This window comes from Eleutherodactylus coqui, chromosome 10 (genome assembly GCF_035609145.1).
Source record: "Eleutherodactylus coqui strain aEleCoq1 chromosome 10, aEleCoq1.hap1, whole genome shotgun sequence".
Lineage (NCBI taxonomy): Eukaryota > Metazoa > Chordata > Amphibia > Anura > Eleutherodactylidae > Eleutherodactylus > Eleutherodactylus coqui.
In genome coordinates this window covers 15,153,073-15,257,530 of record NC_089846.1, presented here as the reverse complement: position 1 = coordinate 15,257,530, position 104,458 = coordinate 15,153,073, and the positions used below count along the sequence as shown (strand labels likewise).

Below are 104,458 nucleotides of genomic sequence, written 5' to 3'. Positions count from 1 at the left end.
AAGTGTAGTCAGCCAAGACAATAGACAAGTTGTGCATTAGGTTTTCTGTACATCCCCACTGCGAAAGATGATACAGTCTAGAGAAAACTAACTTACTGTGGTGTTAATTGGCAGAACCTAATACTTACAAGACAGGATATCCATTTAGTGGTAACCACAGATAAAACCCATTTAATGACCTTACAATTCAGAGCTTTTTCCTAGAAATTCCTGTGTGAGCATCCCAAGGGACCGTTCTATTTCAAGTCAGTTTAAAGTGGTTATATGAGATCAAAGACATGGCTGCTTCTTTCCATAAACAGTTCCACTGCTGCATGGTTTGTGTGGCATTGGAGCTGAATGAACAGAGCTGCAACACTGGAAGCCTATGAAGAATGGAGTCATTCCTGAAGAAATCCATGTCAGATCATAAAACCCCTGAGGATTTAAGTGTAGCAAGACACCTTATGAAATGCACGGTTTTTTTTTAAATCAAAAGAGCATAATGGTCACCTTTGTTGATGCTAGAAAGCCTGTACATACAGTTATTGGAGGGTGGCTGCTGTAACTGAGCATTCACGGGATGTGACTTTTGGGTGTGAATACCACTTGTCTACCCCTCACTGGCCTTAAGTGACCGATAACAGAAAATAGCCTACATGTAACAAAAAGCGCACAAATCTAATAGACCAGGTGATGTTTCCACAGAAGCAATGAACCTGTACCTTTCCAGCTTTCCATTTAATCTCTGTGGACTTTGAGGATGGGTCTCCGCTTTCATTTAAGTGGAACTCTTTAGAGAGAACTTTGTTTTCAAAGTAAGGATTTTCGTCAAAGTTCTGCAGAACACAAAATAAACAATCAGAAAAAGTCAACAACAACCACCTTTATTACAGTGACGAGCCCGCCGGCTGACTTACAAAATCTATTCTGTATCCGGATTTTATGTCTTCGAACTCTGTCACTTCCACCCTGGTCAGATAGTGAAGAGCTTCTTCGTCTTCTTCACCCAAAAGTGCAGAGACTGCAAACGAACACAACATACAAATTAGGTATTTATGAAGCAGGCCTGCGCCACGAAAAAGGTAAACTAGAAACCCATGTAAACGTTACGTGTCAGACAAAAGCACATCATTTGGCGTTTGTTTCGGTGCCTGGAGAATTTAAAAATCCCAATACTACAAGCCAGAAAGTTATAGGATTCGACTGATTTAAAGTATCCGACTTATTGAAACTAACAAACGAGAAACGTGAAGCAGCTGATCCCAGCCAATACACTATAGCTCTCATTTGGAAGATTAAAGCAACATTTAGTTTAATGGCTAAAAGCATGAGTTCTGCTATTCCTTTACTCAATGCAGAGCGGGAGACTTATCAGCACCAAGCTAAAGGGGTAAAACAACTGAGATCTGCTCAGCGCTAATATAAAAGCCGCACTACATACCACCCTGTTGCGACTCAATCCATTGCTGAACTTTAACTTCAGTGATGACGTCCCATCACAAAGACATGTGACTGCTGCAGTCAATTACTGGCTGTATGTTATTGAGAATCGGCTAGTAACTGGTCGCAGCATGTTCCATGACCGCTGGAGCCAGAAGGGGGACCGGCCACCATCATAGTGGGAGAGGAATGTGTGATTTTTTTTTTACAGTGCTGAGCGGATTTCAATTTATTTCTTTCCCCAGACCTCCCTTTAAGCATATTAAAGACACTCCTTGTATAGCAGTTGATGTTCCTATTGCTGTGGGGTGTACAGTAATACTTGCAGGCAACAGGAAAACTGTACCTACGCTTCATAATACCACTATACATTCTTACCTTGTGGGTGGTTGACAAATGTCGTGACCCAAAAATTTGGGATTTTGGCGATCAATTCTGACCTCTTCTGAAAGAATGGCTGGCGGAGTTTGTTGTATTTCTGTTCTACTTTCAAGATTTCCTCACTGGCTTGTTCATTCAGTCTGTGAAAGGAAAAACATTGGCATTAATAATGAACCTATATAAAAAAATTTGAAAAAAAAATTTTGAAAAACCCCACAAAATATTCACCCAGAACTAAAGCAGCGACTTGTGTGCCATGTAAGATATCTTATTCCAAGTTACACTTCTTACCAGATCTCAAGATTACATACCTGTCTATTTCATTCTGTACTTCATCAATATGCTCAATTGCTTCCTGTTGCTCTTTTTCTGGAAAATGAAAAGGCGGCATTATTTCTACAATCTCAGAAAGCAACGAGACATCATACAGGTCATTATATTATACAGTCAGAGGTTGTCACCGGCCTGGGGTCAGTCCATAAATAAGATGTGGCACTCCAAATCTGGGAAGGTCATCGCATCAAGCCACCCCACTCTGGCCAGTCACACCGCCAGTGTATTGACCATTCATGCCAAGTCTGGCACTTCGCTACAAGTGCCATAGTCTTGATTGGTAGGAGTCTTACCGACCAGGCCCCTTACTGATTTATCACCTATCCAGTGGATAAGTGATAAAGGGGCACCCCACGGCTACCTTGTCCCCCAATGAGGACATTAAGAAAAGGGGTATTCGAATTGTAAGCAATTAAGGATAGCACTTGTAAGTGAAAGATAACACTGTGGGCATGTACCTATTACAAGTAGGCCGCTATCACATGAAGGGGTTACGGTTGAGTGTTAAGGCCCCACTGGGGGCATCTTGACCTGAACTCAGGGCACCATAGAAATCTATGATAGTTTGAGTCAGGAGGCCAGCAGTCCGTCATTACTCATTACAGACGCAAAAAAGGGCTCCTAATGAATCTAGCCTTGGGCCATATTTACACGGGGCGGATTTCCTGCACAGAAAACCCATAGCAGCAATTAGATGCGATTTGAGCCCTCATCCACATGTTGCACGGCGAAAAATAAAACAATCAGCACTAAATCAGTGCGCAAAATGACCTGTGGAGCAGAACTTAAGTCCACATGTCAACTTTAGCAGAGACTTTAGTGCAGAAAACTTGTGAAGTTCTGCCATAGACTTCAACGAAGAGGCCGGACTTCGCACCACAAGCCACAGCTGCTGATTGGGGGAGATTTCCACTGCAGATGTTCTACGCAGATAATGCGCAGCGGCGGATTTTTAAAGATTTTACCCATGGAAACAGATTTTTTTGTGTGGAGAGTTTGCCCCGTGGGAAGCACCCCAGGAGCACGCACACTCTGGAACTTGCTGCTCTGCATGAAACCCGCCTCTAGAAACGGCGGCTGCCGCAGATCTGTGCGCGTCTTTATCCCAGAATGTTAGAATGTGTGAATTAGGAGACGTTTCCGCTTGGATTACCACTAAAGTTTCTTGATGCACAAATACGTCAGAATTGTGCCCGACGGTCAAATTTGCACTTGTATGCACGGCAAAAACTTTGACAAAAAAGGGTGGAATTCACGTGAAAAGTCTGTGGAGAGTTCCACCGCGTGAACATACCATAAGGCGGCCGTACCCACTGCGGACATTCTGCAGCAGATACGCTTACAGACTGTAGTCATGAAATCAGCACCCAAATGGAGCAAACGGGGACACGGTTTTTATTGGGGGGGGGGCGCCACGGATGTTAACCCTTGCACAGCCGCAATAATATTCAAGCTGCAGATTTGTTGTGTAAATCTTCCACATGGAGCTTTTTAAATGGCTCCACATGGCTGGTGGGTCAACAAGCCTCAGACGTGTGAAGCCCCTCGTAGCGTTATGTTCACACGGCGGAATTATTTTAACTAATTTCGCCTAAAACCGTGTCAAAATCCACCAAGTCCTCTAACGCGTTTTTTAATGCTAAAAACACTTTCTATTGACAAAACCCCCACGCCTAATTCTGAGGAGGAGCGCGCTGCCGCACCCCAATTCCTGTCGCACCCCAATTCCGCATGCAGATAAGTTTTAAAAAGCCATCATGGATTTTGATGGTGTTTCGGTAGGCGGCCCATTCAGTGGTGAAGCCCCCCATGTGAACACACCCTTATAATTAGGTCCGGGGGAGGTGAAGACCACCCTCTGCCCAGCACATTGCAAACACTCGTCCGCTTTATAGGTTATTGGGCACCAAACAGTCCAAAACCAGGCGGCGGATCACTAAAACTTAGGTCACAACTGCCTGCTGCACCCGGATCCCCCCACCACCTGTTAGATAAGCCGGCCCTCCCCACGTGACACAGATGGAGGACACAATTATCTGCATCTGCGGGGATTTCTACCAATAAAGTTGTTTGATGATCACAATTTAATAGACTGTACCAAGAAAAAAATAATAATCCTGCTCGGGAGGGCTGAACCACGGTCACCTTCCCGGCGGGGGGAGCACAGCGCCTCACACGTGGGATGGCGGCGCCGCAGTGAGGGGGCGCTCACTACAGCGGGAAGGACAAAACCCCGCAGGCCGCTGGGACCCACGTGGAGGCGGCGAGGCCAGGCCGCGGCCCAGTGAGGCCCCCCCGCACAGCCCGGTGCTCGCCGCCTCCCTCCTCCTTCCCGCGGCCTGCGCCATGCGGATCCGGACGGAAGCATCATGGCGGAGGACAATGAAGCGGCGGCGACTTCCTGCGCAACGCCGAGTACAAACCCGCCAGCGGCCGGCCGGGACTCCAACCCCCGCCGAGACCCCATCGGACGGCCGCCCGCCGAGGCCCTCCGCACGGGGAGCCTCCCCCGCTGTGCCCCAGGCAGCCCGCCTTCCGCCGCGGAAAATGGCCGCCTCCCCCCCAGCAGCCGCGGCTCTTACCTGAGGTCTCGTCCGCCCCGTCGTGGTTGGAGTTCACCTCCTTTTTACTAAGTTTGGCCGCCGGCGCCGACATGTTGCGTGGAGAGTAGCAGGCGAGGAGCGCGGCGGAGCAGAAGGGTGAGGAGGGAGGGGGTGCAGGCTCAGGCCTGGCTGCTGGCTGGGAGGAGGAGAGAGGAAGCTCCTCGGTGAGGCGGCGGCGGCACAGGGACCGCTCCTGGGAGGGTGGGGGCCGGGGCGCCGCGGTGACTATTCCCCGCTCCTGCTTGGCGGCTTGTGCGAGAGAAGAGTCGACGACCTAGAGCGGGAGAGAAGAGCGGGGAGCGCGATGGCCGCTGCTGTGTGAGGTAAATCTCGCTCCCGACCAATGTGTGTGTGAGAGAAAGGAGGGGGGAGGGACGCACTGCGCTCGGCACCAACACTCGCTCCCGCTCTAGACGGTACCACCTCCCCTAGAAAGGGGTGGTCGTTCCCCCATGGGGCGGAGAAGACCAATGTTGGGGACGCAGCGGTCACGCCTACTTCCCCCTTCGCTCTCCTAGGAGGGTGGGGCGACCCGACGACGTGGGGGTGTCTTGTGGAACGTCAGGGACGCTAACCGAAGCCCATTGGTCCCCGCGAGAAGGTAAACGCGTCATTGCATCACGTGGCTGGGAGGAGTCAGGAGATTGTGGATGCGCTTTTCAGTTCCCGCCGTGTTGAAGGAAGGGGGGGGGGGGAGGTGGGTGTGTGACGAGGCTCCGCCCACCCCGCACCCGTGGCCTGCAACCCTTTCGTTGCCGGCGCCGTCTTCTTATAGTATAGCGGGGATAACGGCCGCGTTGTCGGTCGCCATGGAAACTGTGTGGAGGGAGCCCGTTGCTGTGAAGTGGCTGCAGCTATGAGGCCTTTACCTGTGCGGGCAGAAGTGCAGCACGTGTGCTGGCGGCCCGACATCTGCTCATGTGGGCATGAGGTGGATGCAGTGGCCATTCAAAAGCTGGTGGTCACATGGCAGCAATCACTGGCCACGACCGTCTTATAATGGGAACCGCTGAGGTTGTGGCGGGGAACGCGGTATTACTTATCAAATAGTGATGGAATCAGCGGCAGATGCGAACGGGGTCGTATGCGGTCGTCGACTAACGAATGACGCATCACATGACCTCGCGGTGCACAGGCCTCCGCGGATGGGATGGGCGCGCGGTTACACGGCCGTATTGGAGGCGGACGACCCTGTATGCGGGATATGGCGCCCTCTCGGATGGGCAGGGTTTACTGTCCCAACAGTTATGGGGGTAACGTCATCTGTTTAGGGGGTCTACAAGGGCCGCACAAGAATTAATAAAATGGCATTTTTTAGCTCATAATAAATTTGGAACTTCGTGATTATAAAAGCTAAAAACTGGACGTCCTGCAAACTTATAATGGTTCTAAAGCCTGAAAACTGCTGGAAGGGGGGCCTCGAAACCTGTCATTTGGGCCCCTGCAGCCTCCACCCCTGCAGAGGGACGCCGTATATCGGCCGGGCGTGAAAACCCAGCTGATGTACGGTCGTCTGAATGCGCCCTGAGCCTGTAATACACCCATTTTTACCAAAATCCGAGACATGAAGCTGGGGACTTTTTCTTGTTTTTAGGCCCCTTTACATGGAATGACTCTAATATAACCCGATGACTGTCCCCTGTGGGTCGGACGCTTCCTGCGATGTCGAGTCTAGAGGGAGGTTCCAGTCTTCACACAATAATAACACATTTTAAAATAAAAACTGTTAAATCTGCATTCTAAGACCCAGAACATTTGTATTTTCCCGCCACAAAGCTCAGTGAGGGCTCGTTACTTTGTGGGAAGAGCTGTAGTTTTTATTGGTGCCACCTTGGGGTACATGTGATTTTTGGATTGTTTTATTGCATTTTTGGGCAAAACAGATGAAAACACAAAAGCCTGTAACGATGGCGCCCCCTGTCTCTAGATGGTGGACAACGAAACGGAGCTGCTCATGCTTGTCTGACGATCAGACGCTCCTCTCTACTGATGGTCTGTCAGGAGGGTCCTGAGCCCGGTCACCTTGTGTTCCCTCACACATCCACTGGTCCCAACACCTCCTAACAGTCTGGTCAGACGCTCCTCTCTACTGGTGGCCTGTAGGGGGCGTCCTGATCCCGATCACCTTGTGTGCCCTCACACATCCACTGGTCCCAACACCCCCTAACAGTCTGGTCAGACTATCCTCTCTACTGGTGGTCTGTAGGGGGTGTCCTGAGCCCGGTCACCTTGTGTGCCCTCACACATCCACTGGTCCCAACACCCCCTAACAGTCTGGTCAGACTATCCTCTCTACTGGTGGTCTGTAGGGGGCATCCTGAGCCCGGTCACCTTGTGTGCCCTCACACATCCACTGGTCCCAACACCCCCTAACAGTCTGGTCAGAGGCTCCTCTCTACTGGTGGTCTGTAGGGGGCATCCTGAGCCCGGTCACCTTGTGTGCCCTCACACATCCACTGGTCCCAACACCTCCTAACAGTCTGGTCAGACACTCCTCTCTACTGGTGGTCTGTAGGGGGGTCCTGAGCCCGGTCACCTTGTGTGCCCCCATCCACTGGTCCCAACACCTCCTAACAGTCTGGTCAGAATCGCCCAGTGGGGACAATTCATCGATGTGACCATTCAGCCTCTCACATCCCAATAATGCGCCCCCCTCTGGTAACGGGGTGAAATCTCCACTCTGCGTCATAGAGGCGTCTAGTGGTCAACAAGCTCTACACAAGCGGAAGAAGAGGTCACTACACACAAGGGGCCTCCGAGAGCCTCTTATAGGCCAAGGGGGGAACCACTTTTAGGGCCTCCGGTGACAAGACCAATCATCTAATCAGCACAACTCCCAGCATTTACAGATCTGCCTGAGATGGAACTGAGGTTTTACAAAAAAGCGGCAACTTCTTCTGGGGGCCGGAGTGTTTTTGACAAACAGTGTATATAACTATTTTCTCCCCTGAGGGTGCCCACCCACTGGCGTTTTTTTTCACTGCGAAATTCGCAGGTTTTTTTTTTCTGCAGGGGGTCTATGGGACTTGTAATGTAAAAATCGCGATCGCGCAAAATCGCGATTTACCGCGATATCGCGATTTTGCGCGATCGCGATTTTAGCTTTGCATGTCCCATAGCCCAAAGACCCCTGCAGAAAAAAAAAACGCTGCGAATTTCGCAGTAAAAAAACGCTAGTGGGTGGGCACCCTTAGTGTGGTGAAAACTAGAGCGGAATCTGCCTAAAATCTGCTTGTAAAACTTGCAGATTTTGCTATAATCTCAATTCTGGGTTTTTTTCTGCTGCACATTAACTCCTGAGTGGATGAACTCTTGTAGAGGTATTCTGCCGTAGAACAATATCTTCATACGTGCGACCTCTGATGGGGCCTGTGCAGCAGCACACAGACGCTGTGCAGCTCCGCACTAGTAGCCACTGCAGGAGATGCGGTATTACCCATACGGTTATGCGCAGTCTTCTATAGTGGGAACCGCCCTTCCCAGCAGGGTGCCGATTCCATCCAGTAGGGCATTGTCAGAGTGGATCAATTATAGCATCAGTGACCCGCGTGGCATACATAGAATGGTAGAGTTGTGCTATATGGTGGCGTGTAACTTGATACATTTTACTAAACTTTTTCAAAAACTTCTGTCAGAAGTCACCGGGAGTTAAAAAAAAGTGGGCAGAAATACTCATCTGAGCGCTGTGCCCGTTTGGCTGTCATCCCGAGCGTGGTCCTGACTTTATAGACCTGCTATAGAGCCCATATATCGCTCCGAGCAGTGACGGAAACAGCCAGCCAACACGGCGCCCGGCCACCAACAGGGTGATGAGTGATCATTCGCTTGCTAGTATTTTTGTTTTAGTTCACCTAAAAAACAGTCGCTGATTGATCAAAAGTTCTCTGGTGTGAAGCGGCAGTCGTTCATATTTGAACGACTTGCAAACTTATTTAAGTTCCCCCTTGGGCACGACTAATGAGCAATCATTGCTCTGTGTAAAAGCAAACAAATGACTTTTCTGAGCAACCGTCTGAGAGATAGTTGCTCAGTGTAAAGCCTGGATCCCATATTTCTATGACAACCGGTGTAGCTGCCATTACTGCTCCTTCAAGGGTGGACAACCAGCTCTTCTACAGTCCTGGATGGCAATTCATGTTGCGATATTACAGCCAAAGAAGTATTATTGCATAACATCATCAGATTCGCCATGCAGGAATCTCAAAAAGTTGGGTGGCAACAATATTAATCCTTTCCAATCCAGTGTCAGCCCGCGTCCGACATTAAGATTTCCCTACATAGCTCCGATGTCAGACATGGCCGGACACATGTTTCTAACATCATGCAGGACAGCGCTCTGATGTCGGAGGTTGTTCTGTATATATATATATATATATATATATATATATGAGTGTGTGTGTATGTTACAGTATACAGGACAGCGCTCTGATGTCGGAGGTTGTTCTGCATATGTATGTTACAGTATACAGGACAGCGCTCTGATGTCGGAGGTTGTTCTACATATGTATGATATAGTATACAGGACAGCGCTCTGATGTCGGAGGTTGTTCTACATATGTATGATATAGTATACAGGACAGCGCTCTGATGTCGGAGGTTGTTCTGCATATGTATGTTACAGTATACAGGACAGCGCTCTGATGTCGGAGGTTGTTCTACATATGTATGATATAGTATACAGGACAGCGCTCTGATGTCGGAGGTTGTTCTGCATATGTATGATGTAGTATACAGGACAGCACTCTGATGTCGGAGGTTGTTCTACATATGTATGATATAGTATACAGGACAGCGCTCTGATGTCGGAGGTTGTTCTGCATATATATGATATAGTATACAGGACAGCGCTCTGATGTCGGAGGTTGTTCTGCATATGTATGTTACAGTATACAGGACAGCGCTCTGATGTCGGAGGTTGTTCTGCATATGTATGATATAGTATACAGGACAGCGCTCTGATGTCGGAGGTTGTTCTGCATATGTATGATATAGTATACAGGACAGCGCTCTGATGTCGGAGGTTGTTCTACATATGTATGATATAGTATACAGGACAGCGCTCTGATGTTGGAGGTTGTTCTGCATATGTATGATATAGTATACAGGACAGCGCTCTGATGTCGGAGGTTGTTCTGCATATGTATGATATAGTATACAGGACAGCGCTCTGATGTCGGAGGTTGTTCTGCATATGTATGATATAGTATACAGGACAGCGCTCTGATGTCGGAGGTTGTTCTGCATATGTATGTTACAGTATACAGGACAGCGCTCTGATGTCGGAGGTTGTTCTGCATATGTATGATATAGTATACAGGACAGCGCTCTGATGTCGGAGGTTGTTCTGCATATGTATGTTACAGTATACAGGACAGCGCTCTGATGTCGGAGGTTGTTCTACATATGTATGATATAGTATACAGGACAGCGCTCTGATGTCGGAGGTTGTTCTACATATGTATGATATAGTATACAGGACAGCGCTCTGATGTCGGAGGTTGTTCTACATATGTATGATATAGTATACAGGACAGCGCTCTGATGTTGGAGGTTGTTCTGCATACGTATGATATAGTATACAGGACAGCGCTCTGATGTCGGAGATTGTTCTACATATGTATGATATAGTATACAGGACAGCGCTCTGATGTCGGAGGTTGTTCTGCATATGTATGATGTAGTATACAGGACAGCACTCTGATGTCGGAGGTTGTTCTACATATGTATGATATAGTATACAGGACAGCGCTCTGATGTCGGAGGTTGTTCTGCATATGTATGATATAGTATACAGAACAGCGCTCTGATGTCGGAGGTTGTTCTGCATATGTATGATATAGTATACAGGACAGCGCTCTGATGTCGGAGGTTGTTCTACATATGTATGATATAGTATACAGGACAGCGCTCTGATGTCGGAGGTTGTTCTACATATGTATGATATAGTATACAGGACAGCGCTCTGATGTCGGAGGTTGTTCTACATAAGTATGATATAGTATACAGGACAGCGCTCCGATGTCGGAGGTTGTTCTACATATGTATGATATAGTATACAGGACAGCGCTCTGATGTCGGAGGTTGTTCTGCATATGTATGATATAGTATACAGGACAGCGCTGTGATGTCGGAGGTTGTTCTACATATGTATGATATAGTATACAGGACAGTGCTCTGATGTCGGAGGTTGTTCTACATATGTATGATGTAGTATACAGGACAGCGCTCTGATGTCGGAGGTTGTTCTGCATATGTATGATATAGTATACAGGACAGCGCTGTGATGTCGGAGGTTGTTCTGCATATGTATGATATAGTATACCGGACAGCGCTGTGATGTCGGAGGTTGTTCTACATATGTATGATATAGTATACAGGACAGCGCTCTGATGTCGGAGGTTGTTCTACATATGTATGATATAGTATACAGGACAGCGCTCTGATGTCGGAGGTTGTTCTACATATGTATGATATAGTATACAGGACAGCGCTCTGATGTCGGAGGTTGTTCTACATATGCATGTTACTGTATACAGGACAGCGCTCTGATGTCGGAGGTTGTTCTGCATATGTATGATATAGTATACAGGACAGCGCTCTGATGTCGGAGGTTGTTCTACATATGTATGATATAGTATACAGGACAGCGCTCTGATGTCGGAGGTTGTTCTACATATGTATGATATAGTATACAGGACAGCGCTCTGATGTCGGAGGTTGTTCTACATATGTATGATATAGTATACAGGACAGCGCTCTGATGTCGGAGGTTGTTCTACATATGTATGATATAGTATACAGGACAGCGCTCTGATGTCGGAGGTTGTTCTGCATATGTATGTTACAGTATACAGGACAGCGCTCTGATGTCGGAGGTTGTTCTACATATGTATGATATAGTATACAGGACAGCGCTCTGATGTCGGAGGTTGTTCTACATATGTATGATATAGTATACAGGACAGCGCTCTGATGTCGGAGGTTGTTCTGCATATGTATGTTACAGTATACAGGACAGCGCTCTGATGTCGGAGGTTGTTCTACATATGTATGATATAGTATACAGGACAGCGCTCTGATGTCGGAGGTTGTTCTGCATATGTATCATATAGTATACAGGACAGCGCTCTGATGTCGGAGGTTGTTCTGCATATGTATGATATAGTATACAGGACAGCGCTCTGATGTCGGAGGTTGTTCTACATAAGTATGATATAGTATACAGGACAGCGCTCTGATGTCGGAGGTTGTTCTGCATATGTATGATATAGTATACAGGACAGCGCTCTGATGTCGGAGGTTGTTCTACATATGTATGATATAGTATACAGGACAGCGCTGTGATGTTGGAGGTTGTTCTGCATATGTATGATATAGTATACAGGACAGCGCTCTGATGTCGGAGGTTGTTCTGCATATGTATGATATAGTATACAGGACAGCGCTCTGATGTCGGAGGTTGTTCTACATATGTATGATATAGTATACAGGACAGCGCTCTGATGTCGGAGGTTGTTCTACATATGTATGATATAGTATACAGGACAGCGCTCTGATGTCGGAGGTTGTTCTGCATAAGTATGATATAGTATACAGGACAGCGCTGTGATGTCGGAGGTTGTTCTGCATATGTATGATATAGTATACAGGACAGCGCTCTGATGTCGGAGGTTGTTCTGCATATGTATGATATAGTATACAGGACAGCTCTCTGATGTCGGAGGTTGTTCTGCATATGTATGATATAGTATACAGGACAGCGCTCTGATGTCGGAGGTTGTTCTACATATGTATGATATAGTATACAGGACAGCGCTCTGATGTCGGAGGTTGTTCTGCATATGTATGATATAGTATACAGGACAGCGCTCTGATGTCGGAGGTTGTTCTGCATATGTATGATATAGTATACAGGACAGCTCTCTGATGTCGGAGGTTGTTCTGCATATGTATGATATAGTATACAGGACAGCGCTCTGATGTCGGAGGTTGTTCTACATATGTATGATATAGTATACAGGACAGCACTCCATGAGAGTTCGTTTTTATGTATTTCCGTGGAGTAATTCCAAGGAATCCACAAAGCGCTTTCCCACCCAAAATAAATTTTAGCTGGGGACTGTGCGGGTGGCAGCGAAATTGGATTGGAAATGGTTAAATGAGGTTGCCTAAGGGTTTTTTTTGTGCCCCATGGAGTCACAAAAACAAACTGGCACATACTGGCCTCTCCCGCGCCCCTGCTGTTGCGTGGTCCTCCACGCCCATTTGTTTACATGCTGCAGCCATCAATCGCTCCGTGTATGGGACATCACCGGCTGCTACAGCGAAGGACGGCTCGGCCATTGAGCGCTCAGCGCAGGTAGTTGGGACTTTCATGCAAGTACGATGCGATTTTTTTATTTTCACAACGTTATTGCGCGTATCGTGATGCAATGCTTCTGCTCGCAAAACGCATAGAAAATGGCAGGGTTATGAGGGTGATATGGGCCTGAGTTTCTCTGACCGATATCGCACTCGCTCCTGTGAATGCTGATATCACTACTACTGCTATATCACAGCAGAACTGGCATTGCAGAAGAGCTGGGTGACAACCCTCATGCCAATCATTATGGCTGGTAAATACAATGAACAGACCCTTTATCACAGCCCCGTTCCTCTCGTGATTGCAGCTTCCCTGTATGGAGATGATCCCAGTGACCCCGGAGAGCGGCATAAAATCACGTGACCATCGGTGCTAGAGTTGTGGGGCCCGGATTTCACTGCCAACCTTGTGGGGCTTCGTCATGCAACAGTGTGGAGAGTATACAGAGACTGGATGATCAAGGAAAACATCCAGCGAAAGGGGATCCTGTGGATGGAAACAACAGATCCTTGAAAGGGGTCAGAGGAGGATGTCAGGAATCATTTTGAGGACCAGGCACTGCACTGGTCACATAAATAGCAGTGGGATACAACGCAGGTGCTCCAACTTTAGACGCAACGATTAACGCTCGAAATTTGCTCAAGAGTTGTCCTTTGAGCGATAATCGCTGTGTGACTGCACTGACATTGAGCAGTTTTCGTTATGCCATCGCTCATCGTTGTCTTTCAGTGTGCTGAAAGATGACCATGAGCCTGATCAGGGAATTAAAGCGGGATACAGCTGATACCATCGTTTCATCTGTATCCCGCTCCCTGATGACAGGCTGGGTATGAAGAACAGAGTGGTCCAGCTCTGTTCTCCATACCTGGCACGGAGCGCTCGGCTGTATAACAGCCGGGCGCTCCATGCAGAAAACAGCTGGATGCAGAAGGCAATCGGGGACACCCCGCTTGTCTTCTGCATCCTCCGCTCGGAGCGCTCGGCTGTATAACAGCCGGGCGCTCCGTGCATAAAACATCTGGATGCAGAAGGCAAGCGGGGCACAAAAATGGTATCACAGAGCAGCGTAAAACATTGATCCAGATTTCTGCTGTCCCGTGCTGATGGGAGGTCAGAATTTGGCGCAAGCAGCATGAGTCGATGACCCCTTCCTGTCAGCTGGTCAGAACACACCAGTTCCTCCATTGAATTTGCAGCAACTACAAGAAGCTTCCTGTCCGCAGGGGCCGATATTCCTGCAGAACGATCTCATCACCTAGTAGAATCTACGTCATGATGAACTGCTGCAGTTCTGAAGGTCAAAGGAGTCCAACGTGCTACTAGATGGGGTCTCTAATAAAGGGGCCATTCATTGTGTATTACTATGCATTTTGTTGGACAGGGCGCTGTTGCAGAGGGGCTGCGTTGGGGACTCCAGCATGGTGGGGACTCTGGGGGAAGTCGAGGGATGTCTCTTCATCCCTGAGGTCTTTTTGCATAATTTATTTGACAGCACTAAAGACACTTGTGGCCTCTGAAAAGGCTTCGCTCATAAACGTTTTTTTTCCCCCCTAAATTCTGCTCCAACCCCCCCATTTCATGTCATTCAGCAGAGGCGGCGGTGGACCTATTGTTGAATGCCCCTTGGCAATCTTCAAAAATGGGCCCCTTATTGCAGTTCCAGCAGGGGGTTATTCTATAGTCTGGTCTGCAGTGAACTCCTCAGCCCAAACAACGGTAATCAGTTTACTTTTTATTTACTGTGTATTTAAACCGATTATCCAACTTTTCTATAGAAAAATAGTAATAATCATAACATACAGAAATCCCTGTAATCCGGCATCCATTAATCCAGAAGTCTGCTAATCCAATACTTCTTTCCTGCACGGAACAGATAAAATGAAGAGCAGCAGTAGACTGAGCGAAGTTACTAATGGAAACATGTAATTTATAGCTTTAAGTTCACCATGCACAACCCTGGCTCCCCTCCCGGCGGGTCACAGCTGGAGACAGGAGGGCTGTTCCCCAACACCTCGGGGTATATTCACACACAGTACATTTGTTGCAGAAGAATCACATCCAGTTATGTGAATGAGGTGTCTGCAGCAAACACTCGGATGTCTGCAAGTCCTGTACTGATGCATGAACAGCTGCGGACATTTCTGCAACAAATCTGCCATGTGTGACCATCTACTGTTCGGAGATGTCTGGCCAGAAGTGGCTGCATGGAAGAGTTGTGGCCAAAAGGCTGCATCTTTAACATAGAAACAAGTTGTGATTCAACATAGGAACTGGGGGGCGTAAAAATGGCAGCAGATGCTGACTGTGAGGAGTCAAAATGTGAAATATCTGTCTGTAAGGCCTCCTGCACACAGGCGGAAATCCACGGCGGGATTTCCCGCAGAATTTCTGCCCATGCTCACTTGCATAGGATTGTATTAGATAATGCCATCCTATGCACACGGCCGCGATTTGTCCGTGTGAAAACACGCGCAGAAAACAAATCGCGGCATGTTCTATTACTGTGCGCGTCTCGCAGAAATAGTGAGGCACAGTGGAGAGCGGTACAATAATGAGTGTCTGCAGGCAGCAGTGAAGCATGGTGGAGAGTGGTACATTAATGAGTGTCTGCAGGCAGCAGTGAAGCATGGTGGAGAGCGGTACAATAATGAGTGTCTGCAGGTAGCAGTGATGCATGGTGGAGAGCGGTACAATAATGAGTGTCTGCAGGCAGCAGTGAAGCACGGTGGAGAGCGGTACAATAATGAGTGTCTGCAGGCAGCAGTGAAGCACGGTGGAGAGCGGTACAATAATGAGTGTCTGCAGGCAGCAGTGAAGCACGGTGGAGAGCGGTACAATAATGAGTGTCTGCAGGCAGCAGTGAAGCATGGTGGAGAGCGGTACAATAATGAGTGTCTGCAGGCAGCAGTGAAGCATGGTGGAGAGCGGTACAATAATGAGTGTCTGCAGGCAGCAGTGAAGCACGGTGGAGAGCGGTACAATAATGAGTGTCTGCAGGCAGCAGTGAAGTATGGTGGAGAGCGGTACAATAATGAGTGTCTGCAGGCAGCAGTGAAGCACGGTGGAGAGCGGTACAATATTGAGTGTCTACAGGCACCCTCATACACATCATATCTGTACATGCACCGATACGAACTGGTGAGTGGCTCTTAAAAGATGGCCGGACCACGGTACAGCACCAACGCTATTCCTTTTAAATATAAAGATTAAAGTATCCTAATTCCTTAGGGTTCACTCACCCGGGCGTATGTGGCCCGCGTATTAGATGCATATTTTTCACGCATGTAATACGCAGTACACAACAAGTATGCATGTAACATGTATGTCAAATCCCCATAACCTATATTGGTGCGTATTATGCACCAAAATGGGACATGCTGCGTTTTCACATATGTAATACGCTATTGAAGAGAACACAGGTGTGAGCAGCCCTATAGAAATGAACGGGCTGTTAGTGCCACGTATTACATGCGTGAAAAATGCTTGCGTATTATGTGGGCCACACACGCCCCTCCTATCCACATTATCTATTGGTTCAATACGGAATGTTATGTCTATGCCCCCCGTGACTGTAAACGGAACATGTTGGCGCTCTAAAAAGATTACTGGTAGAATCTAATAATCATCATGTCTAGAGCCGTGTCGTATCCCTCATCCATGAGGCAGCGGCGCTCGTTCTGTATGCTGGTCCGGTCATCGCCTCTGGGGTAGTATATACACCAGCTGGTGTCTGTATATGTACAGATATGGGGTGTACGGGGGCTCACTCACACCGGCATATTAAGCCTGTGTATTAGGGCTTCTGCCCGCGGATTCCACCGCAATGTCCGTCCATAGCATACAATGGAAAAGTGATTTTCGAAAGCCAATTGCGGGTTCCGCTTGTGGCTGAAAAATCGCAGTATGCTCTATTTCAGAGCGTTTTCCGCGCAGACGGCTTCCATTGAAGTCAATGAAAGCAATCCGATCCGCGAGCCTTCGGCAATCACCATTGCGGAAAGTGCACAGGTTCTGCGTCATCGCTCAGCGTCTGTGCGGGAAAATCTGTACTGTGCTAGTGCGCCGGCAGCCCATTCACAGTACAGAAGAAAAGACAGGTACACAGGGCTGGGGGCACGGGTGGATTCTGTGCGGGATTCCCCACGCGGAATCCGTATGTGCCCGTGTGTAGGCGGCCTTACACGTGCATTCTTTTGATTTACATTGGGCCATTCAGGCTTGCATTTTTGTGCGCGCACGTATTACGCACATAAGACAACACGGCACAGGTCTTTTTCTCAAATTTTTTTCCCCACGTCATCACTAGCCGATGACGTGGAATCCGCGACCTGTCCGCAATGCTAATTGCGGACGGGCTGCTGGTTGGTCGGCTTTCATTGGCTTCAATAGAAGCCGTCCGTGCGGAATCTGTGCAAAAATTGAGCATGTCGTAATTGGTTTCTGCAAGTGTGCGGGAAGAATCGGTTTCCTTTAGCACGCTATGGGCGCTATTCGCTGCAGATCCGCGGTGCGGATTTCATAGCGAAAATCCGCCCGTGTGCAGGCAACCTTAGGCTCGCCTTTCTATGACGGTAGTATACCATGAAGTGATGAAAGGGCCCATTCACACGGGTATATTGTCTTTCTGTCCTCAGTCCATATGATTTACTGACCGGATACAGCCCGCACACGGATGTATTCAGACGGGCATTTTTTTATGCGGAACAGTTGCATTCCCGATTCTAGTGCGTATTTACGGACCAAATTCGCACATAAAAGTCTATGGGTGCGTAAAAAGAAAGCAGGGAATATGCGTTAGCATCCGTATTCACCACATTTATTTTTTACGCATCCCGTTTTCTGTGGGTTGTGCCACGACTGGCGTCCGTTCAACCTTTTGAGTGTTTTTTGTGTACGTGAAAAACACAGTGAACGCGGATGCAACACTGACCTAAAAACCTGCACATACAGACGCATGAAAACAGCGCATTTTCTACAGACCAAAATTGCATATGCAAATGCACACAAAAATAGCGTTTTTTACGAGGGAGGGCTGAGGGCGAACCCATTCAAATCAATGGGTTCCATTCTCTGCTTATTGCGTGCGCAAATATGTCCGAGTGAAGCAGCCCTTAGACCTAATATGAATCTCCTAGCAGGAAATCCAATGGTAGATGCTGTGCGGCGCGGTACAATCTCCGTATGACTAATTACCACTATGGGTGGGTCTACAAGGTAAATGTAGTATACAGATACCACAAATCACATCTTGGTTGCAAGTTCCTGTTTGTACCTCAAAACAGAATTTCCTGATCTGACGACAGCTGTTTCCCCGTACTTCATGATATAGAATGGCCAATTCATTCGCGGTCATTGATACGGGGGAAGTTAAACAGCGCCAGTCACATGATGCGATTTTAATGCAAGTTGTGTCTTATGACTTTTACTACTTTAATGGTGATTTCACACTTTCCTGACAAACAACATGGTTTGGGGGCAAAAACACTGCAGCCCGATGTTAGACAATAGTTAGACAATGTTAGACAATAGGGAAACATCACATGAACTACAAATAGTTTGTGAGGGGTTTGTGTCTTTTTTTACTTGTAATGCCTTTTTTGGGTTAGTGGTCTTTTTTCAGTCACAGTACGCTCGTTGATTTAATTTTTTTTTCTGATGTTTTTTCTAGATTTAAAAAAAACGCATGTAAAAAAGTGAATTAAAAAAGAAAAACAAATAACTACCCGAAAAAAATCCTCTAAAAAGCAGGATTCTTTTAGGTCCTGTTTGGACCTTGTTATGGCCTTCCTCTAGGGGACTACCGTGTTTTCCCGAAAATAAGTGTCTTATATTAATTTTTGTTCAAAAAGGTTTAACTTTTTTACATGTATAGCTGCCTGGACACTATTTAAATTGACTTTTTTAATTAACTGTTAGCAGGGCTTAATTTTGGAATAGGGCTTATATTTCAAGCATCCTCAAAAAGCCTGAAAAATCATTTTGCATATTCAAAAATTCTGGAAAATCATGCTATGTCTTATTTTCAGGGAAACAGGGTACTTAGGATGTATGTTTTCACTCCCGAATGGCACCCTTGGACGGGTCATGAATGCAACCTTCTCTTAGCCATTAAGGTATAATGAAAAAGGTTTGTTCCGGTGTCACCAGTAGATCAAAATGTGATTGTTCTCTGAAGAGAAACAAAGAAATCTTGTAGATATGATACCTTTTAATGGCTAACAAAAATGCATGACGTTAATGCAAGCTTTCAGACTTTTACTCTCAGTCCTTCATCAAGGCATAATGAAATAGATCTGAAGGGGCATGCATATTTATACACAGTTATGACAAGGCCTCTGGTTTGGCTGGTTCCCGTTTTTTTCTGGCATCTCATGCTAGAAAGAATAATGTAATGGACTGCGCTTTACTTGCGGCAAAAATGCCAGAAACCAACAGAAACCTGCAAAAGCGTAGACCTGTTGGTCTATGTGTAAGAACTTTTCATTAAATGGTCAAAATAGGTTTGATTCAGGTCCTGTCCAGGCGTTTTGGGGAATTTAAATGGAAACCCTGATGGACCCCTGGATAGAGCAATAATAAGGTCTGAACAGGCCTTTACATGAGTACAAAAGCAGTGAAAGAAGCCTTAGGGATTGTTCCCATATTAGGCCGGGGATCAGTCCGCTCTAACTGTAGAAGGACAAACAACCCGCCACTCATCATTCCTGCAGTGATCTTCCCTTCTGGGCGCAGTGGACAACATCTGATTCTGCATTTATTTAGGGGGTTTGTATTTACTAAAAGGTCCTTAAAGTCCTATTTACACGCAAAGATTTATTTACAGGCTCAAAATTCGTTCAAAGGATAGGATGATTGACAGTTTGAGCATTGATCATTTTGCATAAGCTGCTAATGGGCACTAATGCCCACTGGTAGCTTATTAGCTTCATTTGCATGTAAATGAGCCTCCTTGAGCTGTATGCAGAAAAGAGCAGGTGGTCTGTTATCTGCACTCAGCTTTTGTTCTCCTGCAGGACTGCAGCTGAATACAATGTTATCAGCGCTCTCCGTGGAGAATGCGATCAGCTCTCCGGCGATTGATGGATTTTAAACTCTAGTAAAAATCATCAGCAGAAAAGCAAACGATGTTAGCATTTACACACAACGATTAACGCTCAAAATACATCATTTGAGCGAATTTCAGCGATAATCATTGCATCTCAATGGGGCTTTAGACATTTCCCAACCAACTTCTTTTTGAGCAATTCAGTTCCTCTGGGGGAGGAGAGTCCTGTACTGGTTCCAACACCAGTGGACAAGGGGGTGGAACCAAATATCACTGGGCCTCTCCCTCCATGAGCCCATTGCAGCCGAATAGTCTGTACTCTTGCCTGTAGAGTAATAACCACAATGCCTCAGGCACTTCTCGTTGTGTCTCTCACAGCTTAATAGATTCAGAACTTGCGTATAATGGAAAGCAATGGAGTCATTACAAACACTTTGCTCAGGTCCGGCCTATTATATACGTTATGGCTATTGAAGCCCTTCAAGGACAATGGGAACCCATTGGTGTCACTGACAAACCCTTGTGCACCACAGGAGTCTGTAACAAAACACAGGGATATAAAAGAGAGAACAACAATGGCGTTAATCCCCTATTATCCCAGAACTGTGCCGCCAAAAAAAAAAATTGCTATTTTGGCAATCCACTACAGAAGGACGAATAATATCACCATACATTGGCCATATGGTGATAGATATCGCTTGTACGCAGGTGCTGTGCAGATCCTATTAGTGATTACACTGAGGCCCCCTTTCCACGGCAGTGATTTCGCCGGCGAATCACGCCATGTGAAGCTTTCCCTAGCATTGCTATGGAAAGCGCTGCCCCCCTGTCCCCAAGCGGAGAATCATTGCGATTCTCCACTCGCGGCAGGCAATTCGCAGCATGCTTCGAATTGCCCCGATTCTCCGCGGTTAGCCTATCTGTCAGATTAGGTTGACCGTTGGAGATTCGTCTGCGGCTCCTGCTCCCGGGCGGTGGCTCCCACGCGGATCTCCACCGCGGGATACCGCAACGCCCATGAACAAGGGGCCTAAGGTGACCAGATTATCCCAGGGTCAAAGCGGAACAAATGGGTGTGGTCAGGGGGCGTGGCTTATCATAATGTATGATTTTACCTCCGTCATTATAAAAAGTACAGGGCCGTTTCAAAAAAGGCAGGGAGCAAATTCCGTAGCACTCTCGCATTAAAAAAAAGCCAACATACGAACCATTGGTGCAGATTGTGACTGGAAATCAGCCGAATATCTGCAGCTGATTTCATACTATGTGGTGCTCCCCCTCACCTCCGCCAAAGACTTCCCACCGTCAGCACTCCCAGTTCCCAATGGTCTGTAGTGGCCTCACCTGACTAGCGGCGCTACACCTGACCAGGGGAGCCGGAGTGCCGCATAGTATGAAATCAGCTGCAGGTACGCAGCTAATTTCCAGGCAAAATGTTTTTTTAATGCAGAAACCAAGAAGGAGACGTCAGGGGAGGAAGATCCCGGATGCACACACTGCCATCAGTGTGTGCATCCGGTCACAGCACCGCTGAGTGATTACCAGACGGAGAGCCACAGCACCCCGGCTGGTAATCACCTTCATGGTGACCCCACATCCCGAAAGCGGGACAGACGTCCCCAAAGAGGAACACATGGATGTCCCACTTAGGACCTTGGGGAAAGCGCGACACAGGATCCCAAAGCGGAACTGTCCCACCTAAATCGAGACGTCTGGTCACCTTAGATTACACTACAGTGTGGTCAGTTCACATCAGTGTTATAGGCTCCGTTCAGAATGAGCCCTTATATCCTATGACTCGCAGATGATGTCTACTCTGACTGGAGCCTTTTACTTTTACGTCTTTTCCAGACCACCATGATGATGTCTTCCAGCTACAATGTATCTGCAAAGCTTGCTGCCCAGACATCTTTGGCAACTCACTTTTCCAGCTCCCTCCCTACCATTACCAACCTAAAACAAAATTACCCATTCTGCTGATACCTCCAATATTGCGCCTGTACTATAAGATTACGCACACACTATCGTTTTTTTTTTGTTTCGGTCTAGCTGTTTCGTCATGGGAGCAGCTAAAAGGAAAGAAAACGCATCCGTTTTTGTACCCATAAACATGCATTGATACTGAAGACCTTCAGTTTTAATCAGTTTGTCAATATCCGTCGCCATTCCGTTTTTAAGAGTAAAGCGAAAGCGCAGACCGCTGCAATTTTGGCTCCAGCTAAAAAAATTTGAACCAGAACAGACTGCAGCATTTCCGTTTTTTTAAACATTGCTGTCAATGGAAAAAGGAAGCAAATGGAAAGCTATAGGTCTGCTTCCTTTTGTCTTTCCGTTTAGCTGCTCCCACAACAGAATAGCTAGACGGAAGCAAAAACCGCCAGCGTCAACTGGCCCTTGGGGTACAACAACACAATTACTGATAGATTGCTGCAGAATTTTCCCTTAATTGGTCATAAACAACATTTTTACCATAAATTTTGGGTTTGAGTGAAAATTATTGACCAAAAAAGCTTTAAGTCAACAGTTGAATTTTATCTTTATTTTATAACTTGTGACTGAGGAATAGTAATAATATAATAATGTGTCTGCTGGAACTTGTAGTGCTACAGCAACTAAATTGAAGCACGTGGTCAAAACTAGTAATGGAGGCTACAGTAAGACAATCACTGGCTCCCTGTTGCTTGAAATTACCCATCATGCTCTATGTCTCTGTCACATGGCAATATCTACCAAGCGCCATGTTTGTTACTGGCAAGTAAATCTCAGCTGTGTACATAACAGTCTCGTTTAAATCATTTTTGTTCGTGAGAAATCCGTCGGTGGATGTACGAACTTCAGGGTATGAGTACTTAGACAACCCACCCCACCGCAACAGTTCGTTTTTTTTCAACCCTGCCCATTCTAAAGATGGCGCCCGCGGCGTCAGTAGAGGTGACTTTCTTTACTGATGATACTTAACCAGCGTAGTTTATCGTATATCGGTTGTACAGTTAGTACGTCAGTTTTATTTGTCTATCAGAGTTCTTTACATTTGATTCAGAGGTGAAAATTCGTTATAATCATTTAAGGAGATTTTAGGCGCCATTAATTGTCGCTCCAGCGACGTCATCAGCGGAGCCGCCTGCGGTTGCCGTGGTAACAGGTAGCGGTGACGGACCATGAGCTTTGTAGACGGGGCCGGAGATGCGGTGTCGGTGGAGTCTCTGTGGAGGAGTTCTCAGGGGTCCCGCTGTGAATCAGTGAGTTATTCCGCATGTCGGGCTCCTGTCCAAGACATTACTAGTCCCGGCAGCCATCTTTCCAGGGGAGTACAGGTGCCCCCATAACTACAGCCAGAGTTCCCCATAACAGGACCAGCCATAGTGACCCATAATAGTGACAGGCAGAGCACCCCCATAACAGGACCAGCCATAGTGACCCATAATAGTGACAGGCAGAGCACCCCCATAAGAGGACCAGCCATAGTGACCAATAATAGTGACAGGCAGAGCACCCCCATAACAGGACCAGCCATAGTGACCCATAATAGTGACAGGCAGAGCACCCCCATAAGAGGACCAGCCATAGTGACCAATAATAGTGACAGGCAGAGCACCCCCATAACAGGACCAGCCATAGTGATCCATAATAGTGACAGGCAGAGCACCCCCATAACAGGACCATCCATGGTGACCCATAATAGTGACAGGCAGAGCACCCCCATAACAGGACCAGCCATAGTGACCTATAATAGTGACAGGCAGAGCACCCCCATAACAGGACCAGCCATAGTGACCCATAACAGTGACAGGCAGAGCACCCCCATAACAGGACCAGCCATAGTGACCAATAATAGTGACAGGCAGAGCACCCCCATAACAGGACCAGCCATAGTGACCCATAACAGTGACAGGCAGAGCACCCCCATAACAGGACCAGCCATAGTGACCCATAATAGTGACAGGCAGAGCACCCCCATAAGAGGACCAGCCATAGTGACCCATAATAGTGACAGGCAGAGCACCCCCATAACAGGACCAGCCATAGTGACCCATAACAGTGACAGGCAGAGCACCCCCATAACAGGACCAGCCATAGTGACCAATAATAGTGACAGGCAGAGCACCCCCATAACAGGACCAGCCATAGTGACCCATAACAGTGACAGGCAGAGCACCCCCATAACAGGACCAGCCATAGTGACCCATAATAGTGACAGGCAGAGCACCCCCATAACAGGACCAGCCATAGTGACCCATAATAGTGACAGGCAGAGCACCCCCATAACAGGACCAGCCATAGTGACCCATAATAGTGACAGGCAGAGCACCCCCATAACAGGACCAGCCATAGTGACCCATAATAGTGACAGGCAGAGCACCCCATAACAGGACCAGCCATAGTGATCCATAATAGTGACAGGCAGAGCACCCCATAACAGGACCAGCCATAGTGATCCATAATAGTGACAGGCAGAGCACCCCATAACAGGACCAGCCATAGTGACCCATAATAGTGACAGGCAGAGCACCCCCATAACAGGACCAGCCATAGTGACCAATAATAGTGACAGGCAGAGCACCCCCATAACAGGACCAGCCATAGTGATCCATAATAGTGACAGGCAGAGCACCCCCATAACAGGACCAGCCATAGTGACCCATAATAGTGACAGGCAGAGCACCCCCATAACAGGACCAGCCATAGTGACCCATAATAGTGACAGGCAGAGCACCCCAATAACAGGACCAGCTATAGTGACCCATAATAGTGACAGGCAGAGCACCCCCATAACATTACCAGCCATAGTGACCTATAAAAGTGACAGGCAGAGCACCCCCATAACAGGACCAGCCATAGTGACCCATAATAGTGACAGGCAGAGCACCCCATAACAGGACCAGCCATAGTGATCCATAATAGTGACAGGCAGAGCACCCCATAACAGGACCAGCCATAGTGACCCATAATAGTGACAGGCAGAGCACCCCATAACAGGACCAGCCATAGTGACCTATAATAGTGACAGGCAGAGCACCCCCATAACAGGACCAGCCATAGTGACCCATAACAGTGACAGGCAGAGCACCCCCATAACAGGACCAGCCATAGTGACCCATAATAGTGACAGGCAGAGCACCCCCATAACAGGACCAGCCATAGTGACCCATAACAGTGACAGGCAGAGCACCCCAATAACAGGACCAGCCATAGTGACCCATAATAGTGACAGGCAGAGCACCCCAATAACAGGACCAGCCATGGTGACCCATAACAGTGACAGGCAGAGCACCCCATAATAGAAAAGTAGAACTTTTTATTTTTTTTTCCGGAACTGAGATGTGCAGCCAAAATATGGAAATGTAATCACCACACATGAATATATACCCCCCTTATGAGAGAGCCTTTAATCCATACAATTCCCCACCTCAATTTGCTGAAATGCAGCCTCAACCTTGCAAGGAACTTCCCCCATGCTTCACTGCTGCCTGCAGACACTCATTATTGTACTGCTCTCCACCATGCTTCACTGCTGCCTGCAGACACTCATTATGGTACCGCTCTCCACCATGCTTCACTGCTGCCTGCAGACACTCATTATTGTACCGCTCTCCACCATGCTTCACTGCTGCCTGCAGACACTCATTATGGTACCACTCTCCACCATGCTTCACTGCCACCTGCAGACACTCATTATTGTACCGCTCTCCACCATGCTTCACTGCTGCCTGCAGACACTCATTATTGTACCGCTCTCCACCATGCTTCACTGCTGCCTGCAGACACTTATTATTGTACTGCTCTCCACCATGCTTCACTGCTGCCTGCAGACACTCATTATGGTACCACTCTCCACCATGCTTCACTGCTGCCTGCAGACACTCATTATGGTACCACTCTCCACCGTGCTTCACTGCTGCCTGCAGACACTCATTATGGTACCGCTCTCCACCATGCTTCACTGCTGCCTGCAGACACTCATTATTGTACTGCTCTCCACCATGCTTCACTGCTGCCTGCAGACACTCATTATGGTACCACTCTCCACCATGCTTCACTGCCACCTGCAGACACTCATTATTGTACCGCTCTCCACCATGCTTCACTGCTGCCTGCAGACACTCATTATTGTACTGCTCTCCACCATGCTTCACTGCTGCCTGCAGACACTCATTATGGTACCACTCTCCACCATGCTTCACTGCTGCCTGCAGACACTCATTATGGTACCACTCTCCACCGTGCTTCACTGCTGCCTGCAGACACTCATTATGGTACCGCTCTCCACCATGCTTCACTGCTGCCTGCAGACACTCATTATGGTACCGCTCTCCACCATGCTTCACTGCCGCCTGCAGACACTCATTATGGTACCGCTCTCTACCATGCTTCACTGCCGCCTGCAGACACTCATTATGGTACCGCTCTCCACCATGCTTCACTGCCACCTGCAGACACTCATGGTACCGCTCTCCACCATGCTTCACTGCCGCCTGCAGTCACTCATGGTACCGCTCTCCACCATGCTTCACTGCCACCTGCAGACACTCATTATGGTACCGCTCTCTACCATGCTTCACTGCCGCCTGCAGACACTCATTATTGTACCGCTCTCCACCATGCTTTACTACCGCCTGCAGACACTCATTATTATACCGCTCTCCACCATGCTTCACTGCTGCCTGCAGGCACTCATTATGGTACCGCTCTCCACCATGCTTCACTGCTGCCTGCAGGCACTCATTATGGTACCGCTCTCCACCATGCTTCACTGCTGCCTGCAGACACTCATTATGGTACCGCTCTCCACCATGCTTCACTGCTGCCTGCAGACACTCATTATGGTACCGCTCTCCACCATGCTTCACTGCTGCCTGCAGACACTCATTATGGTACCGCTCTCCACCATGCTTCACTGCTGCCTGCAGGCACTCATTATGGTACCGCTCTCCACCATGCTTCACTGCTGCCTGCAGACACTCATTATTGTACCGCTCTCCACCATGCTTCACTGCTGCCTGCAGACACTCATTATTGTACCGCTGTCCACCATGCTTCACTGCTGCCTGCGGACACTCATTATTGTGCCACCCTCAAGCATTCACTGAACAAACTGCCTTCTGTTACAGCCAAAGTTTTCCCATTGTGATTGATCAATCAGGACCACTTGTTACCATTGTTTTTTGCACCACAGTTCCGGTTTTCGTGCATGGTTGAGTCACTTGGCTTGTTTCTATGTGGAAGGTATGACGGGTTTTTGGCCGTAGTTCTTCCATAAAGACCACTTCTGGCCAGACGTCTCCGATCAGTAGATGGGTGTACCTGAGTCTCACTGGTTTCTACCAGTTCTGAGCTGATGGTACTGCTGGACATCTTCCAATTTCAAAGGGCAGTAAGCAGGATGTGTATCATCTGCTGCACTAGGATTCCACGGCCGACCGCTGGATCTGCGGTCCTCAACGTTGCCCGTTATTTTGGGCTTCTTCAAAAGAGCTTTAATAGCACATCTTGAAACCCCTGTCTGCTGTGAAATCTTTGCAGGGAGAGACCTTGCTGGCAGTATAACTACCTTCTGTCTTGTCATGGTATATGAACTGTGACAGGAGACTGTCTTCCACAACCTCACCTTTGTGGCTGCTCCTCACCCAGTTTTAAGCCTCCTACACAGCTGTTTGTGATTCAGTTATTGACTGTGTATAATTGGTTACTCATACCGCTGATTATAATCTTACAGAATCTCTGACTGTGTATGAGGCTGCATTCACATGAACGTATATCGGCTCGGTTTTCACGCCGAGCCGATATACGTCCTCCTCATCTGCAGCGGGGGGAGCCTGGAAGAGCCAGAAGCAGGAACTGAGGCTCCCGCCCCCTCTCCGCCCCTCTGCACTATTTTCAATGAGAGGAGGCGGGTTGGGGGCAGGGCTAAGGGCCGTGAATTAGCCTTGCCCCCGCCCCGCCTCTCCCGATTGAAAATAGTGCAAAGAGGTGGAGAGGAGGCAGAGAGGGGGCGGGAGCTCAGTTCCTGCTCCTGGGCTCTTCCAGCCTCCCCCCCCCCCTGCAGAGAAAGATGCCGTATATCGGCTCGGCGTAAAAACCGAGCTGATATACGTTCGTCTGAATGCAGCCTGAGTGTCCCTAGAAGAACAGGTGCCGCTGTGAAGGTCAAGGGCGGTCACACCAGATATGGATGGGAGTTACATTTTTCTTTTGTTTAGTCACTTTGTATTTTTTTTAACCCTTCTATTTCTGAAACCATTCTTACATTGCAGCATTTTTTCCACACCTGCCTATAACTTTTGCACTGTATTATATACTTCTTTCTTCAGAGAAGCTGCCAGACCCGTCCCGTCGCCAGTAAAGAGTCCTCCGCGCAGGCGCACGTTACCAGCGAGGTTGGCACACAGACCGAATGGGAACAAGACCAGAGAGTTCTGGATGTCGACCTCGGGCCTCTTCTAGATTACCCGGATGTCGGAAAGTTTCTGGAGGGCGTGGAGGAAGTCATGATCCGAGAACTGCAGAAAAACTGGAGAAGTCGCGCGTTTGATGACTTTGAAGTGTCGTGGGAGGAACAGAATCCGCAGGTACATCGGTGTGCGCGTTAGTAATATATAGAGATTAACTACTTGTATGCTGGGTTATATATACAAATTACATGTGAGATCATGGACCTTAACCCCTTAGTGGCAGGGTTTGTGTAGGGATGATACTGAGCCGAGCCCACTCTATATATTCGGTGGGTGCTGGCTGTGTTAGGGCTCATTCACACGGGTGCATGCAGTTTTTTCACAGACTGAATACGCTGTGTTTTAATGGATCAAAAATGCATATATTTAAAGGGGTTGTCCCGCGGCAGCAAGTGGGTCTATACACTTCTGTATGGCCATATTAATGCACTTTGTAATGTACATTGTGCATTAATTATGAGCCATACAGAAGTTATAAAAAGTTTTATACTTACCTGCTCCCTTGCTGGCGTCCTCGTCTCCATGGTTGCCGTCTAATTTTCGCCGTCTAATGGCCAAATTAGACGCGCTTGCGCAGTCCGGGTCTTCTGCTCTTCTCAATGGGGCTCCATGTAGCTCCGTGTAGCTCCGCCCCGTCACGTGCCGATTCCAGCCAATCAGGAGGCTGGAATCGGCAATGGACCGCGCAGAAGCCCTGCGGTCCACCGAGGGAGAAGATGCCGGCGGCCATCTTCAGCAGGTAAGTAAGAAGTCACCGGAGCGCGGGGATTCAGGTAAGCGCTGTCTGGTGTTCTTTTTTAACCCCTGCATCGGGGTTGTCTCGCGCCGAACGGGGGGGGGTTGAAAAAAAAAACAAAACCCGTTTCGGCGCGGGACAACCCCTTTAATGCTTATTTGGTCCTTCTTACTCTTTTTTTTTGCGTGCATAATAAATGCAGTGAATACACATGCGCCAAAAAAAAAACAAGAAGGTCCCATAGATTTCCCCTGCCTTCATGTTTAAATACGCATATATTATGCTTATTTATGCCATCCCATTGACTTTATGGCCAATTTCGGGCCATAATACAGACCAAAATGGGACGAGCTGTGATTTAAAAGAAAAAAATAATTTTTTTACGGACATAAAATACGTCTGAGTACCCCGAAACAAATCGGTGGCGTTCATGTTGTCTGTATTACAGCGACCGGACTATGTCTGGTACTGCAGCTCCATCCCCTTTAGGTGAGATGCGGTACAAGGCACGGCCCATGAACCACAATCATGCCATGTGCGGACCTATAGGGTAAAACTACTGCTGTATTATAAGCACATAAATCCCTTTAAATGAGGGTTTAACCCCATATCTTCATTGGAAACGATGACATGTATGCACCTTCCCAGCACTTGTGTTAACCCTTTCCAATCCAATTTGTATCCTGATAGGCTCTGACAGCAGAGAGGCTGGCAATATAGTTTGGGCCCTATAAGCTAAGCTTTTGGGCACAAAGTAGCTGACTCACTGAGTTCTGGGGTGTAAGTTGTATACTTACCTTCCCCCGGTGGCAACACTGGAACCAGCAGCTGCAGGGCATTGAGCGGTGCTGCTAAATAGTCCTCCCATTCTTGGTTTTGAATAATAGGACTACTTGGCGTGCCACCGAGGGGAATGGCGGAGAGGTAAGTCTAAAACTTACATCCTCAGACTCAGTGGGTCACTTACTTTGACCTCATAAGCTTAGCTATTAGGGTCTCAGCACCCGGGCCCCCCGCAATCAAACGTTCTGACATATCAATGTATCTCAGAGGTTTTCTGAAATCACCGGTAGACTTTTAAAGTCAACGTGAACAACTGTTTACAGTCAACAATGTTATTTTCTGACATCTCTAAAGACAACGGGCAGATTTATGAAACTGTCTAAAAGAAAAACTGTCTTGGTTGCCCCGAGCAACCAATTGTACCCCAATGTCTTTAGAGGAACATGAGGATGAGTGCAGGATTTTGTTAGGTAAAATGACGGACAGGAATCGGACACAATTATACTCAATGGGGTTCATTGGACGCTGTTCAGTTCCATCGTAAAATGGAACCATCTGAATGGACCCTAAGAACAGTCTGCTTGTCATTGTTTGCAATGGACTTTCAGGTACCTTGTGCTGCCCTCCCCATAATGTGGCCTGTAAAGGTTAGAAAATGAAACTTCTGTTTTCTTTCTGCAGGCAACACAATTCTTAAGGCCCATTTAAACACAACAATTATCGTTAAAGATTCGCTCAAAAGCAATCTTTTGAGCAATAATTGTTGTGTGCATCTACGCTCTCCGAGAGCTGCTGTGGGGTATACAGAACATAGCTGGAGCGCTGTCTTCTGCATACTTCTACTGTGTTCACGAAGCGCTCAGCTGGTATACAGCTAAGCGCTCCAAGTGGGGTATGCAGAACACAGCTGGAGCGCTGTCTTCTGCATGCTTCTGCTGTGTTCTCCGAGCGGGATACCAGCTAAAACAATAGTATCAGCGGTATACCGCTGAGAACTCCGTGCGCGTTCCTGATAAAACCCATTGTTGTCTTTCAGCTAGCTGAAAGTTAACGATGAACGAACAGTGCACAAACAGTGCGCGATGGCCGCGCGTTTAGACACGATTATCGCTCAAAGGACGGCTTTTGAGCAAATTTTGAGCGACAATCGTTGTCTAAATGGGGTATTACTTTGCCGTACCGCCAGTACATGACCCTTGTTTTGTTTTCTTTAGCTTTTATTCCTACACCGGTACTTGTGTGCAGCGCAGAATAATTCTCACTAAGTTCTTTGGACCTTTTTTATGCAAATTCTTTTTCAGTTTTTAGTGACACTTCTGCTTTCTAGTTTCCTCTGGGAGACGCTGTACGGTGCAGCGCATTGATCAATGACTTCAGACCTCTCTCTTGCGAACCTTCTGTCCTCTGTGTCTTGTATACAGGTCTCCTGCTTGCACAGTCTGCAGTATCCTGATGCGGTGGCTGAGCGGCTTCAAGTCACCAGTGTTACTTGGAACTCCACGGGATCCGTCATTGCTTGTTCCTACGGCAGGTGAGGTACTGATCTCGGATACATAACAATCGGCTTTTTCGATAGCAGGTGTTTATGGCAATTTTATTTTTTTAAACTTAATTTTGTATTGTTGTATTTGTTCTGACTAGAGTTGAGCGAGTATACTCACTAAGACACATTACTCGAGCGAGTAGTGCCTTAGCCGAGTATCTCCCCGCTCGTCTCTAAAGATCTCTCACTCTCTCCCCCGCCGGCAGCCGAACCTTTAGAGACGAGCGGGCAGGTACTCGCATAAGGCACTACACGCTCGAGTAATTGCCCTTAGCGAGTATGCTCGCTCATCTCTAGTTCTGACCCATCAGTTTTAGGTCATTTTTGTAGTTTTCACTCCATTTAGAAATTTTTGAAAGATTTTTTTTCAGTCCAATAATTGTCACATTAAATAGGACGACTCAAAAACGCGTCCCGCAAACAACGACCTTCAGATGGCTGCGATGGATAAATAAGAGTTATGATATCTTGAAAGTGGAGAAGAGAAATCAGAAAAAAAAGGTTTTGAATCTTTAACCCCTTAATAACGCAGCTTATTTTGGCCATAAGGACACACAGATTTTGGGGGGATTTTCATCTTTTTCTGTTTTCGTCTTTTCTTTTTCCATCTTATGGCCATATGACGGGTTGTTTTCTGTGTGACAAACTGTAATTTTATTCATACCATTTTCGTGTGCATGTAATGTATTGTATAACTTTTTTATTTATTTATTTTGAGGATAAAAAAAGTTTTTTTTAATCTTTTTACAGCATTAATTATGCAGCATAAATGACGATACTTTTTTTTTCTGCACGTTTGTACGATTACGATGATACCAAAATTATGTTTTTGTGGGGTTTTTTTTTTATTTTTAGGTTTTTCCACTTTTGCACAATAAAAACAATTTCTTTTGGAAATAATTTTTTTTTTACATGGTTTCCCTTAAAGTCCCATAACGTCTTTATTTTCCCATGGACGGAGCTCTGGGAGGGCGTGGTTTTTGAGTGACGAGCTGTACTTTTACTCACTATGTACCGCTTTTTTTATGAGTTTTATTGCGTTTTTTTTCAGAGCCCAAAATAAACATTATTTTTTTGTCATGCAGAATAAATAGTGTGTTCAATTTATTATACAGGTCAATGATACCAATATGTGTGGGTTTTTTCTATGCAAAGAGGGGAAAAATGTGCAAAAAAGGGTTTTATTTTTTTACATTTATAATGGCCCTATAGGGGACTTGAACCAGAAAAGCTCTGATCGCTTTTATAATCCATTGCAGTACTTCTGTACTGCAATGCATTATTGCTCACATTAGCAATCAAAATTAACAATGTGCTCTCCTTGGAGAGACTTTGCCAGCCATTTACAAAGCGATGATCGCTCAAAACTCGCTCAAATGACAGTTTGACAGTTTGGAGCTATGATTTTTGCATAATTCTAATTAGCTACTAAGAGTTATGCAGGCGGAGCGGGATACTGCCATGATAGCTTAGAGAACAATGCAGCTATTTTGTATATGCAAACAGCTGCTTTGTTCTCGCTGTGATGTGCTGAGCTGCTAGCTCCCAGAAACAGCAGGAGTGCTGACAGCTCCTTTGTTCTCAGAGCTTTCAGCTGGTATCCTGCTGGGAAGTCCCAGCGGGATACCAGCTGAAAGAATGCTATCAGTGCCGCCCACTGAGAAAATCGGCATGCGGCCCTGATAGGAGTCATCGCTTATTTCTAGCTTGCTAGAAATGAGCGATGAACGGATACTGCACCATGGCAGTGTGTTTGGACACAACGATTATCGCTCAAAAGACTGCTTTTGAGTGATAATCTTTGTGTCGAAATGGGCCTTAATTCTAACTTTTTTGGTTTTCTTTCCGTAATCTTCAGGTTAGGAGATGGGGACTGGAGCACAGAGAAGTCCTACGTCTGCACATGGAATCTGGACCGACGGGGCTTCAACCCCAACCACCCTGATGTAGTCCTAGATGTGGCTAGTTCAGTCATGTGTTTGGCATTTCATCCCTCCAGGCCGTCTCTTCTCGCTGGTATGTTCCGCTGCTCGGATTCTTGTATATGGAACTTCTCTATTTGTACAATGGGTGTTGTACAAGTGCTGCCCCCTGTGGTCCATGATGTCTTTGCAACTAGGAGATTAGAAGCTGAATTGCAACATACATCTGCGATTGAGCCGAATTCGTAATTTGTAAGATTTCTTTAGTGCAGCATGATAACTCGCTGTCCTATAGAAAACCCCAGATAGGAGAGGCTAAGTGACAGATATGGCTCCGCTGCATGACTTTTATTGTGATCTATTGATTTCTATGGATTGAACCTACTTCTCCCTCATTAGGTGGTCTCTTTAATGGGGAAGTTCTAGTGTGGGACACAAGTCGAACAGATGACCCTCATATTGGAAGAAGTGGACTCTCAGTAGATAGCCATATGGATGCCGTCTATCAGGTAATAATGAGTTAAAATGGCATGTCCAACTTTTATATATACCTGTGTGTGCGTGAGACCTTACAACTAATAACACATAAGCCCAGTAATTGTCCTGCAGGCCAACGTTACAAAAATCTGCCAGTATTCCCTTAGGGTACGTTCACACAGAACGGAAATGCTGCAGACTTTCTACAGCAGAATGTTCCATGGCAAAATCTGCAGCATTTCCACATTAAAAACCACAGCAAAATCGGCACCATCGATGAATCCGCTGCATATCCACAGCTGTTTTCAGCAACAATAGCGCTCCCTCTCCCCTTGAAACACTTGCACTGCATGCGCACCCTGTTCACCAAGCAACGCTGTCACTTCACTACATATCAGGCACAGCACTATACACTTCATAGTGGTTGTGCCTGGTATTGCAGCTCAATCCCATAGCTCTCAGGCTATGTGACCCTTGAACATGACGTCACAGTTCTGATAAGAGCACCTTGGCCTCACCAATTATCTGAACAGCACTGGTACTGAATGGCAGACCTCCACTGACCTAATATTGATTACCTATCCTGAGGATGATACATCAATATCTTAGTCCTGGAGGTCTGTCACACAGGGCATATGGGCTCACACTGACTAGAATAATCACCGCCCCCCGTAACGCCATGAGGAGCAGTCGAGGACAACTTCCTGCCGTCCTTTGGCCTGTACTGATGGTAGTACGTTGCATGCAGTGATAACAGTGGATCAGTGCAATGTAGGTAATAGTGGTTGTGCATGTATTTTGTATATCCAGAGGGTGGGACCCCTTAATCCTGGTGCACCCCAGTCTGACCCCAGCCATCAGAGTGTGTTTAGCTGCTGTCAGCCTAGTTATTATATAGGCAGCTTTCATTTTCATTCTCCTATATGTGCCATGGGTCTCGTCAGCTGCCACTGTACAGTTCTCTGTTGTCCAACAGGTCCGTTGGCTTCAGGAGGTTCCGCAGTCTCACAGGCTGCAGCTTCTGAGCGTCTCCTCTGATGGGAAGATCCTTGTATGGCAGATGGAGAAGGAGGGACAGCTCGTGCTGCACAACGGATTTGCTTTGGTTTCTCAGCAAATGCCCAGTAATTCAAAGGTAAACAAGGTACGTCCGCTGTGCCAAAAAAAAAAAAGAGATTGTAGGGCTTTCTTTAAGCTTTTTAGTTAAAGTCTAATTGCGCTTCCAAAAAACTTTTGACATGTCAAAAGTTTAGATCACTGTTATCCGGCTACTGAGCCCCGCTTAGAATGAAGCAGCTGAAGCACTCATTTGATTGCTCTCGCTACTCGCTAGCTGAGGACAGACCCATAGACTTTCTATTAACCCTATCCTCATTTAGTGAGCAGTGATAGCACTTGGATGAGCGCTTCAGCTGGTTCGATCTAGTGATCACTGGAGGTCTGAGCATCGGGACCTCTAGTTAGCAAAACATTTGACATGTCCCTATGACGTCAATAATGTTTTGAAAGCATAGTTACACTTTACATTCTAGATTCTATAGGACTTAAAGCCCTGCAATCATGTCTGTTCAAGGAACTACTTGCATTCCCCATGAAATAACAATGTAGGAACATCTTTACTTAGAACTCTGCATTGTGCTGTCCCTCTGTTATTCCTCTTGGAAGTGTATAAATTTACTTATAACTGGGTATTACAATTCCACTTGTCAGTAGGATGTATCTCTCTGCACCCTGACGCTGTCAGCCCTAAGACTTGTCGTAACCTTACATAGATATAGGGTTTTGTAGGGATAGGTATTCCTATTTTGGCAAATTATTCCCTATCCGTAGGATAGGGAGCAGCTTTCTTATCGGTGGGGTGTAACCAGTGACGCCCTAGTTATCAAGAGATATCGCCTCTAGTGTCTCTCTGAATCTTGACAGCACTGGCTGTGCATACGCACCACAGCAATGGGAACTGCCGGAGATAGCCAAGTCCAAGCTATTAGCAATTTTTGGCGGTCCCATTAACTTCAGTTGGACCGCCTGAAATTGGTCAACGCTTTAAACGTGGCTATTTCTGGCAGCCGTATTTAGGTTGGTGGCGCTTTTGTACGTCCATCGCAGACAAAATTTTGTGATCTACACGGGGTGATTCCTCTGGATCAGTGGAGGTCCCAGCAGTTGCACTACCACTGATACACAAGTTATTCCCTATCCTGGATATACCCCTTTAACTCCAATGGTAGGTGGACTTTGAAAGAGCAGGAAGCTATGGGTTGTAATGGGATGAATTGCAAGTTGTTGGTTTCTTTGTAGCAGCAGGATGATGAAGTACGACTGCTAACAAATGGGGAAGTTAAACCGTTTGAAACGATGAGTACAATTTTTCACCCCTTTCCCACCCAATGATTGAAAGTCTCTTTTCTGTGACATTCCCATGTTCCCTTGCAGCACGGCTGGGGGGACGCCGCAGTGGGGGTGACGTGCCTCTCCTCATCACATTTTGATCCGAGTGTATTTGTTGTCGGAGTTGAAGGCGGCTACTTGCTGAAGTGCTCCACGGCCGTCCAGACGGCTGCCCTCACCACCGTGACTTCCTCTATTCCCCTGAAGGCCCCAGCCCAGTTTGCCTTCTCCCCTCATGGAGGACCCGTCTATAGTGTTGACTGCTCACCTTTCCACAGGTAAGAAACATTTTATGAGGTCAAGTGGCAATAGACTTAAAGTGAACCTCTTAAATTTCTTAAAGAGCCATTCTGGTGTTTTGTTTTTATATTCATTATGTAGCTATCCCCCCCCCCCAGTATATATAAGTGGGCTAGTGTTACCTTGGTTAGTTATTCATTTTTGTCTGACACTCCCGGCCTCTTTCTCCTCAGCTGGTCATGTGATCTCAGTTCTGATCAGCTCAGATCTACTTGGGTTATGTTGTCTGAAACTAGTCAGATTCTCAGTCTGTGTGATGTTGTTGTACGAATCTACCACAGAAAGTGCCTAGAAGGCGACACGGGCACTCCTGTCACTGATGATGATCACACAGTTATAATAGAGGTCATCATCCTGACTGTAGCTCATTTAGAAGACTATAGAGGCTAATGATAATTAAACTGTTCCCCCAGCAGGGAGAAATGGTACAGATAATGCTGTGCTGATGCATCATGGGAGAGATTTCAAAATGAAAGTAAAAAATAAATCTCACTCTCAAGATGGTGGCTGATGAGCATCAGACAGTGGGCTGCAGTGCAGGGAAAGGACTGAAATACAGAGGAGACCTCCAGAGTTTGACAGGCAATCAGGTGAGGGAGGGCAGGCATGGAAAAATGTTTACACCGGATAATAAGTAGTCAACTAGGGACTATTTTTAGCGAGCTGAAGCAAAGCGACCGGGGAATTAATTGTCACTCAACAACCTGCTTGGTGGCCATGTTTACACGGAACTGTCACTTACATCAGCTTTATCAAACAATTATTTGGACGATGGTTGTTCCATGTAAAGCCACCCGAACTAACCAGGGGTGTAGCACTGAAATGGTGGGATAAATGGAGGTCCGACTACGGGGGGCCTCCGCTGATCCCCCAAGGAGAGGTGGCTGCACCCACGTGGCCGCTCTTCATTGGGATGAAAGGGAGATACAGAAACGACCCCCGTCTGGTTGGAGTAGTGGCCCACCCGGGGGTTGTACGTGACCAGGAATGGCCGTCATCCAGTATTTCAATCATAAGTGTGAAGGGCTTGGATGGAAATATGGGAATGTGTTAGACTGATTTAGTGTAAATTGACCTGCCTGCTAGTCTATGCTTCCAATATTCACCCCTTTAAATGTGGGGACAGATCTGCCGTGGATCCTCCTTGCTATGTGGACGTACCCCCCAGCTGCCACTCACTGTTATTACCAGCTGTGTGTTGTGCTCCAGCGGCAAAGGACGTTTGAGGGAAGATTCCCGTCCGGCGCTCCTCGCAGTCATGGTGCATAACGTCCGTTGCTGTCTGATGTATATAAAATATACAGCGTCTCGTGACAGCGGGACTTTAACCACTTCAGGACCGCCGAACGACTATAAACGTCCTGAAGTGTGTATGGAGCGGGCTCGGGAGCCGAGTCCACTCCACACCCGCGGGTGCCGGCTGTTTCTGTAACGCCCACTTATATTCTGTACGTCTTTGCAGGAACCTCTTCCTGAGCGCAGGGACAGACGGACACACTCACCTCTACTCCATGCTTCAGGAGAAACCGCTCACTTCTCTGCAGCTCTCCCAGAAATACCTCTTCAGCATCCAGTGGTCTCCTGTGCGCCCCTTAGTTTTTGCAGCGGCTTCTGGTGAAGGTAAGGGCTGAGGCTTCATTAACCCCTTGAGGACACGGACATTTTTGTTTTTTAATTTTTGTTGTTTCCTCCACACTTTCAAAAAAAGTATAACTTATTTTTATTTTCCAGCGACTTACCTACTTGAGGGTTTGTTTTTCATGGGATGAGTTGTGTTTTTCAGTGGTACTATTTAATTTGCCATACCCTTTGAAGTACGGTAGATTATAAGGGCAGTGAAATGGGGGGAAAAAACACAATTTTTTTTCAGCGCACATACTGCAGTAAAAATGATATAACTTTATTCTGTGGGTCGGTACGACTACGACAATATCGAATTTATATAGTGGGTTATATAGTTTTTTGTGGTATTATTTTTAAAGATTCTGCTGCCATCACTTTTTTATTTTCTTTGTTGATGCAGCTTCTTATGGGACCATCTATGGTTTTTATTGGTACCATTTTGGAATGCATATAACATTTTGATTGCTTTATATAAAATTTCTTCTTGGGGATGGGCTGACTAAAAAAGTGCAATTCTGGAGTTGTGTATTTTTTTGAGCTTTTACCATGCGGGATAAATAATTTGTTATATTAATAGATCAGACTTATGGATGCAGTGATGCCAACGTGTGTTTTTTTTTCAGCTCAGGCATCCTATTAAGGTATGCCATAGGTAGGTCTTAACAGGCAACCATTCATTGCAGCCCTGGGGGCCTATACAAGGTCCCAGGCTGCTAAGCCAAGACACCTGAATGGCACTTTGCAGGTTCATTACTGAGGGCCCATTTAAATCCTGATTGGGACATTTAAAGGGGTATTCCAGAGAGGGTAAAATCTAATACATCGGTGGAATTCTGTGAACGGGGGTTCCTATTTGCCCCACTTTCGGTCACTGTTGTATCGCAGTGGTTGGACATCCAGTGATCTATTAGTTTTCACCTATCCAGTGTGTGAAAACTGAATACCCCTTTAAATACCACTATCACAATTGACAGTGGCATTTAAGTGGTTCACAGCTGCGATCAGAGTTAGCTGCCTGTCAAAGGCCGCTGTGTATGAAGCTGGCTCGGTTCCCGAGTCCGTTCCGTATAAACCCAACGCACAGCTGATGTACGTTGAATGTTGTCGAAGTGTTAATACCTGGCGATTTGCTGAAGCTTGTATCCTGCTGCTAGTTGACTGCAGGGAATTTGGCAGCACTTCAGCTCCCCTGCGGTATGGCAATGGCTTTATAGCTTTAGGAGTAGTTATATTAATAGATGATCATTAGGGAATTGCTCTACATGCAGCTTATTGATGGACAGATAATAACAGTAATTCAGGCCACAACAGGTAACAGGTCTTGGAGTCAGGTAGGAACTTTCAAATGTTGATCCAGGGATTATTCTGACCACCATTATGGAGTCGGGAAGGAATTTTTTTTCCCCCCCAAACGGGCAAAATTTGGCTTCTGCCTCGTTGGTTTTTTTTTTGGGGGGGGGGGGGGGGTTTGCCTTCCTCTGGATCAACAAGCAGGGGGTGTGGAAACAGGTGAACTGGATGGACATTGTCTTCTTTCAGCCTAACATACTATGTTACAATGTATTCATGTGTTTCCCTAAAGGAGAATTGTTGCTCTTCGATTTTGGAAGAAGCTCCCAGAAACCGTCGCTGAGCATAAAGCAGACGGCGAATGAGAAACCGGTTTACTGCCTGGAGTTCAACCGGACGCAGACCCAACTTTTGGCAGCCGGAGACGGTGCCGGTGTGGTAAAGATATGGCAGCTGAGCTCTGACTACACTGAGCAAGGAGCCCGAGAGATGAACTTGCTGGATGAGCTGGCCGGGGCGGCCGCGGACTGACCCTCGGGTGTTGTTACCCCATATAGTTACGCTGATGTATAATTGTACGAATAAACTCTTATTTATGGAACGCGGCATCACGTTCTTCATCGGGCTCCTGCTGCTGTATACAGTAATGGGGTTCTCAGGTGGCACGCCGCCGCACCAGTCCATGTGGTATTGCAGCAGGGGAGCCTTTCATTTTGGACGAAGACAGACATGTTTTCTAATCCCGGACAACGCCTCTTCTGTAAATTAAAGGGTCTGTACCAAGATAGACTTGTATCACCTATCCAAAGCGTAAGTTTATAAAAGTGATCAGTGGGCAGCTCACTGCCGATTCCCCCACTGATCCCGAGAATGGGGATTCTGTGTCCCCCTCACTGTGAATTTGTTGCCCCCCACTCTCCCCGCAGTGAGGAGGAGATGAGACTGGCAGTTACACATGCGCGGTGCTGCTCTATTACTTTCTATGGGGATGACAGAATTAGATGAGTACTAGCGGTCCCAATGAAGATGAGTGGAGCGGTACGGTGCATGTGTGACCATCACTCCATTCAGTCTCCTCCTTACTGTGGGGGGTGCAGCAAGCCCACAGCGAGGAGGAGAGGGGACAAGGGACCGATCCTCTGGGTGATAAGCCAACCTTGATACAACCCCTTTTAGTGCCTCCGTGATAGTATGGCGTTCCATAAAAGTCTTGTCTATAATTAAGATGTGGGGTTGTGTTTTTCGGAAGAATCCACCATCTGTCCACAATTTCGGTGGGGTATTGCTGTTCAGCTATTTTTGCAATAAAGCAGCTCTGCTTTCTCAGTTGCTTCATTGATGGACATAGGAAGCAAGAATATGGGCTGCTGGTGCCACTAGGAGGCTGGAAAAAAAAGGTAAATAAGTCAACAGACAACTTAGTGGGGGAAGAGGCGGACACAAGGATCTGGTGCTCCTGATTTGTTCTATATAAAGCATGTAGTTAGAGTTGGCCCTCTATGGAAGCTTAGGAGATCCTTCTCTTTCTATTTGGTCCCTGGCCGTCGGGCCGCTCCGCTTCTGAGAATCTGACTTTGGCCTTCGTCCTTGCAACCTAGTCTAGGCCCTAGGCCACAGTTCCTCCCTGGCTCCCTCTCTAACCCTCCTGGCACCTCCCTGGATACCTTTTTTTAATTTTTCCATCAGGCCTCCTTCCCCTCGGCCCAGCATTTTCTTTTTGGCCCAGTTGGACCTGGGTTGTGGCTGCATCATCTTCTGCTGGCCAGGATGATGACTTTCATTCCCAGCTTGAGACCCAGGATCAGAGGACCTCATTCCTCTCACTGCATCTACATGGGAATTCTCTTCCTTGCTTTTTCATTTTCAGGCATTGGAGCTGCGTCATCTGCTGCTGCCCAGGACCTGCTACCTCTGGCCCTAGCTTTGTGGTCTCCTACATAATAGGACTATGGGGGGGAATTCTCCCCTAGCTTCCCTCTCTCCCACAGCTTCCCTCTCTCCCACCAACTTGTATTAGCTACTTTAGTCTGGCTCCCCAACCTTTCCTGGGCCTTCCACTTTTCCTCAGCCTAGCGCAAACTGCGTCACAGCCACAACCTCTGGTGGCCGATCCTGATTATTTTCTGGCCCAGCACCGGAGATCTTTGATGCCTTTCCTTTGGTCCAATGGTGCTTGGGTGAAATTCTCCACCGAGTGGATTGAACCAGCAACCCTCTATTTCTCGTGTCACATTGGGGGTGGAGGGCGTGAAAGATCGCGGTCTGCTTTATTTCACGGCGTATTACACACAGACAGCCCTATTGTTCTCTATGGGTCGCATATGCAACTCGGCCCATACGCAATACATCGCATATGAGTGCCGTTGCATACAGAATGCTGCTATGAGATGGAACGGGGGATTTAAAAAGAAAAGTCACCCTGTGCATGACGGCATGCGTGAGATACACACGTGTAAGTGCACCATGGCTGAACCACGCAGCGGTTTACGTATACGGTCGTGTAATTGAAGCTCAAGTAGGTAGAGCGAGCCGTGCTGCATCAGACACTGTTACTCACTCCTCCAAGAAGACAAAGTGGACCAGAAGAACACTAACTACTCCGAAACCTGCCAGCTATGGAGTCACCTACTGTTCCTGACTGCTTTCCCCATTCCAACGTCCTCTCAACACTAAGTGACAGTTGCTGAAGGGGTGACCATGCTGGTGCCCCGGGCGAGCCAAAGCAAAGAGGATAAGGATGAGTAAACTGGATTTGGTGAGTATGATCTAGTCGCCTCTCCTCTTGTACATACGGCTCTTGGACATCCCACAGTGACACAGACGATTTTTGTTATTTACCATAAAATCCATTTCTCGTCCTGTTCTTTGGAGAACACGGCCCCCTCCTGGTTCTGTATTCATCAGGTTGTCCCTTTATTTCTCTTGATTCCTATTGGTTGGCTTTATGTGTTCCCTATAGTTTCTCCTACTGCTCCTATATAGTGATTTAGCTCAGGGGCTGCAGGATCCTCTGAGGGCAGCTGTACTTCTGACCATATGCCTTTGATCAGCTATCCCTATTGCATGCCTTGCAAGGTTAGGCTACCTACACATGGGCGAGCACACTATAGGGCTGAGAAACTCGTCCCAATATCACATTCACCAACATGCATTTTATGGTGAAAATGCCCCCATTGCTTCTGTGAAGTAGTGATCCTCCGACGCGGTAGAGGCTCGGCTAGTGTTTCAATGTTTTACTGTTCCATTAAATTCAAGCGGCCATGCATTCCAATGAATGTAAAAAGATAAGACATGCAGCGATCATCATTTTTATTTCACTACCACCATGCAGTGAGGGGAAAATGTCTCATGTAGAAGACTCCTGTCAAAGAATAGACTTCATTATTTACGTGTCTCAAGGCACCAAACTCGCACGAGGTTCTCAGCCGTGTGAAACAGACCTGATAGTACATCTCTTCTTTGATTATGGGCCCCTGGTCAGGAGTCTGTGTCGTACTTCGGCCTCTTCACTTGCCCCAGACTAGCCGGCGCTTCGTCTCCACCTGCTACAAGGGTTTTGTTTTTTTAGCTGCAGTCTTTTTGTTGCATGGTGGCGCAGGCCATGTTGGTTAAAACTCCTATACCTGATGGCCTTATCTTCAATGGTTGCACCCCAATGACTGTTTTAGGATGTCTCATTGTTCCTGTGTCCCTCCAACGACACAACCAAGAAGTGAAGTTTTGCACTTCCCCATGAATCTCTCCTGAAAGGCCCGTATCACATGAACACATGGGCGCAGCGTGTTGTGCATGCAAATGTAGTATATAGAAATCACTAATTTCAATGTTTGTTCACATGTGTAGTTTGGGTGATACAGCCTGTTCCTACGCAGGGAAAAAACCATTGAACCAATTAAACCAAATAAATTGATGATTGTGTGTTTTGCACACAAAGTACAGTAAAAAAGGCAGATGCAAATACACAGCGCCCATTGCACAAATGCCTTTACACCCGTGTGACACTGGCCTGAGCCTTCACTAGGGGACCGCAGTACCTGCCCATTGTTCTGACATACATCTTTTTTGGTGGCAGGAGTGTAAACAGATTGGCTTGGGGTCTGTAGGCGGGTCTAGTATACAGAGGAGGAGCCAACCTTTTTACCTTAGTGGCAGCAGCCTATATAGATGGTTTCTGCATCCGCCAATTAAGATTATGAGGGATTTTAGGACAAGTACAGAAATCCCCTTTTTCCAAAGCTAGACGCCAACTTTAAATGATCGCAGGGTGATTTAAAAAAAACAAACAAACACCCGGCTCACCTAGAAAAGTAATACAAGTAAGATACTTGGATGGGTGTGGGAAACTTTTTGCCACTAGGATGGTGCCTGGCAGTCATCTTGGATTTAGCCCAAGAAACCACTGGAGCGTGGCTCATGGGATACACGATTTAGTCAGACAGCAATAGCTTGTCATTTTTTCCCCAATAACTGCAGCTACTTTAGTTCAGTATTAAAGTTACATTGAACTGTCATACAAAACAGACAATTATAGTTTTCTGTACCACATAACTTTATTACTGAACATGACATCCATAACTCATAAATGGTTGCAGGTGCTGAAAAATGACTGAAGCTATCAAGTGTTTGATTAAATTCTCCTCCCACATCTTGGATCTCGTGGCGCCCTTTCCATTGACGTTTCTTGGGCTGAATCCAAGATGTCCAATAGGCACCACCGCAGATGGCTTCCCTACCCATCGAAGTGGTCTACTTGTATCTCTTTGTTCAGAGGATATGGCGGGCCGCCCTGACATTGGCATCACCCTGTATGTATAGAGCAATGCTGTGGTTTTCCCTAATAGAAGCGCCATGATCTCCTTAGGAAAGACACAACACGTTGAATAACTAGCGTTTATTAAAGCACACCGCTTCTATTGCTTCTTCAGTCGGCTAAATCCAAAGCTAAAAACAATGACGACACAGGAGGGGGGCGAGAGGACATGCACAGCCAGAGTCAGCAGGCACAAGCAAGGGCTTTAATTCCGCTACGTCAGTTTACGAATAGCGAGCGTGTGAATTCCACGTAGTCGTACGCGGAGGGCAGCTCCCGCCCCTTACTGTCCATGTACGGTTTCATGTGTGAGATGCAGTAATCTGCCTGTTCGCGTGTAAGGTTCTGCAAGAGGAGAGACAGGGAGATTAGAAGAATCTTCAATATCAGGCTGCAAAACTTACAAAAGGCAAGAATTCTAGATTAAGGGGCTTTTCTAATGTAGTGCGGAGCAAAGATCATCTACATCCACTAACTGATGGACCGTTATATTATGGGGATGCAGATAGCAATGCTGTAACGGCACCACAGGATCCCCAAAAACAGAATACTCTTACTGGGGTGCAGATTTATCGTGGAGTCGTGTGTATTCTGCATCCAAAATCTGTCCTGAACACCTTATAAAGGAGCTGAAAGGATTAGAAAACCAGCCACTTTCTTCCAAAAACAGCACCACACTTGGCTGTAGGTTATGTCTGGTATTGCAGCTCAGCTCCATTGAATTGAGTGGGGATCAGCTGCAGTACCGCACCCAACCTGTGGCCAGGTGTGGCACTGTTAAAAAGTAGACAGAGTGTTCAGGATTAGAAAAAAAATCTATCTAGGTTTAGCTCTTTGCTTGCAGTCAGTGAATTGAACACCTATTTGTTTAACTCATGAGGCTGAAATCCATCCCAGTCTAATTCTGTTAATTAAAAGCACAGTTAAACACATGGGCAAAAGGGGTCCTTCAGGAGTAAAAAACATTGAAAGCCACCAATGTCTGGCTGAGGGGGATCTGAACCCTACAGAGGAGCATTATGGATAGCCTCCCGTGTCGTGGAGCCTTCATTGTGCAGATTGGCAAGGGTCAAACTCCCATTCAACAGTTAGTGTCTAGAGATGAGCGAACGTACTCGGATAAGCACTACTCGTCCGAGTAATGTGCCTTATCCGAGTACCGCTGTACTCGTGCTGAAAGATTCGGGACGCGCTGCGGAGCGGGGAGCTGCAGGGGAGAGCGGGGAGGAACGGAGGTAAGATCTTTCTCTCCTTCTCTCCCGCCCGCTCTGCCCCGCTCCCCGCTGCGACTCACCTGTCAGCAGCGGAGCGCCCCGAATCTTTCAGCACAAGTACAGCGATACTCGGATAAGGCACATTACTCGGACGAGTAGTGCTTATCCGAGTACGTTCGCTCATCTCTATTAGTGCCCTATCCCAACTATATTTATATCATGACATCCCCTTTAAAGGATGCGGTTTTGGTGCGGATCGGCTGCAGAGCTTGCAATCCATGGTGGTTTTCAAGTAGATATCACTCTTTTCAAATTAACAGGGAAACCTGCACACATACAAGTGTAAAGCATGCAGATTGTTTTCTGCAGACCTCTACAGTGTGCGAACAAACCCGAAGGACTCACTACTGTGTGCCGTGTGGAGCCGTATTAGGGTCATTAGTGGGTATATTGCACAAAAGTTCCTTCTTAAAGGGTTTGTACCTTTAATCACCTAACCACTGACACCCTGATCCCACTTACCCCTCACTGGGCTCACTGCACCCCCCACAGTGAGGAGACTGAATAGAGTAAATGGTCATGTATGGGTAGTGCCACTCCATTCATACTCAATGAGACTGCTGAAAATGGAAATGGTAGAATACAAGCACTCTATCAGCCTCACTGAAATTAATGGACCTCGATTCAATCAATGGGGCAAACTTACATAGAGTACACACACTTCTAGATCTCAGACATTCCCATTGAAAATAAATGGAGCAGCACCACATATACACAACCGTCACTGTATTCCATCTCCTCCCTGCTGCAGGGACAAGATGGGGATATAGGACTTCCATTCTTTGTATCGATGGAAGCCTCAGCTGTTAAGTCTGATCAGTGGGGTCTATCACCTTTCTATAGGAAAGGTCCTAAAAGTCAACTGTGGTACACACTCTTTAAAGCGACCCTCAGGTGGACCAAGATGGCCACGCTGCTTCTGACTACCTGCCCACCATGCATTAGTATAAGACAATAAAAACAAAGATCTGGTACCGTGTTAGCCAGTAGAGCAAAATGTGATTGTTCTCAGCAAGAGAAACGACGTAATCTTGTAGATATGATACCTTTTAATGGCTAACAAAAATACATGATGTAATAATAGCGAGCTTTCGTACCAACGCAGGGTACTTCTTCCGGCTTAAATGGATTGGATCTGAAGAGGCATGCATATGCAATATGCATGCCTCTTCAGATCCAATCCATTTAAGCCGGAAGAAGTACCCTGCGTTGGTACGAAAGCTCGCTATTATTACATCATGTATTTTTGTTAGCCATTAAAAGGTATCATATCTACAAGATTACGTCGTTTCTCTTGCTGAGAACAATCACATTTTTTTTTTTTTATAAGACAATATACGCGGCTTTGCTTTGCCAGTGCTGACCAGTCATAGCAGCTTGCAAGGTCTTAGACTAATGATGCTAGTAATACAAATTAGGCAGGTAGTCAGAAGCAGAGCGGCCATCTGTTTGTCCAGAACTATTGATGAATGCTCTGTGAGCAAGCTGCAGCGGTGTCAGGTTTTTCAGTGTGTTTTAATTCACCGACAGCAAGCAGAGATCATGAAATGTAACACCACATGTTAATAACCCCATTGAAATGAATGGGTTTTATAATGTGTATGAATGAGCCCTATTAGTAACCAGAGGACTACATGGCAGTCATGACAGATCTATACTAGTCTTTCAGTAGTATAGAAGGCCACTCAGGACTCCGTCAGGTGCGCCCTCATTTTCCTAAAAGGCCCAAATTTTTATCATCATCTTGATTACAACTCGCAAGTAACACTCCTCACCTGATATAATTCTTCCTTCGTGACGTACGCTTTCTGCTCGGTGCTGAGCGCTCGGAATGCACTTTCTATCTCCTCACTGGACTTGACGTTCTCCGTTTCCCGGCTAATCATGAAGGCCATGTACTCCTGTAGGGACACGTGCCCGTCTCTGACAGAGGACAAAGCATGAGCTGTCAATAGGGACCAACACCAGGCAGTCACTTACCCCTTCTAGATATCCAGGCACTTACCTGTTGGGATCTACAATGTCTAATATGTTTTCAAACTCCGGATCTGGTTCTCCTTCTTCCACCATCGGAAGGTCGTAGCCCAGAGACCGCAAGCAGGACTTGAACTCCTGGTGATTGAGACGGCCAGATTTATCCTTGTCGAAGTGCCTGGACAAGGGAGAGGAGATTGGATTTTAGGAAGTTGAGTTGTAAAAACTGACCGTTTCCCCCAACAGCGCCGTACAGCTACTCACTTGAACATCATGCTGAATTCTTTGAGAGCTTCTTCTGTGACACCCGTCGTGTTTCTAAAAAGTGAGAAGAATAGTTATCGGACCTGTAGCAGGACTCGCACCGCGCTCATATGTACCTCACCCAATGAGAGCGCGCGGGGGGGGGGGGGGGGGGGGACAATTCCATCAGTGGAAGACTGAACTATTCCTGAACTTGCTATATATGCCAGTAGTTGTCACAGGAGACACTTAAAGGGGCCATCAACAACTTGTAGGGGTTTTCTGAGACTATACTACTAACCGCCCCTGAGGATCAGTCATCAATAGTTGAGGAGTAGGGATCCCTGCTGATCAGATGATTGAAGAACCCTCGGTGCTTGGATGAGTGCGGCGGCCTGTGATGTCACGGTTATCGGTCACATGCAGCTGAGCACCTCTGTCAAGCCGATCAGCTGATGGGCAGGGATTTAGAGCACCGGACCCCGCCTATCAACTACTGATGACCAATCGTGAGCACAGGTCATCAATAGTGGAGAGCCAGAAAAGCCCTTTAAAAAGAGTTTCTCGTCTATCATTGGGTGAGACAGCAAAGACCTTGGCTATAGCTTCTGCCACTAGGAGGCGAAACTAAGCATAAAAAGTGTTAACTCCTCCCACTAGCTATACCCCGCTGCAGGCATATGAGAGCTCAGTTTTTTGCTTAAGTGTCTGTAGGAGGCAGATGAAATACATTTATCTTCTGTTCACAGGATAAATCTCTAAAACCACTGGGGGTCTGACCGCTGGAGCCCCAGCGACTACAAAAACATGCACACCCCAAAAGGCCCATGTGAATGCAGCAGCAGTGTGCATGCGTGACCACAGCGCCATTCACTTAGTGAGATCACTCTCTCCATCCCATTGAAGTGAATGGGAGTAGTGGTCATGCATGCACACCACCACTCCAGTCACATGATGAGGCTTTCAAGGTGTACCGTTCTCATGATGGTTAGGGGTACCAAAAGGTTCATATGCCATAACAGGGCGTAAGAACAGAGGTTGCCTTCTCAGCACAAGCCCATTAAAGGGGGTTTTACAGACCAAATTATTGATGACCTATCGTGAGGATTGGTAACACATAGTGGATTACTAGGGGTCTACTGTTCAGGATCCACCCCAATCAGCTCATTGAAGCAACAGTGAATGAACGCTGCAGCTTCAGTGCTGTACATTGTGTAGCTGGTCAATCCCATTTGTATGAATGGGACCGAGCGGCTCTCAGGCCATGTGACTGATGAACGTGACGTTACAGGCCTAAGAAGAGGTCGCAGCGTTGCCTCTCCAATCAGGGGGACGCCCATGCATCTGATATTGATGACCTGTCCTCAGGAGAAGCCATCAATAGTTTAAGGTGGTTTTTGCAGCACTAAACGATAAAACGTGAGCTGCCACCGGTCACCACTAGAGGGGGCTCTCATTATCTCCCATAAGGGCTTACAGTAGATGGAATATTAGAACATTCCGACGCTTTACTACACAGGGGAAGTGCCTTTCTCACCTGGCTTGGATTTGCTGCTCGAGGTTGTGCTGCATTCGCATGCCCAGCTGATCCAATTGGTCCCATTGCTGCGCCAGCCCCACCGTACTGTGTTCTGTGTATTTGTTATCCAGTATCAAAGCTTCCTCCATTGCAGCTCCGAGGTCCTCGATCTTCTTCAGCTGGCTCCTCATGGCACGGATCTCCTGATGCTTCCTCTGGGGTGAAACAGACCAGTCAGACTGAAAAGTGTCAGGGAGCCAATCGAGAGACCAAGAAGCGGGCAGTAAAAGCATCACAAACCTTGGTGGCTTCCAGCTGAGACTCCAGTGTTCCCGACTCCTCTACCATACAAGACCTGCAGGAGACAGACCGGTGAGTGCAGGTCAACGACTACTTCCTACAGACGCTTACCGCTAACATGGCACCGTCACTATTGTTTGAGTGGTAGGGCCAAAAATGTGTTCTAATGGACCGTGCTTCATGTTAACGATAAGCTCAGCAGAGCACATGAACAGATCCATGCCAAGCACTGCTCTGCCACCACACACCTGACCAGTGGAGAAAAGGTGCCCAAACACCACCCAAGCCCCTCTATAGCTCAGCCGCACTACAGATTAGTGAGCAGTCCCTGGTTGAAGATGACCGGTCGTCTAATTTACAGCCATTCATATACATCACTCCAGGCAATCCAAAAGGTGACCGACTACCAACCCAGCGGTGGTGCGAATACCTGCCTGCAATACTGAGGAGTGCAGTGTGTGGGGTTAAGAGACCACAGCAGACGGTGCACATCGTTACTATGGTGGACGGGGATAATGTCCTCCCTTATCGAAGGCTTTCAGGCCGGCAGCGACTATGTAACTACCACGGTGCTCTACAGAGCGCTACAACGGCACAAGTTTTCGGCTGCTTTCAGATTTGCATATTTAGTTCGTATTTTTCAGATTGACATACAGAACTGATGTAACTCCATTTATGTACTTCCCAGCTCTGTTTTCAAAATGCAGCATGCGCTACTTTTCTCCATTTTTGACTAAATATATGGAGGTTTCAGTATTTCATCACTATTCGAATTCCTTAGAATGAATGGCGCAGCAGTGTAGCATGCACACTGCCACTCCGGTCATCTCAGTGGGACCGCCAGAGATAGGAGTTCAAGCACTTGGTTTTCTCCAGGAGCCCCACTGAAGGCAATGGAGTGCTGGTGCACATGCTCAACTGCTGCTTCCTTAATTCAGGGGTCCATTTTCAGGATCGGTGGCGCCTCAGTGGTCAGATGCCCACCCTTCAGTTAGTTATACCTATCCTGTGCGCATCTCCTTTAAAATTCTGATGGCTAATTAATTAGCCCAACATCTTATTAAAGAGAAACCCTACAAACTAGGCCTTATTGTGTTATGTATGGCCAACTTAGAGGGGCTGTCCCACTTCTAGCTGTTTGGCTGCAAAAAGCAGACCGCTCCATACATTAAGCAGTAGCTCGGGTTGGTAGTGCCATTCACTTCAATAGGACTCAGCCTGCAGTACCAACCTGGACCTCTATACTACGTGCGGAGCTGTCTGCTTCATGCAGAAAAACAGCTAGAAGTGGGAGACCCCTTTTAAAAGCACCAAACTTGAGGAGGGTCCCAGTTCACAGACCTGCACCGATGCAATAAGGGAACGTGCATTTAAAAACAGTTGTATATAGGGCGCCAGCATTATTAGCTTAGAGATCCAGACGATCTCCATATAAGCTGGTAGATTACAGTGCTCAGCAGGGACCTCTCCCAAGTCTTCCTAGAAGGTCGAGCTCCTCATAAGGGAGGTAGATGCAATATATTTACATCTATATATTGGAAGTACAGGTGTGGCTTGTGCCCCAGCGGAGCGGTCGGCTACACTAGCGGTGCAGGGCGGGTGAACACTCCATTGCAGCAGTGAGGGTTAGTACAGAAAAGCATCACAGAGTGCCACAGAAAACCAGTGGAAAGAAGAAATAGAGGAAAACGCAACCTTCCAGATAGATCATCCCCAACTTCATACTGATACACACGTATGACTCTGCGATAGGCTATGCTAAAGAAGAGAGACCCAACGGTGAAATCCCACACAACAGCTGGAGGCAAAGTAGTAGCAACCCCCTGATATACTGCGGCATCATAACCCCTCTATTACATAATGCAGGCTGCTGCGGGTATACAGCAGCTACAGGGCAGATATGGAGAATATGGTTTCCCCAGTCTTGTATACTTGATATTTAAAGGGAACCCATCACCACAAAATACATTTTACATCCCTCCACCATAATGTAATGGAGCGTTACACAAGGAGGCCACGTAGCTTTGCACAAAAAAGCCATTTAGCATTACCAGAAATTTTAACTTGGTCATTTGCGCCCCCAGTAAGTAGATGCGCCATCTCAAGTCAAAGAGGAGGAGCCATCATTCGTCCAACTCAGCAGGTCACTGCGGAAATGCAGCGTAGGCTTCTGTGCGCCAACCTCCTGTGTATTGATGTCAGAACTGGCAACATAGACATCTCACAAATGTGCCAGGCCCCCTCTTGCCATGTCCTCTGGTGAACACCTCGCTTTACTGCATGCGTGGGGATGACACGGCCAAAGGGAGATTTCAGCAATACAAGCTCTGATGTCCATACGCGGGGAGGTGGCCAGGTTTTCGTGCTGACTCAGAAGGGTGTTGGCACGGCTTCTGACTTAAGGCAGTATATTTACATACTAGGCGCACAAACAACAAGGTAAGAATTTCAGTTAATGCTAAATGGCTTTTTGTGTGCAGTACCGTGCGTGGCCTGCGGGTGTAACGCGGCGAGAAGTAATGTTTTAAATAAACTTTATTGGTTTTCACTGGACTAGTTGGGCGATTCAGAATTATGTCCACTGACAGTCGGACTACTATAAAAGTGCAGACTAGGCTGTAACACAAGAAATCTCTTAGTAGTTTGGGGGGGGTTTAAACATTTTCTTGGACAAACTTTCTGTATTTGATGCTTCATTTACTTTTTATTGCAATATTTTCCCAAACTAGGCAACAATCTGATCTATGGAGGTTTACAGGGTAGCCGGACTCATATGAACACAGGTAGTATGTTCCACCCATTTGATGTTGGGTACCACTACAGCAAACAGGCTCTAATAAAAGGAGCGGTCCGCTTGGTAGAGCTCCCCTCTTTAGAAAGGTCTCCTAATGATCACAGGGTGCCCAGCTGCTGACACACCAACAAGTAGTTGTAATCAGGGGAGCCTGACAGCAAGTGTTTAGTTCCCATCCATCAGAATCCATGGACAGCCCGGGTCCTACAGAGATAAACACTTTGCAGTTGCTCCATGGATATTGTTAAAAGGGATTTTCTGGAATTAAAAGGGCTGTCCAGTGGTAAACTATATAACACGGCCTATCCTCAGAACAAGTTACCAATAGTAGACAAGCTGGGGTCCCCACTGATCAGATATTTGCTGGGCCAGTGCATTCATACATTGAGCCAATTTCTGCAGGAAGAAGACAGCTCTGTTCTTACTGTAGTGGCCAGGCTTGGTATTGCAGGCTATGTTTGCACATTTTAATGAGAGCATGCCTGCAGTATCAAGCCTAGCCACTACAGTAAGAACGGAGCTGTCTGCTTCCTATAAAAATCAGCTCGCGCACGAGCTTGCTGGCTTTGGCGAACAGTTGATCAGCAGGGTACAGGGAAACCAAACCTGCCCCTCTATTATTGATCTGTATAGGCCATCTTTAGTTTACAACTGGACAAGTGTTTTAAGATATTGAGGACCTATCCTCAGAATAGGTAATCAATATCAGATCAGTGGGAGTCTGCCACTCTGGAATCCCACCAATCAGCTGTTTGAATCCCCGGGTGAGCGCCGCAAGCACTTAAATTGCATGCTAGACAGTACCATACAATATATAGCAGTGTACATTAATGGGATGGAGCTGCTCTCAGGTCATGTGACTGAGGAATGTGACGCCACAAGTCTGAAGAGACCGTAAAGCTCACCTAGCTACTTGGGAAGGGTTTCAAGTGGCAGACCCCCACTCATCTGATACCGATGACCTATCCTGAGGACGGCTCATCAATATTTTAGTCCCAGAAAACCCCATCCTCAGTACACTCAACTCACATAACTGCACCCCACAATCACCGCACATGTGCACAAAGCAAAAAACTAGTGAATCTCAAAATACTAACCCGTCCAGTAGGTAGGTCCTATGGAGAGAGGCAAACGAAGGAAGCAGCAAATAAATCGGGAAGAAAAAACACATAAAAGTGAAAAAGCATCACAAAAGTACAATACATTACACAAAACCATTACACAGGCGAGTACTGAGCAGTCTGAGATAAGAGATGGACACAGGCTGAAGAACACAAATGCACTACACAAGACAAGAGATCCCGCAGGGGGTGGGGGTGGTGTCAGTAACCTGGTCTCCTGGATCCATTGGTGGAATGCATTGGCATGTTGGGCAAATTCCTGGCGAAGTTTGTCATTTTCTTCCTGTCTTCTCTGTTCCTTTTGTAGCTCCAATTCACGTTCCTGAAGAAAAGAGTAAAATAAGAACCTCAGTGAATTCTATTCTCACCAAAACTAAAAAGGAAGGTCCTTGATTCTTCAGTTTGTTAAATGGGTTGTCCAGGTGTAAACTAATAATGGCCCATCTACAAGATAGGTCATCAATACTAGTATGGTGGGAGTCTGCTGCCTGGGATCCCCATCAATCAGATATTCACCAGACCAGTGCACTTTTGCACAAAGCTGCTTGCTGCAGTAAGTGGACAGCTCTAGTCTCACTGCAGTGGTCAGGCTTGGTAATACAGGCACTAAAATAAATGGCAACTTTGCCTGTAAGTCCAAGCCTGGCCACTGCAGTGAGAATGGAGCTGTCTGCTTCCTGCAGAAATTAGGGCTCCTGCCCACGGACGTGACAGGCTCTGCAAGCGGAATACCGCAGCGGAGTCCGTCACGACCCCCCCATACTCTCCTCCGGATCCGCTGCGTAGCTCCTGCATGACGCGCCGGCAGCGTCATATGACGTGGTGGGCGGGCCGCGTATTCACGCTATACTTCCGCTGGGCTACAGTGGAAGTATAGCGTGAAGGGTGGCTTCCATTGACTATAATGAAAGCCATCCACGCACATTCCTGCAGTAAATAGGGCAAGCTGTGGGTAAATTCATGCTGCGGAATTCCGCAGTGTGTACATTCAGCTAATAAGATCAATAGAACCTAATAGCTGCGGTGAAACGCGGCGGAAATCTGGCTGTGGGCATTAGCCCTTACTCAGTATACAAGCTCAACAGCCCAATGAACAGCAGGGGTCAAGGGTGGCAGACCCCCACCGATCTACTAGTGATGGCCTGACAACTCCTCTAAGGTCTTGGCGCTTTTACCTTTATAATCTTCTGAAGGTTACGCCAAGTCTCTTCCAAAGCTTCCATGGTGAACCAAGTGTAAGGATTGGATGCCACACGATAACCCTTAATCTGTCTATCCAGTTCAGCCAGTTGGTTGAAATCGGTCTGCGCGGAGCTGAGAGAGTTTCGGAATGCATCGTGTGCCTCGCGCAGCGCCTTGATTTCTTCCAGGGAATTACAGCGGACTGGATCAGTCAGGTCCTCCTCGGCATTCTCAAACCAGCTGTTAAAAGCAGATGCCTTCTTGGCAAACGTTAGGAACAAGTCTTCAACCTAAGAAAGCAGAAAGACTTGATGAGAAAGGTGCCATAGAACATTAAGAGGATCTTTTCATGATTTACCACTGCTTTCTACCAAAGCGGAAACCTCTACTGGCCTTTCTGTAATGTTCCTGAGCCTCCAGAAGCTTCTTCTTACGAGCTGCTGAGTTGTCCAGTAGTTGGTTCCACCTCTTCATGAGGGAGGCATGACGAGACTCAATGGCCCTAGACTGCACATGCTTGGCCGCAAGTAACTTGTCTTTCAGTGCAGTAATGTTGGTGATGCCTTCTTGCTGGAACGCCTGGAGACCGGCATCAAAGGTTTCCTGAGAGAAAGGACGCAACATGTCTAGATCAGCAGGACTGCGGCTAATGGAGTACCCATGATCATGTCTGCCAGGACTGAGCATACCTGCTTAGTAAGTAACGTCTGCACAGAGGACAGATCTCGGCCATAGTCATCTGTCTTCAGACTGTTCTCCTTCTCACCTACAGACCATATATGAGATATTAGAACATGTCAATCATGTAATCAGTGCGGCATATAACTGTCTGTAGATCTCACCGATCCACGATTCCACCACATCCGCTTTCCAGTTGAACTGAAGGAAGGCAGAGTTCTCATCGAGCTTAGCCTTGCGTTGAGCAGCTGCCTTCTCAAGTTCTGACACTTTTCCACGAAGACCTTGCATCTTTGCTGTTATATTATCCACATGGTGATTATTCTAGAAGACAAGAAAGTAGAGTTTAGTTTGCTACCATGACAGACAGCAGCTTGTATACAACTCCGCTAGAAGCCAACAAGCTTTACCTTCTGGATGAGGTCTTCACCATTGGTACAAACATCATGGACCCTGTCCTTGTGGACTGTGAAGTCTGTCTCAAATGCCTCGTGCTTTTTCAGCAAACCCTGGAAACAAAAACCACTACATAGTATGGTTGTACTAAGGCAAGCAGTTTAGTTCTTCGAACTGGTTATATATTTACTATGGCCAACTTACCTGTATGGCAGCCAGCGTATCACCATAGTCTTCACTGGCCACAAGAGTCATCTTCTCGTTAATCCAGGCTTCTTCTTCTTCCACATTGGCAACAAACTGTTGATATTCTAGAGACTCTTCCAGGCGCTGACCCCTGCAAACCCAACCAAACTACTTAAGAATGGTAGGATACCCATGTACAGTGGTATGCAGTCTATATAGTACCCATTTGGAAGCAGTGGTTGAGAAGAAGAGTTCTCACCTGGCCGACGCTTGTTGCTTCAGTTCCTTCCAGTGTTCCACAAACTGAGCCAGCCTCTGCTGAATCTCATCCTTTCCGATAGTATTGTCATCAGAGAGCTTCTTTCCGGTGTCCAGCACGCCCTAAAAACAAAATCGACCTCAATATTTTGGCTATGTGCCATACTACCACGTTGTTACAGGTTTCATAATACATGGAAAACCAGGGGGACACCAATCTATACACCTACCTGGATAGCCGACTCATGAGCGGCAAGTTCTGCTTCCAACCTCTTGTGTTTCTTCCTCAGATTCTGTACCCCTGTGAGATCTCGGCCATAGTCATCGGACCCAACCAGCAGCTTCTTTTCTCTGAAAGTGATACAGCAAGTCATACGGATGTGGCACTATGTAAAGCACCTCGACCCCCTTTGACATGATTTGGAGATTTCACATTTGTCCCAAGTACTTACTTAATCCAGGATTCCTCATCATCAAGGTCCCTGAAGAACTGATGAAGGCGATGGGACTCATTCAGCCTGCTGCGACGGCCAGAAGCCATGCTTTTAATACGTTGGAAGCGGTCATTGATAGCATCACGCTTGTCCTTTACTTGGGAAGTATCGAATGCACTGCTAGTCATCAAACTATCGGCTTGTCCATTCAGATCCTTCAGACGATCCTGTAGAGAATTACAACGACCATCAGCCTCCCATTGTAAATTCAGCATCCCCAGGTCTTAAAAATTCAGATTACTACTCACCTCATGGGCAGAGATGTCAGCTTCCAGCAGTTGGTGTTTCTTGAGCAGGTTATTGACAGATGCCAAGTCCTTTCCATAGTCCTCAGAGGCGAGCAAAGCTTCCACCTGGTGAGAACACAACCAAAGGCAATTGTAAGACTTTGCATATTAACCCAGAACATGTATCTAGTGCAGACGTCACCTGTTACCCCTCTTACCTCCGACAGCCAAAAGTCAAAGTCCTTGATGCCGGTGTTGAAGTTCTGCTGTCTGTTGGCCTCCTTCAGTTTCTGGCTCTTCTCTGCAGACTTGTGAACCAGAAATTGCCACTGATCGGCAAGTGCTGCCAAACGAACCTGAAAAAATCAGGAGTCAAATTGGTTAGTCCGAAGATGCAAGTTCTTCTATAAAAAGGGTTGTTCAATTTGGAAGACCCCTCAGCTTTAGCAATGCAGTCATTTTTTCTTCCTTTCAAAGGGGTTTTCTGGGGCCAAGATATTGATGGCTTACTCTTAAGATAGGTCATTGGGGGCCAAACCATGGTACTTCTGCCAACCGGTTGTTTGAAGGGGCTGTTTTGCAAGCACTACAGGCTTTTCATTGGCCTGTCAGTGACATGGCATTTCTGCAACATAGTCCCATTGAAGTGAGTGGGATAAGGCCCCAATACCAGGTAGAGAGGCTATAAAATGTACGGTGTTGTGCCTAGTATACAGTGAAGAGTCCACGGTGCTCACGATAAAGTGTCCTGTCCCCATAAACAGCTGATCAGCAGGGGTGCCCATCCTTAGTTGTCATAGGTGTTTTGATATTAATGACATATCCCATGATTGAAGTATACTGCGGCTTACCTTCACGGCATCCTCGCTGCCAGCACAAGCACCGCGGTCAATAAGGGAGTTGCCCATATCGATGACGCCACGAATACGGTCTGCGTTGGCATGAAGCTCCGCCTCAAAGGCCTGGTGTTTCTGGTGTTTGCTCTGCCAAACAAGAAGCAACGAGTTACTTGAGAACATGTGCCAGTCTAGCCAAGGCGTCTTAATATGAGAATGAGGCTACAAGTTGTTAACCATCAAACCTCCTAAAGAACATGTTTCCGTGGTCCCACAATCAGGAAGAGGTCATAAAAGTGTCAGCTTTTAGGTCTTAAATGTAGAAGGCAACTGGGCATTACCAGAATTGCTGAACAGGGAAACATTGGAGGAGTCCACAAAGGCCAAAAGATGAAACAAAGACACAAAAAACAGGACTATCTACAAGAAAAACGATGGCACATTCCACGAACAGCCAGACTGGGACTGAACACGTTCTGCATGAGGGATGGGGCATACTGACAAGTAGGAAATTCATCACTGGAATCTCATACTGGTCACTGGTTAAATAGGACAGGTATGAACTTTTTAGCATCCACCATCCTACTCTGAAAAAAAGATGGAGGCAACCACCATGATGTATCAAAAAGACGCCTCCTGCAGGCTGAAGTGATCAGGACAACGTCTTCCAATAGATTTTCTTCCTTTGTACAAAATGGCTGGTCGTCTCAGACACCCGTCGCCTGCACAGTGTCCGCAGCTAGATTTCACCTAGACAAGTATAGTTTAATGTGGTCGATGTAAACCAAGAAATGGTAGCCATTCAGGGTACAAGTAATAGGATGGGGGTCATTTACTAATAGGAATTCAGGATTAGAAAGACACTAAGAATTGGGCAGCAGAAGACACAATGGTGGCTTTTGTCCTCCCTTGGTATAGTCATAAATTACCCAAAAGGGGATGAAGGAGCGCTGCCCTCGATCAGGCCTCATGCAGAGTGTGTCTCACTGACCAGATAGAACCCCATATGGTAGTACCAGCCCCAATGAGAACTAATGACTAGAACAAAAGCCAAACCCAAAACAACTGGATGGTTTAGATGAATGGAGAAACACATTATAATGTTACAACATATAGGAGGTGAGACATAGGGAAGAAAGAAATGACACTTCCTGACCACTTACCAGTAATTTGGAAAGCTATAAAACATTAAAAAGAGAGAAGGCATTGAGTGCATGAAGCAGAAACGATGATGCTACAGTAATGGCAGTTTTTGGTTTTAGGTATAACTAAACTTTACAAACTTTTCACACATCATAGTGACACGTCATTTTTTAATTGGCGGGTGGGTCTGAGTGTCAAGACCCCCATTGAACAGGCAGAAGCACTCATTGGAGTCCCTTCTAAAGCCTTTACACCGCTGTGAGCAGTGACGAAGACAGCCGAACATATACCACTCTTAAATGAGCGCTTCTGCCTATTTTAGCAATCATGGGATTCTCAGCAATCGGACTTCCAGCAAGTAAAACGTCTGACAGGTTTGAAAAAGTTTAGTTACCCTTTAATGTAGTTTTGTTTAAATTTTTTAATTGTCTCACTACAATAACCAGATTCATATGCACCATTTGGGCATTGTCGTCGCTCTGGTGGACCCAACCTGCATCATACATTCGTTGGAATGGCCGGCATGATATTACAGGAAAAGCGCCCATTCAACTTCAGTAACAGCTGTGCCTGCAAATAGCATGCCATGCCAGTGCACAAAGTGTATGAAGCGGTCCGCTCCCTGCTCCTCACACCGAAACAGCAGCCCAGCGAACAGCTAAAAGGCCACGGTCCCAGGCAGCAGACCCCCAGCTACTGATGCCCTATTGCAATTTCTGCAGACACAGCAGACCATTTTAACCCTTTAAACCACCCTCATGACCAATACAACACTATTAAACCCGCTGCCGTTCATTCGCCCTCTCCATCCTATATGTGAACAGATGCAGATACTCCTCCTTACAACACAAGGCCCAGCCGACACTTACAGGAAACACAAACTCTTTTCCCACCAACCTGGATGTTTGTGGGATCTTTGTAGGACTCATCGCTGGCAGTCTGTAACTTCTCACTAATCCAGGCTTCGATCTCATCTACATCTCTGCTGAACTGCTGCAGAGTCTGAGATTCACCAAGTTTGGATCTCTTCTCAATCATCTGAGCCTTCAGACGGCGCCACCTAGCAGAAGCAAAACAGAATGCAAATGGTTAGGCTCTATTGATATATGTGCATAGCCCTTCAGGTCAGATGTCTATAAGAGCAAGAACAATGCAGCAAATACTAATCATCCCATCAAGACGACAGAAACTTTAGAACTCCACTGCAAGTCAATAAGGTCAGTCAGCAACTTTTCATTTCCGTATGGCTTCCAGCAACAGGTTGTGGCTAGAGATGAGCGAGCATACTCGATAAGGCAAACTACTCGAGCGAGTAGTGCCTTATTCGAGTACCTGCCTGCTCGTCTCTAAAGATTCGGCTGCCGGCGCGGGTGACAGGTGAGTTGCAGCGGTGAGCAGGGGGAGCGAGAGATCTCCCCTCCGTTCCTCCTCGCTCTCCCCGCCAGCATCGGAATCTTTAGAGGCGAGCGGGCAGGTACTCGAATAAGGCACTACTCGCTCGAGTAGTTTGCCTTATCGAGTATGCTTGCTCATCTCTAGTTGTGGCCTCTGTTACAATAAGCGGCAATATCACACATGTGAAGAGCGTTTTCTATGCTTTGATGTTGGGCTGACTATCTGTCTACACATTTCTATATGTCTAGGAGGTGATCTCACATTGGCACCTTCTCTATCCTTCAGTTAATCTTGTACCATCCCAAGTACTGTCCATTTAAAACCCACTGACCTGTCCAAGACCTGATTGCGACGGGAAGCAATATCTCCCTTGGCGTAATGGTCAGCAGTTATTAACTGATCAGCGAAGGACTGCAGAGCGGCAATCTTCTCTTCCTGCAAGATAAAGCCAAAGTAGAGGTTACACATCAGCTCAGGACAGAAGTGGCCATCCTACTGCAGGTCACGCAAATATGGCGCCTGAACACTTACCTGCACGTTAATTGCCTTGTCAAAGTCCTCATGTTTCTTGATGAGCGCCTCCACGCTGTCTAGAGAATCCCCTTTATCTTCACTGTTGAGGAAGGCTTCACGTGCCGCCATCCAGTTCTCGGCCTGCTCACAATCTCGATTAAACAGCTGTAAAATGTAATTGGGAATGAATTGTATAGTCTGAAAAGGGTTAAATGGAACAGAATAGAGGGATAATGAGGTGACGTTCCATTACCTGAAGTTCTAGGCACTGATCCAGCATCATCCTGCGCTGCACCCAGGCCTTCTCCAAGCTCGCCCGCTCCTGGTCTAGTATGTCCAGCTTCTCTTTAATCTCAGGACTGGCATAATGGCCTCTAGCCAGAAGCTGCTGCCCAAACTGTTCAAAAGCCTGGAAAGTGCCGGCTCTGGCATCGATCTCTGTGCGGTGTTCCTGAGAGGACAAAGTTATAATGTGGCACAACTCAAAGTGAGCAGGTTATACCCAAGTTAACGGTTTAATCCCCGGTGGATCTACACAAGCCCTTGTTTCTTTTTTTTCTATGTTCCAAATTTAATTAGACATTTATGGATGGACAAGAAAAGGCTGACAAGTTTACCCCCACGGTTGGTTATACCCTAGGAAGAGGAAAAGTCATGTTCTTAGCGGTGTCCTTCCAGATGATCAATAAAGCCACCGTAACGCATCCATCTGCGTGGCACTACTAACCTGGTGTCTCTCCAGTAGAGCTTCAGCTCCAGTGACATCTTTTGCAAGTTCGTCAGATGACACTAAGCCACGGATTCCATTAATCCAGGACATGAGGTCCCTGAGAAATCAGATCAGAATTTTACATCATACAGTTGCCCATTAGTCTGTCTGTCCAGCAGTACCAAACCTACAACTGCCAGCATGCCAGTAGTAGTTGTAGCTAGAGATGAGCGAGCATACTCGCTAAGGACAATTGCTTGAGCGAGCATTGTCCTTAGCGAGTACATGCCCACTCGGAAGAAAAGGTTCGGGTGCCAGCGGGGAAGAGCAGGGGGGAACGGAGGGGAGATCTCTCTCTCCCTCTCTCCCACCTGCTCACTCCCACAACTCACCGCTCACTTGCAGCGGCACGCGAACCTTTTCTTCCGAGCGTGCAGGTACTCGCTAAGGACAATGCTTGCTCGAGTAATTGTCCTTAGCGAGTATGCTCACTCATCTCTAGTTCTAGCCGATGAGACGCAAGTTGAAGATCAAAGGCTTAAAGCATGAGGGTCACTCGGAAACTAATGCCTGCTATGCTATGAAGGTCGTTCCAAAGTTTCTTAACTTGCCTATGTTGTAATTTATCTACACACACAAAATTTTGTTCATTTTTTAACCCTTTGAGTTACGGATATAGAGAATCTTGCTGAAAATTGATCTTTATTTTCACAGATAATTGTAAGGCCCGATAAATTTGAAAAATGGAAAGATACATACACTGAGCCGTAACAGAGTACCTTCATTAGACATCCATACTGACACGGTGGCAACACTTGGAGACCATGCCCCTTCATATGAAACAGTGAAATCTGGGTCACGTTCTCACTGACACCCTTAGGAGGATGAAGGTTTTAGTGAGATGGGTTACAAAACCTTGACAGTTGACCAGAAGATGGTGAGATGCAACACATCGGGGAGACCCTCCAGCTGTTTAGAGCCGATCCAGACATGCTTGAGGCTATTCCTAATAGTCAATGAGACCTGGCCCATCACCTACAGACGGAGTCAATACAGAGCTCCATGCAATGAAAACACCTCGTGCCCTCCACCAAAAAAGGTTAAGTCGGTGCCCTCAGCTAGGAAGGCAAGGGCAACTTTTTTGGGGGGGACTGAGGGTGTGGTGATGGGGAACCCCCTCCCACAGCAGCAAACTGTGACGGGGCATACTATGCCAACCTGCTGAGGCAGGTATGTGAGGAGATCAAGGAGAAGCAACGTGGAAAATCTTTTGGGATGACCCTTGTATCTTATTTTGGCACAAGCGGTTGTTGGTGCTATGGCAATTTAGTTTAAACCTTCCTGCCAATATGGTACATTTTGTTGCAGTGCAACAGATGGCCACAGAGGGGCAGTCTGACAAAATGGCTTCTGACATGAAATTGCATTTAACCCTTTTCACGCACTCCCTAGCTCTTATGTATTTTGGGTGAGAAAGCGCGTTGTGGATTCCTTGGAGTTACTCAACAAAAAAACACATAAAAATAAAAATTTTATTAGTATTTTTTTGAAAATTAAATGAGTTATGAGCGTTTCACATCAGGAAGATCATTTGTGTAATTTATATAATAAGACTATTCATTCCTAATTTCTCTAATGATAACCATCTATCCCTGTAATACAGAGGCATCCTATAACTGCATACAATGTGTATAGCATATGTTTCTAACACTATGCATAGAGCCCCAACATCCGAGCTCTCTTCTGCATATCTGTAATACATTATGCAGAAGAGAACTCCAATGTCGGGGCTCTCTTCTGCATAGCGTTAGTAACGTGTCGGACCTCGCCCAACATGGGAGCTACGCGGGAAAATCTCAATATCTGACAAGGTCCGCCAGTGAATTGGAAAGGGTTAATCTAAAAAGTGTGCAATTGAATTCCTTCATGGAAAAAAAAAAATTGCACACATTGACAAACATCAGTGGGTGAAGCATATCAGCCGGGTAGACAGCGATGTGAAAGACGAGCCACGTTCTGGACAAACATGCACAGCTGTCGTACCACGAAATGAAGAGAGTCTCAATCAGCTCATCAGTGCGAGTTACGGCCAGTGAACTGCAAGGAGCTGAATATTTGCTTTAATGTGTTAGAAATGATGATCCGTAAGAAAGAGCTGATGGAAACGCTCTTCATTTCATAGTGTGACAGCAGTGTATGGCCGTTGGGTATGTAGCAGGTCTTTTACGTCGCTGTCGCTACTGTTGAAACGCACCACGCACCGCCACACTATGCTAACATACACTGCTGGGTCTCCGTAACCGTTCAGCAAGCGCCAACATCTGCTTTTAATATTGTGTGCCAACAAGAGGTTTTTTTTTTCCCGGCGTGACCCTCATATAATACTAACAGGTTATGTAAGGTCTGCGTTTTTCCTTACCTGAAGTCACTGAGGAAGCGCTGCAGGTCATGAGAATCTCCCAACTTCTCCTTACGTTTGTCAGCACGTTTGCCAAGACTGTTCCAAGCTTGGTTGAGCTCCGTGCATTTCTCTTGGATGTCCTCAGCAGATTCTGGATGGGACTGGATCAGGCGCTCTGCCATCTCTCCCAGGGAATTCACCTAGGAAAGGACAAGTATATTGGTGAAGAAATCCCTATGATCAGTCTTAAAAAAATAAATAACCGCTTTTAAAAAAAACTTTTGACCTGTCAGCGCAACACGTGAAAAGTTTTGATCAGTGGGGATCTGAGTGCCGAGACCCCTGCTGATTGATAAAACGAAGGGACTGCAGCGCACATTCAAGCACTGTGCAACATGGCTGTCTTAGTTGCTTGCTGGTTCCTCCCTGCAACCGAAGATGGACACAGAGGTCTATAGACATCTATGCGCTCATTTTCAGCTGCCAGGCTACAAAGACAGCCAAAGGCGTTCAGTGCTCAGGCGAGCGCAACAGCCTCCTCATTTCAGTGATCAGTGGGGGTCTCAGTGCTTGGACCCCCACTGATCAAAACTTTTCACATGTTGCTCTGACATGTTAAAAGTCTGTAAAAAGAGCAGTTACTGTTTAAGATACATGGGCACTTTGACATCTGACCACTGCAAAGTGTTGGCTCAATCTGAAAACTCATCAGATCCCTCAACCCACTTATCTATGCTTACCTTATCGCCCAGTGCCGCCAGATCTCTCTCGAATCCCTCATGTTTGCGCTGCAGAGCCTGGACACTGGCTAGATCATGCCCGTAGCTGTCAGTGTTCAAAGCCTGGTTCTTCTCCTCGATCCATTCTTTGGTCTCATCAGCATCCCTGCAAAAGGAAATAGAGGAGCCTATAGCGCCCACTAAAGCATTCTGCAGCAGCATTTAATGGTCATGGATTTAGGGAAGTCACACTATTACCAGGTCTCCTACAATAGATCATTCAGAACTATTATGTACGGAGTCCATTGTTCTGTACCTGTGGAATCTCTGCACTTCATGGGCACTACCCAGCAGTTGGCTCCTCTCCTCTGCCAGTTGCTGAAGGGACCGCCAACGCTCATTAAGTTCCTAGAGGAGATAAGATAGTAAGGGCCACTTTCTGCAGCACAAGCAGACTATTAGTGAGACTGCACTGTAGTTGGTGCTCGAGTCTCACCTTGATGGAGTTAAACGTGGCGACAGAATGCACAACGGTCCTCACAGCCTGTAATATATATACACAAGGTTACAAAGAGGCCTGGATGCAATGTGGGGCACTTATTACAAGTCATATGAAAGAAGGATTATAAGCCATAGGAACATGGCGCCAGTATTTCAGGAGTTATTCAAGGCGGAGGGAACAGCAGTCATGGGAAATGTCACGGTTATGTGAAGGTGTTGGTGCACTGTTTTCAGGTCCATTTCCGGACTGTTAGGCATCATTCACATCAGAGGTTCTGTTTGGATCCTCCGTTATGGATTCTGCTAAATCACTAAAAAAATACTTGGCAAAGCATACGGCGCTATTTTTTTCTGGTATAATGCAGGACATCACGAAAACACAAGGGACCCCATAATAGTCAATGGGGTCCAGCGGGCACTGCTGATGTCTGATTATAATTTCCTTGTCCTGCTGCTATAACAGTGGAAAGCTGCATTGTCCTACAGATGCGGATGTGAACCGGGCCTTACAGCATACACAATGGTGTAAAACCAGGCCTGAGGTTGCAGGACTCCTACCTTCCATGGTGAGGCGCTTTTTGAATCGGCTTCATCCTACAAAACAGAAATATACATACATTTACAATAATGCAGAGTAAGTCAAGAATGGAGCCTACAGAGTAGTACGAGCATCGCCGCTTACCTTTGGCATGCTGCCGTAAACCTCCTGAGAAAGAAGAAAGAAACTGTTATAGTGCAGTCAGTAAAGGAATGTAGAAAGAAGAAGTCAGATTACTACTAGCAGATTAGTAAATGCTATTCTGCATATGGACAGATTCCACAGGAGATTGTGAGAGTAATGGAAATACGTAGCTGTATGATGAGACTTGTTATTAACATGTAGTGCTCCTTGGACGGTTAATACAGACGGAATTCAGTTTGGAATGGACTCATACAAGCACTGAACGGCGTGTAATGGAGTATTAGCCCACTCCATGCCCCGGTAAAGATGTCGGTGGGGGATAAAGCTCCTTCACTCTTGTTCTCGAGGATGGCCAGATCTGATAACTGCTGCTAGGGAAGACGCTGAACCTCCTCTTCACGCTCCTGAAACCACGCCTGAAGATAGTGAGCTGCATGGATATGGGCACTATCATCCCAGAAAACCACATCTCCACCAGGAAACAACGTCCGCACCATTGGGTGGACCCGATGGGCCAAAATCTCAGTCTAGTACATGGCAGTCACTCTCCAATTTAAGGTGCTGCCCAAAGCATGTCGGATCCACCTCTATGCTTGACTGTGGGAAGCAGACAGGCAGGATATTGCGCTTATTTAGGCATTCAACAGGCATAAATACATCATGTGGCGAGAAAGAAAATAAAAGAAGATCGGTCAGATCAAACCGGATATTTCCAGACAGCAGCAGACCACGATTTGTGCTTATGGCACCATTGTAGTCGTCTTTTGCATTCACCTGTGTAACCAACGGTTTGCGAATTGCTGCTCCGCCGTGAAAATTTGTGGAGTTCTCTCCTCACTGAAATGGAGGAGACAGGATGCTGGAGCTCGGTAGTTACTCTGACTGCAGTGGTCTTCTACTAGAGGTCACAATCTGCTGCGACTCCCTTCTGTTTCAGAGTTTACACTTTCGGCCACTATTACATTTAGCAGATGATGTTTTGACTTAAAGGATGTACACAACTTTTTGAAACCGGATCTCTGGATGCACCATGTTGTGAAGGAAACTAGATTTTGTATTAAAATAGGCTTAGGTTTGTATTTTAATAGAGACGCACTTCTGTAAGACATACTGAGACGCAATCAGGATATTCTAAATCCCCCCCACATACAAAGACGATTTAGCACATTGTAATGCGCATTCCTAGAAACTTGAGCAGCAGACGGGTGCAAGCAACATCATCTTCCTTATTATATCCACATAGTGACAACGTTTCGGCTGTAATACACAGCCTTTATCATGACTTGACAAAGGCTGTGTATTACAGCCGAAACGTTGTCACTATGTGGATATAATAAAGAAGATGATGTTACTTGCACCCGTCTGCTGCTCAGCTTTCTAGTTTTGGCAGATTGGTTTGTGGATCCAGTGTCAGGGTCTGTTGCAGAGCGGGCAGACCGATTGAAGCCTTCCACGTGGGGTGATGCATTGTGTGCTGCAGCCCATTTCTTCTTTTCAGGGTAATATGTATCCCTGTTACACCTCTTGAATATAGCTGTTAGGGTAAAGAGACCCTCTTGTATTCACGGTGGTCCTTTTGTGTTCTTAGTCTGATAGTCATGATTGTTTGCAAAGTATATAATCCTCAGAGCAAACTACTAATTTGTAGTATTTGCAGTATGTGCAAAGATAAGTAAACATTTTTCTTTCCCAGTAATATTTAGATTAGCTTGAACACAGTTTATGGCTAGACCTTGTGAGATGAACAAATACCAGATAACATGAGAGCCTTGATCTGAAATATTTGCAGAGAACATACAAACAGCATGTGCATGGATTAATGTTAACATCGGCTATGATAGCTTATTATATGCTAATAGATTGATATGAATACAAGTTGCAATTGCTTGTATGTTATCACAAAACATGCTATTATTGCGATTGGCTCACTGTAGGGGGTATTTTCTCCTCAAGATATTGTATTAACTGCTGAACAATAAACAGATGGAATCCCATTGTGAGCACGTCTCATCTGTTACATGTGTTGATTCTCCGAGTTTGTACCAACCACACCCAATTCGGCACCCACTTTATATCCAACAGCACAGTTGTGTTAAAGGGGTTGTCCCGAGGCAGCAAGTGGGTCTATACACTTCTGTATGGCCATAATAATGCACTTTGTAATATACATTGTGCATTAATTATGAGCCATACAGAAGTTATAAAAAGTTTTTTACTTACCTGCTCCGTTGCTGGCGTCCTCGTCTCCATGGTTGCCGACTAATTTTCGCCCTCCGATGGCCAAATTAGCCGCGCTTGCGCAGTCCGGGTCTTCTGCAGTCTTCTATGGAGCCGCTCGTGCCAGAGAGCGGCTCCGTGTAGCTCCGCCCCGTCACGTGCCGATTCCAGCCAATCAGGAGGCTGGAATCGGCAATGGACCGCACAGAAGAGCTGCGGTCCACGAAGACAGAGGATCCCGGCGGCCATCTTCAGCGGTAAGTATTGAAGTCACCGGAGCGCGGGGATTAAGGTAAGCGCTCCGGTAAACTTTCTTTACTTCCCTGCATCGGGGTTGTCTCGCGCCGAACAGGGGGGGGGGGGGTTGAAAAAAAAAAAAACCCGTTTCGGCGCGGGACAACCCCTTTAAAGTAAACTGGCGGTGTCGCTGATAGATTCTCCAAGCAGACGGAGATCAGCAATCTGCCCTCTCTGAGAGTCTGTAAGGTTGGACATCTCACTCGATCCACAATACAACTGCTGATTTCCACTACACATTTACAAACAGGGGTGTCAGGGTCCACATGTGTATTATTGCTGCATGCATTACCAATCCTAAGTGTTTCCATTATTTTGACAAGCCCCTGTAGGCAGGTGTATATTGCTGGGCTTGTGTTCTAAACTGGCGATTCTCAGAACGGCATTAGACGGATACAAGGCTAGAGAGGCCAAGGTAACAGGTAGCATGGAGTCCTTCATAAAGGAAAGCTCACCTGCTGTTGTACAGCTTGTACTTCTTCAGTTATGAGTCCTTCAGACTCCAGATCATCCGCAACCTTGTTGATATCTTTCAAGCGCGATTCATTAGCCTTCAGATCCTGAAACACAACGGTGTCAAGTGAGAAATCCAGCTCAAAGCTTGGCAAAAAAGTGAACAGAAAGGTCACACTGACTAAGCACAGCTCAGAGATTTCCATCACTTAGTCTGGGCAGCCATGACACACACCTCCAGTGTCGTCTGCTGTAAATGATACGTATGACGGAAGAGGTCTAACAACCAGTATGCAAGTTATGGAGCATGCACAATGCCCCGGGACACCTCATGTGCACTAGGCAGAATGCCCTCCCATGACAAGGACATCAAATATGTTGGGATTACCTTCTGGAAATCATCAAACTTCTTCTGCAACACCTCCACCTGCTCCAGATCTGCCCCCACTTCCTCATTGGTGAGCGCAGTTTCCTTCTCGTTGATCCACTGCTGCAGCTCATTTGCCTCACGGAACAGCATAAACTTCTTACAACTTTTCTCCAGCATGTCTTTGCGCTTCTCTCCCACCTCCAATATGTTCTGGTATCTACAAACAGAATGAGCAGGTCAGGCATCGGTTTACAGCATAGGAGATATCTAAAGGGTCAGCCCTGGGGACAGTTATGGTTCTACTACAAAAGAGCCAACATCTAGCCATCTGACAAAAAAAGATATTGAATTAAAGGGGTTGTCCCACTTCTAGCAGTTTAGCTATAGAGGGCAGACAACTCCATACATCACATACTGCCCTGGATACGTACTGCAGGCTGAGTCCCATTTAATCTAAAAAGACTCATCCTGCAATACCAACTTAGGCCACTGCGCAATGTACAGAGCTGTCTGCTTCTTGCAGCAAAACTGCAAAAAGTGGAACAACTCCTTTAAAGCTAAATATTCTAGACAAAAACATGGCCTGAGGGAGACTGGCTGCCTAAAAACCTGAAGCAGTTCCCAAAATGTCCACTAAACTGTACTACAGCACTGCCAAGTCAAGAAGGTTCAGGTCGCGACTTCCTTAACTTTGAGGTGGGCTTTGCCATTGAGGTGTCATGCATTTCTTGAGGAGGTGCAACATGCCACCTAATAATCCCAGATTTTTCCACAACATAACAATTCAGGTGCCCGGAGACGCTGCAGTTGATCTGCTGTAACAGTATGCAGATTACTGCTAATTGTCAGAGGGTGCCTGGACTTCCTACACAAGCCCGGCTGGCACTTAGTGATAATCTACAAGCGGTTACAGCAATGAGCGTGTACGGGCACCCTACCAGAAGTGATCCATCGGGTATTTTCCTATGCAGACTGGCACAGAAAGTTACTAATGACACTTTCGTCAGAAGAGACAAGCGTGGAGAAGTTCTGCATCATGCTGGAGACTATGTAGCCGATACTGCCAGCACTCAACATGGTCCCTGATGGCCAAGAATGATCTTATTAACTATAAAGAAAGATGGAGGACGATGGAACGGTCTACTCACAGATCTTGAACCTGATTCATACGCAGAGACACACTGCCAGCTTCCTTAGGGACAAGAGTCCTGCACAGACGAGAAGGGAGCACAGCAAAAAAGGCATGCAGATGATTAGTGATTACCGACGGGCAGGAGGGTGCTGCTCAATCACTGAGCCATATTAGAAGGGAGTGCAGCGTATGGGGTGCAGTAGTTCACAGATTACAGGGCTGCCCACCTCTACCGATACCTGGCAAACCTCCCCATCCCATACACGAGGTAGGAAACCCGTGTGAGAAATCTGGGCGGGTTTTGTGTTTGTTTTCCATCAAATCGACTTTCAAGAACTAGAACATTTTTATTTTTCTGTTAACAGCCATCTGGGGTTTGGTTTTAGCAGGTTTAAAGGTTTAGCAATGTTAAAAAAAATGTAAGTGGGATGAAATAGGGAAAAAAAACACAAAACAAACCCCCCCCCCCCCCCACCCCACAGACACACACAATTGCACCATTGTTCGGTGGTGCGAACGGTTTGCTTTTGCAGCGTTCATGGTGCTGTGAAGATGACTGTTTAAATTGTTTTAGCAAAAAAATTGGAATTTAATTAATTTTTTTTAAAGTTCACTTAGGGAACCTGTAATTTGATTACTTCTGAATTACTCCATTATCGTATTTTTAATGGTCATTTATTAAGCCCCGCCACAGGCAAGGCTTAATATGGTTAAATACTTAGCAGTCCTGGGAGCCTGCATTAGGCCCAGGGCTACTATACCAACCATCAGCACCCTGCGACTACATCACAGATGGCCCTCTCTCTGACAGCTTACATACTGTAGTGAGAACTGACAGTGCATGTAAGCTGTCAAACTGCAACAATCGGAGATAGCTCAGATTGTGAGCATTTGCAGCGGGTGTCAGCTGTTTCAGACAGCCAGCAGCTGCCAGGTATTCGCTTCATACCCAACCCGCACCTCTGTGATGTACATGTATGTCTAAGAGGAAATACAGTGACCCTCTAGTCCTGGACCAAAAAAAAAAAAAGGAAAGAAAAAGATGTCCGCTCTGTTTCACTGACTACCTTATACACACTGTCCACTGCTATACATCGGTAGTCTCAGACACTACACCCGCTTTGATTGACTTGTCAGTGCTGGCCAGTCACAACAACATGCAGTGTCTAAGACTACAGATTAATATAAATGCACAGTCTGCATCAAGTAGTCAGAAAAGCGGTTCGGCCATCTTTGTTTGTTCAGGCCGAAGGGTCACTTTAATAACTTTGCTCCATGGCATGGAGCGTCAGAGCACATGCGCCGTACAACGCCTCCCCTACCCAGGAGGGATGAGAGACAACTGTTCTGGTGATTGTGGGGGTCCCAGTGATAAGACCTCCACCAATCACCACCTATTTCTTGCACAGCTGATAAATGTAAATACCCCGTTAAATAAGAACTTGTGTAACTGCGGCTGGGTAGATGCATGCTATCACAAATTAAATCAGTAGAAGTGGACATGCCCTTTAAATTTTTAAGAATCACAAAAAACAGATATTGGGGATTCAAACAGCTGTATAAAAGTAGTATCGACCCACTGCTAGAGGATATATCCCTGGAACTGCAGTACCTTTCACTGGCTGCATACTGGGTGGCGCTGTTCTGGCAGTCACAGACCAGTAACGTCACTGCGAGAACATACTTTTATACGACTTTAATTGACCCCAGAAATGATTATTTTCTTATCAAAAACACAGAACGATCAAAACAGACAGGAAACTCAATCACTAGTAAGATGCGTATTAATCTGTCCGGTGATGGGTGTCAGTAGTGTAATCAGTGGGTGACCATTAATAAGAAGGTTACCAGAAGTGATGTCACAAGTGAAGGAGTAAATCTGTACTTGGAAACACTTGTAGGTGATCTGATGATGGATACTATACATGCGGATGATGGGGGAAGTGGAGAATGACCATCTAGGACGTGTGTGCAGTTAAGGCAGAAGATAAGAAAGTGTTGGCGCTCCCGTGTCTCTGCGCTGTCACATGACCTGTGCAATAAGGAATACTACAAGTAAAAATGAGAGTCTTACTGGGCATCAGTCTGGTCCTGTCGCAGCGCAATGCTCCCTTGTTCATCCAGCAAGTTCTCACGAGAAGTAGACTGCGCTGGATCCAGCTTCTTCACATATGCAGCGGGTACAAAACCCTGACGATCGTTCACTTCCACTTTCCACCAGTCCTGCAGCACAAAATCATACCAGCTTGTGTTTAAAAAGGTTGTACCCATAGGATAGGTGATAACAAAGTCTGATCTGTGGGAGGTCTCACCACAGAGACCCTCACCAACCTCAAGAACAGGCATCCAGTGTTCCCCTCTCCCCTTCACTGCAGGCTAGCTGCACCAGCGGTTGCAGCACTTGCACAATGTGGTTCCAGTCGGATTGATGGAGATAGCCAAGAACTTGTACTGAAATGAATGGGGTGGTGCTGCGCATATGTGACTGCTGTCCAATTCAAATCGGACATCACTACAGGGGGTGCAGTGAGCCTACAATGAAGATGAGAGGGGGCCCAACGACAAGCGGCTTCTGTTCTCGAGATCATTGGGGGGTCTCCATCACGAGACCCTACACTGATCAGACTTAACGCCCATCCTATTGATAAAAGCCAACATTGATTTAATCCCTTTAAAATGTCTGGCCATTTAAAAAAGGGAGTAAAATGTATAAGAGAAAAAAAAAAGTCTGGTCATGAATAGGAACAGTGCCACACACGTCTATAGGCTGTGTCTGGTACTGCAGCTTATTCCCATTCAAACGAATGTGGCCAAGCAGACTTTTTTTTTTTAAACCCTGGACAACCCCCTAGAATTTGGGCCACATTCTTTGACACTTGCCTACCTTATTAGTGCTGTTAAGCAGGGTCAGGATGTCTCCCTTCTTCATGGTCACCTCCCGTGGACTCTTCTCTTGATAATCGTACAGAGCCAGAACCAACTCCTTCCCGGTCTCATCGTCGGTTGGGGCCACTTGTTGCTGAGTGTTAATTATGAAGTCAAACAATGAAAATCTTGCAATAACCCCCCATAGCACATCTTCCCTAGTCACCTCAATGGGGATAGCATTACACTCAGAGTGAAGTCAATGGGAAAGTCCAACATTAGTAAGATCTTTGGGGAGTCACAGACCCCTCAGCTGAGACTTGTCAGTGAAGCTTCACTTTAGTTTCCCGCCAATAACTTTGTACATACCCTGCATCCTTGGGCCTGTTCCCTCAAAGATTGAATGCTGCTCCCATAGGCTCGCAGGTCAGACATCAGCGCTTCGTGTTTCTTCAGCAGAGCCTGCCATTAGGATAGGAACATTAGTAACTGGGTTATAGAAACATTCCCGTCCAGAGTAGGCCGCAGCAGAAGTCTCACCTCAGCAGAATCTTCATCTTTGCCATAATCGGTGCTCCCAACGATGGGCTCCTTCTCCCTCATCCAGGATTCGGCTTCATTAGCGTCAGCAAAGTACTGTTGAGCCTGCAGGGAGTCTTCAAGGTCCTGTCTGCGCTGAGACGCCTTATTTCTGAGAGACAGCCACTTATCATTCAGCTCCTTCAGCTTCACCTTCACTTCATCAGCTGCAAAGTGTCCTGTGCATCAGGGAAGAGGTCAGCAAGTAGTTAATACCATCCATGGAAAATCATCTATAGTGAGACCTTAGGGTAGGAATACAAATAGATCTGGTCTGTTCTCAGGAACACCGACCCTCCGAATGATATCACATTTATTACACAGACATGCCAAAAGTCCTGGGATAGTGGTACGTAAACTGATGAAGTGGTGGTATCTCAGGGGACACCCGGGACCGGCCACACCTGTATGAGTTTTGAGGGGTTATCTTGTGAGAGGTTGAACACCAGCCAGCGGGTTCATGGCAAAGCGACACGAGTTATCTGAGTTCAAACAAGGCAGGATAGTGGGCACAAGACAAATGGGACATTCCATTCCGAAGGTGTGCGGGCATTTAACATTCCTCGATCCAATGGGTCACTTGTACCCGGAATACGTCATAAAAGGCAATACCCACCCATAGTGGACGGCGCGGGAACTGCTTACGGGTGCTTAATGATCACGACTGGCAGCATTTAGGTAGATTTGTCCATGCAAACTGACAAGTTTCACTGCTTGGTGACTATTTGCAGCCCTTCATGAATCTCCACAATGATGGGATATTCCAGCAGTATAATGCAACGTGCCATTGGCCCAAGTTGTCCAGAATAGGATCAAGTAGCGAGTATGAATGGTGTGAGCTGCACATTCACCCAACACAAGCCCAATCGAGTATTTATGGGATGTGGTGGAGAAGTCCATTCACACTCGAGATCCTGCAGTCATATACCACGGAGCTTTGGGTGGCTATCCAGATGGAATAGCTCAACATCCCTTCAGATACCCTCCGTCCACTTGTGGAATCGATGCCACGCAGAGTTACTGCACTTCGCTGGACCAGAGAGGGTGTTATAAAATATTAGTTCCTGTCTCAAGACTTTTGGCACATCAGTGTACATGTTATCTGGCGTCAGTGGATTTCTATACTACAGTAGTCTTCAACTGTGAGCAGAATTTGGAGTATTTGTTCATCAACCCTTCTTACCTTCAGTGATCATATTATTTCCCTTCTGGGTGACGGCCTTAATACGGGGTTCATGTCCAGCTATCTCAGCTTGCAGAGCTTGGTGCTTCTTTAGCAAGTTCTGAACGCCAATTAAGTCCTTGCCTGGAGACAAAACACGTCGGCATAAGGTTTGATCCCATGACTGTAATATAGTTATCCTGATAGTGAATTACTGTAAGTTACCTCTGTTGGTGGAGGCTGCGATGGGTTCCTTTTCTCTTATCCAGGTTTCCTCATCCTCAACATCACGGAAAAGCTGTTGCAGACGCAGAGAGTCGGACAATTTCTCCTTGCGAGCAATCATGGGTTCTTTCAAAGCGTCATACCGCGCGACCAAGGCCTCTTGTTTCTTCTTTATGTTGTCTGCATCAAAATGGCCGGCCTCCTGGAATTGGCGCGCCTGGATGGTGATGCCATCTATACGGTCCTGCATGCATAATGCAACGTTGTGTATTTGGGAATATAAAAATTTTCCAAGTTCTATAGTTAGAATAGCTCAATGGTGCCCCCTGTAGTCAAGAGGGGTGTCGTCACAGGCCTCTCACCAGCCAAGCCAGAAACCTACTGTACACTGATGAGGGGCAAACACCCCGAAACAGCTGTCTGTGTATGGTTTTCTGGCTTGGTTTCCTATGCCCAATCATTGTTTTACAGACTTGTTAAAAAATCATACATTGATTTGAAGGAATGTTGCCAACCAATAGGTGGCGCTGTAAAGGAAGATGGAACAATACCTCATTTGCCCTGCAGTCAAGAAACACTAAAGAAATGTGTTGAGAGGGGTTGTGCCAAGAGAACAACCGCTGTTCATTTACCCCATTAGGGCATATGAATGACACAGAGCAGAGTCACCCGCTTAGAAACCCCTTCTATGACCCAGAATGAAGAACTGCTCAGTAAGAGCGGCTCCCCTTCTGCCAAACCTGTAGCTGTCCCGTTATTACAGGGCAGCCATTCACATGAACAGCCATCTGGTAACTACTTCTACATTTACCTCGGAAACCTGCAGGTGACTGCTGCTTCCCCTGGCAAAATCAACTAATGGCCATGGGTGCTGAAAGCCAGACCCAGGGCGATCAGCTGTTGGATCTAGGGCCCCACATTTGGGTAGGGGTTGTGCATGTTGACACAACCCTTTAAGTACCTGGTGAGCGGCTACATCAGCCTCCAGCAAAGCATGTTTCTTCTGAAGGTTCTGCACGTTTGTCAAGTCTTTGCCATAATCATCTGAAGCCAGATGTCCCTCCACCTCATACAGCCAGAGCTCAATGTCTTCAACATTTCGGTTGAACTGTTGCTGCTGGTTGGCCTCGCGCAGCTTGATGCCTGCGTAAAGACATGGTCATAATACTGGCCTTTCCTACTAAATACATTTTCCATTCTGAGAACGGCTTAGATGACCAACAAGTCCTCACCTTTGCGATCTGTGGCCTCCAGCAGCCTCTTCCACAGGGTGATCACTTCATTCATGCGTGCTGCCACCTCATCGGATGCATAGTGGTTCACATCAATTAACTTCTGGCCAGAGTTTTCCAATGAGTCGATGCGGCTTTGATTTGCAGATAGTTCGGCCTCGAAAGCCTGGTGCTTCTGGACCTTCCCCTGAAGATTGGATGGATCCTGGGTGAAAGCATGGGGAAGATTTAATGCAGTAAGGTGAAACCGCAACAGAGTAGATAATCAAATGAAGCTCAGCCACCCCCATGAGACCTCACCTTGTAGGCCTCGTCGGTGGCAGTCTTCATCTTCTCATTAATCCAGCTCTTCAGTTCATCGGAGTCCCTGAAGAACTGCTGCAGGTGGAAGGAGTCAGCCAACTGGGTGCGGCGATACAGAGCCCGCTCATGGAGGGCATTGCGGCGACTTAGGAGCTGCCAAGACAATCACATATGACAATATTAAAAATTGTGTCCAGGAATACGTGAGAGAAATTCAAGAAGAGGCAAGACTATCTTACCGCATCTCTGCGTGCAGCAACATCGTCCATCGCATAGTGGTTGTTTTGAATCAGTTTTGTGGCAAATTCATCCAGAGCCTAAAAATTGGATTAAAAACATCACAAAACATTAAAAAACACACAATGATCGCTATAAAAGTCAAATAATATCAACTTCTGAGTGATGTGCACATGTTCTTCCATAGAATTGTATGAGAGAGCATGTCCATGTCGCTCCCAGAAAAGTCATTACTTCATGCCCAGCACGACCTTCACCGGAAGCTAGAAAGTCACAGATGCAGGTCTAAGGCACAGGAGAGGCTGCAGACTGCACCCTGCAAGTCGCAGGCAGTTTGCAAAATCCAGGCCGTGGCAGGACAAAGCAGAGGATAGGTTGGCAACAGTCTACAACAAACAGCCTGGAGAAGACTGGGTGACAACAGCAGGATAGCACTTAGATTTGTGGCTGTCTGGATGGTTGTCTTGCATTCTGCCATTTTAACCCAATTTTGGATTTAGGGTTTCCTAGGGGGTTTTAGCTTTCTGCCATTATACAATGGTGCCATCTGCTGGCTAGAGCCAGTACTGCTGTATGGGACATGCTTGAGAGGCCCCCCGACAACAGAGCGGCCAGTGATATACAGTAAGATTACCCTGCCGGACGTCTTTCGACATCGAAGCTGTACAGCTTTCAATCAGAATGTCTTCAGACAGTGGATTGGAAAGGGTTAAAATGCCACTTCGGGTCGCTGTAACTTCTTATACATATATTGAAAAAGTAAAAGCAACTCATTCTCTGCAAGGAAACTTACTGTGATTTTCTCCTCTTGGGCACTAAGAGATTTTTCAAAATCCTCATGTTTCTTCAGAAGGGCTTCCACGCTATCCAAAGAATCTCCCAAATCCTCATTTAGCAGGAACGCCTAATGTACAAAATGGCAGAAGGTGAAGAGAAGCTTATTAAGTGGGACACCTTTAAAGATGCTGAGTGACGACCGGCTCGGACCTCTTGTTTGCTCATCCAGTTGTCCACTTGCTCGGTGTCTCTGTAGAAAAGCTGAAGGTCCATGCACTGCTCATACTGCTGTCTGCGAAGGTCCCACAGTTCCAAAAGGGAAGTTCTCTCCTCTGCCAAGATTGTGAGCTGGGAGCAAAAACATATGGTTTATTAGAAAAATATCTGGTCAATTTTTGGAGTGAAGGAAGTGACTTCAATCCCCTGATCTCAGAACAATGATTGAATGACAGGCTTGTCTACTGAACACACAAGAGCAGTGTAGCTGACATGTGCATGGAGTCATCCTTCTGTACAAGTCAAGCTTGTGGGAAGAATACCCTCATACATACTGTGATATTTGTAGAAATATAAATACCCCTTTACCACCATCGCTTGGCTATGCTATCACTTCTTGTTCATTGGGGAGGGGGGTGGGGGGCACTGTGCAAGTTAAAGGGGCTTTCCAACATTCAGGAAGACCTAAAAATAAAATTAGTATCCCAGGGCAAGCAGTAGCATAGAAAAAAATAGAAATGACTCCCCCTTTCACCATGCCGCTGGTCCAGTGCTGCCAATCTATTCCCCTCCACTGCAATCTCCACTGATAGAAGCAATGAGATCACGTTCTGCACTCATGTGTGTCTGCAGCCACACATGAAGACTGAGACTATGTGACATTCATTGCTTCCTGTATCAGTGCGGATTAGGGGTGTGTTGTCTGACTGGATGCGCGTTAAAGGGTGGAGTAAGAATGCGATCACAAACGGTGGATTTTGATACACATCCGCAGCAGACTTCACCACTTCAGGGGTGTAATCTGCTGCAGATCCGCGTCAAAAATAAGCACTGAATGGTGCGCATTTTTCTGCTACTAATCCCTACCTTGGGTCACTTTTTTCTGAAGGAGTAAAAAGAAAAAAAGGAAATAATCTCAGCGCTCAAGAATAGGATACCAGTTAACTGTGAAGTTAGATGTAGTAATAAACTTACTTCACGGAGGCGTCCGTGGGTAGACCCCTCCGATCCCAGAGAGCATGTAACAAAATCCTGCGGCAAAGAGCGATCCGTTTCACTGGTTTATTAACTTACAATGATGGTAGACGCGTTTCGGCCAGTCAAGGGTCTGGCCTTCATCAATTACAAGATAAAATATGGCAGATATGCAATATATATAACAATAAAAAATTAGTAATTACCTTCTCATGTGGTGTGTGAGAGTGTTGTTCCGTTGTGCAAAAGTCGCGTATGGAGAGGGAGGGCGCCGCAAGATGACGTTGGTGGTGTCTGTCTCTGCCCTATTCCAAGATGGCTAACAGTAACTCGGCTGTTACTGGGCAGAGACAGACAACGCCAACGTCATCTTGCGGCGCCCTCCCTCTCCATACGCGAATTTTGCACAACGGAACAACACTCTCACACACCACATGAGAAGGTAATTACTAATTTTTTATTGTTATATATATTGCATATCTGCCATATTTTATCTTGTACTTGATGAAGGCCAGACCCTTGACTGGCCGAAACGCGTCTACCATCATTGTAAGTTAATAAACCAGTGAAACGGATCGCTCTTTGCCGCAGGATTTTGTTACATGCTCTCTGGGATCGGAGGAGTCTACCCACGGACGCCTCCGTGAAGTAAGTTTATTACTACATCTAACTTCACAGTTAACTGGTATCCTATTCTTGAGCGCTGAGATTATTTCCTTTTTTTCTTTTTACTGCATACTTTCCCCCATCAATTAATTGTTTGGGGGCCATCTCAAGCCGCTCTGCAGCTTTCATCTACCTGCATGAATTGGGACCTCAAGATTTACCCGTCTAGCCACAATTCATCAACTATGGTCATCTGAATAGTGAGCGCTCCCTTCCTATAACATTGATATTTTTTCTGAAGGAGGGAAACCCCTTTGAAAGACTGTAGCCATGGAGCACAACATATAGACAGAAGTTCTGCTGTGCAGGAAAAAAAGCTGAGGGGATTATGGATCTACAGACCGACAGGGGTCCCCAAACCCAGAACTCCTGGATCATAATATAAAAGGACATCCTATATAATAAGATGTAACAGTATAATATAGAAATCCCTCTATTAACCAAACGGATTCCATGAGCCCTACTGGAAGATCTGCCTACACGTTGTTCGGACAGGTGAAGAATAGTTCATCATACTGATCAATACCTTCTCTCGGACTTCATCAGACGCGTAGTGTCCGGCGTTCAGCAGAGCGTGTCCGGCAGCATCTGCAGCTTTAAAGCTGTCTTCATGAGCATCAATTTCACCCTGAATCCAAGAATGGAAAAAAGTGGTTAACCACAGCTTTATTAAAAACAGGAACAGATGTTGCAGACGGCGGGAGTCTGGTCAAAGAGAGATTAGAGCTCATCACTGCCAAACCCATCTGACTACAGTACATCATGCAGTGATAAAAAAAACGGTACAGCGCATAGAACCCTCTACAATATTTTATCCTACTGCCTTCTCCCAAGTTATGTCACGACTAATGCAATCTTTGGGATAAACTTGAATCCTAAACAAGCTTACACTCCAATCCAACTACTAACATCTACTTGTTTCTCCGTGAGTTACATGCTCCGCCCCGATCACAACAGTGGCGTCAAAGGTCCTTTATCCTGAGTCAATGGGTTACATGCTCCACCCCTGATCACATGACAGTGATATCATCATAGGTCCTATTCCTTAGCAAACTGAGGCCAGGGGGATGCATAACTCACTCACTCACTCACTCGGGATGACCTCCGTCTGAAGGACCTTTGATGGCGCACAGTCATGTGATCATGAGCAAAGCATGTAACTGACTCCGAATGATCAGGGTTGGAGCAAGAGAGAGTTAAATGCGCCACCCCTGATCACATGACTCACCTAATCAAAGGTCCTGTGCATATGGCTGCTGTCCAGCTAGGTGTTCGTTAGTATTCCATAGCAACTGAGGCCGCGGGGAGGGGGTTGCAGGTGACTAACGAACACCTATAGCAGCCATGTACTTACAGGACCTGTCATGATGTCACAGTCATGTGATCAGTCTGGGGTCCCATGACCAAGGTGTGCAGGACTCCGCTGTGCTGCTTTTCATACCTGTTGTATGAAGAATGTATGTAGCAGAGTTGTGTGTGTGTGTGTGTGTGTGTGTGTGTGTGTGTGTGTGACGTGCATGTAGTAGAGTTGTGTGTGTGTGAGACGTGCATGTAGTGGAGCTGTGTGGCGCATTGCGCCACCAGAAACACTGGTGCTATGTAATTTCCTAATAATTACTAGTGATTACCTACCAACCACTTGCATTTACCTTATGCTCTTGGTGTCTGTCAAGAAGAGCCTCAGCTCCAGCCACATCATTGGCCAGCTCATCAGCATTGATAAGAGCCTTCATTTCGGTTACCCAGCTGGTCAAGTCTCTAAAATCTGCAAGGAACCTCTGCAACCTGACAAGAAAATATAAGCCCATTCAATGACCCAGTAGCATAGAAATCTAGTCAGTACAGCTTGCAAGACAAACACTGCTTTATTGCACACTCCTTGTCTTCACTACTCACTTGTAGGAGTCATTGAGACGTGTGTGGCGTTCTGCAGCCAGTGTGCGGATTTGCTCCCAATTGGTAAGGAGCTCCTCTCCCTTCACCTGGATCTGGGTTGCATTCTGAGGGTGCGACTCCTGCAGGCGTTCAGACTCGACACGCAAGGCTTTCACCTAGTAATAAAGAAGGGACTGAAGCCTCACTGCATCTTTATGGTGGTCACCTAGAGGTCAGAGTGTGGGGGGGCATACATACCTTCTCCTCTAAGGCTGCAAGGTCTCGTTCCAGACCCTCATGCTTCCGAAGAAGTGCTTGCACACTGGCCAAGTCTCGGCCAAAGTCATCGGATGCCATCAGCTGCTCCTTCTCCCTGATCCAGCCAATAGTTTCATCTACATCTCTAAAGTCGGGAATGAAGAAAGCAGAGTGAGAACACACGGCAGTGGGCTACGGAGAGACTAGACAGAATTCACAGCCTGACCCAGCACCATGTGGCAATATCATGTATCGTTGGACAGAGCTGGATAATAAATGCATGCTGTTGCAAACCTGTTAAATCGTTGGACTTCTGCAGCTCCAAATAGCTTCCCTTGTCTCTGCAGAGCCAGTCCCTTCAAGCGCTGCCAGTTAGTATTGACTTCCTCTTGTTTGGTCGTGATCAATTCAAGTTCTGGATGTTCCTCCTGTGGACAGAATGACAAGGAGGCAAAGTTGGTAGAATGACGCCAGCTGGAGTTTTCTAGACAAATTACATTCTTGTGGGGGTGTAATCACCTGTGCCAATTTGCTGGCGAACTGGTTGACTTCATTGACCCTCTCTTCATGAGCCGCCAGGTCAGTTTGAAACTCTTCAAACTTTTTCTGCAGGACTTCTACGTGTTCAAGATCTTGCCCCAACTCCTCGGAAGTCACAATGGCCTCCTGGCAAGGTGAGAAAAGAAGAATTACATATCAAGAATAATACAAGCATCCTGCAAATCGAGTATAGGGAACATGATATTATACAAGATAAGTCCAATTGGGCAGGTCAGTATATATTACGGGAGGGTGGATGGTAAAATCCAAGAACGCTGCAGGAGTCTGTAGAGTGCTGATACTCCTCAGGGATTCCCATCCTTTCCTTGCATAGCTCCACTGTAATGCTCATAAGAGAGCTCTACTGAAACAAGAAGGGGAGGGGGGGAGGTTTTTTTTTTTTTTTTTTTAACTACTAGGGTCTGGTGCGAAAAACGGAGGATTTTAGGAAATATGAGTTAGGGTGGAGCCACGCAGTCCAGTGTCGCACACCCACCCACCTCCCATGAACAAAGGTTCACACAATTTTAGTGCAAAATTGCACGGCCATTGTGGTTGCATGTGGCTTGGCTGTGAGCTGCAAGTTGTGGCTTCACCCTACTTTATGTTAAAGAAGTTGTACAAAGTTTGACTTTTATCACCTGTCCACAGGATAGATGATAAAAGTCTGATCGATGGGAGTCTCACCGCTGAGACCACCACTGATCCAGAGAACACAAAGGCTTTTGCCGAAACGCGTTCAGCGTGCACTTGTGAGCTGTATGCTTTATTTTATTCAATAAAGAAGGAAATTTTTAACGGTAGCAGCTCCCCTCCATCTCTATTTTCTGCTCATATAGCTGATAAACATCCAATTTCGTACAACCCCTTTTAGACTCAGTATTTCAGCTGCAGTACCAGGCACAGCCACACTAGTATGCACAGGGCTATACCTGGGGACATGGCATCCTGCTGATCCAAAACCTCAATACTGCAACCCACTGGCCCACCGTGATTACATCGTAGAGGATTGATGACGTTACGGAACGAGCGCCTTCCCTCTGTGACCACTTTACATGCCGTGATTAACATTTATCACAGCATGGAGGGAGTTAACAGCGGGGATTGCCGTTTTCACCGATTTCCCACTGTTGCAGCCGGAGGCCAGCAACCCCTGCAGATGACTTAAGCTCAGCTTTTAAGCCCGTGCCATCCATAGGACGTAGGTTTACGACCATTTGTGTTAACCCCTTCCCAGCCAGGATGTACATTTAAGTTCTGCAGTGGAAAGGGGTTAAATCCCACTTTGCAAAAATCTACAAAACTTGTCCTAAGACTTTGCAAGTGTACTATATACCTTGTCAATGATCCAGTCGAGCACATCCTCGCACTCCCGCAGGTACTGGACCAGCTTTTGGGCCTGCTGCAGCTTGACCCCCTTCTCTTGCATTTTCAGAAGCAGCTGCTCCCATAGACGGTGCAGCTCTACTAGACGGGTCTGTGGAATAAGAAGCACAAGGACATGATTAATGGCCGCCTTCATCCTTCTACGAGGTGCTCGGAGGGAGCAGTAACTACATCTTCCCTAAGAGAAGACGCAGAGGAAAATCTCAAACAAGGGTGGAAATAAAAGCAGGAAGATGTCCTACAGCTCCGCTTCACTTTGTGCATTGGGGCTCATGCAGATAGCAGAACTGTTTGCACAGAGCCTGTAAGAGGCACACAGAGGATGCCCATACCATAAGAGCAATAGGCACTCAGTGTGCCGCCTCAGGGTGCATACATGAATCTAGAGAGTAGATGGTCCAAGTATAGAGATCATGCAAGAAGGAAGTTATCACTGCAGTCCAGACACGCCACCTACACGTATGTGAGACCCAACTTGCACACTGGTGACTATTGGTCGCTGTGCAGTCCGGTATGGCGTGAAAGACTAAACCACAAATATGCAAGTTAACAACTATCACCATGTCAGGCATCTGTGCATGGAACAAGTGGACTTCACATAGCGATGGATCAATACACATTTTTAGATTCAGGACATTCACAGAAGTGTCATTGTGTAACACGTTCACCATCCGAGAGCACAGGGTGAAGGATGGCTGCGTGCACGAACATTCATGGCCTCCGTAAGAGTGCTGCCCATAGCAACCAGTAAGATACCGGAAGGCCGCGTTACTTGTCAAAGGACATGGTCTGCTATGGGCAGCACTAGCATTAAAGGCTACATACACCTTTACAACAATGAGGCTCTTTGCACCAGGTCCTAGAGAGGAACTGCAATTTTAAAGTTTTGACATGTCAGTGCAACATGTTAAAAGTATTGATCAGAGGGGGTCCGAGTGTGGAGACCCCGGCCAATCACTGAAATGAAGGGGCTGCATTGCTCACATGAGGTTGTGCTTCTTCGGCAGTCATCTCCTTTCGGCAGCTGAAGACGGATATCGGTGTCAGTCTTCAGCTGCCAAGCGGAGCAGACAGGCAGCTAAGACAACCGAAAGGGGCACTTGTGTAAGTGCTGCAACCCCTTTATCACAGCAATCAGCTAAGATCTCAGCACCCAGACCCCCACTGATCAACACTTTTGACATGTTGCACTGACATGTGCTGGTATACATTGGCGTCGGAGCAGAAGCCGCTACTCCGACCCATGTAGTGGCTAACGCTTGTAATTGCAGGCTGGGGTCCCATTGATTTCAAAGAGAGCTGCGCCTACAAGTGTCGACTACTACACAAGGGTCAGACTAGTCCGACCCCAGCGTATTCTGGCACCAGCAGCCGGTGCGGCCCAGAAAACCCCATTAAGGTTAACCAGGAATTCTCTGGTACAACTGCTGGAATAACAGTAATTCACTGGGATTATAAAGTGGCCAAAACAAAACCAGTTTCCTCGGCGCCGGACACTTACTCTGATGGTCTCCGATGAAAAGTGGGACTCCGTGATCATCTGGTTCCCAGTGTTGTCCAGTTTTACAATTGCTCCGGCGTTTGCCTGCACTTCTGCCTCGAAGGCCAGGTGTTTCTGCAGTTTCCCCTGCAAGCATATAAACTTCATATTAACCATTCATCCAAATTACTACCCCACCACCACCTACAACATTTTCGGACCCCCTCGTCCTGAAGTGCAACTCCTTTGGCAGTTTGACAGAACATCTCACCTGGAGGTTGGATGGGTCCTTGTAGTTCTCATCTGACGCGATCTGAAGCTTCTCTAGGATCCATTTCTCGAGCTCCTCGGCGTCGCGCTGGAAGAACTGGAAGCGATAGGAATCCTCGAGCTTCTGCCGACGAACGGTTGACAACTCCTTGAAGCGCAAGTAGCGGTCCAGAACTTGCTGACGTCTCTCCTGGATGTCCTCCGCCGTCTCCAGCACCTTGACCCCGCTTGAATCCATTTTCTGAAAGGAATACAAGATTCTAGTAAGAACAGTGATGGAAACCGAGATCTGAGGGGAATACAGAGATTCCTAGCTGAGCAGCAAGAACAAGAAGTGGTAATGCCCTTGTAAAGTAGTCCCTAGCGGATGGTGCCCGATGTAGTGGCAGAGGGCATGACGCCTCATAGCCTAGCATTAATGGCACTAGCGTTCTCAATGGCACTCTTCATTGCCTTGTTCTTTTGGATGCGTTCATCTTTTCTCACGAGACGCCACGTCAGCCCATCTATAACATCCAGTTTATGCCAACTTTTAAACAAAATGAAGGCAATCAACCCAGTTTGCATTACTGCAGGCTTAGAGGGGTTTTATGGGACTAGAAAAACCCCGCAGCACCACACTAGTCCATGGGTTGGATGTGTCTCCATGAATGAGAACGACTGAATGATCGATGTTTAAAACATACAATTAGCGAATGAGCCAAAGATCATTTTTATCCCTGCATAAAATAAATGATGAACGAGAGCGAACAATTTATTGTCCAATCGTTGGCCGTGATTACTGAACAATTATGGTGCAAATTTAAACGATCAAGCGGGTTTTTTTGTTAGTTTTTTTAACGCTAATATTCCGTGTAAAAGCCCCCTTTAGTACTCGTTACCTCTGTAGCTGGGCAGACTACCTGCTCCGTGGGGACCACCGATCGTTAACACAATTGCTCGTCCCCATTCAGTTGTCACTGATCGCCTGCACATTTCGCCATTTACACGGTGAGACGTACAAAAGGTATTGTGGTCTCCAGGGCTCTCAGGCTGCTGCAAAACAACAACACTCCCACCATGCCATGCTGAGAGGACAGCGGATTGTCGAGGGGTCAGTTATAAAATAACCTGTATATCTCACGTGGCCACAAAATACAGAACACGCTAAAAGTCCCTCCATAGTATGACCAATAACGGAGAAACAACATAGAAATTAAATGCAGAGAGTCACATTTTTGCGCATTAGTTCTGTGATCCATCCTTCATCTAATACAATGCAAGGCAAGGCAAAACCACAACAACATGGCGGACGGATCACAGAACCGACGCAAATCCATTCTACTATTGAGCTGCACAAACCGGACGTGCTTCGTTTCAGTGCCGACATCATGGGGGAGTACTTGCTATTTTTGGCATTTTATCTCATAAAGCGGACAAGGTGAGAGGAGGAGCGCTGCTGCTGGGGAGTATAATGCAGCTAGGCAGATGGTAAAACACAGCCGCACCTATAACAAGCCCCCTCCCCCACCCCATGACTTCACAGCTCAGCACAGGGTTGTCACACTTGCATTCCTATGATGAATCTGGAGCATTTCCAGCCACATTCCTCCGCAGTTATCGCAGGGGGTACACAGCCAGACAGCAGCTGACGGATCACGGCGAGAACTGCAGCCAGCGGTCTATGGAATAGAGCTTTAGGACCGCATAACCTCCGACGCACCAATATATACCCGTGTCCGTGCGCCGTCCTAGTCAGTGCATTGTAGCGCAGCACAGCCTACAGGGCTACGAACACTGACGTTTTTCTACGGGGACTAATAGTCAGCATGGGAAAAAGCACGCATGTCCTATTCTTGCCCGTGTCACGGAGGACAAATCGGGTATGCAGATGCATGTCAATGTGCAGGCAGACATGAGGCGTGTTGAGCTCTAGGCTGCATTCGCACAGGCGGTTTTCACGCATGAGGTCTGTCCCGAGTGCGAGATGGACAGAACGGACACAAAAAAAAGACTCACGCGTCTGAAGTCATTCACACATGCCATCTCTACCTCAAACCAAAGTCCACGTTCCTAGGAGCACTGGCCATGATCTACATAGAATGGTGCTCCACATCCCAGACTTATGTCCCAAAATGTCCACCTATGCAGGTGAGATCTCCTGAAACCTTTGCGTTACTAACACCACAAGAGAGTAAAGAAAGTTTTTCGTTTTTTTTCGAGTGTTGGCCATTTTGAACCACATCTCTGGATCTCCTGAGTCAGAGGAGAGGAAGCCTGGAGGCACTTGCTGAGCAAGATGTAAGGGTACTTTTACGCGGACCGATAATTGCCCAAGTGATCGCTCGAAAGAACGATTATGGAGTACAGTCATCACTGGGACCCAATGAACAAGTCAGTGAGAAATTGCGTACTTGTTTGAGTCGCCTGGTTTTTAGCTCACCTAAAGACCAAGCAACTATCGGCCCTTATAAACTGGTAGTCACATCTATGAAGGTTTACTCTGGATGAAGGCCGGCGGCCGGTAGAGATCTCCTGGGCGCCCCCTACCATTCAGTGAGCGATGACCGCTCCAGGGCAGAAGTGATAACCGTTGGGAAGGCTGTTAAGCGCTTAGGCCGCAGTCGTCCCACGAGTACCCTAAGGGAGCCAGTGTTACGCCCATCTCAATCCCACCTTAGCATATTACGGATGAGCGCTCTGGCTGCGGCCATTCTGAAGCAACCGCAGGGAGCTACAATGCTGTCATGGTCAGACGCCCCGCGGTCGGGCAGAGGCACTCGCTCAGGGTACGCTCATCTGAAAGGGACCATATGCAAGGTTGGGTCTATTTACTGTAACCCACAGCAGTCCGTACGTCTACCCGGTACGGCTATTGTCCGAATAGTCGTAAAGCACACAGACGACTTGCGCAGTTTCAGGATCGCTGAATAAATTGTTTGGCGCATTTACACAAACGAAAATATCGCTGACTAGTTAGGGGGCGTCACCCATCTGGTGGCCGTGTTTACGCGGAACAATTGCCGCTAACGTTTGCCCCATCGAGTGACTATTTGGACGATAGCTGTCCTGCGCGATGCCATCCTTGTTACCTACATACAAGCGAGTGGGATATCTAGCCTAGAAACTCAGCCCGCTATCACACTTGCCAACGTGCGTTTTTACGCCAATGCGAAGTGTTTTTCTTGTAGAAACACCTCCCATCACTTCAGTGAAGTAGCGATCCTCCGGCGCGGCTTTCAGCCACATTAAAGGACCGGCAAGGGTTTTTCCAATAGGAAACCTTGCATCGCATTCGCATGCAGATCGCACGCCGTGTGATGAGTTTTACTGTCGCATTGAAAACAATGAGCGATGCGTTCCGAGGAACACGAAAAGATAGGGCATGCAGCGATTTTTTTCCCCCCCGCACCGCGGTGAGGGAAGGCATCATTCATTTATTTGACTTCATTCAAAAGAATGGGGTTCACATTCGCACAGGATTTGTGATTCTCGAAAACGCACAAATCTCGAGCAGGTTTCTCGGCCGTGTGAAGGCGTCTTAGTCTCCAACTTCCAGATACTCCAAAACACAAGTCCGCCTGATTACACAGCGATACGGCGCAGGAAACGGGACAGAACCGCTTGGCATCTTCTGCTTTAACCCCATCCTCCACAACAAGTGCAGATTCTCTCATCTCTCCAGGCAACTCCGGCGCATCCTGTGATATGTACTGGGATGGGATGGGCCCCAGTATGGTTTCCGGATGGTCGGCATTGTCTCACGGTGCCTGGAATGTGGAAGGAAGACGTGCAGAGCCGCATCTAGAATAGTCACCACCACTTCTTAGTGACCCTATATCTGCTTCTAGGAAAGCTGGGTGACCACTACAGCTACTACACTGCTTGTCACCCAGCTTTCCTAGAGTCGAGGATCCTGGGAAAGCTGGGTGACAAGCCCTGAAGAAGAGCAGTAATGGAGGCCATATCGGCTTCCGTCCAGGCAGTTCACACTAACTAGGCAGGTTTGCCATTTAGGACTCTAGGAAAGCTGAGTGACAACGTCTCCGGATGCTGTAACAGAGGCCGTATCGGTCGCCACCCAGCTTTCCAGAAACGGATGTCGACAAGAAACCACGAAATAAAGTTTCATCTCTTGACAGTAGAGGACAAGGGGTAAATAATGCTCTGCGTTAGGCAAATTCAGATTGTAAGCTCTTTGGGCTAGATACTCCAGACAGATGTATTGTGACTTATTTGTGCACTAGGAAAATTCAGGAAATGGCTGGACGATGATCCGTGCGCTGCTGACCGCCGGCCTCCATGCTGGTATTAGCTGGATGAAAGGCCGTCTGATAGTCAGCAGAGCCGCTCATTGTTGTGCGAGTGCTGCGGGGCATCACTAATGGACTGATCCCTCCTGCAGCAGCTCAGCTGACGTCACCCCATCCGATGCCAAAAATCTGCCCAGCAGCTCCGTTCTGCAGATTCCCAGCTACGCCAGTCGTACCGCAGCCTGCCGCAGCCAGAATACTAACAGCTTCGGTGCAGATCCCTGCAGGCAGCCAGAAACGCTAGTGAGCCCAGGCAATGCAGTGCACAGCATTACCGCAAAGCAAGACCCTCCGTAGCCGCTCACACGACCACCCGACATCCAATACACTGAATAGTTAACATACAGGTACAAAAAACAGACACAAAAACAGGGAAGACCAAAGGGGAGACGGGGTCCTAGTACTAGATTGTTGCCTTCCCCACCCATTCCTGACCCTAGCATGAGGGGGTTAACAGGGGCGAGTCTAAACTATAGCTAAAAGGGAATTCAATAGTCAATTTACGTAAGCGCTTTTCTGATGCAGCGCAGTTATTGACCCCAATGTATGGCTTGTGTGACGAAATGCAACACAAAGTTACGCCAAAGTTGCATTCTATTGCAAGTTTAGTCCAGCATGGCACCGTTGTACTCCAATAGAAAGATCTAGAAACCAAGGTGGTCCTGGAAATGTTGCAGGACTTTTGACGGTGAGGTGAGACTTATCTCTGCCCTAATAAATGAGGGTCCTGTTTTAGGGACCCCTCTCCATAATACGGTATTTGACAATTTGTGTTTTCACATGAATATACCTGAGGTCTGTCTTAGATGCAATGAGCATTGGGATCCAACACCAGCACCCCCACCAGTCTGCAGTATGACGTAAGCTCCTTTAAATGAATGAGGCTGGGCTGCAGTACCAAACGCAACCACACGGATGAGATGCACCTTCTTCTGATGATTGGCACTCTAGGTTAGGGGCCCCCATCGATCATACAATGATGGCCTAGTGTAAAAGTAGCCATACATGTCAGAGGTTGGCAGACGCTGCAAGTTTTCTGGGACCAGACAACCATGAAGTATTTGGTGGCCTCCCGACTCTCCAATGAGGACACATGCATCCATGGCCAAATGAGATCAAATAGGTCATTAATATCAGATCAGTGGGAATCTGAGAGTCACCAGCCCCACTAATAAAATGGGGTCCGGAGCTTGGGCGAGCGCTGTGGCTTCTTCATTGTATACCAGGCATTGTGACATTCTGTAACAGAGCTACCCGGTACAGCCGCTCAATCCCGTTCACTTAGGAGAGCGGGGCTGCAGAAAAGGCCATACTGACTGAATAACGTAACGCCACAGGCCCAAAGAGGGGCCACAGCCCTTTCAAACAACTGGGGGTCCGGATCTGAAATTAATAGTCTTCCCAGAAAACAGGTCATTCATATTTAAAGGCGTTTCCGCTACTGAACCACTGATGAGCCATCCTCAGGATGGGTCATCTAACAGCTGATCGTTGGGGTCTGCTACTCGGGATGCTCGCTGATCAACTGTTATTGGGCCTGCTGTCAATGCAGACAGAGCCAGAGCTGATAGCTCTATCCACATTGCAGTGGCCTGAGTTGGTACTGCATGAAATATTTTTGGAACTGGGGCCGCTGAAACGTGGAGGGAACTGTCAGCTGGTGGCATGCGTCCGCATTGACAGCAGGCCCAACAACAACTGATCACCAGGGGTCCCAATCGGCCAGATCCCACCGATCAACTATTGATGACCAGTTAGTAGTTCAGTCTTGGAAAAACCCTTCTAAAAATTGATCTGATATTGCTATCCAAAGGTCATCAATGGGGGTCCCACTCCCAAGTACCTCCAGTTGTTTGAAGGGGATAGATCATTAATAGTTAAAGGGGTATTACCATGAAGGCAAGTTATCTTCTAGCCACAGGACAGGGAATACTTGCCAGTCAATGGGTTCTAACCACGGGGACTCCCACCGATCCAGAAAATCAATACAAACATGTGATCATTGTACAGCAATTAGATTTTAGAATTCTTATTCCTTCTGATCCGGTCTGTCATTTTGCTCACTCCAATGTCACAGCCGCCCCTATCAGCCCTCTCCAGCTTCAGATAAGCCGCATTCCTGGCGGTGTACGCCACATTACTGCCTAACCATCAGCGGGCATGGAAGGTGGCCGCCCGCCCCTCCGGCTGCAGCGCACTGATAACGCCAGAACCTTCCAGACCTCACACCGGGGTCACTTCTGCAATTTCCTACACAAGGCTCCCGAAAAACAACTGACTGAATAGCTGAACTAATAACGGGGTGACCAGGAATGTGATTTTGTACTTTCACGCTCATACACTCTGGATGAAAGTTGGCCAACGCACTCATTGTTGTGGGGCCTCCCAACTCTACCGATAGCAGATGTTGGGTGATAGAAGGCTTGGGCAACGCCCATGGGAGATAAGCAGAGTCCGGCAGCCGCTTATTCCTCTCTCCACAGTAAAAACACATGCACGCCCTACCAAGTCGAGCCCCTCGGGCAACAGCCAGGAATAGAAGTCTACCCAGTGGGCACATGGCTGACAGCCATCTAAAGCGTATGGGCAGCTTTATTGCAACGGGTGACGAAGTTCAGTGCTAAGTTATAAGGTTAAAAAGGGGTAACGGCATATCACTAAGGTCCATCATGAGACCCCCAAACGATCTGCGGACCCTTCAGGTTTCCCAATCACCACTGAAAACACACGCACCCTCAGTCAAGTGTGGGCAAGCTAGGAGAGATAGGTGGCAGCTATGTAGAACGGAATGGGCACACGGACTACCCACTGATCAGCAAGGGTTGGCATATCTGTGCACTGTCACTTACAACAAGGGACTACCCCTTAAAATGCCCCCTATAGTAGCATCAGCTTTACTCCACCTTAATCTTGTATTCCTATACAGCTTCTAAATATACGTGTTTATTATAGAACACGCCTTCCTATACACCCAGCGCCCCTCCCTTAATATGACCAGCGCCCCTCCCTTAATATAAGGCCAAATGTGCATTCTTGGTCGTCAACCAGTCGCAGCTGCCTTTCGTATACATCACATTATAACGCCCATTCTACTATCTCGATGCTTCGCCTCTGCTATGTGACGACAAGCGCCAAGTATCCTAACGGCCCGATAAGAGACATTCCAGTGGCGGCAATTATAGACCAGTGATGAGGGCGCTTTTCACTTTCTGCTGGCAGTGCCCCCTGCGTCTCCCAGTAAGAAGCGCTCTGTGCCCAATACAGATTATAGAGTGGAAGACAAAATAATTATAGTCATTTAATAAAAGGTTCGGGCTCGCCCACAGCGACATTTTGCTCTCCATTTTGATAGGATCCCTTTTCTTTTATAGGAAGTCTGGCAGCTAAATTAACCCCATTAACCCAATATATGCTGCTACGTACGCGCTGCCATAACCAACCCCGCGTTACTGCTACACTTTGCCAAAGTGTCTCATTCTCCGATATCTTCTCGGAGAAGTATCACCGGCGCTATACGCCAACGAGCCCCGGACAGTCCAATGGGCGTTCTTCCTCTGCGAGCGGTCCGGCTCTCTCCCACAGTGCAGTGCAGTGCAGACACGTGCGAGGTGGAACGCACAACGTTTCCAGCAGGAGAAACTTATTTGCTGATATCTTCACAGAGGAGACGACAGTATATCGGGGGTTAATAGGGAAAATTTAGTTGACAGACGCTTTAAATGAAACAGAAAAACGGATTTTAAACTCAACCAAACTTTTTGGAAGAGATTGAGAGGAAAACAAAAAGACCATTTCTAGTTTTTTACGTTTCTTTCCCAGCTGATTTTAGAGGACCCGTTTTGCCGCTTTTCTTCTGTGCGTGTCCATTTAAAAATGGTTCTGTTCAGCGATCAAAGAAAAACGGAACAAAAAAAAACCAAACAAAAAAAAAAACCTTCCCATTCTGTTCCGTCACCCATTGATTATTTTCTCTTTTTTTTCCATTATAAACACAAAAACAGAAGGGTCCTTTCTATTTGCTTTCCGGGAAAAGTGCTGCAATCTGTTATTTTTTTTCTGTTTAGAAAAAAACAAACCAAACCCAGAACCGAACTGCGCATAACGGGCGTCAGAAGCCCCCAGCGGGCAGTAAATGAGGACCTTTTTCCCGCCGTTTGACAGAACAAGAAACAAAAGCGCTGATGTGAACGAGCCCTTTACTGCTTTTCTAGAAATGTCAGGGAACCACCAACATGGCCGCCACTACATCTCCCACCAGGGTTGTCATCCAGACTGCTGAATGGCAGCGTTATCTAGTGAAGCCCCCCTCCCCTTCCTGTGCTGCGAGGCAGTAATGGCAGCCATCTTCACTATCAGTCAGCTTTCCCTGATATGTGAATAGCTAACATGCCCAGTTATTCAGAGACATTCCCGGCCGACATATGTCTGTACGCCACACATCTGTGGGAAGCCGGTCACCATTACAGGTACCACAGGGGGTTGTCCTACTGTTGGGCACCAACCCGCTGAGGAAGCCATGTTGGCTTTCATCCAGCCCTGTCAGGCTTCAGTGTAGGAAGTTTGCCTGGTCCCCCCAAAGCTAAGATAGTTGGGTGTCCGCCCCGGGGAGCCGTCATGGTGGCCATACTGGTTCCAGAATCATGGCCTACTCTGTGAGGTCTACAGCAAATGAGTGAGGCAGTTGCCGTAGCAACCCAGCGTCTCACTGATCTCGCTGGAAAAACGAAAGGTGCACTCCAATTGGTTGCTGCTAAGGGCAGGTTCACATAGCAACCAATCACATCACAGCTTTCAAGTTTCAACATACCTTAGGAAAATGAAAGCCTAATTCTGATTGGTTGCTATTACATTTCCTTCCCGTACTTCACCCACCGCGTTTCATCAAGCAGCCTGTCAATTATCACTTTTATAATGGCTGATAACAGGGAACAACAAATTAGATTCAGGAGTACCATTCTGTGAGGATTCTTCCATAATATATGCTGGGGAAACCAGTTCTGCAGCTCCATCTTAACGAGACGAAGCCGGCCAGGCAGGATGAGGCGCAGCGTGACCGATACAGGCGGAGGCCGCTCCTCGAAGAGGACTGCTGGTGCAAACATGGCGTCTATGTTCATGAGCATCATGCATATTCTCCTTCTCCCCATCTGCTGTCGGGGTAGGCTCGAGGCACCCCCATAATCACTCGCCCACATTGGCAAGTTGATGTGAATTATCCCACTGACATAAATGGGTTCTATTCTCTGTATGTTGCGCACGCAAATATGTCCCTGTGAAGCGGGTCTTACATGGGACTGCAGATATCTTATTTTATGTAACAAGTGTGCAAATCGAATATAAGCCACAGAAGAGCTTACAATCTAAGCTGGCATGTGCAGCTGTGAGGACATGCTGGGAGTTGTAGTTCAGACCCAGCTTGCAGAATGCTAATGCCTTCGACCTGGGGTTTCTCTGCTGCGCTGGTTCTGATGCAGCAGCCGCTCGGCAGTGCGGAAGGCGCGGCGTCTGGCATCGCTCCGGACTTATTTATTACAGCAGGGTTCTGCAGTCCTCTGGGCGGGAGTTGGATCTCTGCAGACGCGTTGGAGGTTTGTGTGCTGCACCAGAAAGTACTAATGTACGTACAGATGTAGCAGAGCTGAATAGCTCACTGAACCGCCAACTCCATCGTTTTCACCTTTATATCGCACCGCCGTGCGCCACGGACGAGGAGCGCGTTTTCATGATCTCCACTGCAGCTCACACACAGCTTTCCCAGAGTACAGAAAGGCAAACGTGACTACGACACGTCCTGCTGAGTAAGCGCTCGTTCAGGACTTTCTTTTCTTCAAAAACGGAACAGCGAGACAGAAATTGAATTAAAATGGAAATATTTCCTTTTTTCTCTCGGTTGATTTAAATGGGTTTTCAAAACACGGAAAGCTTTTAGTTTGCCATTACTGGACAGAACAAAGCGCCGCAACCTACACCATTTATTCCGTTCTGACACCTGATCGAAGAAAACAGAGCATTACGTTTTTTGAAAAGCCATTGAAATAAAGCTTAACAAAAAAAAAAAAAAAAAAATCAGGGGTGTCTCATACTGACCGGGTCCCCCATTCTTGTGCTGTACCCCCGAGAAATCAGCATGCGCACGCAGCATGATTGTTTGAGCGGCTCTGTGCACGCCCTCCCTTAGGAGTCAATGAGAGTGCGTGTGGCAGCCATCCAAACATGCGTGCTGCAACGGGGGACCCGCCGAGTATGGGGCGCAGCTCTCCGGAACCCCCGTTTCCACCCTTTTGAGCACCATAACATTTTGTGACTCAAACGTGCTGACAGTTCCGTTGAATTCCGTTTCTGTTCTCCAAAAACGGAATAAAAGATGGAAAACCCCAACGCCGATGTTGACAACCCCTGCTTGAACTTAAAGAGACCCTCTAGTCCTGGAAAAACAAAGATGGCTGCACTTATTGTCTGACCACCTGATGCCCGCTGGGCATTGTAGTCCAAGACTCTACGCTCTGCTTTGATTGACCAGCTCGGCTCACGTGAGCGGCACGGGCCACTCAGCAGCGGGTCGCATTCTAGACTACAGTGGGCATCGGGTTTTCTGAGAAGCCGTGCCGCCATCTTTATTTGTCCGGGACCAAAGGGAAAAAAAATTCTGTTTGCATCATTTTGGACGTTTAGTGTTGTTCCCAACCGCTTCCCCCAAAGTACTACAATCTTATCATTCTGCCTCCCATTCCAACAAGGACGCAGATACCGATGAGCGCGGCGCCGCACGCAGACGACTGGACGTCTATACAGAATCATGCAAACACAATAGAGATCCACGCCAAGACCACGCCACAGAAACGTCACCCCCAAAAGAAGAGGAAACAAAGCAAAGGAAGCTTGAAAGCGTTTGCAGAAATGCAGATAGACACTAGAAAGCAGGAACACGGCACTGCAAGCACGGCACACGCTGATACCTGGACGCGGATCTTACGGAGGGACAACATGGCGGCACACAGACAATTCTACCCCTTTAAAAAACAGGACAGGTCATTGTAAGCATACAGCAATCCTCTATAATCAGTCACATCCCCAGCCAGGACGGCAAGGCACCATCACCCAGGGTGGTCTAGTTATGAGCTGGCATGGTGCCCGCTGTCCGTATTCATTAGCAAGCCATGACTGCGGGGATATTGCATTGCGCTCCCTCAGGAAATTATAATAATTAACCTTGCTGCAGTACAAGGTTATTTCAGTAGGTACCTGGGGGTGCGCTGCCAACCTGTACTGCAGCAGGCATGCGGTAAAGACTTTAAAGGGCCAGAAGACCTAAAATAACCGAGAGTCATAACAACGGGGTCTGATCGAGCCCCGACATTACTCCTTCTGGAGGGAAAGAATAAGGCAATCTGCGCCATGGCTTCTCTTTATAACTGACGGCAATGCCCAGTCCGTATTCAAGTGGATACTGGCGGACGCCACTAAAGCAAACATAGTCCGCCAGTATCCCCTTGAATACGGACTGGGCATTGCCGTCAGTTATAAACAGAAGCCATGGCGCTGATGGGTGGCAACCAATATGGCCGCCATTACAGCTGCCACATGCATAGTCAGCAACTTTTTTCTCCTGCCCCTATAAAGCGTCACAGCCAATATGGCCGCCATTATAGCACCCGCTAGTATTGTCACCCAACTGAAACTGTTCCTGGAAAAGCTGGGTGACTGTTCCGAAGTGTTGCGAGTGACTCGGCTTGACTAGAGTGCTGCCAACTCTGGAATAATGGCCATAATGGTTGATGAGCTTTAATAGAACAGAAGAAGACAACCAATATTTTTTTTCCTTAAAGGGGTTGTCAAGGCTTAAAATAAAAAAAAACATGGCAGTTTCCTTCCAAACAGCGCCACCCTTGTCCGTGGGTTGTCTCTAGTATTGCAGCACCACTCATTCACTTCAATGCAGCTGAGCTGCAATGCCCCACACCACCCTACTTACAAGGGTGGCGCTGTGTTTGGAAGAAGGCAGCCATGTTTTTCTAACCCCTGACAACCCCTTTAAAGGGGAAATGCTCTTTATCCAACCCGTTGTGTCTGATGTTAGTAACGGTTCATTGAAATGTGTTAGTAGTAAGACAAGACATTGGAGTAAACTTAAGCACTTGCCAAGACGGAGCAGATGGGGGTCACACACGGAGAGCAGTTGGCTGGAGCGCAGATATCAGTGGCATCCTTAGTATGTAAGGCATGTGTGCATGGCGAGAATTTAGCTCCCCGCACACGGGGGTCAGATGCTGCCGCCATCGCAGTTCAGAGACTATGCAACGTCGTCGCAAGGAATGCAATAAAATGCGGAATCCAGCGCCTTTCTTGGCATATGCACCTGGGTACAAGCCTGGCATTGGCATCTAACCCCGGGCGTGTGTACCCGCCTTTATATGAACCAGCGAGCTGATATACTCTTATGCATAACTAGTCATTCCCCCTTATTTTCTGGGTCACTCCCTATATAGTGCCAGCAAACCTACTGGCAAGCCTGGCGTTGTATGAATATAAGGGGTGACACAGCCCACCTATAGCAGTAGTACCGTGATGAGGAACCTATAACTTCCTGCAGGTTGTTAGGTCATGCTCTAACTGTAGAAATCCTGATGTAATATTAGGGGGTCACTAGTTACGTAATCGCCCATAGTAATGGCTGCAAACCACGGCGCCATTTAAAATACACCCCAAATACCACATTTCCATCCATACAGACCCTTGCACTACAGCCGGTGTCTCTCTAGCGGTTGCAAAACTACAACTCCCAGCATGCCCCTTTAGCGAAGGGCTGTCACAACATGCCAGGAGTTGTAGTTTTGCAGCCGCTGGGAATCCAATCCGGATTTTTGAGCGGGTGGAGAGATCGCACAATGACCTTGTACAGTAAAACTCCATATTCCGGGGACAGAGTACACAGCGGGGGAGGGGATGGGCGGGTGTGAGGGTTCATCCAACAAGGTCCTTGTCCATGGCTGCTCATATTTTCCTGAATGACATTCCTGCAGCTAACGCCCAACTACACCCACAGCGATGCGCGGCCTGGGAGGGTAGGGGTTAAATCTGCGCCGCCTTGGTAACAGGATTAAATATGCATGCACTAGTGTGGAGGACGGAATAGGATCTTTACACTGGAAAGCGGAGATATTTAAAGGGCAACGAGCTTTTAATTCCCTTATCGGGGAATGTGGCTATTGTATGGTAATTTGCGCATGCTGGTCATTGTTAGCAGGGGCGTGCCCTCCTTGTACCCCCGGGCACACACAGAGGGGCAGATCGTCCATTTAGTAGGGGGGGGGGGGCTTCAGCGTTCAACGCATCACACCGATATCAAAAGCTGTCAACCGCTGCCAGTGGTCACAATGTAACAGATGTGACTCCAGGGGAAGAGGGGGGGGGGGGCATGCTAAATTGGGGGTCCTCATAAGTTATATTACATACAGAGCAATACTGTATCAATTCTATATAAACAAAAAACAGATGAACCCGTCGGCTGATACAATGTAGCAATCAGCCATCATCCCAGCTACAGAAGCATCCAGGAGACCCCTCCCATCCATCCCTACACGGCTGTCACCGCATACCATAGTAAACCGCATCAAGCTGGCCATGGATGCCAACATTAACCCCTCATATTTTTCCTGTATCGAAAATGGCCATTTTTACATAAATTCAGCAATTCTTTAAATGTTTTGCAAATATATTTTTACATATAGCAGCAAAATCACCCCGATCGTTGCAAGTGATTAGGCGATGACGTAGAGCGGATTCAATCACTGGCTTAATTATTAGTGCATCTATCGGCAGCTTTTGCAGCAGCACTGGGCATGGCAGGGTTAAATCCATGGGAGGGAGGCACTGCTATTACAGAGTATGAGGGGAGATGTGGGGGGCGGAATGGGGCAGAGGGGTGCGGCCTCACCAGTTCTGAGGATGATTTGCACTCCAGCTTCCTCACTCCTGCTCTCCGGATCTTCGTCTGAACGCTTCGGCGGCTTCTTGCCCCTTTTATAGTCGGGGCCCGAAGCGCTGACGTCACCCTGCGCAACCTCTCCGGAAACACACGAAGATCTCCGAGCTCTATAGTCAGCCACGCCCACCGCTCCGAACTGACTGCGGCTGTTGTACGAAGAGTTCCGGAAATTCCCGAGGGCTTCAAGGATAAAATGGTTTGTTTAGAAAGGAGAGAAAAATGGCGGCTGTTACTGTAATGCAGGAAGAATGCAAATAGTCAGTTATGGCGTCAGGAAATTGTATAAATAGTAATGTTCTTTTTATTTCAAATAAACACCTTTATAAAAGGCATCAGGGAGATTTCTATTACGCCAGTTTTGGTAAAAGTGGAGTTATTGACTATGTGACTCCCTACCTGCAGGTACAGGCTATATCGCCTGCGGGCTGCTGGGCGCCTTGCACCTTTAGATTTGCAATATGTAGAAGCTTTGGCCGCAGAACATGAAGTATACAAATGCCACATCGCGCCCTAAAAAAAGGAGCGTGATTATGAGGCAGGCGGAGTTGTGTGCGGCGCGGCAGGCGGAGTTGTGTGCGGCGCGGCAGGCGGAGTTGGCACTTTAAGCGTCAACGTATTTTCAACCGTAAGTCACACATATAAATGGGAAGATGGAACAATGCCTCTACAGCGCCATCTATTGGAAGGCAGTGTTCTTACAAGTGAATGTCAGACCAATAGGTGGCGCTGTAAGGTATTGTTCTATCTTCTCATTTGCATATTTCCTAGAGGAGCATGGATGGCTTTAAAAGTCTCCTCCCACTGTCTAGGTGCTCTCCCTAAGGTCAAACTATACCCTTCCCGACCCACATCTATACGGCTCTCATCCAGCCAAGCCAGTAATCTACCGCTGAGTGGACAAGGAGGCTCGTTTCAACGTACTAAAAATGTTTTCTTTAATTCTACATGGAGTGAAATGAGAAAAAAATTCTGCCATCTTTGTTTCTACGGCGTTCACACAGCAGCAACAATGACATGATAACGTAATCACGTAAAGCGCTGCGGAATACATTGGCGCTATACAAGTAAAGATTCTTATTGTTCTGTCTGATTACTGCGATACCAAACTTATAGTTTTTTTTCTGCAGCACTACTTGTAAAATATGAAATATCTTTGGAAAAAAGTCATTTTCTGCCGCCGTCCTCTGACTGCTCTTTGTTATTTTTCCGTTGACATCATGGTGTGAGGGGTCATTTTTTCGCGGCCGTCCTGTAGTTTCTATTGGCACCATTTTGGAGTGTGTATATATATAGAGGACTTTTTGATCGCTTTTTATTACATTTTCTTCTTGGAGAGGAGGTGACCAGAAAAGCGCAATTCTAACATGTATTTTTTCCCCCAAAGACATGGTGCGGGGTAAATAATACATTTCTTTGATAGATCAGACTTTTATGGATGCCGCGATACTAAATAGGTTTTGGAAGTTCTTTATTTAGTTCTTTTTGATTATAAATATGGGAAAGGTCTGTTTAAAAAAAAAACGTATTACCTTGTAATTTTTTTAATGATCAATAAAATTTTTAAATTTACTTTTACATTTTTTTTAGTCATAAACCTGCGAGGGTCTGATCACTCCTGCTGTATGATGTAATACGATCATCGTATATTATGGCGTGATCGGACAGGCAATCCATCAACACGCCATAGATCTGACTTGTAATAGTTTACAGCTGGCCCTCGGTCGCAATCTCATTGTGGGGGGCTATTCGGAACCCCCAAACTTTGGTGCATTTAAAGGGTTACCAGCTGCAAACCGCTTGAGTACTGATCGCAGCTGTTGCCCATGGGTGTCTGTTGTAAGAAACAGGCGGTACCCGCATTAAATGGACCGCATTTGACCCCCTGATCCCCTCCTTACAAATTCTGAACCTCCATAAAGTAACTGTATGCCATGGAGTATTAAGGGGTTAAAAGATCTGACATTGATTTGCAGGAATGCCGCCTTCCAACAGGTGGCACTGTAGAGGCATTGTTCCATCCACAATTTGCATATTTCCCAGAGGAGCATTGATGGCCTTTAAGTCTCCTTCCACTTTCTAGATACTCTACCATACCCTTCCCTGCTCACACATATAATGTACTTGAATGTTCTGCAGAGGATCACTTCAGCGAGGCATTTCAAACTCTCTCTTAACTGACCATCTTCAGCTGAGTTTTCGCAGTACAGAAAAAGCAAGTATGTGGGGTCATAGGTCAGGGTCAGAGCATACGAAATCTGGATCGCCCATGTGCAGGCCGCCTTAGGCTGTGAGTGAGCCCACTCCCTTGGATGAGAAACAACCCCCCCCCCCCCCCCACCTGCATGGTCTGAGGATGCTTTACTGCTGGCATGACACAAGACTCATGATCGCACTCTCCTTTTCTTCTACAATGTCGCAAATAGTCTGAAGTGAGCTTCATCAGAGAAAATAAGGAAGAATGGGCTGTCATCAGCCAGGATTTGGCCCAGAACCTGATTTCCAGCATGCCAGGGCGACTTGCAGAAGTCTTGGAAAACGCGGGTCAACACTATAAATATTCAGTCCTTGCCGAAACTTCTTGTATTTGTCAAAAAAGTTTAAAAACTTCTGAAAACCTTATAATTGTACTGCAGCGACCTTCAACTAAAAGATCTAAAACCACTGAAGCAACAAACTTTATGAAAACCAAAAGCTTTGGTTGGTCTTAAAACATTTGGCCAGGACTGAGCAGTTGAACAAATTAACTCTTTGCAATCCAATTTTGGTTTCAGGGTTTCCTAGGGGGCTTTCTCTTTCTGACATTTTACAATAGCACCATCTGCTGGCTAGAGCCAGTACTGCAGTATAGGACATGCTGGAGAGGCCCCTGACAACAGAGCAGTGCTATACAGTAATATACAGTAAGAATACCCTGGCGGACGTCTTCTGACATCGGAGCTGTACAGGCTTCAATCAGAATGTTGAAGTCGCCAGACAGTGGCATGAAAAGGGTTAAGGCCGTCTGAATATAGGCGAATGTGCATTGCGGAATTCGAGGCAGGCGTCCACCTCTGAGTTCTGCAGCAAATACAGTCCATAGCATGCTATGAAAAAATGATTCTTCCTGCACATGGGCAGAAATCAACTGCGATTTCCTTTTGCATGGGGGGGGGGGGAAATCGCAACATGCTCCATTTTTGCGTGGATTCCGTGCAGCTGGCTTCCATTGAAGTCAATGGACATTGTCCGATGCACAGCCCTTCTGTGGGGGGGGGGGGGGGGGAAAGTTTAAAAAATTCTCTCTCTATCTCTTTCTCTACTGCGCATGTCTGACAGTTAGCGGTGCAGACCATCCGCAGTACAGATGAAGATACAGAAGGGCAGGTAGGCGTGGATGCCGCTGCTGCCACGGCTAGATTCCGCATGTGGAATCAGACCTGCCACTGTGCTGGCAGTCTATATTAAAAAAAAAAAAAGGTTTTTGGGACCTATATTATTAAATACCTATCTTCAGGATAGGCCATAAGTAGTTGATCGGTGGGGTTGCCGCTGATGGAAGAGGCTGTGGCCCTAGTGTAAGCACTAGAGCTTCACCTCCGGCATATGACGTTATGTTCACCAGTCACATGATCTGAGAGCAGCTCAGTCCCACATAACCGCATGGGACTGAGTTACAATACCAGGCACAGCAGCTATACAATGTATACCTGTATGATGTATGGACTTTAGGTATGTATGCCACTATACCTGGTATGGACTGAAGTGGCAGTAGAGCTCACCTAAGCACCGTTCTCACTTCAGTCAGCTGATCGTGGGAGTCCATAGCAGCTGACCCCCATTGATTATCTAGTATTATTCATCAATACTGTAGTATAGTCCCGGAAACCCCATTTAGGCCTGTTTCACACATCTGACGTGACATCGCCGCAATAGCACATCGGTGGTCTGTGCAATATTGCGATTCTGTATTGCTACAAAGTTGTACAACTTTGTTGTGCTCTTTTGCGTGGATTTTTTTTTGGGGGGGGGGGGGGGGGGGGCTTGAAATATAAGCCCTACCCCAAAAATAAGCCCTGGCTGCAATAAAATAAGAACGAAACAAATACAGCACCCAGCAGCCGCTGTTCACTCCACTGCATCTTCTCTACAGGTCCCCGGCTGACTTGCTTGTAGTTTTTGCTCAGTGCTTCCTGGTCCAGGGTTCAAAGTCCCTGCCTCCAGGAAGCACTTGCTGCGATTGGTTATCATGCGCCGCGGCTCAGCCAATCACAGCCAGCACTTCCTGGAGGTGGGGCATGTATTTCTTTTTTATCTTCCTATGCAGCCAGGGCTTATTTTAGAGCTTTTACAGTAGGATTGCCTACTGTAAAAGTTGCACCGCATGAAAACCGCATTTTCGTGCAATGTAACAGAAAGGAAGGCTCCATAGGGAAACATGGGCTACCGAACATTGCATGTCACGGGTATATCTTGCAACCCACAATTTTTTTTCTCTCGCAATGTCGCACGCTCTAAAACATCCCATGTATGTGAAGCCTGTGCTTTCCTATAGGTTCCTTCACATTAGCGATGTGTAGCCCGTGTGAAATAGGCCTGAAGATCACAAAAGGTCAACCTTGGAATAGGACAGAGGAGCGATCTAAAGCCCCAAAGGCTGTGCAGCCATAGACTATG

General features: G+C 47.0%; 3 protein-coding genes across 6 annotated transcripts in view; 1 reads left to right on the top strand and 2 right to left on the bottom strand.

Moving 5' to 3' along the window:
* Positions 1 to 5,121, bottom strand: part of SET (SET nuclear proto-oncogene) — a 6,546-nt gene extending 1,425 nt beyond the window's left edge. The window contains exons 1-5 of one of the 2 annotated variants that reach the window (XM_066580357.1): positions 4,719 to 5,121; positions 2,115 to 2,172; positions 1,801 to 1,943; positions 900 to 1,003; positions 705 to 818 (exon numbers count right to left, since the gene is read on the bottom strand). In XM_066580357.1, the coding sequence (XP_066436454.1) occupies positions 705 to 818; positions 900 to 1,003; positions 1,801 to 1,943; positions 2,115 to 2,172; positions 4,719 to 4,791 (492 nt within the window). In that variant the 5' untranslated portion in view covers positions 4,792 to 5,121. The remainder of the gene's footprint in view (positions 1 to 704; positions 819 to 899; positions 1,004 to 1,800; positions 1,944 to 2,114; positions 2,173 to 4,718) is intronic. The other variant, XM_066580356.1, reaches the window with a different exon arrangement.
* Positions 5,122 to 23,178: 18,057 nt separating this feature from the next.
* DYNC2I2 (dynein 2 intermediate chain 2) lies at positions 23,179 to 40,259 on the top strand. Of its 2 annotated transcripts, none has more exons than XM_066580355.1 (9): positions 23,179 to 23,385; positions 28,456 to 28,713; positions 31,537 to 31,646; positions 33,517 to 33,674; positions 33,980 to 34,089; positions 35,034 to 35,192; positions 36,491 to 36,723; positions 38,208 to 38,365; positions 39,951 to 40,259. In XM_066580355.1, the coding sequence occupies exons 1-9, from the start codon at positions 23,305 to 23,307 to the stop codon at positions 40,187 to 40,189; spliced, it is 1,506 nt and encodes a 501-aa protein (XP_066436452.1). In that variant the 5' UTR covers positions 23,179 to 23,304; the 3' UTR covers positions 40,190 to 40,259. The 2 variants fall into 2 exon arrangements, with proteins under 2 accessions (XP_066436452.1, XP_066436451.1); XM_066580354.1 differs by having other exon boundaries at positions 23,191 to 23,385; positions 35,034 to 35,201.
* A 4,275-nt stretch (positions 40,260 to 44,534) lies between these two features.
* SPTAN1 (spectrin alpha, non-erythrocytic 1) lies at positions 44,535 to 99,847 on the bottom strand. 2 transcript variants are annotated; one of them, XM_066580352.1, is made up of 56 exons: positions 99,755 to 99,847; positions 85,530 to 85,769; positions 85,280 to 85,405; positions 83,729 to 83,869; positions 82,372 to 82,518; positions 82,147 to 82,280; positions 81,853 to 81,997; positions 81,616 to 81,770; positions 81,369 to 81,504; positions 80,246 to 80,347; positions 78,073 to 78,210; positions 77,879 to 77,989; positions 77,088 to 77,165; positions 76,846 to 77,001; positions 76,546 to 76,750; positions 76,275 to 76,456; positions 75,314 to 75,557; positions 75,110 to 75,232; positions 73,888 to 74,105; positions 73,717 to 73,809; positions 73,367 to 73,501; positions 72,557 to 72,705; positions 70,499 to 70,558; positions 69,369 to 69,567; positions 68,983 to 69,087; positions 66,014 to 66,037; positions 65,890 to 65,925; positions 65,327 to 65,374; positions 65,147 to 65,238; positions 64,852 to 64,996; positions 64,130 to 64,311; positions 61,729 to 61,828; positions 61,255 to 61,452; positions 61,020 to 61,166; positions 60,820 to 60,923; positions 59,991 to 60,153; positions 57,966 to 58,097; positions 57,333 to 57,470; positions 57,136 to 57,240; positions 56,846 to 57,054; positions 56,624 to 56,744; positions 56,395 to 56,516; positions 56,154 to 56,286; positions 55,964 to 56,062; positions 55,718 to 55,877; positions 55,565 to 55,641; positions 55,269 to 55,478; positions 54,869 to 55,165; positions 53,903 to 54,015; positions 53,670 to 53,687; positions 49,779 to 49,833; positions 49,497 to 49,693; positions 47,981 to 48,034; positions 47,748 to 47,894; positions 47,518 to 47,665; positions 44,535 to 44,813 (listed from the first exon to the last, which is right to left on the bottom strand). In XM_066580352.1, the coding sequence occupies exons 2-56, from the start codon at positions 85,764 to 85,766 to the stop codon at positions 44,688 to 44,690; spliced, it is 7,419 nt and encodes a 2,472-aa protein (XP_066436449.1). In that variant the 5' UTR covers positions 85,767 to 85,769; positions 99,755 to 99,847; the 3' UTR covers positions 44,535 to 44,687. The 2 variants fall into 2 exon arrangements, with proteins under 2 accessions (XP_066436449.1, XP_066436450.1); XM_066580353.1 differs by lacking the exons at positions 70,499 to 70,558; positions 99,755 to 99,847.
* Between the last annotated feature and the right edge of the window lie 4,611 nt (positions 99,848 to 104,458).

What these genes read in the sequence shown, in the direction of transcription:
- DYNC2I2 (XM_066580354.1), top strand. Translation starts at nt 23,305, where the DNA reads ATGAGCTTTGTAGACGGGGCCGGAGATGCGGTGTCGGTGGAGTCTCTG. An exon ending in ATATGGATGCCGTCTATCAG is followed by an intron (nt 34,090 to 35,033) that starts GTAATAATGAGT and finishes GTTGTCCAACAG; the next exon opens with GTCCGTTGGCTTCAGGAGGT. An exon ending in GTAATTCAAAGGTAAACAAG is followed by an intron (nt 35,202 to 36,490) that starts GTACGTCCGCTG and finishes GTTCCCTTGCAG; the next exon opens with CACGGCTGGGGGGACGCCGC.
- SPTAN1 (XM_066580352.1), bottom strand. Translation starts at nt 85,766, where the DNA reads ATGGATTCAAGCGGGGTCAAGGTGCTGGAGACGGCGGAGGACATCCAG. An exon ending in CGTCTCAATGACTCCTACAA is followed by an intron (nt 81,505 to 81,615) that starts GTGAGTAGTGAA and finishes TTTTCTTGTCAG; the next exon opens with GTTGCAGAGGTTCCTTGCAG. An exon ending in TGCTTAACAGCACTAATAAG is followed by an intron (nt 72,706 to 73,366) that starts GTAGGCAAGTGT and finishes TTTGTGCTGCAG; the next exon opens with GACTGGTGGAAAGTGGAAGT.